The following is a 144,179-nucleotide window of genomic DNA, read 5'->3' on the forward strand; positions in this document are numbered from 1 at the left end:
CATATATATATGTAATTATATAATTATTTAAATATAGGTGTATTTGTTTATATATGTATATCAATGCAACAAGAAAGCAGATGGACTTTGAGCCTCTACTTCAATCTTACCTCAGTACAAGAATGGTTTGTTCCAATAATGTGGATTTGTATGATATTCACATTCCTGGCACAATCACTGAAGATAAAATGGGTGCATAAGCAAATGTGGTGAAGAAAGCTGATGGTGCCTGGTTATGAAAGGACATAGTGTCTGGGGTCTTAAAGGCTTGTCGTCAAAGAGTGTCTATCTAGCAGGGAAGCAACAAAACCCACATGGAAGAAGCACACCAGCCTGTGTGATCAGGAGGTGTTGAAGGGAAAAGGTATTAGAAGTTCAAAACTAAGCATCCAAATCTATGTGAAGGGTGGGGATGTAGTAGAGACCCAAAACCCACCTGCAAGTTAAATGGACAGCCCCTCTCAGAAGAGCCACATAGAAGGGATGATAAATCCAGGGAGCGATATAGCACGGATGAGCCACATAACTATCCTCTAGTTCTTTAATATTTACTCCCCTCACTATTATGGTTTTTATTTCTTTTCTCTCACTAAACATGTTACACTTGCATATGTTCATTTGTATAATTAAGATTTTTCGATGACTGAAGCCAAGATAGATAGCCCTTCAGAAACAGTAACAGGAGTAATGGTTCCCTGAGGGGTGGGGAGAAGCTGGTAACTATATAACCCACTATGCCATCAGGGGAGTGAACTCAAGGGAAGCAAACGACAGAATTGTACATAAATGGATATATTAGATGGTGTAAGATTAGGCAAAAAAAATAAAAATAAGGGTTCCTGAGGGGGAGGGAAGGAAAGGAGGGGACCAAGGGGAGCTGATATCAAGTAGTTCAAGAAGAAAGAAAATGTTAGCAATTAGTAGGAATTGTACAATACTGATTGATGTGATTGAACTGTGGAATGTTATGATATATGTAAGAGCTTCCAATAAAAAAAATTTAAGACAAAAAAAGGATGACTCCTAAATGCCTGGCCTATGCAGTTGGATTAATGAGTCCATCTGCAAGAAAAGACCCAGTCTTCAACTGTGTGCATGTTGGGCTTAAGTTTCATGTAGCTCATCCAAGAAGAGACTTGGCAGAAGCGATTAGATATACAAGACTGAAGCACAATGAAAGATCTGGGATGGTGATTTAAATGTGGGAGTTATTAGCATATAGCTGATAGTTGAAGGCATGAAGCCATGAACCTAGAAAAAAACCTGGAAAGAGGTCCTTGAGTGAGCAAAGAAAAAGATTCAAAGAGATCTTCAAAGACTCCAGCAAACCACGGCCACGATGAGGAAGATCAAGTGATCAAAAGGATCAGAAAAGACACAGTGGAAGGTCAGGAAAATAAATCCCCACAAGATAAAGTATTGTTGCAATGAAAGTGTAGTTACCAGTGTCAAAAGCTGTCGAGAAATCAAGTGAATGAAGATTAAAGATGCTCTTTGAACTTGGTGACATGGGAGCAACACAAGACTCCAGTAAGAGTCATTTCAGTGGAGCAAAGAGACAACAAGTGGAGAGCAAATGCTTTGAGAATGATTGGGGCAGGGAATGTATGGATGTGCTTTATACAATTTATGTATGTATATGTATGGACTGTGATAAGAGTTGTATGAGCCCCTAATAAAATGTTTTTTAAAAAAGAGAGAGACAACAACAAGGACACAATGGGTCCAATAGTAAGAGAATGGTAAGGTAATGGACCGCTCGACAGTGATGAAGAAGAAGCATGTCATTTTGAGGACTAAAGTGCACCTGACCCGGGTCATTTCAAACATCTTATATGCATGTGAAAGTTCAACACTGGGCAAGGAAGACCAGAGAAGAATGGATGTATTTGAATTACGGTGCCTGTGCAGAATATTGAGAGTCCCACAGACTGCCCAAAGAACTGATAGATCTGTCTTCACCGAAGTCCAAGCAGAATTCCTCCTAGTAACAAGAATGGTGAGACTACTATCTCATGTACATTGAACACAGCAGGAGAGACCAGTCCCTGGAAAAGGGCAGCATGCTTGGTAAAGTAGAAAGACATCGAAACAGAGGAAGTCCCTGAAGCAGATGGATTGGCACGTGGCTGAAACAATGGGCTCTACCATCCGAACAATTGTAAGGCTGGTACAGTACTGGGCAGCATCTCCCTCTGTTGCACGTGGGGTTGCTATGAGGCAGGATCCACTAGACAGTACCTAATGCCAACAACAACAACAAGGCAATGGAGACTGTGAGTATGTACAGAATGCTTTTGAGAAATCTTGCTATGGAGAGAGAGATAGCAACTAGGGAGGTAGTGAAATTCAAAAAGGAATGTCTCTCCAGACCTCTCTATTAGGCCTTTTAAATGAGGAGAAAGATTTGAGCATCTCAAAATGCTGATAAAGCATCTGTGGGTTAGGGAGAGTGTCTGAAGACACGGGAAAAGAATGATTGAGAATTTACAAATCAGTACTATGAGGATAAGTCAAAAAGTATTGCTGCAACAGATCATAGAAACCCTTATTGAACAGTAACATAAAAATGTGAAGCTACTGGTTCTCCAGACAGTCGCCGTCTAGAGCTATATACCCCTGCAGGTTACGTTTCCTGAACTCTACCTAGGGAATTCTACACTCTTTGATTTACATGCGTTAAAAGGACAGTTTTGTCATCCTCAAGGGACTAAAATCCTATATCTTTAAAATGTCCTTTGAGTTTGGGGAACAAAAGAAAATGTGAATGGACAAGATTAGGGCTGTCAGAGAGAACTTCCCAATGAAATTCTCATAGGACAGCTCTTGCTACCCTCAAAAAATGAGCAAGAGTGTTGCATGATGGGAAAAATCCCTCACCACAACTTCCCTGGCTTTTTCCTTAAAACTTCCTCATGAGCCCCCCATGATCATCCTGTGTGCTCCGAGAAAATCTATCAAGATTATACACTTGGAATCCCCCAAATACATAATCTCCATAATCTTCTGGATTAGTCTCTCAACCTTGACTTGAACTGGCCCAGCCAATCATGGAAGTGACTATTTTGATTGTACCTGGCTCTGGATTGTATCAGTAAATCCCAAACTTGTTCTCAGTTATCATTTGTTTCATAGTCTTCTTCGTTGGCTTTGCTCTTGCTGAAAAGACTGGTGGAAAGACCCACTTTTTAGCAAGCTGATCTGTGTGCAACACTCTTGGCACCAAGCAAAGGTCAAGATGTTCACTCAGAATTGAAAAGGCCAAACAACGTGTGATCCTAACTCCAGTAGCTACCACATCGATGGGAATTCCCTAGCCTTCTTCCACAAGGCTCAGGACTGTTAGCACCAATTCTTCATTTGTCAACATGAATAGTTTTCCCTCCTTGATTCTTCTTTGAAGTCTACCCAATATTCATTTAAATTGTTTGTTCCCTTGAAAAATTGTTGTTTTATGTGGAGTAGCTTTCCCATAAACTTTTGGCAAAGCTTCCACAGTTCTGGAAGACATCCATTTGAGTTTTGTTAAAAATTTGATATTAGTTCTGGCAGAAAAAAATTTTTTTTATGGCACCAAAGTATCTTTTAAAGGCACCCTGCTGATCAAAGACAAATATATTCCTGAGAGAACTCATCGGCAGGAATCCACTAAAAGAGAGACGTTGAAACACATTTGGTTTGGAATAAAGCTGTGCATGTATGAACTGGATCCCTAGAAATAATACTTCTTGACTTGTCTTTTTAGGAGTTATTTGGAGGAAGCACACCGATGGATTAATCTTTGGTCAGAACCTGGAAACCTCTTCTGTGTCAAGTCGGGAAAGAAGAGAGGACAGCTCAGCAGACAGAGGTAGGGCTGAAGGCTTGGTAGCATATGTCCCTTATAATGGCCTTGGTTTTCCATGGGAAGTAGGAGAAGAAGTCATGGAGATGTGAAGAATAAGGTTAAATTGTAAGGTACAAGAGTTGATAGTACAAGGATAGCCGAGAAGATTGGGGAATTTTTTTTTAATGAGAGGGGAGAAAAAAATCATCGCTTGAATTCAAGCTCATTTTCCTAAAATGACATTGCTGTGTGGACATGAGGATAATGTCTGAATGCATTGAAAGACTGATCTTCGTTAACCTTGATCTTCATTATATGATATTGTATTTGTGAATCACCTACCCATGAAAATTTCTTTGCACCAATCAATACTTCTCTCTCTTTCCCAGTCATTTGTAGACATACTTGGATGGAGCAACTGAAAAATTACATTGGTTCCCTAATTTTACCTCTGGAGCCTAATTTTACCTCTGGATTCCAGGAGCCACACCAGAAGACCTTAACATAAAAGCCCCAGCCCAATGAACTGAGCTCTGCCTCCAAGTTACCTGAAGCCTTGGACTGAGGACTGAGGTACTTGGATGGGAGGGGAAACTGAGAGTGGCCACCCCAGAGCTGTGTAAGTCATGGTCATTATACCTTAGGGGGAACCCCTGGCTTGGTGGGGACCCAGAATTACCATATATTTCATACCTCGATGCCCTTACTCATAATGGCATGACAGGTTTCGACCTGTTGGGCAGGGATCTGAACTGGGAAGAACTGATCCAGGAAGTTTGCCCCTAGCACCAAGCCCCACACACAGGGTAAACAGAGCTCAGTAGAATGGCAAATGGCACTGTGCAAGACAACACCTTGTGGGCCACGGCTCACGTGGAACTGTGCTCGCATAGACTGCTCACCCCAACAGTGTCCGGAGGGCCGTGTCCTTGGAAAAAACTGATGATGTCATCAGTGCAATCGCCTTATACCCCAGGGGGATGATTGACAATATTTTACCTTTTTGTTTCTGGGGGCTTCCATTTTTCTGCCTTTAGTTTGTTTTTGTTTCGTTTTGTTTTTTGTGTTTGTTTGGGGGTTGGTTTGTTGCTGCTGGTGGCATAGTTGGTTTTGATTTTCTCATGATATGACCATCAAAGTAAACCTGAGTCACGCAGATCCCATGAGCAATCAGACGGACTCTGGGCTCCCAACCCAAGAAGAGTTAGTTCTGATAACATGGCCTGTCCATACTCACCTTCATGAAATGATCACTGAAGATAAGGGCGCGACAAGTGCGGTGAAGAGAGCAGATGGTGGCGGCTCTCAATTGGAGTAGTGTGTGGGTCTGAAAGGCTTGTATTCAAACAAGCAGGCATCTGAGCAAGGAGTCAACAAAGTCCACACAGAACAAGCACACCAGCCTGTGTGATCCAAAGATGACAAGTACAAAATTCAAATATGACAAGGGGAAAAGTATCAGAGCTTAAATTGTGAACATTCTATTTGTGGAAGGCTATGAAGGGCAGTGGGAGCCCCAAACCTCAGGGTATCTGGTCAGATTAAGCTGCTGTCAGATTCCCTCTAGCCATAAGCAAGGGTCTCAAACAGCTTTATCAGATAGAGATCTTTGTCATCTTGATGATTCTGGATGGAACTTCATACTTGGTCATTTCACCTCCTTGTTGACCCAAACTGAAATGGTTCTAGGTGCAAGTATTTCTTGCTTGTTCCATGACAAAAATTTCTTCCCAGGCATTTGAAATACTGATGCTGCAACAAAGCCCACGTGGAAGAAGCACACGAGCCTATGTGATCACGAGGTTTTGATAGGATCAGGTATCAGAAAACCCAAAGCAAACAATTGCATCATTGTGAAGGAGAGGGGTCAAAGGGGAGACCCAAAGCCCATCTGTAGACAACTGGACATCCCCTCAGGGAAAGGTCACATGGAAGGGACTGTACAGCCAGGATACAATATAGCACCAACAAAATACACAACACTCTTCTAGTTCTTGAATATTTCCTTCCCCCAACTATCACGGCCCGAGTTTTACCTCACAAATCCTGCTAGACTGGAATATGCACATCAGTACAGATAAGAGCTTTCGACACACATAAGACAGGACAGACAAACCGCTCATGGCAATAGCAATAGCATGAGGGTAGGGGGATGGGTGGGGAAGGGGTAGAAAGGGGAAACCAAGTAGCACCCCACCCCCAGGGGGACAAATAACAGACACGTGGGTGAAGAGATACAATGGACAGTGTAAGATATGAAATAAGTGAAAGGTTTGGGGAGGGGGAAAAGAGGAGCTATTAATAAGTAAAAAGATAATGTTTTGAAAATGACAATCACAACATATGTACAAGTTTGCTTGATATAATTGATTTATGGGTTGTTATAATATCTGTAAGAGCCCCAATACAATTATTTTTTAAACAGTAAATGCTGATGGTGGTCTTTTCTTTCTTAGTCATTATTTGTATTCTTATCTTTATATTATTAATCTTTATATATAGTATATATTATTATTATTATCTGTACATTATTATTATATACTGATAATGTATGCAGTAGCAGGGAGGAAACAGTAGAACGGATTCTGATTACACAACTCATTTTTTAATAATTAAATCATTTTATTGGGGGCTTGTACAACTCTTATCACAATCCATACATACATCCACTGTGTCAAGCACTTTTGTACATTTGTTTCCCTCATCATTCCCAAAACATTTGCTTTCTACTTGAGCCCTTGGTATTTTTCCCCTCCTTCCCCAGTCCCCCATCCCTCATGAACCCTTGATCATTTATAAACCATTATTATGTTGTCATATCTTACACTGTCAGATGTCTCCCTTCACCCACTTCTCTGCTGTCTGTCCCCCAGGGAGGAGGTTATAAGTAGATCCTTGTAATCGGTTCTTGGTTCCCCCTTTCTCCCTCACCTTCCCTCCACCCTCCCAGTATCACCACTCTCACCACAGGTCCTGAAGGGCTCATCTGTCCTGGATTCCCTGTGTTTCCAGCTCCTATCTATACCAGTGTGCATCCTCTGGTCTAGCCAGATTTGTTAGGCAGAATTGAGAGGCAAGTTGTATGTACACAACTCATTTTAAAAGAGATTTAACCATGAAAAAAGAAAGAAAGAAAATGCTCTAGAATAGATTGGAGTAATGATTGTACAAATCTTCTTGATATTATTGAACTATTGAATTGTATAATATGTGGATTATGTGCCAATAAAATTGTTTTTAAATCCTGAATAACATATTAACAAATATATTAATATCTTAATAAATAATAAGATTAAGCTCTAAAAAATTAGCCCAAGGGCTCAAGTAGAAAAAAATTGTTTTGGAAATGTTGATGGCCACATATGTACAAGTGTGCTTAATACTATTGAATGATTGATTGTTAAAAGATTTGTAAGAGCCCCCCCACACACACACACAATAAAATGATTAATTTTTTAAAAATAGGTTGGTTCCATGTTAGGTAATTCAGCATTCAGAAAATTCTGTAATGAGATTCATAAATGTTCTTGTTTATAGTGCCAATTTCAGAGACATTAGGCCGCTAACCACGCCTGGAGATATATAAAAATCACATCAATATTTACATGTGAATTTTTACTCTTGGGTCTAATGATCTCTAGAGTTTAAGTTTCTTGGAGGTGTGGATCTAAGCCTTGCATCTGGGATCATCTGGTAAGCAATCCTTCATTCCTTTAACAATTACTGATTAAGCAACAGCTGTGTGTCTGGTGCTGCGCTAGGTGCTGAGACATGACCGTGAACAATACATAACAGCAGGCCCACAGCCAGAGCCCGCCTGGACTGCAGCATTGGCAGTGCCATTAGCTGTGCAGCCTGCTATCAGGGGAGGGCCCTCCCGGGAGGGCCCTCCCTTCGTGGGGAACGGCAGAGACCAATGAAAAAGATAATTTCAAAGTTTGGTAAACTTTATGGAAGAAAAGAAGCAAAAGATAAAATAGAACATAACTGGGGGTGAAGGAAATGTAACTAAGATTTCCTATTCAGAGAGAGGCTGAGGAGATTAAAATAGAGTCCTGGGAAGAGCCAGGGGAAAGTGTTCCAGGCAGGAGACCAACAGGAAGTAAGTCAGAGGGGTAAATTGTGATGCCCTTGAAGCCATAGGAAGAAATTGGACTTTGATTCTATGTGTGATAGAAACCTGCTGGGAGTTTTTAGAAAAGAGTGCGGTTATGATTTACATACCTAAGTATTTATGTATTTCAAGGATCACTCTGGCTACTGTGTGGGCCGTGAACTAAAGAGGGAAAGAGATGAAAGACCACCAAACTCACTGCCATCACTTGCATTCTGACTCATGGCGACCCCGTGGGACAGCGCAGAACTCCCCCTTTGGTTTGTGGAACTGTGTCTCTAAAGGGACGGGGAGTCGTATCTTTCTCCCCGACCAGGACTCCTTTCAGAGTTGGCTATTAAGAAACAATCCAAGTGAGAAGACAATGCGGGGGAGCCCTAGAGCAGCAACAGTGGGGATGGAGAGAAGTGGATCCATTGGGATCTGTTTTAGAGATAGGCCAATGGGACTTAGCATTAAGCTAGTCACTGGAGGAAGGAGGGCAAAGGAGGAAAGTGGAACTTAAAGATGAACTCCTAGTTTGGGGTTGAGCAAATGGACCATTTACTGAATTGAGCACCATGGGAAGAGAAATAGATATTGCAGGGGGAAGTCAGACTTTTCTCTGGCACATGTGAGTTTGGAATGCCTATTGCACATGTCTACATGCTTGGAGATTCAAGGCAAGGATAAGACCAGCGATTTAGTAGTCATCAGCATAACTCACAGCTATCGAGTGGATGCTGACTCATAGCGACCCTGCAGGACAGGGTGGAACTGCCCTGTGAGTTTCTGTGGCTGTAACTCCTAGAGGAGCAGAAAGCACTGGAGGTTTCTGACTTCTGCCCTTGTCGTTAGCAGCCCAGCACGAAACCACTGGGTCCCCGGGTCATCAGTACAGGGAGAGTGTCTTAAGCCTGGAGGTAACTGGAGATGGCCTAGGGGGAGAATGTGCACAGACAAGAACAGCAGACCTGAAACAGAGGGCGGACTTTAAGATGAGCAGTAGTGAAGCAACCCAGTCAGGGAGATCGAAATCAGAGGCCAGAGATTGAGAAGAAAAACTAGGTGCTTTCTATGGAGCCTAAGAGCGGTAAGCATTCACAAGGGGAGAATGGTCAACTGTCTGAGACCCCTGCAAGGTTGAGCTAGACAAGGCTGGAAAAGGCACCAGTCCTTTGGTAGTATTAAGAGCAGTTTCCATGGAAATGGGAAGAGGCCTAATTTGGGTGTGGGCAGAAAAGTAATTTATAGTTGAGGACATGGAGATCAGTCATGGCTTTTGTGTGGTCTTACATATTCAAGGCCCCATTACAGTAAATGGATAGTAGAGGGATCTATATGACCAATTGTGGGTTGTTGGGTTTTTTTTTCTTTCTTTAAAGGGGAGATGATTTAAATGGTGATGGGAAGATCAAGAAGAAAGGAGAGAATGGGATGGAATGGGAAAAACTGGTGATTCAACAAGTGAGGGATACTCTAAAAGTGCCGAGAGTTGAAGCCAAAATAGAGAGATTATCTTTTAATAGGTTCGGGCACACCTATTCCGGTAGTTTAGACTCTGCAAAAATGTCCTGTTCTATAGAGTCACTATGAGGCTGCATCAACTCGATGGCAGTGGCCGACTGCTGAAGAATTGTCTGGGGAATCTTGTTAAAATGTAGACTCTGATTCAATAAATCTGGCTTCGAAATGCAAATTCTCAGCAACGAGCTGAACTGCACAAACCGGCCAGAGAATCTGGTTCTTTTAAAAAATTTATTATTAAATACCTTTAATGGGGGCTCTTACATCTCTTATCACAATGCATCTATTTATCCAGTATGTCAAGTACATTTGCACATATGCTGCCATCATCATTTTCAAAGAATTCTCTTCCCACTTGAACCCCTGATATCAACTCCCCATTTCTTCCCCCCTCCCCCACTGCCTACCCTCCTTCACGAACCCTTGATAAGTTATAGATTATTGCCATATCTTGCATCATCCTCCGTTGCCCTTTACCCACTTTTCCATTGTTTGTCCTCCTGAGAGGCGGTTAAAGATTGATCCTTGTGATGGATTCCCCCTTTCTCCCCCCCACCCTCTCCTAATCCTCCTGGTATCTCTGCTCTCCTTGTTGGCCCTGAGAGGTTTATTTATCCTGGATTCCCTGTGTTGTGGGCTCTTATCTGTAGCAATTAGAATGTTCTGGTCTAATCCGATTTGTAAGGTAGAATTGAGGTCATGATAGTGGGGGGAAGGAAGTATCAAAGACCTAGAAGAAAGTTGTGTGTTTCATCGGTGCTATACCCTGACTGGCTCATCTCTTCCCTGTGACCCCTCTTTGGGGGGATGTCAAATAGTCTACCAAGGGGCATTAGGTCTCCACTCCCATGGGGGGGAGGGGGGAGCGGGCATGGAGAACCTGGTTCTTAATGAATTCTTTGTTGAATTTGGCTCAAAGAACAGGGAGAAAGTGTTTGCAGTGACACCTCCCAGGCACCAGATGGCAACATTCAGCTGCTGACTAGCTCTGTCACCTGAGAGCACCTTCTTGCGAGCTGGTAGTTAAAAAGGCACCTTTGTCCCTTCATCTTGATCTGAGTTGGCCCTAGGACAACTGGAACTGTAGATGGTTTTCTGGTTTGGCTCTTTAAGTGGAATTGCAACTTTTAGTTTGGGAAGAATGAAGGGCTTATAGTCTTGAAGAGGACCTTGTGAGACACAGGACAAAGTGTAGGGATCATTTCTCAGAATGGGGTTTGGGAGTCAGCAGTTTACCTGTTACCAAACACCAAAGGAACCAGCCTGACAATCAATAACCCTGAAAGGCAGGGTGGAGCCTACTGTGTTTATTAACAAGGAAATGTCAACCAGCCAGACCCAGGTCGGAGTTTTCTGTTCTCTTGCAGGAATTCTCTGCATGTGGGCAGCTGTGGAGACTGACCTCTGTCATGTGACCGTCCAGTGTTGTCCCCAGTCCAGCTGCCCAGCAGAAGCAGCTCTGGGCTGAACAAGTTGTACTGTCACCACTGGGTTTCTCTTATCAGCCTCTGAATCTCAGGGCAAGTCAGACTGAACTAATCTCTCAATCACATCCTTCCGCGCTTACATCCCGGCCCGGATCTGACCTCCCTGGATGGTGTCCATCTGAGCAGCACAATGACCCAACCAGCCCCTCCCCCTTGTTGAACTACTGTGGGCTGGATTTGTTTACACACAGATTCACTTCATCCTGCTAAGCCTTTCTACCTTTTCCAGGCCTGACCTTGCACACCGGCGTACTCTTGGTTTGTCAGGGCTGCTCCAATTTCCTATGAATTTTGGGACTTGCCCTGGGGAGGTGACTTGGCTTAGATTTTTAGCAACTGTTGTTGTTAGTTAAGTAGACCCCCCAACTCATGCCAGTCCCATCCACCCATCCACCACCACTCTTTTCCCCTTATTCTCTACTTGTGCTTCAGTTTGGACTGCTAACCACAAGGTTGGTGGTTCAAACCCGCCACTGTTCTGCAGAAGAAAGATGAAGCTATCTGCTCTCAGGAAGCCTTACAAGCTCTGAAACCTTATAGAGTCACTATGGATCAGAATTGATTCAATGACAGTGCATTTGGATTACTCGTGCTCAGGTCTCCTTTGTTTTGAACACATGAACTCCTCTGGTCAATTCTAAGTGACCACCGCGGTTCTTGCTGTCCTTTTCTGACCAACTCACTTTCCGTCTTCAACACTTTGAAAACTTCAGTGAACCACAGTGACGTTCTCCTAACCAGTCCTGGTGTTCATCAATCGCTATTTATTCTTCTGAGCTTCTTTTCATCACTTCCTTTTAGAAATTTATATATATATACATACATACACATACATATATATGTGTGTGTGTGTGTTACAACGAACCTCTTTCTCTTCCCAATGCTCATTATTCCTCTCATTATATTTGATGGTTGCTTCCTGTTTCTGCCTCTGAGACACTGCTGCCCCAAGGTCAGTTTCACTGGAGGGGTCTGAGCCACACATGAAGGCTGGATTCTATGTGAACGACTCCTCTGTGTCATATGACCCTCCCATCAGATTGCCAGCAAGTTTATCTAATTGTCCTATAAGTGTCTCCATTGGGATACAGCCCTTTCACCCAGATTCCGCATTTCCTTGTAGAAACTCATTTGCTCATTTTCATTGTTATTTCCCCGTACAGTCACTCCACTGCTCTGCTCGCGCAAATGAACAGGTGAACATTTGAGAGCACTTACTAAGCACATTTCAGACCTAGGATGCACTTCTTCCACACCCCAGTCGCATAATTAGGGCACATTATCTAACCGGATAAGAAGCCCTATGGCCCAGTGGTTAAGCATAGATACTAACCAAACATTTGAGAGAAAATATGTGGTCCTCAGCTTCCACTAATATTATAGCTTGGGGATTCCTATGGGATAGTTCTACTGCCCAGCAGTCGCTGTGTCAAAATCAACTCAATAGCACACAATAACAACATATGCCCATAGCACCCCCCCCCCATCCACCACCATCACGTTGATTCTCACTCATTGTAATCCTAGGAAACAGACCTGCCCCTTTGGGTTTCTTTCCAGCTTGGCGTGATTGTGGATTTGAACTGGTGACCTTGTGATAAGCAGCCCAGAGTGTCATCCACTATGCCTTGAGAGCTCCTTAGATAACCACCAGTTAACTTAAATAAGAATAAAAACAACTCTAGGTTGTTGTGAAGTCCATTAGAAATGTCTAGCACCTGATACATCAAAAATGTTCAACTGTTTCTGATAATTCTTGACATCCCTTTTTCAACCCCACCCAACTCCCAACCTCCATCACTACAAGCGGTAGTACCTGCCTTAGCAAGACAAAGACATTTCCTCACATCTAAGTGTTTTGGATTCTAGCACCTAGCTCTTTCAACCCGTGTATATGTTACCAGACTCATCTTTTTTGATCATTACTTTCAGGATGTTGCTATTGTGCACTAACTTGTACATGCCTTCCTGTTTTCTTTTGTCCTCTTTTTTTTAAATCATTTTATTGGGGGCTCTTACATCTCATCACAATCCATACATTCATCCAGTGTGTCAAGCACATTTGCACATATGCCACCATCATCATTTTCAATGCATTCTCTTCCCACTTGAGCCCCTGATATCAGCTCCCCATTTCTTCCCCCTACCTCCCTCATGAACCCTTGATGATAAGTTTTAGATTATTTTTCCCATCTCTTACATCGTCCTGTCTCCCCTCACCCATTTTTATAGATTGATCCTTGTGATCAATTCCCCCTTTCTTCCCCTACCCTCCTCTAATCTTCCTGGTATCTCTGCTCTCCTTGTTGGCCCTGAGGGGTGTATTTGTCTGGGATTCCCTGTGTTGCAGGCTCTTATCTGTAGCAGTGTGCAGGCTCTGGTCTAATCCAATTTGTAAGGTAGAATTGAGGTCATGACAGTAGGGGAAGGAAGTACCAAAGAGCTAGAGGAAAGTTGTGCATTTCATCAGTGCTCTACTGTACCCTGACTGCCTCATCTCTTCCCTATGACCCCTCTGTGAGGGGAAGTCCAATTGTCTACAGATTGGCATTGGGTCTCCACTCCATGCTCTCCCCACCCACACCCCCATTCACCTTGGGTATGGTTTTATTCTGGGTCTTAGATGCCTGATACCTGATCCCATCGATACCTCGTGATCTCACAGGCTGCTGTGCTTCTTCCATGTGGGCTTTGTTGCTTCTCAGCTAGATGGCTGCTTGTTTATCTTCAAGGCTTTAAAACCCCAGACACTATATCTTTTGATAGCCTGGCACCATCAGCTTTCTTCACTACATATATTTATTCACCCGCTTTGTCTTCTGAGGTTGTGTCAGGAAGGTGAGCATCACAGAATGCCAAAAAAGCCTTTTATTTCTACTTGAGCCCTTGGTATCAACTCCTCATTTGCCTTCCTGTTTTCTATCTCAGTCTGAACTGTTGTCCTCCCTGATCTGGTCTCATCATCACCCATGGGTGGCACTGCAGCCACTCCAGCCACTGTCCAGCTGTACCTTCTTCATGCAGTGGTTCATTACTTCACTGATGAGCTTCTTCCGGAGAGTCGATCCTCACGATGGTGGCCTGTACTTCATACAAATTTAGCCTCTAGAGACACTGAGGTTTTTTGGTTTGTTTTTTTTTTAAAGAAAAGGAGGGACTCACTCTCACTCACCCACTATCTCACTCACTCACTAACTCACTCTCACTCACTCACACTCACTCACTCACTAACTCACTCTCACTGATTCACCAACTCACTCTCTCACTAAAAAAAAAAAAAATAAGAAGAAAAAAAAAGAAAAGGCAGATTTATTTGATTTGAAGAGAAACCAGAGTGACACTGAGTTTATCTCTCCTGATTTATGAGTGATTTTTTGAAGAAGAGCTTTTTGAGATATAATTCACATACCAGTTGTAGACTCTGTTGATGTATACAACTCAGTGGTTGTTGAACTAGCACCACTGTGGAATTCCAGAGCATTTTTATCCCCCACCTCCAAGAGACTCCAAACCTATTAGCAGTCCCTTCCCTGCCCTCATTCTCTAGGCCCTGGCAACCACTAATCTACTTTCTGTCTGGATTTTCTGTACTAGGTATTTCATATTGTAAAAGGGTGAAGTCTATAGCCTGTCAGTCAGGTCATAGCCAATGAGGCCTCGGTGTGGGCATGGCCTTTTCCTGAGGATTCTGGGAACTCCTGTCTTCTTCTCTGGAGGTAGGACACACTACCTCCCTGTGAGACATTCCTGTTGACAAGCCACATGGAGCTATGCTGATGGCAACCAGAGCCTTGGAGCTGGAAGAGCCATGTGGAGACCCACACCAGCGCTGAGATGCTCCAACCGCCACTGGATCCACAAGACTTTCCACCCACTGCCCTGTGATCTTACTGCATTCAGCATCATTACATGTGTTGTGTGAGTCTGAGGAGTAATTTATAGACTGCTATTGGACATATGGGCTAATATCGGATTTATGGATTTGATCTGGACTGAAATGGGATGTTTACTTAATGTACAATTACTCTTTGATAAAAAGCTCTCTCTTACATATATATGAGTGTCCTGCATTTGTTTCTTTAGTCAGCCCAGACTAACACCACCATGCAGTGTTTTCTTCTATTGCACACTGGGTCAGAACCAACTTGATGCCACTTAACAACAACAACAACGCAACTCTGTGTTTACCTTCTTGAGAAAGTGCCAGATTATTTTCCAAAGCAGATGTACAATTTTACATCCCCACCAGCAATATCTGAGGGCTGCAGTTTCTCCGCACCCTTACCAATACTTGTTATTATTCATCTTTTTGCTTTTAGCCATAATAGGTATGAAGTGATATCTCATTTTTATTTCAATCTATATTTTTTCTGTGGGTAGAAAACTACTGGATAATTCCTAACAGCGACAATAAACCAATGACTATTTCTGAGCATCTTTTCACTTGATCACTGTCCGTTTGGATGTCTTATTTGATTAATTATCTATTCAGATCCTTTGCTCATTTTTATTGGGTTGTTTATCTTTTTACTGTTGAGTTATAATAGTTTTCTATGTATTCTAGATACAGGCTCTTTATGAACCTGGGAATCCTCTGCCATTGGGCTGATTTCAACTCAGCCACCAGGGCTCCCCGCATCGCCTGCCCCACAGGCCCCTTAGACAATGTGTGCTTTACAATTAGGTTTTCTCCCCTCATTCTTCAAGTCTTTGCTTGATCCTATTGCTGAAAGCATAAACGTTTTAATTTTGATGAAATCCTATTTGCCTTTTATTTTCTTTGTTGCTTAGGGTTTGGCGTTTTATCTACAAAACCACTGCCTAATGTAAGGTCACAAAGATTCATTCCTGTATTTTCTTCTGAGGATTTTATGTCATGCGTTATATGTTTACATGTTCGTCTCAGTGCTCTGTGCAGTGCTAAACTCCTTAATGTATTCCATATTTCCCCCCAGGTATTTCAAAAGATGTTGTCATGTGTTCAAATGTAAGTCAGGGGAAATCCTACCCACCCGCCCCCGCTCCCCACACACAGAGGTATCACCTAATGTCCTTTTCTACAAAGAGCTTTGAAATGTAGTGGATTAATATAGCCCCTCGAGCTATAATTTCTTATGTGATGTGTTATAACTCTGAGTGTGGCTAGAATCCCATTTTGGAGGGAGTTCTCTGCAATACTAATGGACAGGATTAAGATGGAATTAAGTCCTAAATTTAGTAGAGAGTGTGAACGAAGTCAGACCCTTTATTTCCTTGGGGGTATGGTCTGCTTCACGATAAAACCACATTTCCACAAATGCCGTTCTTCTTGTCTGAGGGCCAGCTCAAGCAGGATGAAATCCTGGGGCCATTGGAAGATGTCAGTCTGACGGGGCGGAGGTTGAGACCAGAGGCACCAGAGACTATGAGCAGAGTGAAGGCGTCTGGCTGAGACTAGAGGCTGAGGTAAGGAGACCATGAACAGGTCAGGGGAGCAGAGCCAAGACAAAGGGACAGTGAGGCAGTGACAGGTGGGCTTCCTGGTCCACGGAAGCAGAGCCCCAGGGGCCACATGACTAAGTGGCTGAGGACCAAAGAGAAAGATGTGGCTGGTGGCTGAGGAGAGGTGTTGCTGTGGACAAATGACTGTGTCCTTACTGTTTATTGATCCTGACATGTGGTGACCAATTAAGTTTCCTAATATAACCCCCGCCGTTATGAGTATTGTCTGCTGAGTTCTGTGTAGCCTAGCATATGAAATCACCGAACCTAGCATAGGAGTAGAGGGCTGGGGGAGTAGTGTCTGGTGTCAGAGTGAGTAAAGAAGGATGGAATATAGGGGCGTGGCTGCCTCATGGCCACACGGAAGCTGGAGGCCCGATATGGTCCCTTCATGCCATTTTACCCAAGCTTTCTATGATGCGGAGCAGTAAACACTAAACCCAAGCAACACGTTTCTTTCCCTTTGGAGCAAAGATGTCACTGCTATCTCAGAACTCTTCTTGAAAACAACCTGGTGTCACAGTGCGTTACATGTTGTGCTGCCAAGCGAAAGGTCAGTAGTTTGAGTCACTCTGAGGGAGAAAGGTGAGGCTTTCTGCTCCTATAGCCACTGATAGCCCCAGAAACTTGAGGGGCAGTTTGACTCAGTCCTATAGGTTGACTCAGTGGCAGGGAGTTAGGTTTTTGTTTTGTTTTTTTTTTCATAGTAAATCTTTCATGTTTTTCCATTTGCCAATCCCTTCCTGTTTTCTTGCTGCTTAAAGCTACTACCCAATTCTATCAGAAAAAGGGGGAGCCTTTATAATCTTCCTTCCCATTTCCTTGCTTTCTGTTGTCTTGGTACCTAGTTTAGCAGTGGCTTCCATTCCTAAGGATCCTCAAAGCAGCACAAGAATTCCACTCATCGGGTATTTGATATGAATAATCTATCCCATTGCATCTTGCTGGCCTCTGGGAAGATTTTAGACGTCTCTCCTTACACACTCACACTTTCTCCTACCCCACCCCCAACCCCCCCTAGGCTCAGGAAAAAAGCTGGAAGCCGCCTGAAGATGACCAAACCCGAGAACTGCATTTGACGGCAGATCTGTGAGATATCATTTGGTCTACAACAAGTCCAGTGCCTGGTACCTTATTTGGATATTGCTGCTTTCAGTGCTTGCGCTGTTCTTCCAAACACTGGCGTTCTCCACTACTTCTCCCTATGATGTCAGTGCCACAAGTATTGTATTGTCTCAGTGGTTCGAGTGGGGCTTTCGGATGAGGTTCGACGTTTGAATACTTTGGAAAAAAATCTTAGGTAGAAGTAAATGTTTAAGTGATACACTTGAAGGCTTCACTTAATAAACTAAAAAGAAACCCCCACATTTTAGAGATCCTACTCTGATTCTTTACTCTTCAAAGCAAGCAACAGCTTGAAACCCTCAAAAAACAAGGCCTGAAGGGACCAGCTGTGCCCATCCTAATCTAATTATTTCTCCAAAGGTACTTAACTGAGGGTCACTGCCTTCCTGCGCCTTCTATTGCTAGTAAAAATCTCGTATAAAGCTATAATTAAGCTATTTTGAATGTTGAGCAATGGGGTTATATACATTAGTTATATACAGTATCTATCTCCGGCTATCGCTATCATTAAACACAAGGAGCATTCATAGAAGTGGGTGAAAGACAGCACAGTAGTCAGAGGGCAGTAGGTGCAAAGGCTGTGGGAGGCTTTTCAGAAAGTAATTCTCACTAAAGAATCAAAAGGAGCTAAAATGTGGAAGCCCACATACTAAAGGACTTTCTGGGATGTGACTGTTGGCTTTGATGATTTTATCTGAGGGCAAAGGAAAACTGAGAAAGCTAATGGGTATTTTTTGGTTCTAGTAGGACCTGTTTGAAAATTGATGTTACTTGGAGCTTCTGGCAGACATGTGAAGGTCATTAAGGTATAATTTTATTTTAAGCCTCTTTTGCCCAGCTCCATTTACAATCTCTAACCCTTCCTGACTTTTTTTTTTTCTAATTTGGAGCCACGTGGAATGAATGTTATCTCATAGTTTGTGCTTCTTTACCAGACTCTGGAATAAGATGCGGGGAGGGAATAAACAAAGCTATAAATTTTAAAAATGGAGATCCGCTAATACTGTGACCTCTCCACGGGATAGATTTGTTCCTTTGACCTTTGTGTTTACATATTTTCCATGCAATCATTAGTTATAGATTCTTTGTCCCAGACTATTTGTAAATTTGTGGACGATGCTAATTTAAAGTGCACCTTCTCAAATAACTCAAATTTTAGTTGGGGGTATCAAACAATACAAACGCCTGAAAATCTTGTCCAGGAACCCAGTAGCTGGTCTACTTGTTCTCTCATTGTGAACGTATGCACAACATATTAAGCTGCAGGGTGCAATGCAAGGTGGTAGGAAAATCCTGTATGGAAAACTTTTTGAGTTTGTAGAAAATAAGGTAGAATAAAAGGGGGAAAAAATTCCCTGTGATCTCACTTCCCAGCCCGCCCTCCCCCCCAAAAAACACCCAAACAAACCCCAGCCTAACTTTTTGGTGTATTTCCTTTTTTTTATGTGGATATTTTAAAATAGATTCGCTTGTAATTATACAACTGAATATACAGTTTTGTACATTTTTTACACCAGCAAGCAATGTTATATTTTAGTTTAAAAAGGCTTTCCTATGTATTTTTAACACCATAATTTACATAAATGTCTCCTCTTTGTGTACATTTCTACTTTGCTTCCAAGTGAACTGCTCTGAACGTTTCTTCATGAATAGAAATAACTGGAGAGTGGATAGGCTAGGAACTTGAAGCCTCAATTTCTCCATGATAAATAGTTGAAAACACTGTAGTGGTTTTCCCTAATCTTTTGTGCCAAACCGCTGGCATCTGACTAAAATTTGCCGCGTTCATTTCACTCCTTTATGGATCCCACCCTTTTTCCCCTGTAACTTCCAACTTCCTTTCCAATTGTTGATGCAAAGCATTTTTTTGCCTGGTGGGTTCCTCTTTGGAGTGTTTGAGGCGGCTAAGAAGATTGAGAATTTTAAAACTTTTTTTTTTTAATAGGTGCTGGGACATGTTACCTGCATGAATCTTCCTGACCTTGATCTTCTGAGCCTTGCCTTTCCTAGCGAGGCCCCTGACTGGCTGTGTCTGAGAGTCCCCGCAGCAGCGTGCAACAGTGAAAGGGGGAAGTGGAAGCTAAGGGGGAAGCAGGACCATTCTCCATCCATCACTAGCCAGTCTACCGCAGGTAGCGTTCTTAATTTCTGTATTCTCTGTACCTGCGGGCACGATTCCAGAGCTATTAAAATTTCTTCAAGGCGTGGCAGAGGGCGGGATAGATAGAGCATGTATATGCCTTTAGACTTGTTAGTTCTAAATTGCATATAAAATACCCCAATAGTCAGGAAGCTGGGAAACTTTCTGGGTAAGACCCACCGCCCTGAATTTCATTTTAATTAATTAGTTATGAAGCCAGAACGTCGCAGGGCATATTTGATTCGCATCCTGTAGGAACTTCAGAATGGGCCGAGGGCGCAGGCAAACTCCTGGAGCCCAGTAGGAGTTGCTGATGGTGCCGGACCTTGCTAGCAATCTTTGTGGTTCACCCCGCTCGGGATTCTCTCGTTCTTTTGTCGCATGTTCACAGAGCTAGCTTGAGCATTTGCTTTTTCAAGTTTTTACATCCCAAGAACCTCTCTCCAGCTCCCGGGGTGCAGCATCCTTCACCCACTTTCGGAGCCTTCTGGACTAACTCCAACATCTGGGAAAGGGATGGGAGACTTTGTTCCCCAAAGTCGACCTTGCCCTGGGAGTTTCCTGCGGTCATTTCTCGTGGCCAAGACCCTTTCTCCGGCCGGGGGCACCAACACCCACGGCCGCGGGCCCCAGCGAAGCGGAGCCCGGCCGGCCCGGGGGAGCGTCCCGCCGCCCACGCGCACCCTCGGCGGAGACCCGCGCAGCGGCCCGCGCTCCCCCTCCTCTGGTCCCGCGGCCGAGAGCCCGGATGTTGGATTCAATCCCTGCGCCGGGTCCTTCATTTCCATAAAAGGGCAGCGGCTCCGCGGGGCTGAGATTGCTGCTGCCCGCGGGCGCCCCCCGCCTCCCCGGCCTCCCCCGCGCGGCTTCCAGCCCCGCCCCGCCCCGCCCCCCGCGCCCCGGAGCGCGGCCGCAGGGGGGGAGGGGGAGGGGGAGGGGGGAGAAAGAGGAGGCGGGTGGGGGGGAGGGGGCGAGGCCGGCCGGATTCGCTCCCGGCCGCTCTGCGGGGCGGAGGAGGAGGGCCCCGGCGCGCCCAGCCGGAGCCAGACTCGGGCCGAGGGGGCGGGGAGAGAGGGGTGGGGCGCGGGGCGGCCGGCTGGGGCCGCGACCACGGGACTCCATTAGCCGCTCCGGCCGGGAGGCAGCGCTTCCTTCGCCCGCCCGGGGAGAGGGACGCCCACGCCGCCGCCGGGCGAGCCGCTGCCCGCGCGCCTGTTGCGGGAGCCCCAGGCCGGGACGCGAGGAGCGCCGGGAGCGCGCGGTGAGGGCCGGGCGCCCGGTGGGCTCGGAGGGGAGCGCGCGGGGGCGGCCGCGGCCGGGGCGGCCGGCAGGTGAAGCCCGCCCGCTGCGGTCCGCTAGGCGCGGGGCGGCGCCCGCCGGGAGCGGGGAGCGGGCCCCGGGGCCGCAGTCCTGCCCGCCGCCCCGGAGCCCAGCGCCCCCTCCCCGCCCGCGGCGCGCGCGGGCACTCGGTGGGCTCTGCCTGCCTTCGGGGGAGGGCCGCCGACGAGAGCCATTTCCTCCGCGCCCGCAGGAAGAAGCCATGGCCCTGGACGGGATCAGGATGCCAGATGGCTGCTATGCGGACGGGACGTGGGAACTGAGCGTGCATGTGACGGACCTGAGCCGCGATGTCACCCTGAGAGTCACGGGGGAGGTGCACATCGGAGGGGTGATGCTCAAGCTGGTGGAGAAGCTCGGTGAGTGTCGCCCGGCCGGGTCGGAGCCAGCAGTCCCTCCCCAGGCCCGGGGCGGGGCGGGTGGGTTCCGGGATCTCTCGGCGCCCCGCAGAATGCTTCCAGCAAGACGCCCCCACTCCTCAGCTCGCTCACCTTTGTCACGCGCGGGAATTTCCCCGAGGGGACCCCAGGAGCTGCCAGTGATAGACGGAACTGCGTCGTGGCCGGGGAAAACTTCCCGACGTTTCCCCTCTCCCCCGAGAAGAAGTCGGCCAAGCGTGCGGGCGAGTTGTTGGCAGGGTCAGATTCCAGCCTGTGGCTCCCCGTTCCCTTTTCGGTCCCGGGGCGACTTTTTTGGTGCTTTCGGACGATGTAAAAAGCTATTTTCGACCAGCTGTTCTTGACAATGTGCGACGTGGGAGCCAGCGTGCAGTTACTGTCCCCTGCTGCTGGCTCCGCGGCCAGCCTGTTGCCATTGCCAGCCAGCCTTACAAGGGGCGGGCGGCCCAGATGTCTGACCAACTTGGTAACGGTCATCTCATCTTGGGGTGAACCGTTTCTAGCGTCCACTTTTCTGCCTGGAGCTAGGGAAAGAACTTTGTGTGAAAAAGCAGACCGTCTGAATTCGGACTTGACACTGTTTGCTTGAATGCGTAGTGATCCTGGATTGATGTGACCCAGTTGTAACCTACACTGTGAAGTGAGACATTTTTGCAGGTCGTATTTTGTTTGTGATGACTGAAACCTTTTTTGGGGGGCGGGAGGGAATCAACTCGGACGGTTTTGGAGATGATTTTATTACGGTACGGGCTCTGAGGACTGCCTCCCTGGGCTTTAATTTATGTGCCTTTTTATATCGAATGCAGCTGTGACAAGGTTACTTCAATTTGGTTGTAAATTAAATAGCATCGGAAAATAGGGAGGCTGGTAACGAGTTGGATCCCTTACTAAGAGAGTATGGTGTGTGTACCATAGATATTTAGTAAATAGTGCTCTAATGTCCCATTTACAAAATAAGCAGAATTCATTTAGGTGGAGCTGCTTCATGCCCTTGCTGGAAGTTTAATTACTAAAGGACCAAAGGGGATTTTTCCATGATAGCCTACCCCTCAGGTCTGCAAAGTGTTTGCTTCCCTGAGACCTAGCCCAGGAGAGAGTGAGCCCTCCTGGGTAACCCTTTGAAAATAAGATTTCTGTGTTTTGTTCAGCTGATTAGCTGTTGGTTAACATTGTTTTCATCTGATGTGATTAAATCATTGTTTGCAAAATATTTATGGGGCATTCTTTTGTCTAGCACTGGTGTGGGAAAAGTGTCATATTATTTTGTTTTCAAAGGAAACTAGTATGTCAAAGATTGCTTTATATTTGATTGATAGTTTACTAATACACTAGCTTCGAGAAGGGATTTTTAAAATATTGCAAAAACTGTTGAAGGTGACTGAGACAACTTGGAGTTCTGAAGCCATGTTTTATCCGATGAATAAATAATGACATGCTATATTTGTATTGTGTTAGAATCGCTTATTACAGAATCACAGGCACAAATCGCAGTAAACAAAGTAAACTTTACAGATGATTGGTGCTAATTTTTTAGGTGGCTATCAACTTCATACTTTACTGCTGACGCATTTAGACCAGGTTTGTTAGCACTGACCCACATGTTGCCCACTTATCACCGCAATCCGTTCTAGAACATTTTCTTCTTGTACTCATTGTTACTCATGCAATTGTTTTTTCTAATTGTGACCAAAATATACACAACAAAACATCCTCCAATTCCACAACTACTGCATGTATAATTCAGCGCCATCGATAATACTATTTATGTTGTACAACCGTTAATACTATCCTTTTCCAAATTATTCTACCGCTATTAACATAAGCTCAATGCCCCATAAGCACGAACTCTTCCTCCTTCACACATGGTCAAGTTTGGTTTCTTTTTTATTATTATTATTACTTTAAAACTTCTTGACATAGTATTCACATATCAATCATACACCTTCATGGTTAAATTGCTTTTTTAAAGAGTTGTGTATACATCATCACAAGCAGTTCTAATACTCCCAATTTTTAACTTTTTTTTCTTTTTTTTAACATTTTTATGTGGTGACAAGAAGCCCCGTGAGTAGGAAATGCTGTTTACGTGGAACTTTTGCATCTTTACTTTTTAAAAAATGTTACTTTTGTTGAAAATAATGCAATAACAAACACAATTCCAGTTTCTGCTTACATTCTTTAAGTTGTGCTACCCTCCTCACTGCCCCTTAACAGAAGCTCCTCCCCAGTTTCCCCTCAGTTAACAAATTCATTGCCCTTTCAGGTCCCTGTCTAATTTTTCTAGTTGTTCTTGCCAATTTGATTCTGTAGATCACATCTTGAAAGAATATGACGCTATTGGCTGGCTTTCTTGCATTTAACTCGTACTGATCTTGTGTGTATTTTGAATTCCAATTAGAAAGTGCTTTACAGCACAATGCTGATTTTACTGGTTTTTGTAAAAGTGAGTTTATAAATAAGATTTTGATACCTAGTTTTAGGATACCAAAACAAGCCTGCCGCTGTGGATGGGATAGATTCTGATTCATAGAGACCCTATAGGAAAGAGTCGAACTGGTATGAATGTTGATGGAAGCTGACTGCTGGATGGCTACATCTTTCTCCTGTAGAATGGCTGGTGGACTCAAGTACTCAACCTCTGCACCAGGGCAGTCTGCTTTTAGGATCTGTACCGGTGCTTTGAAACGAAGACTGTTTTCCTATCGACTGGCAAGTAAGCCAACTATGGTAATAGAATTAGAAAAGAACTGTACTTGTTAAGGTGCCTAAAACCAGAGTAAGTTGTGTCAGTGGTGGTAGTAAAGGGTATGGCTAGGGGACTGCTTGTCCACTAAAATTGGTGACAAGCCACTACAGTGGCTAAAGTAGACCAGGGAAGCTTGCAGGCCCCAGATGAGAGGAGGTGATCACATTAGGAACGGCCTGGTCCATGGTCTGTTGTCTTAGCTGGAGTGCCTGGCAGTGATGGACAATTAGCAGAGCTAGGCTACTGCGGCCTTGGAACCGGCCCGACTCCGTAACTAAAAAATAGCCTGCATGTGAAGGTTAGTCTCATCAGCGGGTATGCAAATTCAAAAAAAACATTATGCTTTAAGACTGTCTTTTCCTACGATGTTCAGTGCCGCAATTCTCGGGGGTTGATAAACAATCTCTTCTCAATATTGTATTAAAGTATATTGTATTCAATGTGGGACTTTTCAGGAGAACAGGCCTCTTTTTCATTAGATTCTCAAGTTTCTGAGCCAGAAAAAAATCTTGGGACATGGATCTTTAGGTTTGAGGATGCTTTAAGCATGCCAGAACAGAAAATTAATGCTTCCCTAGAAATGTGTTGGCAATAACTTCATATGTAGTTAGAATTTTATATAGAACTTTTGCACGTCTATGATTTGTTGCTTTCCCATAAAGATCTGAAAGGTCCTTTAAAAATATTACTATAAAACAAATTTGTCATTCGACACTAATCTTAAAATAAAGAATATGTGCCCTGAAGAAGTGGGCCTTAGGGAGTCATATCCTTTTTCTCAAAATTGCAGATTGAAAGCTTTAAATAGAATATTGCATTTTTGTATGTTTCACAAACATTTTAAGCATGTATAAGTTATATATTTCTCATTAAAATGGAAACCATGAGGGATTAAGGATTCCAAAATATAAGATGCCAGGGAATACAATGGTAAAACAATCCAGACTGTATAGAAGAGGCCCTATTTTATGAGATTCCTTGTTATTCCTTGGGAGAAAATTGAGTAGTAGAGACAAACTTTCAACTTGGTGGATTCAGATCGTAGCACTAAACATTTTAAGTATCAAGGCGATGCATAGTCTTAAGTCTCTGTGGGTTTATTAACTGCTTCCCTATGTCATCTTACAAAAATGGGTCTTTGTGTAAGCGTCTGTGTACAATCAAACTTTTTCCTTTCTATAAAAATTTAGTTTATGTGGAGAGTAAGGAATTTCCTACAATAATAGATTTATAACAGAATTTCATTCTCTATGAGCTTGGATGGCAGACTAGGGTACATGAGTCCCAGATTTCTTCCAGTTCTGACTTTATGATTAGAAAGAATCTAGAAGCGGAATTGGATCAGGATGCAAGTTGGGGGACACTAACAACTAAAAAGAAGTTTATGGAGTTGACTAAGGATTTGAGGAATGTTTCTGAACTTTCAGTGAAAGTTGTCCTAGCTTTAAAGTGTGTTGTGTCCTTGACATCATATTGAATAGAATCTGTGTTGGGATGCATTTTACAGTTGAGTTTAGGCTGTGGAGTTAACACACATGACTAAAAAGATTTTAGTCAAAGTTGCTCTTTCCAGTGCCCATTCACTTATTCCAGAATTGCAGAGGAGCACAATAGCTAGTGTCCCCCTCTCCAGGACTTTGTTCTACAAAAAGTGCTTGAACTAAGATCAGAGCTTTGGCAGGATGTGGATATAGGGCGAGGGGCATGTGTAACTGGACGATTGCCTTCTACTCAGGCTACTTGCAAACTGAGGAAGCCATATAGTTAGTGGAATCGTTGGAAAAATACTTAATGGTGAATTGCATCTTAGTTCATGCTTCTTAACTGTTTCGCAAAAACCAAACACTGCCATTGAGCTGATTTCAGCCCCTGGCAAACCTCTAGGTCTAGGACAAGGGGTGGTGGTAGACCTGTGGCCCTTTGTTTCCCATACTTTAAATTAGGGATCCTCAAACTTTTAAACAGGGGGCCATTTCATTGTCCCTCAGACCTGTTGGAGGGCCGGACTATAGTTAAAAAAAAAAAAACCAAAAAACTATGAGCAAATTCCTATGCCACTGACCTTGAACCATTTGAACCAATGACCATGTGACAGCTCAGTGTGCCTTTAGGGTTCCTTTTTATTTTTAAACTGTGTCGTAACTCAGCAAATGTTAATTAATCTGCTTTAAATCCCGAGGGACGTTTGTAAGCTTTACTATAATCCTGATAAACAAAACAAAAATGCAAAATCTCACTGCCTGCTAGTCAATTCTAACTTCAGATCACATTTCCAGGGCAGAGCATAATTGCCCCACCAACTGGTCTAACGGAAGCAGGCTGCGAGTCTTTCAGCAAGCCTGTCAGGAGTTTGAACCACCGACCTTGTGGGTAGCTGCTGAGCATTTCAACCACTGTGCCACCTACTGAAGGATAAGCCATTTCAGAGCCATTCTTGGAGAGCTTATGTGTTATTTGTGCCATGTTTGTACTCTTAAAAATCAACAAATACGGTTTCATTCCTACTGGGGTTATTTATAGAGCCACTGAAAAAGGATGACACTGTTTATTCAGTTGCTTACAAAGACCTGGTTTGAAATACCTAAGTACTGGGTGAGGGAAAATACCTTTTTTTCTTTAGCTCTTTATCTTTTGCAAAAATTTGAGAAAAATACACTGAACACTTCAAGAGCAACAATTATTTTGCCATTTGATTTCCTTTTTCCATCATAGACATCTTTTTATTGAAGTCCTTAAGTAAGTGCAGATGTAATAATTCCTCGTCCCTAGAAACTTAAATATGTACATCCTAAGAAGAAGAATCCGCTCTTGCATAATTGCTGTGCAGTTACCAAGTTCAGGAAATGCAACATCGTGTCTAGTGTCCATACTCAGGCTCTGTCAGTTTTCCCAGTAATGTCCTTTGTTTCTTTACAGCGTGAATCTCAGTGTGCTTTCAGTGTAACTGTCTACTTTTAGGCTCTTTAATTTGTAGAATGGGCATCCGTTCTGGAGCCACAGGAGAATATATGTGCGTGCGTCCACAATGAAGTGCTCCGTTTCAACAACTGTCAGAAGTCAGTTTTGACAAATTTAATGCTCCCCTCCTTTTATTTGTTCAGTTTTCACTCTTAATCAGTATCTTTATAAGCCTGATATTTGTGTCTGGGGATGCTAGCATCAGCAGGTACATATTACTAACAAGAAGAAGTACAGCTCCACGCCAAAACCACATGATTGTAAGTGCCAGTGCAGTTTGTAGTAATTCGAGTGCAGAGGAAGTCAAGTTTATTGGTATAAGCTGTGCTTAAGTAATAATATCTATTTCCACACAGTATGGCCACCATAATGGCGTTGACTCCCTACAGACCCTTTGTCTTTCAAGGCATCCTTTATCTTTTTTTTAAAACTATAAGATCCTTTATCAGTGTAAATTTGCGCTGTCATGTATATGTTTAACTTTATCTTATTTTTTATCGTTTTATTAGGGGCTCATATAACCCTTATCACCATCCATTAGCTTTATCTTTAAGTTGTATTTTTTTACCTTACCATTAAATAAACACTTGGTCATAGTCTAGACCGTTGGGCACGTTGTTAGGTGTCCCGACTCACAGGAGTGACCCTATGTGCGACACTGCGTGCCATCCCCACAATTGTTTGACATTTAGATAGTCCTGCATGGTGGATGTCTTCACACTGCAGTGAGTGTTAATGGATGCACAGATTAATAGGAGAGATGTGTGCCTAGTTGAAGTCATGATCTAAATTCAAATTCTGGCCTGACCATTTGCTGGTTTGTGATCTTTGGACAAGTAAGTCAACCCTCTGGTCACATGTGTACATCTTTAAAATGGAAGTAAGAAACAAAACTTTCTCATAGCTTTTGGAAAGAAATGGAATGATTCAAGTCAAAATGCCTTCTATAAGCAATGGCGGGGTGACATTGAGCAGTCGATTTCAGTGTGTAGGAGTGGCGGTGTCTCCGTGGCATTTCAAGTCTCCGTACACTGAGCTGAAGAAAACGAGGTGGACGCGTTAAAATAAAATCTGGAATGTTTAACAGGTTTTAGCTTTTAACAGTGAGTAATTGTAATCCTTGAAAGAAGTTTAGTTTGGGACGGCGTTCGTTTAGTTTGACTCTGTTCCCAACCCCTAAACAAGAAAAATAGTTATCATTCCACCCCTACTTCCAAACACATACACACCTGCCTCTGTAATGTGACAAAGAACTCTTTAGCTCGTGTTTTTACAGGATTTCTAAAATGCAATGGGCCACCAAGTGGATGATGGTATTTCTGGGATTTGAAAAATTTATGTAACCATGAAGTTTCTTCTAGTGAATTATCTACTTCACTACATTTTTAAAGAACAATTGTGTTAAAAAGGGAATAAGAAATCGTTTGTTAGTGCACAGAAAACATTGCCCCACTTAGAAACTAGTTAAATTTCTTTCAGGCAAAGGCAAATATGTGAAGTACCTTTATTTAAATGGAAATTGTTGCATTGAGATACAAAGTAAAACGGTAGCTAACCATGATAATGTTAAAAAAAATTATATGCCCAGTGGGGCAAGGTAAACAAATACTAAGAGATGTGACATTGAAATTGTGATTGCAAATTTCATAGTTGGGATAATTTTAAAATTATTTGCGTAATTATTTGTTCTTAGTGTTAGACTGAGGTATAGTTTACGAACAGTGAAGTGGAATCTTTCGTAATAATGTGCTGTGTCTTGACAAAGGTATAGCCATGTACGTACCTCAGCAGTCAAGATGCAGAACTTTTCCACGACCCCTGAAGTTTTCCTGAGCTGTTTCCATCAGCCCTTCCCTTAAGTGCAACTCCTGAAAAAATGCTGCTGTTCTCTTTTCCTATAGTTTTGCCTTTTCTAGAATGTCATATGATAGAACTATATATACTTGTAGCCTTTTGAGTCCAGTTTCTGTCACTAAACATATCTAATCGTTTAGCATAAGAAAATCTGAAATTAATTCATGTTGTGTTCTTGTGTATCTGCCTGTCTTGGGTTTTGTAAGTCCTTTATATATTTTAGGTACAAGTCTTTTTTCAAGCATTTTGCAGATATTTCCTCCCAGTCTGGCTTGCTTCCGTTTTCTTAACATATAGTATCTTTCAAAGAGCAGAAGTTTGCAATTTTGACAAAGTTCAGTTCATCCATTTTTTTCTCTTCCATGGATTTTGCTTATTTGGTTATATGTAAGAAATCCTTTTCTAGTTAAGGCCAGAAAGTTTTTACCCTGTGATTTTTTAAAATCGCTTTATTGGGGCTCATACAACTCTTATCACAATCCACACATACATCAATTGTGTCAAGCACACTTATACATTCGTTCCCCTCATCATTCTCAAAACTCGCTTTCCGCTTGGGTTCCTAGAATCAGCTCCTCATTTTCCTTTTTCCCCTTCCGCTTCCTCCCCACTCCCCCCTCCCTCATGAACCCTTGATAATTTATAAATTATTATTTTATCTTATCTTACACTGCCCGGCATCTCCTTTCACCCACTTTTCTGTTGCTCGTCCCCCAGGGAGGAGGTTATATGCAGATCCTTGTGATCAGTTTCCCCTTTCTACCCCACCTTCCCTCCCGGTATCACCACTCTCACCACTGGTCCTGAGGGGTTCATCTGTCCTGGATTCCCTGTGCTTCCAGTTCCCTTCTGTACGGCTGTGCATCCTCTGGTCTAACCAGGTTTGCAAGGTAGAATTGGGATCATTATAGTGGGTGGGGGAAGCATTTAAGAACTAGAGGAAGGTTGTGAGTTTCATTATTGCTATACTGAACCCCGAGTGACTCTTCTCCTCCCCATTACCCCTCTGCAAGAGATGTGCCCTGTGATTTTATATGTTAAAAGGAAGATCATTTGAAGTATAGACGTGACTATATCAGTAAGACAATAAGTGCATTCTGTCTCAATAGCACCTAACAATATAGCAATGATTACAATTTTAATTTGGCAGAATTCAGGATGTAAAATAATAGTCCAATTTATTGTCATTAAATTGGAAAATTTATTTGGTTTCTAGAAATTGAGTCATAAAAATGGACCCAAAACGAAGCATCTTTGAATAATGAAAGATTTTAGGGTTTAATGTTTAGAATGCTGGAGAAAGATAGGTAAGGCTTGAGTTCAAATCCTGGTGGTGCCACTTATTCCCTGTGTGCTTTCAGACTGTTTCCTCATCTGTGCGTTGACAGTGAAATTCTCTTAGCTTTGCTCCCTTTACTTTGTGATGTACTATAGTTACTTGAAAGTTCATTTTCAAATGTTGAAACTATGTTAACTAGAAGATAGCATTCTACAATAATTATTTTGCAGCCATCCAAATGCTATTCTCCTTTCATTGTTGAGGTTATTAGAATTCTTTATTGACCCCAACTCACATAGAATTAAATAGTAAAATGTTTTGAAAATTATGTTTGGACATTTTCTCTCAACTTTAGTATTTTCTGTTTCAGAGAATCACTATATATGAGAGGGTGAAAAGGAGATAGAACAGTACATGATTAAAATTATTTACGTTTGCGTTGCCTTTCCTAATTCAGTATGAAGGCTCTGGCATATATTATGTAGTTTTATAAAGACCAGCCAACTTCAACATATCCTTGGATGTTGACCTTTTTCAGTTTCAGGGTTATTGAGCTGATAGCTTGTAATTCAGAAGAGCTAGAATCTCTAATGAATTGTTTCTCAAACATTTAGCTATCTCACTATTTTTTTTGTTTAAATGCATTTTATTTTTAGACAACCTACACGAAATGTTTTTTTTCCTTAAAAAAAAAAAGCCTCTACTCCAAAGTTCCAAGTAAATCAAGGTCAAAAGTAAATGAAGAGCTCACGATGACATCACTTCCGTTTGTCTAAGTCCTGGTGTCGTGACTATCTCACTATTTTTATGCTACATTATAACTAAAAAATATACCAGCTGTATTAAAAGATCAGTGGTAATTTCAGAGAACCCAGTGTAATGATGCTTTTGATACCCTCTTCTTAATGGAATATTTAGGGTTATAAATAAAATAGCAAAGAGCCAGCAGTATTGATTGTAGATGAAGTTGTCTGTTGGTTCAGTGCCTACCACTTAAGTCTTGGGTTCAGTTTAAGCATTTCATGACCATTGAAATTAAAAATAACATGAAAAAAGCAAACTTGCTGTCTCCATTTTTAAAGTTTTACGTGAGATGTTGATAAAGTCTGACGCCATGATAGAATTCCCTCCTTACAGAGCATGGACCGTGGAGTGGGGGGTGGGGGGGTAGGTCACCTGCTTCCAAGTTCTAACTGCCTGTGTGGCCTTGGGCACTATGACCTACCTCTTGGTGTCTGCTACCAGTGTCCTCCTTTGTAAAACGGACCCAATAACCAATCCAACCCATTGCCAGTGCGTTTAGAATCCTAGCCAACTAGAAAGGGTTTTGAGACGGGAAGGTTTACAGAGCAGATCATTGGTTTTGCACTCAGCCACTTACACACATTTTGTTTGAGCTTACCCATTGCAGTCCCCTTGATGACCATTACTTAGCCTACTTACTCCTTGTGGCTCCTGTTTCCATTCCCTCTCTCAGCCCCCTCTGTCTGAGCTTCGTCCTTGGCTGGTTTGATCCCAGAAAGTGGAATGTTTTCAGACTGGCATGAGCTCAGGGTCAGACCAGAAGAGTGGCTAAGGAACTAGCCTTGGGTTTCCACACCAACCAACAAGCTCACTCCCTGCCTTCAGTGGGTTTCCATGGAGAGTGAGCCTCTCAGGACAGGGTAGAGCCAACTGCCCCTTGATTTTCCGAAACGAGAACTCTTTACGGGAGTAGAAAGCCCATCTTTTCTCCCTGTGTGTGGCTGGTGTTTTTGAATTGCTGACCTCGCAGCCAGCAACCCAGAGTGTAACCATTACACCACCAGGGCTCCTGGGGATCTACAAGAAGTTCTAGTGTTGGAAGTTGAATTAGATTTAAAGAACTTTCTGGGGGTATAAATATTTTGTTTTGGGGTTTTGGGGTTTTTTGTGGGTTTTTTTTTGTCTTTAAAGTAAGATACATGTGACTGGGAGCAGGAGCAAATGTAGACCCTAGAGGAAGTAGCTGCAGTTGACGCCCACCTCTGCATTACGTACAACAGAATGAAATAATGCCTGCGTGACATCATCCTGAGGAAACTGTACCAAACTTGGTGTCTCTCTCTGGTAATGGACCCTCGTGGAGAGTTACTGTCGTTGGAGGTCTGGAAAGCTGGCTGGGTATAAAAATAGGAAACGTCACCTGTTGATTATAAGTAGGAAGGATCAGAGAGGCAGTGTCTGGGAGAGGCCTGCTAGCACAGGCCTGTGCCTCAGCATCGGCGCCCTCTTCTGTGCTGGATGCCCTCAGCAGCCCAGTGAGCTGAACCAGAGCAACGGACTCTCGGCAGGCTTGTTACCAAGAAATGAAAACATCTCAGTGTTCAATATTTTCAATTTTATTATCATTGAAAATGAAAGTAAAACAAATAACAGTAAATTTTTTTAGTATTTCTCAGTTTCCCTATACAGTAAGAGTTGTACATGTTTGACAGAAATATTGAAGGTAGTTACAATTTATTTTATAAGGGATTTATGTCAATTCATAGTATTTATAATGTTTCTAATTGAATATTAAGATGCAGATATTAAAAATATATGTGTATGAGTGTCTTTTGAGATACAGGATAAATAAAATCAAAAGCCTTTTCTCTCAAACCAAAACCAAGTGAGCCAAGCTCACTGCCCATGGAGTCAGTTTTGACTCATAGCGACCACGGACGGCAGGTTAGAACAGCCCCTGAGTTTCCAAGACCAGTGGTTACGACCTGTTGCCTGTGTGGTTAGCAGCCAGCATGTAACCACTATGCCACCGGGGCTCTAACCTGGTTAAATTATATACAATTAATTATAATTGTCATATTATCCATAGTACTAGGGGTACCTGTTTGACAGGTGGGTTAATGAAAGGTTGGAGACGGTATTACCTGATTGGGATGTTTCCTGTGAAGGGGTTTGCCATCTTACTAAGGCAAGGAAAGAGGTATCTGAGAGAAACTGAACCAAACTCACTGCCATGGAGGCAATGCCAACTCAGATCCCCCTATAGAACAGGTTACACGGACACCTGTGAGCTTCCCAGACTGTAACTCCATCGTAACTCTGCATCCTTTTCCAAGGAGAGGCTGGTGGGTTCAACCCAATAAGTAGCCAGGGCTACTTCTCTGAGAACGGAGGCACTAACTATTAAATATTACTGTCGGGTAGTTTAGGAAGCCATAGCATGAGGTGCACTTGCGGATGGCTAGAGACCTAGATCTCGGTGAGGCAAGTGGGGAAAAGATTGGTAAGATTTTCAGTAACTTGCTAGAGCAGTGGTTCTCAACCTTCCTAATGCCGCGACCCTTTAATACAGTTCCTCATGTTGTGGTGACCCCCCAACCATAACATTATTTTCGTTGCTTCTTCTTAACTCATTTTGCTACTCTTCTGAATCGTCATGCAAATATCTGATACGCAGGTTGTATTTTCATTGTTCCAAATTGAACATAATTAAAGCATAGTGATTCATCATAAAACAATATGTAATTCTATATTGTGAAATAATTATTTCTCATTACAAATAAATGAGTCAAACTTAACTGAGTTGAGTTTTGCTCCTGATTCTGACTTTGTTCCGGACTTCAGTTTCCTCATCTTTAGTGCAGAGCAGTGGTTCTCAACCTTCCTAAAGTTCATTGCCATAGTTTCTTTTTCATTTTATTGATTACTATTTACCCCACAGAGTAAGGAGGTTCAGCAGAGCACAGAATTAGGGGTTAGATAAATTGAATGACATCGCCCACGTCCATCCCACCCCTTTCCAAATTATTTCCTAAGGCATTCTTTTTCTGTTTTTTTCATAGCTGTGAAAATCAAGAGTACACATCTTTCTGGCAAACTAATACTGATGTTATAAAAATTTCACTCTCACACCTTAGGTAGTAGTGCTATACATTGCGTTGCTGAGAATTCACTGGGGATTACCACCCTAGAGTAAGATAGTTCTGGAAGGATAGAATAGTCCATCTCACATAAGATTGAGACTGATTTGGGAATTGGTTCCTAGACTCTGGAATAATCGTGAATAGTCTTAAGAGGGATAATTTAGAAGCTATCTCAATTATTTAAATATTAGAGCATTTCCTTTTATATTAACATTTATAATTTTGAACATAAACCTAAGTGGTTAAATTATTTATTTTTTGTGCATTGATAGGTATGTTTGTGTGTTTTAATTGCTTTGACTTGGGTTTAAATTTTCATGTTGGCATATGTATTTATTAAATGGTTTATTGGAGGCAATTTTTTAAAAGTTGGTGGAAAATTGGAATTGAAAGCAAAACAAAAGTTTGTTTCCCAGCAGAAGTTCCATCAAGATTGTGACAATAGGAGCCCCTTAGCCCACCCTGGAGAAGGAAGGAGGCTCGTGGAATTTAACCATGTCAATGCAGGTTTTTACATTGTTTTCTGACGAAAAATCAGCGCCTTTTAGAGATTTTAAAATTTGGAAACAAAGAAGTCATAAGGAGCCAAATCAGGACTGTCAGTGGGTGGATACTTTAATGATTTCCCATCTAAACACACCCAAAATTGTCCTTGTTTAATAAGATGAATGAGCAGGGGCATTGTTTTAGGGATGTACTTTCTGGTAAAGCTTTCCTGATTTTTTTTTTTTTTTTTGGCTAAAGCTAAAGTTTTCAAAACACTCTCATAATAAGCAAATGCTATTGATCCCTGGCCCTCCAGAAAGTCCACGCTGTAAATGCCTTCCGAATTCCCAAAATACCATTGCCATGATCATTTCTCTGACCAGCTGCTTTCTTTGATGGAATCAACCCCACCTCTTCACAGCCAGTGCTTTGATTGTGCTTTGTTTTTAGGGTCATTCCGGGGAAGCCTGTTCTGTCACTTGTTACAGTTCTTCCCAGAGTGCTTCAGTGTCTTGATCCCACTTGTGTAAAATTCCATGGAGAACTGCTTTTGTCTGCAGTTGACTGGTGCAGCCCATCAGCTCTCTTCAATTTATGCGAGTGTGCACAAGTTCACTTTTCCTCTTGCAAATTGATGTGGACGGTCTCCTTGTGTGGGCTTGGGCGGCTCATTCCATCTTGAAACAAGTATCCTGTTGTAAATTGCTGGTAGCTCTCTGGCATTGTCCCATAAACTTTGTGTAGAGGTCAGTGATTTCACCATTCTTCCCAAGCTTCATTAATTTGATGCTTTTTCTTGCAAATTAATTTTGGCAGAATTCATGTTGCTTCGACTGGGGCTCTTTTCAAACCAATGCCTTATCCTTCTTACAAACGAGATCCTGTTCAGACAGGCTATATAACAAGTTACTATACATTTAGTTTGCTATAAGAACTTTTGAAATTCATGCATAGTTTTTTCGTAGTACACATTTCCATGAATAGGCTCGGTTGACCAGAGAAATAAATCTGGGGACACTCATGGGTTAGAAAGCTTTGAATCAAGAAGTAATTGTATATCAAGAAAACACCCCGCCCATTCCAACTCAAGTCCATGAGCCCAGTGTCAGTCCCTAAGTGCCTCTGCAGACTCATGCAGCCACATGCAGGGAGGGGTGCAAAGTTGTGTGGATCCAGTGGCTGTGGAAGTGTCAGGTCTCAGTGGCCGGCCACGGAAAGGTGGTGACAGAGATAGAAGGGGAGCTTCCCAGTCCACACCCACAAGGAGGCACTGTCAGACTGTGACTTGATTGACAGGCTGACTACCACCCCTACACATGTTCATGTACTTTTGAGTTGATGTAGAATTATGTCACGACCACAGCTAACAGTGATCTTTTTGCGCTTTAGAGTCTGTGGTTGCCAGTATTGAATCAGCACGCATACATAAGAAAAATACATTTGTGTTTGCTTGTGAACTGATGAGAGACTCGTCTAGTGTGAACTGGTTCTGGAGAGAGCCACGTAAGACAGCTCTCTAACGTGTTAAAACTTTCATGGTGGCTCGGCGCTGGTGGTAGAGAAGGAAGCAACGCGCGGGCTCTCGCGGGCCGAGGGTGGGATGGAGACGACCCAAGGACTGAACCTGGGCTGCCCTGGGACCCTGTCGGATGCGCGTGCTGGAGTGGTAGCTGTGTTAGCAAGCAGCTAAGCTAACCTCTGACCCCACTGATATCCCGGTGGCATGTCTAGAGTCAGAAAACGGGGACATTGTGATCCAGAAACACGGAGGCATCACCATGGACAAAATGGCCTCTTGGCAGATCACTCCTGCACCCTGACATGACAGGATTCTGTCTCCTTCAATATTAAATCCAGCAGTTAGGCCACGGCATGCGCATTGGGCAGTTTTCCTTCACGCTTTTGCACGTTTCCTTGTGGTTTAGGTGAAAGCCGACAACGCAAGTTCTTTTCCCCTTGGACAATTTATACCACGTTTCATGACATGGGTTGTGATCTATCAGTGTGTCAGCACTCTCCCCACTCCCACCCCGTTTCCATTCCCCAGCTTGCCTGCCCCTTCTCCCTGCAGAACTTTGGTTTGGTGAAAGCTGCCCTTTTGATCTCTTAGGGGTGAAGGCTGAGGAGTACTTTCGCCCTTGGTGTTACTTGCTGTTCACCCCGCCTATAGGCCAACCTATTGTTCAGCTGTGGGCAAGCCTGGCAGTGTTGAGGTTAAGCGTGGGCCTGATCACTGCAATTTCAGCAGTTCAAACCTACTAGCTGCTCGACGGGAATAAACCGAGGCTGTCTACTCCTGTCGAGAATTATAGTTTTGGAAACTCACAGGGGCAGTTCTACACTGTCCTACAGGGTCACCCTGAGTCAGTATCAACTGATGTTAATGAATTTAAGGGTTTTGTATTTGTTTTTTTAAATTTGGCTGTAAGGTGAAGCTTCTCCAATAGTGAGCTCAGTTTTCAAATTTAAAAGGTGTTTTAAGGCCAGTGTCAGGATTCCACCAAGCCCTTATCAAACCAACAAGTCTGAATTTGGGTTTTTCCCTACATTTTTCTCTCCCTGTCTAGACCCTTCTGTAATCCCCTGTCAGAGCTGCTAGAGGTAGCAGGCTCCACCCTGTTCTGGTTTCAGGAGCGTGGATGGTGTGGTACAGTCCTTTGGACTAATAGTTTGCTTTTGTCTTTTGACTTTCTTTAACTCTCTTTGGTTCAGATGGGAGGAAACCAGTAGTTGTATATTAGGGGGCTTGAAGGTTTTAAGACTTTGGATGTTTTGCGATTTACTTCAGAGTAAGCTGCTTTGGGGGCACACTGTGGATTAACCTATCTCAATATTGGTGAGAAAGGCTAGTGTAGCAGCAGCATGTCCTGATGACTTTGTATATAGGATTTATTATATTCAATAAATCTGGTTGGAGGAAAAAAAGACTTTCATGGTTTTGCCTTAATTTTTTGTTCTAATACTTCATTTTTCTTAGTATTTATAGATAGGTATACCACATTTTACTGCTCTTCATGATTTTTTTCTTATAAATAGGTTTGTGGCAATCTTGCATCTAATAAGTCTGTAGGCACCATTTGTCAAATAGCATATGCTCATTTCATGTCTGCTCATGTGGTAGTTCTCATGATATTTCAAACATCTACATAATGCTATTGCCCACTTCATAAATTACAGTACAGTGTAAACACAATTTACTCTGTATTGGGAAACAAAAAAATTGTGACTTTATTGCAACGAATTGAACCTATAATATCCCCAAGGTTTGCCTGTATTTCAGATTAATTAGCTTCCTGATGATGAACTACTAGGTGCATGATGGGGTGTTAGTTCCATTATATATTAATAAATTGACCCCACCCCCTGATGTATGTATTACAGCTGGGATACACCATAATTTGAGTGACTTTCATATCCCGATTCTTGGAGATCCTAATATCCCCAAGCAACTAGCAGCCCATAGTGACAGGTTACTATGTGTCTAGGATACAGTGTTTCTCTTGGGCAGAGATGGGTAAACATAAATTTAATCGGAACCTATTAATTTTCTGCTGACCACTGTATTTAGTTGGCATATCATGCAGATTTCGGGGAACTTGATCATGTTCTTTACCACCGAGGAAATACGGGTCCTCAGGCAAGTCACTGGACCTTACTGGATCTAGTTTGCTTATGTCCTGGAACTGTGTCCTTCTTCATGTCCAGTGCTCGGGTGTCTCAGTGATGCTGTGAGTTATGTGTTGGATACTCGCTACACGCCTCTTGCAGGAGAAAGTCATCTGATTTCGTAAAGACTGATTTGAGCGGAATGAGTTTGGTCTTAGTTTTGAAGCCCAAATGGGGTCAGTGTAAGACAGAAGCAACTAGGCCATTGGGAGTGGGCTAACTGAAAAGCTGGGAGTTGAGTCCATCCAGGGGTGCCTCTGAAGAAAGACTATTTCTAACTGAGAAATCAGCCATTAAAACCGTGGAGTACACTTGATGCATGTTGTACAACAGGGATTGTTTTGAACAAAGGAATCTGTTTCCTAGAAGATGTGAGAGAAGATGAAATTGATTCAATTTCATTTCCCATGTCTAGGGGAGTCTCTGTTAATGACTTTTAAATCATTTCCTAATTGGAATTCATGTTTTCTTAGAGTAATGAAGGATCTTTACATTTTGTTAAGTAAGATTTATTCATTTATCAATTTTTATTTGTGTTCTGTACGTGTGCTACGTTCTAGAGATACAATAATAATCAAAATTGCCATTGGCCCTGCCTGCTGAGACAGTGTAGTCTAGCAAGGAAGGTTGACATTTCTTTGTACAATGAGCCGCTATGAAGGCAAATTTTATTAAGAGATATTGCAAGATACTGTGGGATAGATAATTCCAGGGCGGGGTGAGGGGGCATGCTTGAGACAGACATTGGAGAACTCATTTTAGGCAGAATGGTCAAGAAAGATTTCCAAGGACGTGGAATTTAAGCTAAAATCTGACATAGGAGAGGGAATTAGAAAGGCATTCGGAATGGAGTAGCATGTGCCAAAGCACTGAAGCGGCAAAGAGCTTAGACTCAGACGCTTGGAACTAAAAGCTAGTGTCATGAGCAAAGGAAAAACAACACGGGGTACATTTAGAAGATGGGTTGGCTATATTATTCAGGATTTTGCAGGGTGCAGGATATGATAAGTGGATTTTATTCTTAGCCAGCAGCCATTGAAAAGTATTTTCATGAGGGCATGGTGTGGAAGGGCTGAATAGAAGGTCGTTCTGGCTGTTGGCGAGTGCTGAACAGAATCGAGGAGGCCACAGCTCGGAGTCTGCCCCAGGAGTGAGTGGGAGAATGTTGTTAGTGTGAAATAAGATGGCAACAGTGGGGATTAAAGTGAGGATTCTGGGAATTGGACCTGAAAGGGCTTGTGGATGCTGCTGTTAGAAGCCATGCGGTCGGTTTTGACTCATCACTTCCTATGCACAGCCGAAGGGAACACTGGCTGCTTAATGTGGTAGGTTTGCGCCCGTTCTTGCAATTACTGTGTTCATCTTTCTCCTTGAAGAGGACTTTCTACCAAGCATGATGGTACCCTTTTCCAGGGGCTGGCCATTCCTGATAGTGTGTCCAGAATACATAAAGAGAATCTCACCATCTTTTTTTCTAAGGATCATATTGGCTGAACTTGTCTCAAGGCAGATTTATTTGTTCTCCTGGCAGTCCATGGTAATTTCAGTATTCTTTGCTAACACCAGATGCATATAAAGTGATTGAAAATATGGCTTGGGTCAGGTGTCCCTCAGTCATTACAGGATCGCCTGTGATTTATAAAACTTGAAAGAAGCCTTGTATAGCAAGCAGATGTGCCCAGTGTCATTTGATTTCTTGACTGTGGCTTCCATGAGTAATGATTGTGGGTCCAAGTGAAATTAAATCCTTGGTAATTCCATTCCTTTTTCTGTTTATCACGATGTTGTCTTTTGGTCCAGATGTGAGGGTTTTTGTTTTCTTTACATTGAATTGTAATCCATTCTGAACACTGTTGCCTTTGATCTTCATCAGGAACTGCTTCAAGTATTCTTGGCTTTCAGAAAGCAAGGCTGTGTCATCTGAAATAGCTCATGTTGTTAATGACCCTTCTTTCAATCCTGATTTCATGATCTTTTTTTATATAGTCCAGTTTCTGGGATTATTTGCTCAGATTGCTGAGAATAGAGGAAATGAGAGTATGAGAAGAAGCCATGCCTTTGGAGATTTCTAGCTTGAACAACGGAGTTGGTAATTGGTGCTACTAAGGAGTAGTAGAGAAAAGGAGAGAAAACCAGCTTCAGGTGTGGCTATTTTGAGATGCCAGTGAGGTACCGAGTGGGAGATCTGCAATGAGCTGTAGGATAGGATGTAGGAGCCTGAAGTTTTGCTGTGAAGATTCCAGTTCACACACATCAGCGCTTCCTCTAAACCAGACACGTTTCTGCAGTCAGTGGAGGGTGTCACATACGTTCTTTCACTAAGAAATTTGTCTTCCTGTCATTAAGGTGGCTCCCCATGGATCTGTAGGCCACTTAAATTCAAGACACAGAGGTCAACTCAGAAGGTTATGGTGACCTTTTTTGGGGATGTCAAAGGAGTGGTCTTGATAGATTTCCTCAGAGGATACAGGGAAATCATGAGGACTTATTAGGAAGAAATTTTAAGGAAATTAAAAGCTGCATTGATGAGGGAAAAAAGGCAAGGACAGTTTTGCCAAGGAATTTTTTTTTCTGTCAATAACATTGCACCTCTCATTCTTCAAGATTAGCTCGCTTAGCAAATCCAAGGAGAATTTCCTTGGGAAACTTACTCCATCCACCTTATAGCCCCGATCTTGTCCCTTTAGACCAGTAATTCTCAACCTGTGGGTCATGACTCCTCTGGAGGCCAAACGACCCAATCACAGGACTCCACCCGATTCATAACAGTAGCAAAGTTACAGTTATGAAGTAGCAATGAAAATAATTTTATGGTTAGAGGGTCACCACCATATGAGGAACTGTATTTAAAGGGTCACAGCATTGGAAAGGTTGAGAACCCACTGTTTTAGACTTTTGTTGCCCAAACCTGAAAGAACCTTTAATTGGAACATGCTTGAAGCCCATCAGATAGGCCCACACAGCTGTTTTTACTGGATGTAAATCTAAGTGCAGAATTCTTTGGGAAAGGTTTAAAAAACAAAAACCTTACTGCCATTAAATTGATGCCAATTCATACTAACCCTTTAGGACAAACTAGATCTGCCTCTGAATTTTGGAGAGTTAACTCACAATGGAAGTAGAAAGCCCTGTCTTTCTCCTGGGAAGGAGCTGTGGGTTTTGAACTGCTGACTTTGCAGTTAGCAGTGCAGCATGTACCCGCTACACCATGAGGGCTGGAGAGATCAAAACACTACTTGCAGAAGAGTAAAGCCTGGATAGGAGGATATGTCACATAGAGGCTTCCTCCTTCCCCCATGAACCCTTATAGGTTGTGAAAACGATGTGATCACCTTCGGGAGACTGTAGGGAAAGAGATGACAGTTCCTGGGGAGGTGTGAAGGGTCTAGGACCATATAACAATGGCAGGGGCTTATACGGGTACAAAAATTCAAGTAGGTTTGTGTAGCTTTCGTTGGCATGGAAGTGAAATATTTCTAATCGGGCTTCAGTCGTTTCTGCAGTAGGATTCATGGTGATTTGCCAAGGAGAAGAAAGGGAAGAGTGTGTGTGTGTGTGTGTGTGTGTGTGTGTGTGTGTGTGTGTGTGTGAGAGAGAGAGAGAGAGAGAGAGAGAGAGAGAGAGAGAGAGAGAGAGAGAGAGAGAGAAGTTTGGAATACAGTGTGGGACAAGAGAAACATAACAAGATTGCTTGCTACTATTTGTGGACCACATTTGCCGGTAAACTTACACTAACAGTTTTGGTCTGGTTGGTTTTGAAGTGGATGGGATTTCTCTAAATTTGGTATATGAGTTACAAGATAAATGGCTTGATCAGAAAAGCATTTGAAAGTGTATCTGGTCAGGCCAGTCTGCATGACTTGGTCTTGTTGCTTTCAGGCAACTGCTAAGTAGCTTTGCTCCTAGGACACCCAGATTGTTGTGATCTTTTCCTGTCTTAAAAACAGGCTGAGACTTTGATAGTGATCGTATAGGAGGTGACAGGATGTTCTCAAACAACACAGCAGAAAATGTTGTATTAGCAAAATAAAAGGGGACTTAAAAATTAGTGGAAAATTTTCACTAAAACACCAGTTTTGTAAGGAAGAACAAATAGGATGTTTTTAAGTGGTATATTTATATTTTAGTTGTGGGTATTTAAGAAATTTTTCAGTACAGAAATACAAAACATGTTCAGCATTCTCACAATGTTGCCAGCAAGTGTTACAGGTTTTTTTTTTAAATCGTTTTATTAGGGGCTCATACAACTTAAATCACAATCCATACATACATCAGTTGTGTAAAGCACATTTGTACATTCATTGCCCTCATCATTCTTAAAACATGTACTCTCCACTTAAGCCCTTGGCATCAGGTCCTCATTTTTTCCCCTCCCGCTCCCTCCTCCCTCCTCCCTCATGTGAAACCTTGATAATTTATAAATTATTATTTCGTCATATCTTGCCATATCCGACGTCTCCCTTCACCCACTTTCCTGTTGTCCGTCCCCCAGGGAGGAGGTCACATGTAGCTCCTTGTAATCGGTTCCCTCTTTCTAACCCACCCTCCCTCTACGCTCCTAGTATCGCCACTCACACCACTAGTCCTGAAGGGATCGTCCGCCCTGGATTCCCTGTGTTTCCAGTTCCTATCTGTACCAGTAGTCTAGCGAAACTTGCAAGGTAGAATTGGGATCATGATAGTGGGGGTGAGGAAGCATTTAGGAACTAGAAGAAAGTTGTATTTTTCATCGTTGCTACATTGCATCCTGTCTGGTTCGTCTCCTCCCTGAGACCCCTCTGCAAGGGGATTTCCAGTGGCCTACAAATGGACTTTGGGTCTCCACTCTGCACTCCCCTTCTCTCATTCACTATGGTAAGATTTTTTTGTTCTGATGATGCCTGTTATCTCATCCCTTTGACACCTCGTGATCACACAGGCTTTTGTGCTTCTTCCATGTGGGCTTTGTTGCTTCTGAGCTAGATGGCCACTTGTTTACCTTCAAGCCTTTAAGACCCCCAGATGCTACATCTTTTGATAGCCGGGCACCATCAGCTTTCTTCGCCACATTTGCTTATGCACCCATTTGTCTTCAGCAATCGTATCATGGAGGTGAGCACACAATGATAAGATTTTTTGTTCTTTGATGCCTGATAACTGATCCCTTCGGCACCTCGTGATCACACAGGCTGGTGTGCTTCTTCCATGTGGGCTTTGTTGCTTCTGAGCTAGATGGCCGCATGTTTACCTTCAAACTTTTAAGACCCCAGACGCTATGTCTTTTGATAGCAGGGCACCATCAGCTTTGTTCACCACATTTGCTTATTCACCCACTTTGTCTTCAGCGGTTGTGTTGGGAAGGTGAGAATCATGGAATGCCAATTTAATAGAAGAAAGTATTCTTGCATTGAGGGAGTACTTGAGTGGAGACTCAATGTCCTTCTACCTTAATACTAAACCTATAAATATATGCACCTAGATCTATTTCCCTATCCTCATACATAAATATATTTGTATATGTACATGTCTTAATCTAGGCCTCTATAAATGCCCTTTGCCTCCCAGGTCTTTCCTCTATTTCCCTTGACTTTCCTCCTGTCCCACTATCATGCCCAGCCCCCACCAGGGTTTCAGCAATTCCTCTTTGTTACCTTACCATTGATCATGCCCTACCAGGCCTCCCACACCCTCCTCACCATCGATTTAGATCACTTGTGGTTCCCTTGTCCCTGGGTTTGGTAACACCACTTCCTCCCCCCACCCCCACCCCATGCCCCCCCCCGGAACTATTGGTCCCGTTGTTTTCTCCTCCAGGTTGTTCATCCAGCCTATCTTATTTAGACAGACCTGCAGAGATAATAACATGCACAAAAACAAGACAGAGCAAAACCAAGCAACAATATACAACAAAACATCAACAAACCACTGACAAAAAGCACAACAGAACACAACAAGGAAGAAAAGCTTGTAGCCAGTTCAAGGATCGTTTGTTAGCCTTTGTGTTACAGGTTTTTAAAATGTGGATACTTAAGGAAAAATATTATTCAATTATCATTTTTCTAAACCTTTTTAAAAGGAAAACCAGTAACTGCATTTAAGAAGCTCATGCGCAGACCACAGAGTAGGAATTGGCGCACCTAGTAAGAAAAGCTTTAAAGGTGTGTTTCCTTTTCAGCAGTGGGTACGTTCTCTGTGCTGCGCCTCATTGCGTCAAGAGAAGTAGAGGGTGTTTTTCTCGTGATTTATGGAATAGATGAAGGCTGTGATAACAAAAGCCATTAATAGAATATGAAATATGGAGGGGCTTCAAAAAGACCATCGCAATTTCCAGTATCTTTTACTTTTTCAGGAGTTTTTGAAACCCTTTCTTACTTGTATACACCAATAAAACAAACAAACAAACAAGAAAAACCCACTGTTAACAGATCCGTACCAACTCACTAGGGACTCTGTAGGACAGAGTAGAAGTACCCTTACTCTTGATTTCTGCAACCGTAACTAGCCTCTTCTTTCTCTCCTGCATATATACCCACTGGTGGATTTGAACTGTAAGCCAGAGGTCACTAGGGCTCCTTTGTGTATACATTACATAGCCTTCAAGTTATATATTTCCCTAACCCTTTCTCTTCCGTAGGATACACAGCGGCATTTTTTCCTTTAAAATATATTTTAAACTGCCCTTTTGAGCTATACAATTCACCCACTTAAAGTGTACACTTCTGTGCTGTGTGTGAGAGAGAGAGAGAGAGAATTGATTTACCTAATCCAGGTTTGAAATAACAAACTTGCCTTTTTGAAAAGCAGAAACGTTTTGAGAACCTGTTTGGGGTCCCAAAGTAGGTTATGGTAGGGAGTTAACTGTGGAAAGTTACTCCAAAACTTTAGAAGGTGAAGAGAATTTCAATAACTATGCTTTCTCAATTCTGTAATATGCAAGAAAAACAAAATCATCAGTGGTCTAGTTGTATTTTCTTTTGCTTGACATTGTAATTACTTATAGATACCCATTTTCCTTTAATGTCAGCATATTTTTCATGCTTTCACCCTGTCTAGATGAATAGTTAGTAGCCCTGCTGGTGTAATAGTGACGCATTGGGCTGCTAACCACAATGTCAGCAGTTCAAAACCACCGAAGGCCCATCTTTAGAAACTTGAGGCTTTCTCTGCCAGTAAAAAGTATCAAACTTGGCCGTGAGGGCCGTGTCTCGCCGTCGCCGCATGAGCTGGGCATGGCATTGGCTCCCAGCCGCCTCGGCCCTCTTGGGGAGCCCAGAGGGAAGAGCAGTGATGCTCATTCTGGCGAGCAAACAGAAGCGGGATGACGGTCTCAAAGGGTCCCGCTCCTCAGCCACCGCCTCCCATTCCATGTGGAGGGGGTCTGTGAGAGACAGGTTGCAGAGCTTGAAGCAAACGTACCTTGTACCTGTAAGGTGCACTTTCCTGATCCCAACAAGCTCCACTGCTTCCAGCTAACCGTGACCCCAGCCCCCAAGGTGAAGTGCTTGACCAGAATCTGGCACCCCAGCATCACAGAGACGGGGGACATCTGTCTGAGTTTACTGCGAGAACATTCGATTGACGGCAGTGGCTGGCCTCCCACGAGGACGCTGAAGGATGTTGTTTGGGGATTAAACTCCTTATTTACTGATCTTTGGAGTTTTGATGATCCACTGAATATTGAAGCTGCAGAACATCATCTGCGGGACAAGGAGGACTTCCGGAATAAAGTGGAAGACTACATGAAGCGGTTCGCCAGAAGATTTACAGGAGGCCTGCAGGGCGGGATTGTGAGCTGCCCTCCGTCCCCATCACGGTCCCTCTGTCCCACCGGGCTGGACCAGCCCGTGACACACTGGTCTGAAGAACAGATTCCACCTGCCTGAGTTGGCTGGAGAACGCAATGTAAAATCAGCAAGGAATGTGTCTTGGGTTCTGACGAATCGTCTGCTTTCCTCCTTAACGTGGGTTTGGTTTGAACCTGCCCCACACAGGCTGCTGGTGGAATTCCTGCTGAGTTTCACTGAACTCACAGTGGCTAGAGCTTGCTGACCCCTCCCCAGCAAACCGCCCTGTGCCAGTGATGCTAATGATGTGGACCATGTGACCCGCAGTGTCCGCAGGACCCTGCTGCCAAGACTCTGCTTGGATGCGAAGCCGAATAGCCCTCCCTCTCCTGTGCTGGGACCCTGCCCAGGGGTTGCCAGGCTCCCCAGAAATGCAGAGTCATTTATTGTCTACCTTCCTGAGGGAAAGAAAAAAAAATACGTTTCTTGCTGCTTTTGCTCAAAATGTCATTTAGTTTTATCCACATTACTATTTGAATCTATTATTTGCTCACTTTAAATGCTATATACAATTCCATTGTATATAAATAAACCACAGTCAATCTAAAAAAAAAAAAGGATCAAACTCAGAGCCAGTTCTACCCTGTCCTGTTGGGTCTAGTTGATGGCAGTGAGTTTGTTGGGAGAGACAGACTTCAATGTATGTGTTGGTGTCTGAAACTTATTCTGTGCATAGTGTGTGTATGTTAGTTCTATCGTGTTACTGTTTAACTTGCATTGTAAAGATAAGCTATGATGTGATATGTTAGATAGCAGCTGTTTTCAAGAGCTTTCGCTTTGAGACACACTGCTGTACACACGTGCATTTAAGCACTTTACTTTTTTTCAGTGCTTTTTGATAATTATTTGGCCCTTAGGTTTCCTTAGAAGAATGAGCCCCTAGTTGATAACGTTATTTTCTCCAGAATTTTGAGCAATGTGTATAATTTGCTTTTATAATATTTCAATAGATAAAATTCTTACATTAATATGGTAATATGTTCATTTCAGCCTATGACACATAGTATATGCAAAAGAATGATAATTATAAGTGTTTTTAATGTAAGCTTAATGGGAATATTCTCATCTCTTAATAATTCTCTTGAGAGCTTTCCTTTTTGAAAAATAAAACGGAAAATATCCCTTGGAACTGCCATCCCCTCTCTGTTAATCTGTTTATTCATTATTCTTCCCATATCGCAAAAGACGGGGACAACGTGCCTATTTCACTCCTCTCACTGCAGCCTTTCGTCATTTCCACTCTCACAGGAACGTGTTGCCTTGCAGTCTCCCACGCTTTTGCACCTGGAACTTGGGAACCTGGTGCTCTTGGGGCTCTGTGCATATTAGTAATAAAACCTGAACAACTTGAACTTAACTACAACATCCCTGCCCAGCTTTCTGATGTCTTCTGTGCATCTCCTACCCTCTCACTCCACTTACCACCATTACAAGATTATGTTTCTGTTGCCTTTACCTTTAGCATTCTTGTCTTCCCCTGCCTTCGAACCAGAAAAAACAACACAAAACCAACACCAGAAACAAAAGACAGAAGAATAAAAACTCAAGAAAAAGTTGTTAGTCATCCCCCTAGGGTATAAGGCGGTTGCATTGATACCATCAATTTTTCCACTGACACAGAATTCAAGCCACTGTAGATATGAGCAGTTTATGCGTGTACAGTTCCACCATGAGCCACACCCCATGAGTTGTTGGTCAGCAGATGCAGCTCCGAGATTTAAGTGCTCAGAGGCATGCCACTCCAGTGAGTCTCAGCTCAAAGGCACTTAGTTCCACTTTATGGTTCAGCAGGTCGAAATCTCCCAATTAAGTGACCAGAGGCAGCCTACTCCACAAGCCAGCCTCCTGCACATCTTTACTTGCTCTGTGGGGGTTAGGAGTCCTTCACTGCTCCATGCTCTGGTTCCTGGTTCTGTTGCTGCTCCTGTGATGGTCTAGCTTTCATCTAGAATCTAGATCCAAGAGATTCACTGCACAGGAATCTCACGTTCAGAGGATGCACTCCACTCCTGGCTCATGCAGGTAATGAGATTTCTCAGAAAGCTCATTTTATCCACAGTAGGATGGGACTCCAGGGAATCTGTTTACATTCACTCACAGGTGAATCCGATCTGTGTCTTCCCCTACCTTATCAGACATATAGGCAGAGGTCATTTGATGGGAGTTAGAGACTAGAAGAGTCACATTAAATAACTCACTGCCTTTTGCGGATGGCTTTGAATAATGTATAGTTTTAGAAAATAAAATGAAATGTGCCATGGAATTCCATAGAAACGAGCAGACCTGTATTCCATAGAAACGAGCAGACTTATAGCCCGAATAAATACCTTTTAGAAGCAAAGGTGGTGATGAGACTTGGTCACATGTACTGTGGACATGTGATCAGGAGGGGCCAGCCCATAGAGAATAATGTCATGCTTGGTAAAGTGTAAAGTAAGGGGCCAACCCAAACGAGGAAGAAAGATCCTTGTTTTGGTGGGTTTGCAAAGTTGCTGTGACAATGGACTTCAAGCATCTATTGTGTGGAGGATGGTTTGGGACTGGACAGTGTTTCGTTCGTTTGTGTATAAGGTTGCTATGAGTGAGAAATGACTGTATGGTCCCTAGCAACAGCCTAACAACAATAAAGGTCCTTATTACAGCTACTCTTATTTTGCTGTTGTAACATGAAAGCCATAGGGGATAAAGTGTGAAGAGATAATTAAGGCTGTGTTTCCCAGGCTCTCAGTAATAGAAGTTAAATTTTATATAAAGTGTGTGTGTATACAGCAAAATTAACTTTTAAAGAATCTTAGTCACAAATGTTATTTTTACCCTGTCTCCCCCAAAGTTTTACCTGTAATTAATTTGTCTTCAGCCAGCTAACCAGATCCTTGTCAGGTGGTTTTCCCTGCCTCTCTGTTTTAGCCTTTCACTGCTGGAACGGTTGTCAGTGTCCTTACAATCTTGCTACTGCCGTGAAACCGCTGCTGTGTTGTTGTTTTTAAGCAGGCATTTCTTCGATGCTTCTAACAGATGCGTTGGCTCCCTCCCTCTCCACGGCGGCACACCTGCAGCTGTGGTGGACACATCGCACTTGCTGACAGCTGCTTTCTTCAAAGGCACTCTTCTCTGGCCTCCCTCCACCTGAACCACGCAGTCAGTCCCAGTCTGCTGTGACAGCCAGGAAGTGCTGGGAATTTAATGATCCCTGCTCCAGGTGGAGGGAATGGACAGATACCTACCCCAGCTTTCTTTCCTTAGTGGGACAATCCTAAGGCAATGTTCTGCATGATTCCCTAAATTCTCTTAAGACCAAACTACACTTGGCGCGAAGCAATTTGTGAACAATTGATTGATTTCCCCCCCTCTCCACTCTGTCTTACTTTTCCAACCCTACACCCCTTACTTAGGTTTCTTGGCCTCAGTAAACTACTTGACCCAAATTCTTTTCTCATGGTTGGTTTACAATTTAAGCAAATCTGTATTGAAGGGTGGTGAGACTTGGTAACGTGTGTATAGACTATATTACTACAATCAGCAGGACCAGCCCTTCTCCTCCAACTCCTGGTGGAGTGTGTGACATAACTCCCTTGGTTGACGTGGGATTCAGCAGGAGTGACCAGGCTTAACCTTGCTCCACCTCCGTATGGTCAACCTTTGCAAATTCTGTTTTTCTGCCCACGGTTTTCTATTCTGGAAGAGAAAAGGATATATACATGTAATAATGTGTAACCAATTGCAGTACTGTATAGGAAAAGGTCCCAACCTTGGTTGTCTTCTGTGAACCAAATCAGAAGTTATTATTTGTAAAAGGTATGAGCAAATTTCAACAGCGAAATAAGATAGATGCTTTATAAACTTTCTTTTTTTTAATTTAAAATTCATGTCCCCCCCACCAATTCTTTCTTTTAAAAACACTGTGATTGGGGAAAAAGGGGAACCGATCACAATGATCTACATATAACCCCCTACCTGGGGGACGGCCAACAGAAAAATGGGTGAAGGGAGACATCGGTCAGTGTAAAACATGAAAATATAATAATTTATAATATATTATTAAGGGTTTGGGAGGGAGGGGAAAAATGAGGTGCTGATACCAAGGACTCAAGTAGAAAGAAAATGTTTTGAAAATGATGATGGCAACAAATGTACAAATTTGCTTGACACAGTGGATGGATGCATGTATTGCGATAAGAGCTGTATGAGCTCCCAATAAAATGGTTAAAAGACAAACAACATGAATATATTAAAATGATGCTTTATACGATACAAAAATCTTAATAATTTTTGTTTCTATTTGCAAATAAATGACTTATCCGGGTTCTTGGAGGAGGCGGGAGGGAGTGTGTTTCTTTTCCTAGGCAGCTTCGCTTGGCTGTTCTTAATGTTTGAAAACACCACTTTCTCCTTTGGTCTCTTGGTCAATTCAAAATGTAATTGATACAAGGAGTCTACATTTATTGCTGCTAAAGATAGTTCTGAGGTTGCATTTTATTGCTGCAAGTTTTTTTTAATGATCTGCTTTAATGGAAGTTGATCTTATTTAAATTATAATGGTTTCAATTCATTTGATTACATAAAGTGTTAAATATGTTTAACAGTTTAATATTCTCTATTACATTTGTACCAAAATATGTTGAAGGGATAAAGTTGGATTGTGCGACATTTTTATTCCTTATTTGGAATATTTGGGCTGCTCGTGGGTCGTTGCCTTCTCCCTCAGCTCTTTGTTAGGTTAGAGCATGTCTTCCTGGGGGCTTTCCTTTCCACGCTCATCTTCACGGACGATACGTGTTGGGTTCGCTCGTTCTCCATTTACCCTTTAGCAGCCTTACTGGAGTCCCTGAGTGGTGGGCATGGTGCACCCACGAGGCAGATAGCTCCGAAGGTAGCAGTTTGACCATCCCGAGGGAAAAAGAAGCCCAGCGACATGCTGGGAGGGATCAGCCCTGAGAACCCTGTGGAGCACAGTTCTCCCTCTGACACGCACAGCTGCCCTGAGCTGTTAGCAACGCAGCAACACACATTTCACCCACCTTTCCACACACCTCACAAACCCCAGTCTTCTCACCTGTTCCATCTGACTTTTGTCAATTCTGTAAGGTGAGGCTCAAAAATCTACCAACACGAAGTCTTTGCTAAATCCTTCCCATTCTGGCCCCTAGGATGTACTGTTGTGGCATTCATGTTCCTTGTTGAATGTGACAAAGCATTATTAGCTACTCTGTGTATTCTGCTTTAACACTGCCTTTCTAGGCTATATGTGTACATGAAACCCATCGTATAAACAGTACTTAGAATTTAATTAATTGCTTATATTAAGTACTCAATTACTTTTTGCTTTTAATTTCTCTCAAGATCTTCTTGATGGTTCTTATGGGTTTTGTTTGTTTTTGCAGATGTAAAAAAAGATTGGTCTGATCACGCTCTCTGGTGGGAAAAGAAGAAAACTTGGCTTCTTAAAACGCATTGGACCTTGGATAAGTATGGTATCCAAGCAGATGCCAAGCTTCAGTTCACCCCTCAGCACAAACTGCTTCGTTTACAACTTCCCAACATGAAGTATGTCAAGGTGAAAGTGAATTTCTCTGATAGAGTCTTCAAAGCTGTTTCTGACATCTGTAAGACATTTAGTAAGTATCAGATCAATTCCTCATTTAAATTATGAGTTATATATTGTATGACCGATGACTGATAACTAAGCTTTTCCCAAGGACCAGGGATTGAGTTGAGACATTTGTGTATGTGTAGAACTTTTACTCTTTTCTTTAAAAATTCTATATGAATTTAAGATAAACATGTGGGTGGAATAAAAGGAATCTAGTATTCTTTCCTTAGTAATATTCTATAAAATGTTTTCTATTATTCCACAGTATTTCAGAGCAGGCATTGTTTTCAGAGAGGTGGGTTTTGCATTCTTTCCTCCGCATAAGTAACTGTTGGGTTTTAGTGTTTCGGGTGGATTGTAGTTACTGTCTTCATTGAAGGCCCGGCACAGCGTCTAAGAACAGAGATTATGAGTGTTCCCTACCTTGAGCAGCCTGCTATTGGAGCTCTCTGTAGTAACTCTATTTATGTTCTCTGAAAGGAGCTAGGGGTTACTTTTGGCTGACCCACTTAGTCCTATGACAGGACAGGAAGTAGCCAACCATCAGGGAATGTTTGAACTATTTATTATTACTAATAATATATGGCTATTCACATAATTTGTTCCATTTTTAAAATCTTGGTTAAAATTCAGTTTATGATTTTTCATGTTTGAGTTTCAAATAGAAAACCTAGCTTTTTAAGCATATATTTTGAAATTATACTAATAGTTCTAGTTTTAAAAGAATTGGAACCCAGACATAACGTGTAAACTTTCCGACCCTACAAGTAACCATTGTCAGTTTGGTAATTTTAAATGCATTTATTAACGTTTAATTTATTCTCATACTTAAAATATATAAATGAAGTTATTTTTTTGGTACTTTTTCCCACTCAGCACTGCTATAGAGATTTTACTGTGTGTTTGTACCTATGAAGATTAACACCTTAAAAAGTACGAGACAGTTCTCTGTCATGCTGGGTCTCTGAGTTCAAATTGACTCAGTGGTTCACCACAACTACTAAAGAAAATGTAAGAGTTGAAAATATTTGAACTTTTTTTGGTTTGGGGCAGCTATAGTTTTCTGTGCTGGTATTAGCGCCACGTTCTTGGGTACCCCGTGGACAAGGGCTGTCCCTGTGCACCGTCCAACACTAGCGGAGCGGTTGTGACTGGCGCACCGTGCTGTTCAGGCCCCTTCCGCTCCTTCGGGTTGGTAACTCACAGCTCGGAGGAATACAGGGCTCTGTAGACTCTTGTGTATGGTTTGGACTTTTTATTTAATTAACCTCATCCCAACTTTTTTCTTTCACTTGTTAGTTATGAACCACTTACTGTTATCTTTCTTGCTTCCTAGTGGTTTTATGAATTTTTTACTTCACCTCAATTAAAAAAATTTTTTCTGTCATATCAAAGGTGTAGAGAGATGGATAAAGTTCAGTTATCAATTTGATCTAATGCCCTTGGGATGATAATGCCTTTTATATTTAATGGTGTTTTTAAGGAAAAAAAGTTAATTTATAGATAGATAAAATAATTATATAGCAAAAATATCATTCTTATTACCTAGAATTAATAGCTGTTACTATTTTTGATATAAAGTTCCTGATTTTTATTATCTTCTCTTCACAAAGCACAACTACTTTCTTAAGTTCATTGCATATGCTCAGTGTTTTGCTCAGTGCTTTTAAGAAAATACATATACATGCTGACATGTATTTTACATGTTTGTGTGTATATGTCCATAAGTGTTTTTGCCATTCCTGTATGGGTATTTTCACTTCGACTTTGTACATCTGTGCAAGGACTTTTCTTGAGGGTTTTATTTATGCATGTTCATTTGCAGTGTACCGTCAGACTGCTTCCTCAGGGGCCCCATCAGTTCACATTCCAGCCAGCAGTGGATGAAAACAACCTAGTGCCCAACACCCGCACAGCCCTTCACCCCTAACACCCTATGTTAGGGTTTTCCTCCCTGTGCGGGACACAAACGCACACATTATTTCCTTCACTTAGAAAGTTATGTTTTTATATTTTTACTGGCCAACTATATTTAATCATTCTGAATTTCAAGTTTTTTCATTTTCTTTGTTTCTGGTTTTTGACTTTTAAGAGTTATTTGGAAATTAAAGTTTTGCTTTTCTTGTTTAGCTCTTTAATTACCCGGAACATCCATTCACATGTCTGTGAAGTAGAGATTTAGGTACCATTCTAGTCAGCATTTGCTGAGTTGCCCATGATTTCTCCACTATGGATTTCCCTTTTGCTAACTGTGTGGTTCTTGTTGTGTGGCCTTGGGGAGACTCGCCATAGACCAATTTTCACAGCAGCGGATCACAAGGTGTGTGGGTTTGAACTGCCAACCTTGGGTTGCCGCCAACTGTGAGCCCTTTACACCACCTTTCCCCACATATCTGAGAGGGGCGCTCTGGGTGTCTGACGTGCTGCATTGCAGAGGCCTGCTTTTCTCTGTTCTGCTCTCTTCCACCAACCCTTTCCCCTTCACAGTTGGAATATTAGTAGCTTTATAATGTTAGTAAATCTCTTTCATGGATCAAGTACCCCTTATCTGTTCTTTTTCAGAATTGATTTGCTGGGTTCTGGAGCTGTATATATTTTCTTGAGATATTTCGAATCAGTTTGCTAATTTCCAGGGAAAATCCCACAGTGATTGCATTGAAATCTGCCCATATTCCTTGGTGCATAAACGAGATTCATTCCTAATTATGTTTAAGAGTTTGTAGGTCAGCTGGAACAGGTGCACATGGTTTTATTTTAGCCTTACAAAACTTAGACGCTAACGGCGTCTCCTTGGAGTCACAAGTACTGGGCTGCTAGCCATAAGGTTGGTGGTTCAAAGGTAAAGATGAGGCTGTCAGCTCCCATAAAGACATACAGCCCCCAAACAAGAAGTTGGTGCTCTGTTCTTTAGGGTCCGTATAGATTGAAATCTACTGGGTAACAGAGGGCTGAGTGTAAGAAATTAAATAATTTTAAAAGCTGCAGTGCTAAAGGTAATGGTGATTCTAATTCTAAAGTTGTTCCAGAGTGAGGGTAAGTTGATACAACATTAAAGGGCAAAGAGGAGTTGATAAACTTGGATGCCTATGTGTAGTATAGAAAGATTTTAGAGTAGAATCCTCCCATCCATGAGCAAAGTCTGTTCATTTATTGAATGTGGTCTTTTATGTCCTTAAGTAAAGTTTTAAAATTTTATCTAAAAAGGTACTGTAAAGTATATAGAAATATATCTACAACGAAAAAATATGTTTTAAAGTGGGTGCTGTTCGAGTATTAGTTTGTTGAAGATGGCGCAGCATCAGTTTCAGCAGGCCCTTGGCAGGGGGCTGCCACAGGTATCAGCCATATTGAGAAGAGGATGTGGAACCAAGGGTTTCACTGCTGATGTCAGATGGGTCTTGGCTGAATGCAGAGACGACCAAAAAGATCTCTATCTATGCCAAGGCATTCGACTGAGTGGAGGATCATAACAAACGAAGGGTACCCTTGAGAAGAATGGGAAGTCCAGAACACTTGATTGTGCTCACCACCACTTAGGGATCAAAAGGCAGTTGTGTGAACACAACAAGGGGCTACTGCGTGATTTAATACCAAGAAAAGTGTGCGTCAAGAGTTGTACCCTCTCAGCTTTACTTGTTCAGTCTGTATGCTGAGCACATAATCAGAGATGCTGGATTCTGTGGCATCAGGATTGGAGGAAGGCTTATGAGCAACCTGTGACAGGCAGAGGACAGAACCTTGCTGAACGGGAAGAGGACCTGAAACACCGGCGGATGAAGATCAGGATTGCCGCCTTCAGTACCACTCAGTGTACGAAGACCCACATCCTCACCACAGGCCAGTAAATGACATCCGGATAACTGGAGCAGCTGTCGAAGGGGTCAGCCGTGTTTGTCTTCCCCGGATTCACAGTCTGCGCCTGGAAACGGCAGGTAGCAGATCAAAAGATGTGTTGCATTAGGTAAGTCTTCATAAGACCTTTTTTAGTATTGAAAAGCAAGGATACTACTTTAAAGACTAAGAGTTGCTGACCCAACCCCCATGGTATTTCAGTTGCCATGTAAACATATGGAAGGTGACCACTGAATAAGGAAGATTTGATGCTTTTGGATTGTGGTGCTGGCAGAGAGTATTGAAAGTACCATAGACTGCCACAAGGCCAATCAGGCTCTCTCAGAAGAAGTAAGTGCTCCTGAGAGGCACTGTTCCTGGAAAAGAATACCATGCTTGCTAAGTGGCAGCGAAAAAGAGGAAAACCCTCCCGATGGATTGACTGCAACCACGGCTGAGCCATAGAGCAGCAGTAAGGATGGCACGGACCAGGCAGGGTTTCGTTCTGTTGTGCGTAAGGTCTCTATGGGTCGAAACTGACTCGATGGCTCCTAACAACATCCTAGCACCTCTGAATCTCTACCCTGTGTTTTGGAAGTGTTGCCCCTTATGAGTCTCGGTGGTGACAAGCAAAGCCTGCCTTCCTTCCTCTATTTAAATAAAAAAATCAGATTTGTCCAGCCCCCTCACAGGTTGCAGGCAGATTTGTCAGGCCAAAGTCACATGCCTATCAGATATTAACCTGTGGCTCTGAAACAGAAGCTTGAGCAGCACACTGCCCATCCTCGTGACATAGGTGGCAGGAAGATCCAGCTTTTCAGAGCACAGTAGCTGTTACACCAGTACATGTACTCATTCATCGGGGCAGGGACTATATGGGCCTAGTTTAACCTGCAGTCCCTCATCATATGAAAATGTTAAGTTTGCGAAGTTGAAATTTAAGTACAAGAAGGATGAGGGTAGTCTCTTACACAGAGAAATTAGGAAGGGAATGTGATTTGTGGGTAAACCAGGCATTTTTTGTTTCAAATGCTTGCAGAATTACAAGCGAGTCAGAGGCAGGAGAGTTCCACCGGCCTTCCCTGTACGTCTCCTAATGGTACGGTTTTCCGTTCCCATGGTGCTTTTTTTCTCACGGAAACCTTTGTATTGGGAGCTGCTACCGATAATCTTATACCCTGGTTCAATCATAGTTGCTACCACAATCAGTTTCAAAACATTTTCTTCTTGAGCTCTGTGATATCATCTCCCCTTTACCCCCTCCCCCACTTTACTCCCCAGGAACCCTTATTCTCTATAGGTTCATCAATCATGGATTTCATATTTTGGAAAACATACCGCTAATGACAAACTCTTAAACCCCAATATGGGAGGGCGGGGGGGAGGTGGGGCGGAGGGGAAGAAACACAGAAAATTTTGAAAATGAGATCAGGCCCAACATGTATGGGGTGGGTGGGGCATCAACTAACAAGGTTTTAACTGTTCAAGTCAGTTTATCATTTTGATCTCTTGTAGTCATTAGAGCAACACTTCTGAACCTGTGGGTAATGACCCCTTTGGGGGTCCAGCGCCCCTTTCACAGGGGTCACAAGATTGATTACAGTAGCAAAATGACAGTTATGAAGTAGCAATGAAGATAATTTTATGGTTGGGATCACCACACCATGAGGAACTGTATTAAGGGTCACGGCATTAGGAAGGTTGAGAACCACTGGCTTAGAGGGATGTCACCGGAGGCTTACTTCCTATGTAGATTCCAAGAATGTAGGTTGGGCTCACACTCATCCATAACCTCCTGCAAAGCAGAATCTCACAATTTGGGCTCTGATGCTATTTCCTCCTTTGGCTGCAGATTGTATGATTTGCAATCCTTGGGTCACTGGTGGTGGAGTGCTTCTATGTGGTCATAGTGGACATCCCCATTAGGTGGCTGCTTGTTGGGATTCAGGCGTTTAAGACCCCAGGCACTATTTTTCTGATAGCCAGACACCATATAATTTCTTCACCAGACTTTGCTTTAGCACCCCCATCTTCCGTGTTCCCTTCCTAAGGGTGAGCATCGAGCAGGGCCATGCCATAAGAACTAACTGTTTTTAAATAGAAGCTAGGATTCAGTGCAAGCCCAACACCTATTCCTAGATCTTTGTCCTTTTTTTTAATCTGCCTTTGGCTTTCTTTAGGGATCTCCTTGTTAGTTTATGGTAGAGAATCATAGAGATCATCCCCCTGGAGCATAAAAATCTTTCATTAATGTTGTAATTTTTAAAACAAGTTGAAAGGGATATTGGGTCAAAGTAGGCTAAGTACAGATCGCAGTGCCTGAATTATTCACACAGAATCAGTCCTTTGTGGCTGGACGCTGTTTACACAAACAATGGGAGTTGGTTGTTAGGGTGAACTTATTTTTACAATATTCACAGAGAATGTCAGCCACAGGTGTGCCAGAATAATATATAGCTTATTATAACATAATAGGGCATCAATATAGTAAGTTATTGATTGTCCCCCTGCTGCCACTTCAGTCCTCATTGTATGGCTGGCTTCTGCTTCTTCAAAGAACACCATGAGATTTCAGTCTTAAGTCCTCAGGTTGCAGGTGTGTTTGAGGGAGAGTGCAGTTCACCTAGTAGGGTTCGGCATCAGGTTTTTCTTCAAGCGTGTTGTGCGCCCCGCAGATGTAGAATTCAGTGCCTCAGGCTTCTCTGGCACTTGGCCTGGGTCTCCAGGGTGGGTCTAGAAGTTCGGGCCAATGTGGCTTATTCGGTGAATATTACCAGGAACACTCCCCATTTAGGTTCCTGTAAAAAAAAATTGGCACTCTCCCACCAGCTACTCGGAGGTCGGTTCTCCCCCTTTTTCTACCAGTAGCCATGTATTTATGTTCTAACCCATACACCTCTGCTCCCCTTGACCGCATCCCAGCGGGCATGAGGGCACCTCTGCCAAAGTGACCTTTGACGTGCACACCTAGAGGGGATGGTGTGGGGTTCATTGGCATCAGTCAGGCTCTCTGCCAGGCTGTCTGGCCCCTGTGGCCAGCAGCTGGATGCGCATGGTACATTTTATCAAAACTAAGCCCTCCCATTACCATTGATAAAGTATAAACTATTTTGTTTTTTACACCCCCCCCCCCCCAATGCTCCATTTCTCTCTCAGGACCCAATAAAAGCTGCCTGTTGTAAAGTCTTCCTAATCTCTTTCAATCCACGACAATATCCCAACCTATTTCCCGTGACCCTGACATTTGTGGTCAGGTGTTTTGTAGAATGTTCCTGGATTGGTGTTGTTTTCTCGTGAGTAGGCATACGTTAGGGATTTCAGCTATGTGTGCCGTAGGGGTGAAGGGCCCTTCTCAAGCCGTCACGTTAGGGGGACATGATTTCACCATTGCTTCGGTGTCTAGAGGTCCCTCCAAAGTACAGTTACTACTCATCCCTTTTAACAGTGTTTGCGAGACGCACATCATTAACAGAATCAGACACAGGAAAGGCAAGGGAAATGAGGCCCACTTCTCAGAGAAAGGAGGATCAGGGAATTACGTACTCGCATTAAAAGCGTAGCGGGAGTAGCAATACCATGAGGGTAGGGGGGAGGGGAACCAATCGCAATTAGCGTATGAACACCCCCTCCCCCCAGGGGGATGGGCAACAAACGTGGGTGAAGGAAGACAGTGGATGGTGTGATATAGAAAATAATAATAATTTATAACTTACCAAGAGGTCTCGAGGATGGGGAAGAAGGAGGGGAAAAAAGAGCTGATACCAAGGGCGCAAGTAGAAAGACAGTGTTTTAAAGTAGTGATGGCGGCGGATGTACAGATGTGCTGATATAGCTGGTGTGCGGATTGTTTTAAGAGCTGTAAGAGCCTCCGATAAAGTGATTTATTAAAAAACCTGTAATAGTGCTTTAAGAAAGATACTTTGGGACTATGTATAAAGTTTCGCCTATTAATTTTATCATTCTCGTCTTGCCCGCCACAGTTACTGCTGTGGTGCTCAAGGTATTTTTAAATGTTTCCTTACGTTTACATATGCGACTTGGACTCCTTCTATTCAGGCTTATTTACTTGGCTATTTATGTCACTCTTGTTTAATAAAATATTATCACATTGTTGAGATTGTTCTGTCTGGCTTTCAGATCGCCTCATGCTCCCGCCTTTCTTTAAACTTTCTTATTACCTACAACTGTGATCTGAATATACTATTTTGAGATGTGGGACATACTAGCTCAAAATATCCTGCGATAATTGATGAGGATTAGCTCCGTTCAGGTTGTAACACAAGAGCGGTGGTAACTCTAGCCGGGACGTTTTGTGATCAGCATCCAGATCTAAATAGAAACATTCTGGGAAAGCATTTGGTTAAGATGGTAGCGGTTAGTTTTGATTTAGTCCTTTCTTTAAATGTCTGAGATAATTTCTGATTTGAAAATGACAGAGCTCTGTCACTCTTAACATAGCTCTTCCCCTTTGCCACTTCTGCTCTCCCTTAATGTGCACGGAGCAGTTGAGACTCACCCACTCACTGCCACTGATCGAGGCACTGCTGACTCATAGTGACCCCCTCTGGGTGTCCAAGACTGTAACTCTTAATGGGAGTAGAAAGCCCCGTCTTTCTCCTGCTCAGCTGCTGCTGGTTTGAACTGCAGACCATGTGGCTTGCAGCCCAACACGTAACGACTGCACTGTAGCAGTTGAGAGAGATCGATCATGCTTTTTTACTCATCAGTAATGTATATTTCCTAATACAACCACAATGGGCTGCAACCATGAACACCATTGTGAGGATGGCACGGGACCAGGCAATGCTTTGTTCTGTTGTCCATCGGGTTGCTATGGGTCAGAACCAGCTTGACGGTACCCAACCACCACAACCTAACCGTAATATTCCAATTCTAAAAACAGAGCACTGATAGCCTGCTTTTACCATATTTGCCATCTCTGCTCCTGTTCTGTTGGGTGCATCATGCATCCCCTTTATGGCATATTCCCAATACATAAAATCTTGTGTTCTGTCAAATCGTTCTGGTCCTCCGCACAATACAGTGCCTCGCCCATTTTTCTTTGCTTCTGGGCATTGTTATTAAGATTTTTGTTTGATAAACGACTTGCTCGTGTTGGGTTTGTTTCGTGTTCTAATGATGAGCTTGAGGGTACTACATCACCACCCAGAGAGTACATAAGTAATACGCTCTCCTTCTCAGGCCACATCTGGAGACACTTAGTGGTCACCTGCCTGTCACTGGTGATGTTATTTTTCATTACCTGGTCAATGTAAAGTTTGGCCTTTTTCCCCCACTGTGTAGTTATTTCCCCATTGCAATTACTAAGCAATCTGTGAAGAAGTTCAAGACAACACGTCTACTCAGCATATTTCCCTTTCCAGGGTCTGTTGTGTTTTTGGTATTACAGACATTAGAAACTGCTACCACCTGAGAGCTCCTCTATAGAGGCTGTCTTGGTTTACTTTAAAAAAAAAAATCATTTTATTGGGTGCTCATACAACTCTTTATCACAATCCATATATCCATCCATCGTGTTAAGCACATTTGTACCTTTGTTGCCATCTTCATTCTCAAAACATTTGCTTTCTACTTGATCCCTTGGTATTAGAGCCTCATTTTCCCCTCCCTCCCCACTACCCCCTCCTGCATGAACCCTTGATAGTTTATAAATTATTATTTTGTCATGTCTTATACTGTGTGATGTCTCCCTTCACCCACTTTTCTGTTGTCCATCCCCCAGGGAGGAGGTTATATGTAGATTCCTGTAATGATTCCCCCTTGCCACCCCACCGTCCCTGTATCGCCACTCTCACCACTGGTCCTGAAGGGATCATCTGTCCTGGATTCCCTGTGTTTCCAGTTCCTATCTGTACCAGTGTACATCCTCTGGTCTAGTCAGATTTGTAAGGTAGAATTGGGATCATGATAGTGGGGGGGAGGAAGCATTTAAGAACTAGAAGAAAGTTGTATGTTTTATCATTGCTACACTGCACCCTGACTGGTTCATCTCCTCCCCGCAACCCTTCTGTAAGGGGATGTCCTGTTGCCTACAGATGCACTTTGGGTCCCCACTCTGCACTCCCCCTCATTCAGAATGATAAGACTTTTTGTTCTTTGATGCTTGATAACTGATCCCTTCGACACCTTGTGATCGCACAGGCTGGTGTGCTTCTTCCATGTGGGTTTTGTTGCTTCTGAACTAGATGGCTCCTTGTTTACCTTCAAGCCTTTAAGACCCTAGACACTATATCTTTTGATAGTCAGACTCCATCAGCTTTCTTCACCACATTTGCTTATGTACCCGCTTTGTCTTCATCGATTGTGTCGGGAAGGTGAGCGTCTTGGAATGCCAGTTTAATAGAAGAAAGTATTCTTGCATTGAGGGAGTACTTGAGTGGAGGTCCAATGTCCATCTGCTACCATAATACTAGGCCTATACATATATGCACATAGATCTATTTCCCCATCCTCATATATAAATACATTTGCATATGTACATGCCTTTATTTAGACCTCTATAAATGCTCTTTGTCTCCTAGCTCTTTCCTCTATTTCCTTTGACTTACCTCTTGTCCCACTATCATGCTCAGTCTGCATTTAGGTTTCAGTAATTCCTCTCAGTTACATTACTCTTGATCACGCCCTCCCAGGCCTCCTACATCCTCCTCACCACTGATTTTGATCATTCGTTGTTCCCTTGTCCCTGGGTTTGTGAACACTGTTTGGTCTGAGCTGAAGCAGGTAGGGGCCCTGCAGGTGCTTCCCTGCACGTCCGAAGGTCAGCTGCAGATGTGCCAGATAAGATACACAGTGAAACCAGATTCTCTGGTTTCAAAGAAAGCCACAAGGAGGCAATAAGCAGTTTTCCAGACCCCATATGCTAATTGCCATAAATGCCATACATTCCTCACCACCCCTTAAAAAAACAGGCATCCCCAGCTGCTGAGCAGGACTTCCCTGACCTGTTGGCCTAGGTCACGGAAGTCCCCCTACTACAGCAATTTCTGTTTCTGCTCTCCCTTGTTCTGTCAGGTAGGTCTGTCTCACTGTACCTCAGTTTCACCTTTACAAATACCGCTTCCTTTCCCCCCACCTTCCTCTCTCCCATGTCCCACAGAACTGTCGGTCCCATTGTTTTCTCCTCCAGATTATTCATGCAGCCTATTTTATTTAGACAGACCTGCAGAGATAATAACATGCACAAAAACAAGACAGAACCAAGCAACAAAAGAAAACAAAAAGCCAATGACAAAAAACCACCACCACCACCACCACAACAAAAAGTTGTCGTTAGTTAAGGACTGTTGGTTGGCCGTTAGGAGTCTGATGGGGTGCCAAGCCCTGGCCCAAAGGCTATTTTTGGTATTCCCTGGGGACTTCGTTGCTCTGTTCCCCTTGCTCTGGTTTACATGATTAGCAACAATGTTACTGCTTTCCTTTTGATTTTTCACATAATGTATACCTGGCGCAGGCTTGATTAAAGGTGTGTGTTGGGAGGAAGGGAAAGGATGTTCCCAGTCAATTTGTGTGTGTGTATACACGCAACACCCTCTGACAGCATACCCATTACCATGGAGTATTGACTGAGGTCCAACTCATAGACACCCTATTACTGGGTTTTCAAGGCTGAGCAGGTAGCCTCATCTTTCTTCCACAGAGTAACTGCGGCTTTATTTGCGGCCCTGTGGATCGCAGTGCACAGTGCCCGCCAGGATTCCCATTTTCGACAGCACGGCTTGTGGCATCCTCGTCAGCCATTAGTGTTTGGAAGCCCAACAAGACAGGGATGACTGTTAAGAAAAGAGGAAATAACTTGAATGTTTTGATCTTTAGGGCAGTAGAATATGAATTGGGAAACTATAATTTTAACTGTCTTGTATGTATATGTCTAAAATTTAAGATTAAAGATGGGAAAGGTCTGCACAAAGCCTCAAAAGGCATTTAGTGACCGTCCTCTCCACCAGGAAGCCCTGGAGGGTTGTGGGTTCTCTGTTGCACACTAGCCACGGGCCCCAGCTGCTCAGTGGAGAAAGAAGGTCTCTACTCCCTCAGAGAGCCCGCGCTCTCGGAATCTCACAGGGCACAGTTCTACCCTGTCCTACTCAGTGTGGATGGCAGTGCATTTGGAGTCTTTGCCTCTCCTGTATCGCTGGCTGAGTCTTTTGTTTCCCGTGCTCATACAGACATACACGTACCAGATTCTTATAATTCATATCATTACAATTCAATAGTTCAGACGTATTAAGAGCTGTATAATCACCCCAATTTTAGAACACCTTTCTTTCTTGTGACCAAGTTATTCACTTCACCACCACCACCCTCGCAAATTTCTGTTTGAAAGTAATCCAGTTACTGTAGTGTGGTAGTTACATAATCTGGCATCAATTTAAGAGTGGAGTCTAGCCTGTCAATCAGGATACAGCCAATGAGGCCTCTGTGTGGGCATGGCCTTCACCTGAGGATCCTGGGAACTCCTGTATTCTTCCTTGGAGGTGGGAGACTCTCTGTGCTCACTCCCTGGGAGATATTGGAGCTGACAGGACACATGGAACTACACTAGTGCCCTGAGCTAGAGGAACCACGTGGAGACCCCTACCCGTGCTGAGTTGCTTCTACCGCCACTGTATCCACAAGACTAACCACCCACTGGCATGTGATCTTCCTATATTTAGCGTCATTGCATGTGTTTCATGAGTTTGAAGAGGGCTTCATACATTGGTATGGGACATATGGGTTAATGGCCGACTTAGGGACTTGATGTGGACTGGGCTGGGATGTTTTCTCAATATTCAAACTACTCATATATAAAGCTCTTTTTTGTATTGTTAAACGAAATTTTTAATGCACAGATACCGCTTCATCATCGTGCTCCCAGGTAAAACCAGACAAGCAATTAATTATATAGTCAGTTTCCTCTCTTTACATTTTTACATTGCCCAGTTACTGCATGCAGGTAAGTATATCAGATGTCATCTTTTAAAACAATCATTTTATTGAGAGTACATACAACTCTTATCACAATCCATCCATCCATTGTGTCAAGCACATTTGTAAATTTGTTGCCATCATTTTCAAAACATTTTCTTTCCATCTGAGCCCTTGGTATCAGTTTCTCATTTTCCCCCCTCCTTCCCCCACCTTCCCTCCCTCATGAACCCTTGATAATTTATAAATTATTATTTTTTCATGTTTTGCAATGACTGATGTCCCTGTTTAGCCACTTTTCTGTTTCCCATCCCCCTGGGAGGGGGTTATAGATAGATCATTATGTTCTCTTCCCCCTATCTAACCCCACCTTACCCTTAGCCTCCTGGTATGGCTACTCTCAATATTGGTCCTCAGGGGTTTATCAGCTGTGTTTCCAGCTCTTATCTTTACCAGTGTACATGCTCTGGTCTAGCTGGATTTGTAAGGTAGAATTGGGTCATGATAGTTGGGGGGAGGGAGGAAGCATTTAGGAACTAGAGGACAGTTGTATGTTTCATCGGTGCTATACTGCACCCTGACTGGCTCGTCATCTCCCCACGACCCTTCACAAGGGATGTCTAATTGCCTTCAGATGGGCTTTGGGTCTCCACTCCGCACTCTCCTCATTCACAATATGATTTTTTGTTCTGGGCCTTTGATGCCTGATACTTGATCCTATCAACACTTCATGATTGCACAGGCTGGTGTGCTTCTTCCATCTGGGCTTTGTTGCTTCTCAGCTAGATGGCTGTGTGCTTATCTTCAAGCCTTTAAGACCCAGACGATAAAGCTCTTTCTCATACACAGTAGTGTCCATGGAATTGTTTCTCTAGTCACCCTGGACTGATACATGTAGATTTACCTATCATGGATTTCTTATACAAAAATAAATTAGAAAACTAACAATAAAGTAAAACAGAAACAACATAATTGGGGAAAAAAAGTAGAACATATTAAAAATCAGAGCAACTTTAAAATGGGTCTAAAGGGAGATCACGTGATAAGGTGTTAATCTAACAACATCTGCCTTAATCCACTTCCCAATGCACTCTGCATGCTAGCAAGGCTATTCACACCCCTGCGGTGGCCAGGGAGGAGTCACCTGAGGCTTACTCCATGATACAGCAGAGCTGAGGTTATACAGTAGTACAACCTGCTGGGGAAAATTGGCATTTTGTAAAACAAAATGTGCTTACTGCCCTTTGACAAAATGATTTTTTTTCTAGAATAACGAGCAATAAGACAAATTCAAAGATGAGCAATTGGGAGCTGTATTAGGTTAATGGCACACTATTTCATTTTGTAAGTACACAAAGTTTTACTGTCCCACAACAATGCTCGTTGACTCCCACAGTGTGTTTTTTCTTGCCAGCCAGACTCGGCAACATTGGGTCATTGCAACAGAGACAGCGCTTAGTCACTGTCTCCCCTTTACCGAAGATGTCCAAAAATGTGGGTGGTCTTCATAGAGCATTAGTTAAAGGATGCTGTGTCCATTATTGTATCTTTCACATGTGGTTGTGTAGAGTTTGGGAAGTGAAAAGGTGTGTGACACAGAGTGTGAAAAACTAAAATTTCAGGAAGGCAGTGATAAGGGAAGGAAGGATGGTGTGTTTCACTGGCATAGCCGCAGAACTAGCAAAGTGTAGGGCACACACGTGCTCCGAGCAGGCCGATTTTATAGAGAGAGACGGTTCTCAGTTAACGCTTAAAGCGTGTCTGCATAGGAGTAATAGAGGCTGTCTTCACTGACTTTAATTTCTGGTGCTCTTTTGGAATTAAAAAAAACAATTTATCATGATATTTTTATGAGCATAAAAATCTATTTTCCATTTTGTTAACCAAAGTATTTGGTAGTTTTGGTCATCTCTAGCAAGTAAACTTCTTACAGTTTAAACTTCTTTTAAAATAATTCTTAACTGTGCTCTTCCATCTTTCCATAACCTTATTAAAAGCCAGTTGAACAAAAGAAGCATGTAAATAAGGATTAGTCTTCTGTCATCAGATTATTATGAAAGTAGTGATCTATGATAGAATGTTTAGGGGGATTTTTGCTTCTTCCATGTGGGCTTTGTTGCTTCTCAGCTAATTGGCCGCTTGTTTATCTTCAAGCCTTTAAGACCCCAGACTCTGTATCTCTTTGATAGCTGCGCACCATCAGCCTTCTTCACCACATTAGCTTATGCACCCATTTTGTCTTTAGCGATCCTGTTGAGAAGGTGTGCATCACTGATTGCCATGTTATCAGAACAAAGCGTTCTTGCATCGAGGAAGTACTTAAGTAGATGCCCAATGTCTGTCTGCTTCCTTAATATTTAAAATGTGTACATCGATCTATGTCCCTATCATTATATAGAAATATATTTACATATGTATGTGCCTGTATTTATACCTCTGTAAATGCCCTTTGCCTCCTAGTTCTTTCCTCTCTTTCCTTTCACTTTCTTCTTGTCCCACTATCATGTTCGACCTTCATTCTGCTTTCAGTAATTTCTCTTGGCAACATTGCACTTGATCAAGCCCCAACGGGCATCCTACACCCTCCTCGCCATTAATTGTAGATCACTTTTTGTTCCCTTGTCTCTGGATTTGTTGACCACCCCTTCCCTTTCCCCTGTCCCATGTCCTCCTGGAACCATGGGTCCCACTGTTTTCTCCTCAGAATTGTTTATTCTGAATATCTTATCTAGATAGACATGAAAAAAACAACAAAAAAGAAAAGCTTATAAATAGTTCCAGGTCTGACTGTTGACCTTTAAGAGTGTTTTCCCTGTGTGGTGGGGTCAGATCCGCCACTGTGACTCCAGTGTAGTCCCCTGTAGTGCTATGGGTCGGTGAGGGGATGCTGAGTCTTGTGGTGGGGCCAGCCCTAAGATCCCCTCTGCGTTGGCTGCTCTGAGCAGGAATATCGCCCTGGGGCTTGGGCCAGGATGTGTTCCACTCCCCCTCTCTCTCTCTCTCCCCCCTTCCCTCTTAGTTTGGTCGCGGTTGTTCTGAGTGTGGTCATGTGTTCTGAGCAGACACACCCGTCTCCCTGAGCTGTAGCTCAGTGCTGTCCTCTGCCCCGCAGACCTCTCTTGGTTCGCTGCTTCATTCTGGTGTGTTGCATTCAAGTCTCTGTGCATTTTTACAAAGATTAGAAGACAAAAGGAACAATTTTTTTAAAGAAAAATCTTTCGAGGCACATGAAATTTACATGAAATTCATCTTCCTGTGTCTGTAAGTCAAATTCTATTGGACCATGTTTTGCTCATTTGTTCGCATATTGTGTACAGTTGCTTTCGTACAGCAACAGATTTGACCAAGTAGCAAAACCTAACATTGTTAGATGGGGCTTTAAAACCTTATGTAAAAATGGAATTAAAAGGTGAATTTTTACTTGAACTTTAAAAGTCCCTTAGTGCTTATTATCTGACACTTGGCAGTCAGTTTGGCTTGAATTAAGTTATTGGGAGACATTACTCAAGCTGTGTAGTAGACTTCAAAGGAAGATGAGGAAATTCCCAGTGCTACCAAAATACATTGTTACCCAAGACGGTCAAAGCAGGGGCGCATGCCAGCTACTGCAAAAGAGCGGTGACACAAGACCGGGTAGAGGGCAACTTTCATTGCCATGAAATCATTTTATTGGGGCTCGTACAACTCTTACCACAATCCACACATCCAGCCAGTGTGTCAAGCACATTTGTTGCCCTCAGCATTCTCAAAATATTTGCTTTCTACTTGAGCCCTTGGTATCAGCTCCTCATTTTCCCCTTCCTCACAAACCCTTAATAATTTATAAATTATTTTGTCATATCTTACACTGACCGACATTGTACTTCACCTATTCTTCTGTTGTTCGCAACTTAAAAAAAAAACTTGTTTTAAAAGTTTTTTTGGACCTATTTTTAAGTTGTTTCATTTTTTAATATTTTCTGCTTTCCTTTTGATTGAAGTTTTTTTTTAATTTTGACTTGTCATTGTTGGTTTTTTGTGTTTTGTATGATTTTCTGTATATAAATCCAGGATAGGCAAACCTGTAGAGACAGCTGGGGCGTGGCAGGGAAGGGTGAAGGGAAATGAGGAGCTAACCACAACAAGTAAAGAACAAAATGTGCTTTTTCTTTTTTTTTTTTTAAATGTGCTTTTTCCAAGGCTGCTGCTTAAGTTCAGTTCTGAACGCTGCCGCCTCAGAAGCAGGAGCTGTCAGACCCCTTTGTCTCACCATTGTTCTCAACAAAGACTTCGAGTCATAAAAAAAAAAGAACCGAATGTTCTGAAATTTATTGTGATGATGATTGTACCACTCTTAATATGATTGGATGATTACATTATATGGTATGTGGATTATATGCCAATAAAACAATTTGTTAAAAGTAAAAAGAAAAGATGTAATCATGCTAAGTAATGGTCAACTTTTCAGTTGTGGTTAACTGGGAGTTAATACACGTCATTCTTTCGTTCAGTTACGTCAAGCAGAGCTGTACAATTGCCAACACAGTTTCCAAACATTCTTTTTCTTCCTGAGCTCCTGGGTATCATCTCCCTTTCACCACCCCAAACCGATATTCTGCTTGCTGCCCCTATGGGTTCACCAGTCCTGAGTTTCACATACAGAAAAACACAGAACACAGTTCAAGGGGGTGACCTCTGATGACGTGGCACCTCTGAGGTACACCCTAACACAAACAAACAAAAACAGGAAATGTTGAAAACCAGATCGTGTCCAGCATGCATCAGAGGGGAGGGGTCAACCGGCCAAGTTTTAACTCTTTAAGTCAGATTTATGTGTTTGGTCTTCCGCACTCATCTCCCCGTACCATCTGTTTAGGAACCCCTTCCTCCCATCCCACAGTTGGGCCTAGAGGGAATTCACCAGAGTCACGGTTCCTATGTGGTTTCCACAAATGATTCTTGGGCTCCCGCTGACATCTGTTGTCTTCTGGAAACTGGACTGCCACAATTTAGGCTCTGATACTAATCCCTCCTTCTATTTCGGATTATATCATTTACAATCCTTCCGTTACTGATGATGGTGTGCTTCTTCCATGGCGACTTTTTGGGAGACGAACCTTGAAGACCCCAGCTGCTGTTTTATCAGATAGTTAGGCACCATTTAATTTCCTCACCACACTTCGCTATAGCCCCCATATCTCCTCTGTTCCCTTCTGAGGGCCAGTATCGAGCAGGGCCGTGATGGAAGAACTAATTGTTCTTCAGTTGGGGTAGAATTTAGTGTGAGCCACATCAGTTGTTTGTTTTTGGTAAAAATTATTTTGGTTCTATTTTATAAAACATTTAAAAATGCTTCTATGTAGTGATTAAATGAGATTTTAGCGGAAATTTCCTTTTTCCGTTTCTCCTTTTGAAAGAAACACATTTGTTGGCAAAGCAAGCTAGATTCTTTTAAGTGTCATGTGTCTGGCATTGCAAGCTTTACAAACAATTTTTTTCTCCCCAAGTTTAACTGACAGGTAGTACAGAATATTATAAAGAAACATTTTCTGCCTTTATAATCATTACCTGTAACTCTTAGTGACCTAGGGTGCAGTAGCATGGCCCCATGGCGTTATTGAAGCTGTCCATCTGTACAGGAACACATCTCCTCATCTGTCTCTCGGAGAACAGCTGGTCAGCTCAAACTGCTGATCTTGCAGATAACGGCCCGACACAAGCCAACGCACTCCTTCACAGACTCCTTGCATGTCACCAGACATAAGCCAACGCACGCCTTCACAGAGCACCACATTTATTTGGATCTTTCTTCTAGTGGGACGTAGGTGAGTCCAGCTCACAGCCACTCTGCAGACAAATACTGCCTGGTCCTGCACTGTGCTCAACATTTGTTGCTTTTTAAGCCCATTGTTGCAGCCAGTGTGAATCCATCTCATTCAGGATCTTTGTCTCTCTTTTTAAATTGTTTTATTAGGGGTTCATACAACTCTTATCACAATCCATACATACATCAATTATTTAAAGCACATTTGTACATCCATTGTAGTGAAGAAAGCTGATGGTGCCAGGCTATCAAAAGATACAGCATCTGGGGTCTTAAAGGCTTGAGGCTAAATAAGCGGCCATCTAGCTCAGAAGCAACAAAGCCCCCATGGAAGAAGCACACCAGCCTGTGTGATCATGAGGTGCCGAAGGGATCAGTTATCAGGCATCAAAGAACAAAAAATCAGCATTGTGTGCTCACCTCCATGATACGATTGCTGAAATGGGTCTTTGTCTTTTTCATTGACCCTCTACCAAGCATAATGTCCTCCAGAGACTGGTCCTTCCATGCACAAAACACGTCCCAGGCATATGTGACAAAGTCTCACCATCCATGCGCCTAAGGCACGGTCCTGCTGTGGTTCTTCCAAGTAGTGGTGTTAGATCTGCACGGGTTCGTTAGCAGTCTTCCCTTCCTCTTATGAAGACTATTCGGTAGCAGTAGAGAAACAAAATAGTGGAATGGGACTCATTAACTGAAGCTCAGTTTGTTTTTTAAAGAAAAATTTGAAAAATAATTTTATTTAGAAATGTATATAAGATTTTAGTACAAAGAGTTTTTCAATTAGCAGTAAAGATTAGTTTTTGAATAAATATGGTAAGTGGAGAATCACATATCATTTTTTGTATATTTACTTTTTCTCTACTCCTAAAGGATAAACTTTGTCTTAAATTAAAAACTGCTTAATGTTCTGGGGTACTTTCTTCTTAAACTAGTTCTCGCCCCATGTCTGTAGCTCTTAATTAGCAGTGTATTTGGTTACAGAGATCCATATTTAGCTGGTTTAATTTGGGCTTGTTCACAGAACAAGAAGTTATGTGAGAGTCTGGCAAGAAGTGGTTATAGTAATTCAGCTAATTGCTCGGTTGTGTTTCTTTTCATCCTTTAGTTCCCCACTCAGCATGTTGGCAGGACCTCTGTTTGTAAATAGCTCTTAGCTCTCAGGCATAAGCCAGGGCTTCAAAGGGTTGGGGAGAAAATGGAATTGAAAGATAATGGAATTTAGGAGGCAGAGGAGCGGGGGAGAGGGGGGGTCTTTTCACACCTGTGTTTTTATCAGTAAAAGAAAACTTATTCCAAAACTCTCCTCACATCTTATTGGCTCACCTTGGAGCACACTGTCATCCTTAGCCACAAGGGAGACTGGGAGAACATAGATACTTAACTTTTACTTATTCCCTTTCCTTAGCCTAGAGGCAAGCAAAGGGACAGAGAATTGGCAAATGGCTGAATAGCATGTTTAATAAGTAACCCCTCAGCTCCGCTCTTAAATATCTAGTTAATCAAAATGAGTAAAGGTTCTGTAAAGTTTAGCATGAAATTATCCAGGGGCTTAATAAAATGTCTTTTAATTTTACTTCTATTTTGTTCCGTTTACTAAAAGCTTAACTGCTCCCGGGTCCAGTGGTGTCCTCCCCTGTGATCGCATCGTGATATGTCTTCCTTTCCATTCCGCTCTCTGCGTGCAGTGTCGCCGCAAGGGGGCGGCACTGGGCGGGAAATTCAAAACTGCAAGTCTAAAAGAGACATAGACCCACACACAAACAGTGAGACAGTGTGACCTGTGAGCATTAATTACATTGTATCAAAGCAAATCACCTTGGATTTGTCCCTAGATCAGTCTGCAGTGCCCTGCCTGCCCTTTTACTGTCATTTAGAAAATATTTGCCTGGAAATTTTTTTGTGGCATCAAAAAAGTGTCACTTTAGCACAAAAGGAGTTTTAGACCAGATAAATGACAGCGACAGTGACTTAGAATTACTCACAGAATTGAGCAATACATTGATTACTTTATTGAAAAAATTACATTGTTTTTATATTATAATTTATGGTTTTGTGTATTAAAGTTTATCATACTTGGAATGTCTACTAGAGAGATTAAAATGAGTAATTTCTTAAGAATTACAGGCCTTAAAAAATAATTTAAAAAAAGAATTACAGGCCTACAATATAAAACAACAAATTTTATGCAAAACAATGTACTGCTTTGGGTACAAAATTACTGACATGATTAGACCGCCAGGGAGGTTAAGGGACTTCTCTGTAGTGTAATCCCTCCTGAGCGTGGCTCGGGGTTACCGCTTTTGACAGTTAAAATTTACCCCGAGTCACACTCGCAATTACCTGCAAGCAGGTTAAGGAAAAATGGTTTTGATAGAATTCAGTGAATTTTGACAAGTGTATATTCAATCATTAACTATAGCCAGGTTCGTGATATATAGGACAATTCGGTCACCGTGAAACATGCTCTCTCGCCTCTGTGCAAGGTACTGTTTCCCCTGGCAGCCACTTGCCTTCTAATACTCTAGTTTTGCTTTGCTAAATGGGTTATAATGCATTACAGAAATGGAATCATATAGGACATAGCCTTTAATGTATGGCTGCGTTTAGCTAGAATGCTTCTGACATGCATCCAATATTGTGTGTGTCCATTCACTTAATTTTGTTGCTGTGTTGTCTTTATTTGCATTCTGCTTCTTTCCTTGACTTCTAAGTTGTAATATCTATTGCAGTGGCTACACAAGAGCTCAGAGACAAAATTCAGTATTGAAAGGTTTATTAAGGACGTTATCAAGTTGTAATGTCAGTGAGAATTGCTCAGCATTCTGATAGCAGTGGTCAGTCCATCAGAACATGTTACAAAGTTCCTTCAGGTCTGCTAATAATTGCCCAAGGCGAGTATACCACTTCACAGGGATCCTCAGCCCAAAGGCACTTGGCTTTCACTTCCTTGGGTCAGCAAAGTCCAGCTTCCCCATTTAAGCGCCCAGGGGCAGCCCACTCCACAAGCTAGCCTCTTGCACAGAAGCACTCTACCTGCCCTGTGGGTTGAGAAGTTCCTAGTCCTGCTGCTGCTCGGATGGTATAGCTGTCTTGAGTCACAGGGATCTTAGGACTGAGGACATGTTCCATTCCTGGCTCTTCCTGGTAAGAAGACACCTGCTCCTGCCTCTCAGGGAGCTCATTTTATACACAGCCGGGTGGTATAATCCTATCAACAATTCCTAATCCTGTTTAGTGACAGGTGAATCCCTGCTTCTTAACAGACCCAGGTAGGGAAAGGTCATTTGGTGGGAGTTAGAGACTTGGCTCGAAGAGCCACATTAAGTAATTCGCTGCCCCTGCAATTGCTGAGTAGCAGTCTCTTAGATGGGTATGAATATAAAATACAAACAAACTCCCTGCCACCGAGCTGATGCTGATTCGTAGTGACTTTAGAGGGACCAGGGACCAGAGTGGAACTGCTCCTGTGAGTTTCCAAGGCTTGCTTTGTATCATTTTATTGGGGGCTCATACAATTCTCATCACAATCCATACATCCATCCATTGTGGCAAGCACATTTATACATTTGTTGCCATCATCATTCTCAAAACATTTGCTTTCTACTTGAGCCATTGGTATCACCTCCTCATCGCCCCCCCCCCCCAACTCCTCTTTCCCTTAGGAACCCTTGGTAATTTATAAATTGTTATTTGGTCCGATGTCTCCCCTCACCCACTTTTCTGTTGTCTGTCCCCCAGGGAGGGGGTTATATGTAGATCCTTGTAATCTGTTCCCCCTTTCCACCCCACCCTCCTGGTATCACCACTCTCATCACTGGTCCCGAAGGGATCATCCGCCCTGGATTCCCTGCGTTTCCAGTTCCTATCTGTACCAGTGTACATCCTCCGGTGTAGCCAGATTTGTAAGGTAGAATTGGGATCATGATGGTGGGGTGGGGGAGGAAGCATTTGAGAAGTAGAGGAAAGTTGTATGTTTCATTGTTGCTACCATGGACCAAAGACTAACTCTTTCCAAGATTAGAAAGCCTCGTCTTTAAGAACTGGCTACCTGGTGGTTTCAAACCTTCCTTGCCCAGTGTGTAGCCACTATACCTCCTTAGGTACAGGTATACCACCTTTTCAAAGTACTAATAATAATTCACCAGTTGAAGGACATTGGGTCTTTTCCAGTTTGGGCTGTTTTGATTAAAAGCATCTTTGATCATTCACTCACAGACCATTCACTTGCTGTAAGCATAGTATTTCTTAGATACATAACTGATGTGTGGGATTGCTGGGTCATAAAGGTAAGTGGATGCTTATATGAAGTAGCCAGATTGCTTTCCAAAGTGGTTGTGCCATTTTGCACTCCGACGAGCAGTCACTGAGAGTCCTGAGCGCATAGCTTTTCCAGGAAGTATGTCGTGATGTAGCCTCTGGTTCAGTAGGCCACCCTAGTGGCGGTGATGTTGAGCATCTTTTCAGGTACTCACTTACCAACCATGTTTCTTCTTCGGGGAAATGTCTGTTCAAATAACTTTTCTTCCTCCTTTTAACTGAGTGTTTTGTCACATTATTAGGTTGTAAGTGTTCTTTAGATGCTCTGGTTCCCGATGGGGACAAACCGATCCCTAGGCGCGGTGTTTGTTCTCTCGCGTGTTCGACAGATCAGGAGTCGGTCAGAATCAAAGGATGCCACTACACCTCGCCAGAGCACCTTTCTCTCCTGTTCCGGACACACGTGGTCTCTGAACTCAGAGCTTAGATTCTTTCAACTCAGCAAAGCCCAGCTCCACTCGTGCGCCCCCCCACCCCCCCACCCCTTTCAGGCTGCCTTCCAGGTACTGGGCTAGCAGACACAACCCAGGGTCATGCTCTCTCTGTGCGCCGCTCAGGTACTTCTTGTTTTCTGGTTGAAGCCTTCCTTTCCCTTTTCCTCTCTTATTTCTTAAGGCAGGAGGATAAAGCATATCTGTGCTGCCCCATTTTGATTGAGACTCTTAATTTATCCTCAATTTACCTCTAGCCGAAGGGCTCTCCACCTTCCTAATGCCACCACCCTTTCATACAGTTCCTCATGTCATGACCCCCAACCATAACGTTATTTTCGCTGCTACTTCATAACTGTCATTTTGCTACTTGGGGAACCCCTGTGTAAGGGTTGGTCGTTTGACCCCCAGAGGGTTCCTCACGGACAGACTGAGGCCCACTGCTCTTAGAAAGCCATCGTCATACTCACTGTAGTATTATTTGTAATAACAACCATCTCATTCACAGGAATTTGAAACTGGAAACATTCAGAACCAAGCTCTCCCTGAATTTCTGTGCCCTCCCTCCCCAGTCATTTTTCTCCACATCAGGACAAGGTTCTACCTACCCAGGTAGAAATGCCAGAGCCATGTCATATCTTGATCTTCTCACATCTTTATGTTTCCACTACTTCTGTTGAGCTAGAAGTTCACACCACACCATCTCCCCGCTGGGACTGTTAGGTAATTCCCGCGGGGTAAAATGTCTAGATCATCTGGTAGGCATATGTGTTTCACTCTCAAGCTGCCAAACTGTTTTTAAAATGTGTTCTCTTTGTATTCCTAGTCTCCTTTGCCTTTCCTGTTCCTTTCACCAGTCTTACACATTAAGGGGACAGATTTTGGAAATTATTTTTCAAAGCAATAGAGAGTTAAAACCTGCTAGGTTTATTTTACTTTGCTTTTTTTGTTATTGTTTTAAGGAAAACGGTTTATTCACAGGCTTCTTGTACAACCAGTGGCTACCCATTTGCAGTATGAAACTACGTAACATTACAGAAATAAGGCATAATTCTGCTGTGTGCTCTGTCACCTTTCCTAAGCTGCTATTTCTCAAGGAGAAACTGAAAGCAATTCTGTAGAGCTTTTATTTAACAAGCTTCTTGAGGCCCTGCGCTACTGTCTGAAGGTGGGAAGCATGTAATGTTTTTTATCTTAAATTTCACAAGCAATTCTCATGGGCATATCTAAGAACTACTTAATGTACTTATGACTAACGCAAAAGTAGTTATCAGTATTCGCTGTTGTAGTTATATTAATAGCTGGAGTGTAGGCTGGACAGGAAATGACTTCAGGACAAAAAAATCTCAAAAGTATGAATCAAGTAATGAGGTGATTCTCAAGCTATTTGGGGGAGGGGTTAATACCAGATGTATTTGGGAGGTCTGTTTAGAATTATGAATGGCTGCCTTCCTTTCTTGAACTAAACAGGACTGGTAAGTTATTGCAGAAGCATGTAATAGTTCTCAGATGTAGTTCAATCTTTATGTTCTTCCATACTTCTCCCCTAAACCATTTTATTAGGACATAATCCAGACATACTATGCACTAGTTCAGTCATAACAAGAAGTGTTGTACAATAGGTACCACATCAGTTTCAAAACATTTTCTTCTTTCTTGTACTCCTTGATATTAGCTTCCTCTTACCTCGCCCTGCTGTACACAGATGCTGTTCTTTGATAGCCAGGTACCATCTAGTTCAGTTTCTTTATCACATTTTGCTGTACCAAAGTGATACATCTTCCATACTTTTTTAAAGGAGCCCTCGGGTTACGAGTTGAGCTACTAACAGCAGTTTGAACCCACCAGCCACTGCAGGGAGAAAGGCCGGATTTTCTACTCCATAAAGACTTAGCTCCTCAGAAATACACAGGGTTTCTTTCATAAGGTCACTGTGAGCTGGAGGCAACTCAATTGCAGCAGGGAGTTTGGTTTTTTGAGTTTATACTGAAATATTTCACTGTGCATATGATTTACTTTAGGGCAGTGGTTCTCAACCTTCCTCATGCCGCGACCCTTTCATACTGTTCCTTATGTTGTGGTGACCCCCTAACCATAAAATTATTTTCATTGCTACTTCATAACTAACTTTGCTACTGTTATGAATCATATTGTAAATATCGGATACGCAGGATGTATTTTCATTGTTACAAATTGAACATAATTAAAGCATAGTGATTAATCACAAAAATAATTTATAATTCTATATTGTGAAATATGTATTTCTAATTACAAATAAATGAAATTTTGTCTTGAAGCATGGGTAACAGTCTTCAGGCCGGGTACTCATGTGTGGGCGTATGTGCATGTGGGCGGACCCGCCCGGAGACTGACAGAGGAGCGGTGTCTCGGTTCCTAAAACCATCAAAAATGTGTGTTTTCTGATGGTCTTAGACGACCCCTGTGAAAGGGTCGTTGTACCCCAAAGGGGTCAAAACCCACTGCTAAGAACCGTTGCTTTGGGGGGGTGAATGGGTAAAAAGTGATCACTACCACCATTCTGGGAGAGTCAATGCTGAAGCAGTATGGCTACTTTTCACAGAATTTTCTCATGATTTACTATTCTCCCAAATGTGGCTCTGTGACATTTAAAACTGAAGGGACACTGAGAATAGAACATGTAACTAACAATTCACTTAGCAGATTAAATCTTAGACCTTTAAAAAATAGTCTAGGGAATAATTCAGTTCTATTAATTATATATATGACTCAAAAATTTGTGGGGTTTTTTTCTCTCCTGGTTTCTCAATCTACGTAATTATACAATCTACATAATTATAATAGTGCTTTGGTGTCAAATCCTTCGAGTTACTTACTGTTGTTGATAAATAAGTTAATGTCGCTTTTTCGCAGCGGGTTTGCCGCCAGAATATAGGTGTCGGTGAAAACCGTTGCAGAAATCCAAGCCAAAATGGGAAAGGAAAAGACCCATATCAACATCATTGTCACTGGACACGTTGATTCTGGCAAGTCCACCACAACTGGTCACCTGATCTACAAATGTGGTGGGATCGACAAAAGAACTCTCGAAAAATTCAAGAAGCTGCTGAGTTGGGGAAGGACTCGTTCAAGTCTGCCTGGGTCTTGGGTAAGCGGAAAGCCGAACGGGAGCGTGGCATTACCTTTGCTACCTCCCTGTGGAAACTTGAGACCAGCAAGTGCTGTGTGACAATCATCGCTGCCCCGACACAGAGACTTCATTAAAAACATGGTCACAGGGACATCGCAGGCTGACTGTGCTGTCCTCATGGTATTGGTGAATTTGAAGCTGGTCTCTCCAAGAATGGGCAGACCTGTTAGCTTGCCCTTCTGGCTTACTCATTGGGTGTGAAACAGCTCATTGTTGGTACTGACAAAATGGATTCCAGAGAGCCACCCTGGAGCCACAAGAGATAGGAGGAAATCATTAAGAAGTCAGCACCTACATTAAGGAAATTGGCTACAACCCTGACACAGTAGCATCTCTGCCAATTTCTGGTTGGAATGGTGACAACATGCTGGAACCAAGTGCTAATATGCCTTGGTTCAGGGGGTGGAAGGTTACCCGTTAAGGAGGCCGTGCCAGTGGAACTCCACTGTTTGAAGCACTGGATTGCATGTGCCACCAGCTCACCCTGCTGACAAGCCCCTGCGCCTGCCTCTCCAGGACGCCTACAAGATTGGTGGTCTCGGCCCGGTCCCTGTGGGCAGAGTGGAAATGTGGTTCTGAAACCCGGTATGGTGGTCACCTTTGCTCCTGTCAACGTTACCGCTGAAGTGAAGCGCTGTTGAAATGAAGCTTTGAGTGAAGCTCTGCCTGGGGACACTGGAGGCTTCCGTGTCAGGAACATCTCTGTCAAAGATGCTCGCCGTGGCAGCGTGGCTGGTGACAGCAAAAATGGCCCACCGATGGAAGCAGCTGGCTGCACTGCTCGGGCGATCATCCTGAGCCGTCCAGGCCAGACCTGTGCTGCATTGCCACACTGCCCGCATCGCTTGCAAGTTTGCTGAGCTCAAAGAGAAGAAGGATCGCTGTTCTGGCAAGAACTTGGAAGACGGCCCCCGATTCTTGCAGTCTGGCGATGCTGCCACTGTTGCCCTGGTACCCGGCGAGCCCGTGCGGGTGGAGAGCTGCTCTGGCTCTCCTCCTACAGGTCGTTTTGCTGTCTGAGACACAGACCGACAGGTGCTCTGGGTGTCGTCAAGGCAGTGGACAAGAAGGCTGCTGGACCTGGCAAGGTCACCAAATCTGCCCAGAAGGCTAAATGCATGTAACCCATCACACCTGCCACCCCAGTCTTAGGCAGTGCAGGGATGGGAGAGCGGGCTCAGACCCGTCTGTCTCTATTGGCCGTCAGAGTTGAATAAAGAAAGTCCGGTTGATGACGACAGTGCACCGTGAAACTTTCAGAAGGAAAGAATGTCTGTGGACCACCTGTTTCTTTTTTGGGCAGCAGTTTGAAATTACCAGTTTTTAAAATCAGTACTTTTTAAATGGAAAACAATTTGACCAAAAATTTGTCACAGAATTTTGAGACCCATTGAAACAAAGTTTACTGAGAAAATAAATATATAAGTTGACGTCTTTATTCTTTCATATACAAGAATGGTTAAATTATTTTTGCATGGTGTATATTATTCAGTTACTAAAGTGATCGCTTATATTTTACTTTGCAAAAAGAGACTTTAGAAAGACTGCTAATTTTTTCAATTTCTACCATTATTATATTTTAATTAAAAATTACTACCTAAAACCTATGTTTTACACGTGTGTTATGCCTGGTTACTAATCTGCAGATAGGCTGAATAAGTAGCCCTGAGTTTAACCCAGCTAGCTAGTAGTGGAGCTGGCACTTGGATCAGCTGATTGGTCCTCGCGACTTCCTTTCATTCTGGCTCATCAGCTCCCAGCACTAAGCCAGGGTTGGTCCTAGGTTCCGACCCTTACGGTTAGTTTAACTTTTGAGTTACATGACTGCTTGAGTCTAGTAGTTAGTGTGGCCTTTTGAAGGTACAAATTGCCACAAGTCAGATTTTGTTGTAGTCTTTTAGCAGTGATTTGCATTTTGTTCACAGTGTGATACACAATGTAGTGCTGTCAGCATTGTGGTGTGCAAGACTGCTTTCTGCTCCTTTTTCTTGGACCTCTTTCCTTCCACTCTATTTGTTTAATCAGCTTTACTGTGATGTACTTTATGATTCATAGGTTATACCCTCTTAAAGAGCAGTTTGATAAGTTCTGACAAATGTTTAAATCTGTGAAAGTAACTTCAATTGGGATATTAAGTATTTACTTTCATCACTCTGAATAATAACCATTGGCCTGCTTTTTGTCTACAGGTGGAACATTTTCTGTAACTTTATCTGCATGGATTTATAGTATATACTCCTAGGGCTTCTTTTAGTGTAAAAATTATGAGACTCATCCTATTGCTGCATGTATCAGTAATTTGTTATTTTTTACTGATGAATGGTATTCTATTCCACCATTAACTATCAGTCTTATCATATTATGGTGGCTTGTGTGTTTCTGTGATGCTGGAAACTGCCCGCAGGGTCTCCAGGTTTCCACAGAGCTCCCTGACTAAGACCCTAGAAGAACGGTTCTATCGTTGCTGGTGTTAGAGGGATCTTGAGAAAGCAGAGTGTCAGAAAGATACTTGCTTTTGTCTTGTTGGCCATACAAAGGCATTTGACCGTGGACAACATTCAGAATGACAATTCCAGAACACTTACTACATGTGTTCCTGAGGAACCTCCGTGCCTGTATAAAGATTAAGAGGTGGTTGTTCAAACAGCAAAAAGGGATACTTTGTGCCTTAAAATCAGGAAAAGTGTGTGTCACCTACTCAATTTGCGTGCTGAGCTAATAATACAAGATACTGAATGATAGGAAGAAATAGTTGGCATCAGTACTGGAGGAAGACTCATTCACAGATATTGAGAAAACGTAACCTTGCCTCCTGAAAGCCAGGATGACTTGAAGCACTTCCTCATGAATATCAGAGAGTACAAGCTTCTTTATGGATTCCAAACCCAACACAAAAATGAAAGTGCTCACAACTGGACCAGTCGGCAACATTGTGATAAATGGGAGAAAGAGTGAAGTTGACAAGGTTTTATTTTACTTGTATCTACAATCAACACCCATGGAAACAACAGCAAAATCAGTTGCATTGCTGCCCACTGACCCAAGCCATGGTCTTTGTTCTCCTCTCGTGCATGAGAAAGCTGCACGGTGAATGAGAAAGACCTCAGGAGAATTGATCCATTTGAATTTCAGCATTGAAAAGAACATGGACTTGATCATGAATTGCCAGAAGAATGAACTAACCTGTCTTGGGAAAAGTATAGAAGGGAAAGTTTCCTTAGGGAAAACGGAAGTCTCATGCAGTCCCTGAAGAAGACAAGACGGTCAGTGAAAAAGAAAGGGCCCTCACTGAGATGGATTTCCACTAGCCGCAAGAATGAGCCCAAACACAGCAAGGATGGTGAGGATGATGCTGACCTGAGCAGTGTTTTCATTCTGTCGTCGTTCTGAGTTTCAGTAGCATCGAATACAAAGAACACAGTAACCTCGTGATCTAATTCTAAAAACTTAGCCAATAAATATATTAGGGATCACAGCAAGATAATGATTTAATGCTAGAAGTTAGCGTAGGACCAGACGGTGTTTTGTTCTGTTATACCTATGGTTGTTACCAGTTGTTACCATGACTCGGTATTGATGGCAACTAACAACAGTGTTCCATTGTATGACCAGTGTTCCGTTGCTATGAAAATACAACATTTGGGGGGGAAAAGGAAATATAACATTTTGCTTATATATTTGGGTTGCTTGTGGGTTGGCTTTTTTAGTAAAAGGATTATAAACATCTTATAAATACTTAGTAATAAATAGCTGGTTAATATGGTCATTAGATGTTTAGCTTTTTAAGAAACTGTCAGGTTGGGTTTGGGTTTTTGTCTGTTTCTTTTTTGCCACTTTACACTCCTCCCAACTGGGAATGTCTTTACAAACACTTAATATTATCATCTTTTAAATTTCAAACAGTCTGGTCTAATGCAAAAGTATTTTTCTTGTGTGTGTGTAAAAACTATAGATAAACTAGAGTAATTTAATAGATTTTTTTCCCCTTGTACCAGCCAGCCATTATCGTTTCATAGCATCAGTGCCTTATGAAACACAAGGACAAACACAAGGAAATTCTAGATTATCTCAAAACAGACCGATAGATTTACCAAATATATAAAGGTGTTTACTTTCCCTATGCTCTAATAAAATAAGCTTTTTAAAATCTTACCAGATATCAGACATCCGGAAGAGCTTTCTCTTTTGAAAAAACCCAGAGACCCAACAAAGAAAAAAAAGAAAAAACTCGATGACCAGTCTGAAGACGAGGCACTTGAATTAGAGGGTCCCCTTTCCACTCCTGGGTCAGGTAAGACTTTGACTAAGTGAGCTGAGTGCCCGTGTCTTCTTTATAATTAGAAAGCTAGCCATGGCATCTTTTTTCAAGCCACTCTGTCATGAACATCCACCACGTGTAAAATTTCAGGCGCGAACCCACTGCCCTTGATGTGGTTATGACTCAGAGTGTCTCTATAGGAAAGAGTATGGTTCCTAAGACTAAATCTTTATAGGAGCTCTGGGGGCTGAGTCATGTTTATGTTTTAGAGCCTATGCAGTAATGCATAAACTAATCTATTCCGTGATATTGGTTGCAGTCCCCGCTCTGCATCTCCTCCCTGGATTCCCCTTTCCGTTCGTCCAGTTTGTTGGCCCTCCAGTCTTAAAGCCCACACAGGTTCCACGAATAAGTCTGGTCTTTTTATGGGCTTGAGCTTCCTTGTACATTCTTCTCCCACTCTGTCCAGGTCCACCTAATGTGTGATCCCCGTCAGAACAGTTGGTAGTGGTAACCAGGCAACCACCTAGTTCTTTTGGTCTCAAGGTTGTGAGACTTTATTTCATGTCTTGTTTTTCTCTTTATTGGTTATATCTTGGATGGCCACTATCAAGTTTTTAAGGCCCCAGTCCCTTCTTAGAAATATCTTCTGCCAAACTTGTATATGCCATCCTATGCCTATGTATACACTTGTAGATTATGGCTTATTACTGATGGTGCTTTTTACGCATGCCCCATGTCTTCCTTTGCCTTGATTATGTTGTGCTGACCTCCCCATTTTTTAAAATCATTTTATTGGGGTTTCATACAATTCTTATCACAATCCATACATAAATCCATTGTGTCAAAACATATGTACATTTTTTGCCATTATCATTCTCAAAACATTTGTCTTCTACTTGAGCCCTTAATATCTGCTGCTCATTTTCCCCCTCCCTCTCCACTCCATCTACTAATACATGTCTATTACCTAATTAGTGATTTTTTTTTCTCCTCTTCCATTCCATCCCCAATAACCATTAAATATTTGATTTTTTATAGTTGTCTCATATATTGTCTTTTTGTATTACTTATTTAGCATAATGTCCTAGATTCATCTGTTGTGAGATTTTCACAGGTTTTTTTTATTGCTGTATAGTATTCTACTATGGATGCACCATAGTTTGGACACTTCGGTTGAGTCCATCTTTCTGCTATTGTGAGTAGTTTTACAATGAACATGGGTGTATATATGAGGATTCAAAAAAGTTATTATCTTTTAATTCCATAAAATTTGAAGCTGTCTCATATTTGTACTTGTCCTTTTGCGCTTGACTTACTTCGTTTAGCATGATTTCCTCCAGTTCTTCCCATGCAGCGATGTGTTTCATACGGTCATCACTGCTTTTTAGCAATGCATAGTACTCCATTATTTCTATATACCACAGTTTTTTTTTTAAACGTTTTATTAGGGGCTCATACAACTCTTATCACAGTCCATACATATATATACATCAATTGTATAAAGCACATCCATACATTCTTTGCCCTAATCGCTTTCTTTCTTTTCCCTTTTCTTTTTTTACATTTTATTAGGGACTCATACAACTCTTATCACAATCCAAACATATACATACATCAATTGTATAAAGCACATCCATACATTCCCCGCCCCAATCATTCTCAAAGCATTTGCTCTCCACTTAAGCCCTTTGCATCAGGTCCTCTTTTTTTTCCCCTCCCTCCCCGCTCCCCCCTCCCTCATGTGCCCTTGGTAATTTAAACATCATTATTTTGTCATATCTTGCTCTATCCGGAGTTTCCCTTCTCTGCCGTCCCTCTCCCAGGGAGGAGGTCACATGTGGATCCCTGTATTCAGTTCCCCCATACCACAGTTTTTTAATACAATCATCAGTTGATGGAAATTTGGGTTGCTTCCAACTCCTTGCAATTGTGAACTGTGCCACAATGAACATTGGAGCACAGATGTCTGGACTTGGTTTGTTCCTTGCCTCTTCTGGGTATTTGCCCAGTAGGGGGATGGCCGGGTCGTATGGTAACTCGATTTCCATCTATTTTAGATATCGCCAGATTGATTTCCATAGTGGCTGTACATACTTACAGGTCCACCAGCAGTGGATGAGAGTTCCTGTCTCCCCACAGCCCCTCCAACACTTGTTGCTTTCTGATTTTTTTGAATTGGGCTACCTTTGAGGGTGTTAGCTGGTAACTCATTCTTGTTTTAATTTGCATTTCTATTATGGCTAAAGATTGGGAACATTTTCTCATATGTTTGTTGGCCATTTGGATCTGCCCCTGTGACACTTCTGTTCAGGTCCTTTGCCCACCTCTCAAGTGGCGGATTAGTTTTTTTCTTTTTAGAAGCTAGCAGAGTTTTGTAGATTTTAGTAATAAGGCCTTTATCTGATGTGTCATTGCTAAAGATGTTTTCCCAGTCCATGGACTCTCTTATTACTCTTGGTGAAATCTTTCAATGTTTACAGGTGTTTTAACAACTGGCTGTATAGTATGTGCCAAAGTCAGGTAAAGCAAGCCCTCCCACTGTGTCCTTCTTGAGGAGTTCTCTGCTAATTCTGGGCTGCTTCTTTCTCCATATGAAGTTGATAATCTGTTTTTCCATCTTCTTTGAAGATGAGGGTAATTGCATTGGGGTTGCATTAAACTTATAAAGTACCTTTGACAGAACTGACATCTTGATTATGTTGAGTCTTCCAATCCACGAGCATGGGATATCCTTCCATTTGTTGAGGTCGCTCTTGTTTTCTTGTAACAGTGTTCTGTAGTTTTCCCCATATATTTTGTTCTTTTAGTCAAGTATATTTCCTAGATATTTCAGTTTGTGTTTGACTATTGTGAAGGGTGCCACCTTTTTGATCTCCCCTTCTGTGGTCTTATCCGATGTGAATAACGAAGCTGTGTCACATGACTGTGTTTTACTCACTCTTGTTTTCTTAGAACATACACTCGGGAATGGACTTGCTGACTGTATGGGATTTCTCTGTCTGGCCTTTTAAGGAAGCATCACACCATTTACCACAGGGGTTATACCATTCTGCCGCCCTGGTATCCCAGAAGAGTTCCACTCTCCCCAAAGGCCTTTATGGCCTTTTTGTTCTGGTTTTATCGGTGCCATTATTACCCAAGTGGAATGTATCTCAACTGAATTTTGCATGTTGATCTTTTATCCTGCCACTTTGCTGAAAGAAGCAACTCCTAATTTGTCCCTTTTAGATCTCTTGGTTATCTTTGCCTGTAGTCCAGAAATCTTTTATTACTGACTACATTCTACTTCATCTTACCCCTACTTTAGTTGTTTGCCCAATTTAAAACAAATCTGAACAGAAATCAGTGAACTATTCTGCCAGGATTATTAGTGAACTAAGATTTGAAATAAATTTAAAATTCACATACTTGCTGACCCAGCAAATACTGCTAGAATTGGGAAATAGTGCAAACATGTTTATTGACACATTTTAATATTAACAAATGCTAAACAAATAATTGTTTGAAACTTTATCTGTGAAATAAGCAATTAGAAAATTATACATTATAGAAGTTAATGATTTCCCAAATTTACATGTATACTCTATTTAATCCAGAATCTTTGCCCAACTAATCTAACATGTTTTCAGCCCCTTTAATGACTTTGTTTATTCAAATAACCTTTTCACAAAGGGATTGTACAAATGTAATATGTAACCTGAAACTAGGCTGATATTTTTCAGTCTTAAACAAAATATTTAAGTATTTTGATTTCTTAATACCAAACAAGGAGAGTTCACAACTTGTTGCTTATTTAACAGTGCTTACATTCTACAAGTTGTTTTCGTGACCATGGTGAATGCTATAGGTATCAAATCAGATGCTGCATGGTCAGCAAGAGGTCATTACCTTCTTTTCTAGACTTAGGCTGTGACAGCTACATAGGTCTCCAAGGTTAATTGCCATGTTCCACAGACCATTTGTTCTGTTACAGCATTAGGAGGGAAAGAAGCCAGAGAGGAAGAAGGGATTCTTAAGCATGTTTCTAGATTGGGTAAGGGAGGGAGTAGATTCTATTTATACATATATATATATATATTAATTATGACTCAAAGACAAAATATAGTCAACACTGCTAAGGGAGGTGCCTGTACATAATTTTTCACTTTTTAAAAAGTCTCTGAATTGATCTCATTTAGTTGTAATTAAATGAATGTGACTGTACCATCAGTTAAATAATTCAACAGAATTTTACTTAATTTGTCTAGCACTAATTCTGAGGAATCTGAAAATAAGAATATCCCTGTATTGGCGAGTTTAATTATAAAGTATACCTTTGCTAACCAATTTCTAGAACAAATTTTATCTACCATTTGTCTGAGTACTTAATTTATAAATCTTTTGAAACCAAGTTAGGTGCATACTGAGAAAGCCAGACTGTTCTCTTAGGTCATGTGAGTGTTCAGTTTCATGGAGAGACTAGAGCCCAGCATGATTCTTGTGAATTAGACAAAAGTAGCTCATGAGATTGTTTAGCCTTAAATTCACTTCATGTACTTCAGTTTGTGATTCCCAATTAGGAAGCATCTTTTTTCTTTTCCCATACTTCTTTTCATTTTCCTCCGTTTGTTTCTGTCCTCTATTGTTGCCTTTCCTTTACCTTCTGAATTCCTTTCTCTCCTGTAGGCACTGATGTTCTTTACATTGGCCCTCTGAAAGGTGAGCCTCGCCACAATTAAAGCCAAAAACGTGTTTGTCTGCTTCTGTATCTTTAACTTACCTTCTAATTCTCTTGAACTGATTTTGCCCGCACCCCTGAATTTGTACCAACTCTGTTCTTTTCTAATTTATATTCTGTTTATTACATGTCCTAGGGCTATGTAAGTAGAATTAAAGTTAATTTCACGTATTTTTAAGACAGATCAAATAATGTACTAAGTTTTCTTTACAGAGTGAAGCTTGTGCTTCACAGTGAGCTTTCTGTCATTAGAGCGTTTATATTGAGGAGGCTCTGTGCTTCATACTCACTACCTGTTTTTATTGTTACTTATTAGGAAGCATATATTCAAGCCCAGGACTCTATAGTAAAACAATGACCCCCACTTACGATGCTCACGATGGAAGCCCCTTGTCACCAACTTCTGCTTGGTTTGGTGACAGTGCTTTGTCCGAAGGCAATCCTGGTATACTTGCCGTCAGTCAGCCAATCACATCGCCAGAAATCTTGGCCAAAATGTTCAAGCCTCAAGCTCTTCTTGATAAAGCAAAAATCAACCAAGGGTAAGTGTTCAAACGCAGGCATGTGTGAAGAACTTACCTGACTAGAAATAGAAATATTTAACTCTCTTCCACTGCATGTGTTTGGCCAGGTGGCTTGATTCGTCGAGATCTCTCCTGGAACAAGACGTGAAGGAGAACGAGGCCTTGCTGCTCCGATTCAAGTATTACAGCTTTTTTGATTTGAATCCAAAGGTACCGAGGGTTTAGAGGGGCTTTTCTTTGCTTGGTTTTATTTTTAGAAGTTGGTGGGGTAAAGAATGGTTTTTATATGTCAATATTGAATTACATTAAAAACACAAAGCTTTAAAGAAAAAGGTACTTGTAATTTGTGTAAGTCCACCCCACCCCCAACCCCCGTTTTTGGTATTTTAAAGGATTCTAATTTGATAGTACAGAATTACTATAGCTAAGTTTTTGTTTTGCTTTCACATCTTCAAATACACTTTAATAGAAGAATTTCCTGAAACTTTCAGATGTTTATTATAAACCAAAAGCTATTTATTTGAAGTTTTTAAATAGTCCTTTGTAAGGTTTACATTTCTGTGTAATAGGTAAACCTCGTCTGGCCTGAGTTTTCCCTGTCAGGTGATTGGCATCCATCTGTGCTTTGCTTTTTGGATAAGATTGGAATTTGCAAGAGACCTGAAACTCCCTGCTCCCAAAGAAAACGAAACAGACACTTGGCACTGAGAGTTAGAGCCTTTTTTTATCGAGCTTAGATAACTCTCCATCTTTTATTATGTAACTACATTTTTGTGCAAGTAAAATTTGCACAGTAGCACTGTGAGCATCTAATTTTCTACTTTAAGGCAACGTCCTACCCTGTTGTAGTCGCGTGATGAAGGAGACTATTGGAGCAAGTTACATTTTGGGGGAGTTACTGGAAATGCTTTCTTAGGGTGTTGACAAAATATTTAAGACACTACTGTTATCTCCTAATAAATAATTATTTTCCATGGAGTTGAATGTACATTGTATTTTGGATGTTTAAAATAACAGCTACTTCCGCGTTGTGTATGCTTCTCCACAGTGAGCGTGTTGCCTGACATAATTGTTTCACCTTCTAGTTTTACATCATTTTAGGGTGATGCTTGAAATAATGATACTGTGGAAAAATAAAAGTTCTTCCCCTATTAATATCAAGGGTTTTTATGTTAAAGGGTTTAAAATATAAAGATTATACCCCTAGAAACTCCTTTGTTGAGGATATACACAGCCGAACACAGTTTGGCGGTGTGTTTTCTGCGTATTGGACAGCCAGCGCACCGTGCTCTGCGGGGTCGGAGCTGCTGATGCCGATTTGACCTCGTGTGGTTCTTTCAAAACCAAACCACTCACTGCAGACTGAGTTAAGCCGACTTGAGGAGGTACTTTGGTCTGAAGTTTAATTGTGCAGGTTCATCCATGGCTCCATAGAACCGCGTCTCTTAGAATATGAGCTCCTCCATTTCCTCCCAGAGTAGAACCTGTGGCCCCAAGCTTCCATATTGGTAGCCGGACCCTTTCCAGCTCTTCTGGTCTTGTATCAAAGGAAGGCGTTAACTTGCTCGTGGGAGAAATTAGCCACATATTTTCTAACCCTCTTGATCCATGTGAGTAGAGACCCATCTTAATCTCACTTTGAATTAAAAAAGAAATTAGATGCAGGTAATATTTAAGGAAATCTTAGAGAACTCTTGTATGAGTATTTGATGGTATTTAAATTTTTTTCTTGGGAGTTTTATTTACTAAGTTTTTCTGGTCAAACTTTAAATATAGGTAATTGTAAATTTGTTTTGTTTTGTTTTGAATCATTTTACTGGGGGTTCATCCAACTCTTATCACAATCCACACATACATCCATGTGTCCAGCACATTTGTATATTTGTTTCCATCATTCTCAAAACGTTTGCTTTCTACTTGAGCCCTTGGTGTCAACTCTTTGGTAATTCAGAATTTCTAATGCTAACAATACTAAAATAAAACTCTCTCTCCCCGTCCCCCGCAGTATGATGCAATCCGAATCAATCAGCTTTATGAGCAAGGTAAATGGGCTATTCTCCTAGAAGAGATTGAATGCACCGAAGAAGAAATGATGATGTTTGCAGCTTTGCAGGTAGGTGAGAACATTGGCAAATGGGATTTGGGGGCATAGGGATGGTATGGGACTATATTTTTAAGTTGTAATCTCAGTCGGTTTTTGATACAGTATTTCTATATAGACAAAAGTGAGTTGAGGAGATACTTAGAACTGTTACTTTCCTATATTTTATTCTCATAAAGTCAATAAAAGAAGCTACTACCGTTTTCCCTTAGATTAAATTGTTATTTTCCCAAATGTGATCCTTATCCACCCCCACCCTAACCCCCACTTCAGAATGATGACATTGCTTGTTAAATTTGGACTGTGTGTACTTATCACTACTGTTGAGTTGATTCCAAATCAAATTGACCCTAAAGGACAGAGAACTGTTCCATAGATTTCCTAGTGGTTACTCATTTAGTCAGCAGTTCAAAGCCAGCAGCCGCTCTGCTGGAGAAATGCAGGCTTTCTACTGCCATACAGTCTCAGAAACCTACAGGGACAGGTGTATGTTGTCCTAGAGCAGCGCTCTCAACCTGTACATCACGACCCCTTTGGGAGTCGAACAACCCTTTCACAGGGGTCGCCCGATTCATCGCAGTAGCAAAATAACAGTTATGAAGTAGCAACAAAAATAAGCTTATTGTTGGGGGTCACCACAGCAGGAGGAACTGTGTGAAAGGGTCACGGCATTGGGAAGGGTGAGAACCACTGTCTATAGGGTCACCTAACAGTTGAAATTAACTCAATGGCAGCGAGTTTGAAATCTTAAAGGAAGCCGACTTGGCAGAGCAGCCAGTGAGTTTCAACTGCCGGAAGTCTCTCAGAGAGCGTGAGAACTGCAGGCTTCTCCTTGATGGTGAGCAAGCAGCAGCACCGGCAAGGAAATCTTTGTGGACAGGTGCATTTGTTTGATCTCTCATTTTTCTAGAGACTGGATTAAAAAGGGAGTGGGATAATCAATTATTTAATTTTTCTCCAACTTCTGGGATATTCACAGCCTGTGTTTTGGGGGACGCTGCAGTCTCGGATGTGTAGAGCCCTACCCTACGTCCTGTATAATTGAGTCTAAAGATTCCATCAGTCCTCCCAGCATTGAGACGTGTGTCCCAGAGTTGCATCATGCCCTCCACTAAGACCCGGGTGGCGGGTCGGGGAAGGGTGGTAGGGCTGTTGCAGCAGTCCCAACGCAACGCAGCCCAGTGGACAACAGAGGAGCTACTGTCTGCTCTCAGTCCTCCCCCTGTGTGCGCCCGTTTGGGGAGCCACTGCCCTCCATCTTGTGCTTTAAGACTGTTAGGCTCTTTCTTTCCTACTTAGCATAATTGCTGGCCTCTATCAGGAAAATGTTACATGTAAAATACATACATTAAAGATCAGAGCTTTTATTATATTTCTTTTAATTTTTTTAAGCCAACAATGCCTGGCAAATAGTAGGTGCTCAGAAATAATACATTGGAGTTCTACATCACGGTGTTTTCAAAGAAACGTCTGTGGCAACCTCCCTACCAGTGGGCATTTCATTTTAGTGCAGTAGACACACCTCAGTTAATTTAAGCACACCACCGAGAGAACTTTAAGGTGATGAATTCCTGAGTTGTATGGTGTCCCTAAGACTGACCTGAAGACTATAGTGAGCCATCCAATACCAGCAAACTGTTTGGAAGTAAGATGGGAAACGCCTAGTATTTTCTATTTAAGACAAAACTGTCTTCCCTTGAAGCTTCTGGGTCTTCCTATAAAAGAAATCTAGGTAAAATAATGATGAAAAGAAAAATAGTTCAGAGTGAGAAGGCTATAAATTAAAAAGTGGATGCATTAGTCATGTTTTTAAAACATTTAGGTCCAAAGTATGCACTCAGCGTCTTTTGCATCAATCACCTAAGGCACTGAGAATCACTTAATAAAAAGGCAGGCTGTCGTGGGCACCCTGGACTTGCTGAATCAAATACTAGAGGTAAATCTAGGTATCTGATTTTTAACCCACTCATATGATTCTTAATATATTGTTCTTTGAAGCTTGGGGCCACTGAGGGCCCCAGCCCACCTCGTTCTCCATGATCTGTGAATATAGATGTTCTTACCACTGTGAGGACTTCATTTTGTCTCAACTGAAGTATAACCAAAGATTGCTCCTGAATTCAGTAAATCCTAAAATGGAGAAGATACTTATGTGGCCTCAGATTAGTTAACCGATGCTTCCATGGTTAAATTGTACTTAGTGAATGAATACTTCAGGAATTTTGCGTGTTACTTAGTGCATTGAAAGGTACCTGAGTGTGCTGACTCGTGTAGAACTGTTCTCCAGTTTTCAGTGGCTGAATTTTTGGAAGTAGATTACTGGACTTTTCTTCCCAAATGAGTCTGTGTGGGCTCCGATCTAAATGCTCTAAAATAGAACCAGCCTTCCGGTTAGCAGCTGAATGCATTAGCTGTCGGCAGCATCCCAGGGCTCTCCTCAGAAATGTCTATCTCTGGGTTTCACTGGGGAAATCAATCACATTCTCTTTGGATTCTGTTTCTCCACAAACTTGGAAGCCTTTACTGTGTGTGTTCACACATTAAACATCATCTTTACCCATTCTTACAGTGTAACGCTCTCCTTCTGGCCTTCCGCTTGAACTGAGGGTGAGAGGAAGTGGAACTGTACCTTTCGACATGATCGTAATAACTTTGAGGAGTTATGTAAGATGACAAAGCTAACCATTTCCACGAAGACCTTATGCACATGCTATTTGTCAGTCAGTATTCACTGATAGTAGGTCCTGTTTGAGGTACAGGGAATATGTTGTAATGGAGGCGGGGATGAGGGAGACGGACAAAACCATCTAAAATCTCTGGTCATGGAGAAGTGTCCGTCTACTCCAATTCTAAGGCTTCTCAGACCAATAATGCCCCAAGACCCGAGACACTAGCCTGACTTAGTGCTGAACACTTGACTTTCCTGTTGTAGCTCATAGGTACGTATACGTCTTTTCAAAGTAGGTAGTGAAAAGCATTCAGTTAGCATTTTGTAATGAAAGGGCATTCTGGTTTCAGTATCATATCAATAAGCTGTCAGTCATGACGTCAGAGAACCACGTGAACAACAGTGACAAAGAAGTTGATGAAGTTGACGCTGCCCTTTCAGACCTGGAGATTACTTTGGAAGGGGGGAAAACATCAACAATTCTGGTAGGGTAAATCTTTTTGCCTATTAATGGGGTCGGTCGTGTCCAAGCATTGTCTGAGCATTTAGATTCAGTGCCTGTCCCTGTGTATGCTAGGTCTCCTAAGGGGGGGTGGGGGGGAATTTTTAATGCTTTGGTGATCTATCAGACATTTTTTATCCAGGAAAGTTCAGTAAAGATCCTTGTTCTGACACCCTGCACAGAACAAGTTGTAGGAGAGTATGTATGCATGGGAAAATTTAAAGCCATTGTGGGAACCGTAAATGAATTTTGGGACATGGATTAATGTTAGGTTCGCTTTTATAGTTTAGGGATAAGTTACCGCTAATGAAACGCCTAAGTTCAGGGAGGTTCAAAGCCAGATCCCGATCTTTTGCTGTCTGATAGACTGACTTAAGCAGCCCCATAGGACAGAGTAAAACTGCTCAGTAGCGTTTCCAAGGCTATCAGTCTTTACAGCCCCTCCCTTCTTGTGAGGAGTGGCAGGTGGGATTGACTCACCGACCTCAGCAGTCCAGTGATTGGCCCACAGCACCACCACAGCTGGCTATAACGCTCAACATTGTCATTGGGAACTTGCCCCAGTTTTGACTAGATTCGAAGTGACACCATCATCCTGTGGGTTGTATGAGGTGCTACTTTGGCTTGAGGTGGGTAGTGAAAGAGAGAGGTAGCTTTGTTGTGAAACTTTGGCCACCCCAGATTTATCAAATTTTTCTTTTCTCTTTCTAGGGTGACATCACTTCCATTCCTGAACTTGCTGACTACATTAAAGTTTTCAAGTAAGTATAGAAGAAGGGAGACCAAGTGTTAGTGAGTAATAAGCATTATACAGTCTTGTTCCCATGAATTGAATGTAGCTTATCTAGAAAATATTACTGAATTAGATAAATACTAAAATTAATTTGAAAATTATCTCCCTTTACCAGATTACATTACTAATTAGGTTGTTCTATCGATATTTTTAAGAAAAAATTTATCCAAAAAAAAGGAAAAGATTTGGAGAGTGGAGGGTGAGTGGGTTGGAAAGAGGGAACTGATTACAAGGATCCACATGTGACCTCTTCCCTGGGGGAGGGACGGCAGGGAGGGGGGGAGGGGAGACTCCGGATAGGGCAAGATATGACAAAATAACGATGTATAAATTACCAAGGGCACATGAGGGAGGGGGGAAAGGGGAGGGAGGGGAAAAAAAAGAGGACCTGATGCAAAGGGCTTAAGTGGAGAGCAAATGCTTTGAGAATGATTAGGGCAAAGAATGTACAGATGTGCTTATGCAATTGATGTATGTATATGTATGGATTGTGATAAGAGTTGTATGAGTCCCTAATAAAATGTAAAAAAAGAAAAGAGGAGAAAAAATGATTAGGGCAAAGACTGTACAGATGTGCTTTATACAATTGATGTATGTATATGTGTGAACTGTGATAAGAATTGTATGAGCCCCAATAAATTGTTTTAAAAAAAAAGGAAATGATTTATCCTAGAGATGCTGACAATCTAGAAATACAGCAGTATTTCAGATTCCTCACTGGACCCCTAAAGTGAGGGCACTAAGCAATACATTGTTGCTTCCAGGGGCCTTGTTCAGAGCCCCAGACTCTATTGAATGTTCTTCCTTTTCTCATGAGCCATTAAAGTTGGGTTCCAAATATATCTAATTGAAACTTTTCAGCAAGCAGTCCACGCAGAGAGGGAGCAGAGGAAAGGAGGTGATGGTACAACACTTGTGCTACGAGGCAAGGTTGAAAAGCCCTGGTAGAATAAATCGTTCGTTGTAGCTGAATATACAGAAATTAAAACCGGTAACATTTCTGACATAAGGAGATTTCAGATGCTGTTAGTCTACCCGCTTCCCTCTCCCTCAATAAGCTTTTTAAAAATCTTCCTGCACCTTTCCTGAGGACTCCACTTTCTTTTGCATTAGACCTTAAAGTGTCAAGTCAATGTCACTATTGAAATACCTTCGAAGCTTCAAAATGTTTGTGGGAAAATCCTATTAATTACACTTTCCTACAAACACGATGATACACACACAAACACCTTGTATGTGGTCGGCCATACGTGCCCCTCCCACTTGCAATCATGCCACGTAAACAGCACGCCCACAAGTCTTCAGGTAATGAAAGTTGACCCTGATACACCCGAAAGGACAGCAGGACCCCTTCCCCTAGCCTGATTTCTATTAGTTGAAAGTATTATGTAGAAAATTCCAGAAGTAAACAGTTTGTAAGATTTAAATTGCACATTACTCGATATTTCATGATGGAGGTGTGTGTGTGTGTCACACAATAAAATCCACTCGGACTTGGAGCGTACCCTTGTGATAGGAGTGTGCACGCTGCTAGAGTGTTGTTCTTTTACACTGAGTGACCAGAGAGTCATTTATGGCTCAGAGTGACTCAGTGTAGGGTTTCAAATGGTAAGTGTCAGTGGGCGCAGACAGTCATCTTTCTCCCCTACAAAGCAGTTGCTGGGTTTGAACCACCAGCCTTACGATTAGCAGCCAACAAAACGACAGTGCCACTAGGCCTCGGCAGATCAAATAAGTGCAATATTGAATATAAGGCATTGGCCAGAGAGAACTGAATGCAGCCCCTGCAAACCTTGGCCTTGGGTTTTTTAAGGTGTACTATTCAGTAGCTTATCTTCTGAGGTACTGAAACCTCTTACTGCATTCTGTTTGACACAGGCCCAAGAAGCTGACCCTGAAAGGTTACAAGCAGTACTGGTGCACTTTCAAGGACACTTCTATTTCTTGTTACAAGAGCAAGGATGAATCCAGTAGTACACCAGCTCATCAAATGAACCTGAGAGGTAAGGGACCTTGGGGAGGGATCGTGGTGTGTAACAAACAAAACTGCCCTTTAAGGATGTAAAGCGCTGACGTAAAGTGCATAAGACCCCATTCCTTGGTAACCACTAACAAAATCTGGTCTCTGTGCATTTGCCCATGGTAGACATTTCATATATTAAGTAGGATTATCTACCATTTATCCTTTGTGTCTGACTTGACTTCACTGAGATTGCTGTAGGGTTCCCCCACCTGTCAGAGCCAGTATCAGAAGCTCTCTTCATGGCTGGCTGCTCTCTTGTATGCACAGATCATTACCTCGTGTGTTTCCTGTCCACCTTTTGACTGTTGTGAATTTAACGTCACCGTGAACATTGGTACACATGTCTCTCTCCTGGTCCACCTTTCATTTCTTTTGGTATCTACATAAGAATGGAATTGCTAGACCTCCTAGTAGTTCTGGGTCAGGCTTGGAACTCATTTATTCCAGTTCAGCTGCCTGCTGTGAGAAATTTACATTTTACTCTGGCTATACACAATCTGACTCTACATTTTAAAAAGATCCTGTTAAAATGAAAGTGTTGATTCTGTGTATCTGGAATGGCAATGCAAAATTTCAGTAAGAGATAGGACCAGTTCAAAGCATTCGTTCTATGCTTACCTTTTTTTTTTTTTTTTTTTTGCAAAACTATACTGTTTTCCACAGTGGCTGCACCTCACTAGCAATGGAGGAAAACTTCCCGTTTCTCCGCAACCTCACCAACATTGTTTTTGTTTTGCTTTTGTATTTTTCTGATAATAGCTTACCGTGGGGGGCGTGGCGTGGTGGCATTGTGGTTTTGATTTGAATGAGCCGATCCAGCAGCCACTCTGATGAACAGGAGGAGTGCCTGCTTCTGGAAGGATTTCCAGCCCCAGAGATGACAAGCTTGCTTGGGGTAGTTGATGGTGACTACTGGAAGCCACACTGGTGGTGCAGTGCTTGGCAGGACCCTGTAGGGGAAAGAATTGGCCATCTGCCCCCATCAAAGTTTCTGTGTGCCATCAGGCTGATTCCAGCTCACAGGGACTCAGGGGTGGAGTCCCATTGGGGTTTGTCTTTCTGCTAGCACCAGTGTGCTCTGGTAAAGAGGAGAACCTAGGGAGACTTCTACTCTGTCCTATGGGGTTCCCATGCTACTGGAGTCGGGGGTGGAGAGCCACAACCAGTATACACACTCAATTAGTAACCAAAAAGTTGGTTATTGAGGCCTACCTAAAGCACCTCTGAAGAATGAACTGCTCATCCCTTCTTAAAAATTAGCCACTCAGGGAAGGCTAGGAAGGGCACCCCTGCTCTGACATGTCCGGTGTGGACTAGTCTGCAGTCTCGGGGTCGTACAGATAGTGAATGTGCACAGCTACTTACTGAAAGATTGGTGCTTCAAGTCCACCCAGAGATACTGCAGCGGCAAAGCTTGGCACACTACTTCATAAAAATCAGCCATCTAATCCCTACAGAACATGAATGACGGGTCTTCAGGAAGTTTATGGGGAAACAGCATTGAGAGAGAACATAGCTTTCTATGAACTTTTTAAGCCATCTCGTATCTTTTCATTACAACACTTACCAAACAGCCCAAAGGTGGAGACCAGGGGCAAGCCCATGGCCTGATGAATGGATAGACAAATGTGGAGATAGACTTGGGGACAGGGACTCTGCCATAAAGTGATGCACATCCCCATGTGGGTGAAATTGAACATAGTGTTGAGCAAAGTCCGACTCAAAAGGACAAACAGAAAGGGGCTTCATACATATGTATTATCTCAGTTATATCAAACAAGCCAACATATAGAAAATCCACGACTGATAAGCTCATTCCAATTCCTTCATGTTCCTTGAATGCCGTGCAAGTAGTTTACACTCTTCTGCTAACCTAACAGTTGGCTTTGAACTCACTTAGCATCGCCAGGGAAGGAAGGCGTGGTGCTCTGCATCCTTAAAGATTACAATGAACAAACCCTGTGGTGGAGTTCTCTGTATGAGAGGTTTGTGTGAAACCATTGACCAAAGTGGTTACCAGCCGTAGCACCGCCACTTGACCGCCAGTCGGTTTCACTGTGGTGCCCTTAGTGTTGCTGTGATCCTGGCAGGAGCTCTGCTGTCACCAGTATTTCACATACCAGAGGGTCATCCATGGTGAGCAGATTTAGGCTGCAGCCCACCGGTCAAGAAGGAGTGGGCTGTCCACTCCTGAAGGCTCGGTCAGTGAAAGCTGATGGCGGACACAGTGCTGGAAGGTGAGGGCTCAGACTGGGAAAGACCTGCCACCTCAAACTGCAGTCAGCCATCGTGACATGGACATAAGAAAGCCATAGGACCTTCGTTGGCTAATGACACAACTAAGATGAAGCGGCTACAAACCTCCAGTACTTCATGACTACAGTGCTTTGTCTCCTCAATCTGCCCTTTAAAATTCTGCCCTGTGCTTTGACTTCATTTACCTTCAAGAGCAAGTTTCAGAGTCTTTGATCTTTTTGTTCGTCTGCTTTCTTCGTGCACACTGTTCTTTATTTTTATTGACATAAAATTCACATACCTAATTCAACATGCTAATACTTTAACTACATTGAAGAGTTAGACAGTCACCATATTCTTGTACTCATTATTAGTTCTACACTTCCTCCCAACATCATCTGCCTGTCATAATCCTAAGAATATATTGCTCTAGTTACTTTGTCTAGAGATTCACCTATCCTGGATTTCATATAAATGACATCATACAAAGCAAATTAACCCAACAATAAGGAAAAAAGACCTACAGCAAATCCTAACCTTTTGTTGTAGTCCTGCAGAACCAGTACATGAACCAAATGGGCGCTCTTTAAAGAAAAGGGAGTACTGGTTTGCTATAGAAGAGAGTGTGTTCAGGTGATATCCTTTCACCATATTAGACTGTATGCTGACCAAATTATTTGGACCACTATAAAGAATGCGGCATCAGAATTGGAGGAAGGCTTGTTAACCTTTGATAATGTAGATGAAATAACCTTGCCGCCACCCTGAGCAGGGACTTGGAACACTTACTGATGAAGATTAAGGACTAAAGCATTCCACATCAATGCAGCCTAACGTAAAGAAAACAAATCCTCACAACTAGACCAACAAGTAACATGATAAAAGTAAGAAAAAAATCAGAGTTGTCAGGTTTTTTATCTTGCTTAGATCCACAGTCAGTACTCACTGAGCAGGAGTTAGTACGTGAAATGACATACTACATTGGATAAACCTGCTACATTAGATGTCTTCAACAGTGTGTGTGCCTGACAGTGGCCATGGTATTTACATTCACCTCATGAGCATGTGAAAGTTGGAGTAAGGAAGACCAGTGCAGAGTTGATGCAGTTGCATTGTGGGTGGTGCTGGCAAAGAATGCTGAAAGTACCACAGACTGCCGGAAGAACCAACCTGTCTTGGAAGAAGACGTACAGCTGCATGCTTTTTAGAGGCAACGATAGTGAGACTTTGCCACATGTGCTGTGAACATGTCATCAGAAGAGACTAGTCCTTGGAAACCGACATCATGCTTGGTAAAGTAGACAGGCTGTGAAATGGGGGAGACTCCCAAGAAGAATTGGCACGGAACTGGGCACTGTTTCGTTCTGTTGTCTATGAGGTCGCTATGAGTCAGAATCAACAACAGGACCTGATGACAGGGGCAGAGGACTCGGGAAGGGAGGGGACGGGAGGAGTTTTTGTTAGGGGCCACCAAATTTGCTAATTGTGCTAGGGTAATTTGGAGTAGGTAACATTAATGGTTGTAAAACATGAAAAATGTAGTTAGCATCTCTGAATTAATCCCTTAAAAATTACCAACTTGGCAAATGTTTTCTTCGTTTTCACCGTAACGGGGTGGGGCCTCGCATCGGGAGAACAACCTCTGCCGTACGAGAGGTTGTCATGCATTCGGGTCAATGTGACAGAAGTGATCTGTTGGTTTTTTTAATGAACAATGGTATTAAGCATCTTTTCTTTCATGTGCTTATTGCTCATTTGTATATCTACATTGGTAAAATGTTCATGCAAACCCTTTCTCTGGTTTTTCCGTCTCCTCTGTTAACTCTACTCACATTGTTAACACGCAGCCAAGAAGGAAACTTTTGACAGTAAGTCATATTTGTAGAGACAAGCTTGTCAATTCTCTGCAGTGGCAACACTGAGATAAAAGAAAAATGAATACTTATTTTCTTTCCTGTACAACTTATTGGAAATATTTGTCCATACATTGAATTAATTTGCCAAAAATAACTGAAGTTACTGTCTATAATTATGGCAAAAACAAAAATTCCAGACTTAGTTCTTCAATTAAATTGCTAAATGTATGTTGTTAGAGATTGCAGCGGTGGCATGATTGGTTCGTTTTGCCATAAAGCCTGCTTATAAGAGCAGACACGAGCACTCAAAGCCTCACGATTAACACGGTCACTGGCCGTGCGGGCAAACACATCTGCTTATTCAGAGCCAGATGGTTCTCCCATGGTTCCAGAGGGCCCTTGGCAGATCCTACCTTGTTGAATGATTACTTACTGAACAGTTGAAGAAACACATTGTTTAACTTACAAAGCTTACCCAAAGCGAAACAGGTAAATACCATGGGCAAAATAATGGTGCTTGGAAAGGCTAAAAGTCAAAATGTATTTCTGGTAAGCTTTTCCTACTAAGCATATTTAAGTGCTGGAAGGCTACAAAACTTAGCAAGTGGGGCTTTTTGCCCTTCGGTGAGACTAATGGCCTGATGCTCCCCTGCCTCATGTGCCAGACTTTCCAGTAATCACTTCAAAGACCAGCAGGGCTACCCTGCCATTGTTAAGACAGTTCTAGGATTCTCATTTCCCTTAAGTGTTAACTGCTCCAACTACAGGTGTTTTCGTCTATATTACTCATAGAGTAACCCTTGATACTTTTTTCCTATGTCCTGGGAAGCTATGGCAGACCTCTTTTAAGCCACTATAGTAAACTTATATTGATCCTGTTTCAAATTTAATTATTTTCATAAGCCATCTATACTTAAAATTCTCTGGCCTAATCAATGGAAGAAAAGACCCAATTCTGATTAACAGAATAAATTTTTCGTTTTTCCTCCTCTTATTGCCTGTTTAGGTAATCATGCAGGCACTTGAAACTAAGAAGATACAGCCCTTTTCTATAACGCCTTTCATCAGAACCCCTGAAGGTCCTGTATGAGTGCCCTTGCTAAGCTCGCACAGAGGCGGAGTGGTTTGGTGGGAATCGTTTTTGCAGTGGGGGGAAGGGGGCAGAGTCAGTATTTCCTAGCTTTTTGTGGCAGAGGTTCCAGTTTTTAAAAGGTAGAAAATTTAGCTAGGTCCTTCTCCATCTCAGCATATTGTTCTTTCAGCTCTCCCCCGCCCCTCCCCGCTTCACTTTTGTGTGTTCTTCACCCACATCTGCCTGCTTCTTACATTGTTCTCTCAGGAAGTCCTTCCACGAGCTCACAGGCTGCTTTTCACTGGCTGGTATATGCTCATTATGAATTTCAGATTCTTTCACAAAATAACAGGCTTCACACCTTGAATAACTAACTGGTCTGTGCTCTGAGTCTTGAATGAATTTCTCCAAGATCCTTGACACTGAAGTGCTCTGACGAGCCTGTGCCCCAACAAATCCCTCTTCTTGTGGCCTTTCAATCCACGGAGTATCCCTCCATCCCTCTGCCACTCATCCTGGCCCACTGCAGCTGCACTGTGAGCACCCTTTGCCCATTTTTTATATGGATTTTATTTTTCTTTTATATTGTAAGTTGTAGGCATTCTTTGCATACTTTGGATGTTAAACTTTTATCAGTTAACATAATTTGACAATATTTTTCAAATATTTCCCCCCATCTCTTCCATTCTTATAAAGCCCTCTTTCATTTTAAAGGCCAATGGAGATTTAAGTGTGGAAGCCAAAGTGTCGTCATTGAGATGTATGTAAGAAACAAGACAGCTTGGTAATAAACCCACTAAGAAAGGGAGGATGAGGGCAGGTGTGCAGACTGTAGAGAGAATTCGAGTGGGCCTTAAGAGAGGAACGCTGCAGTGGAGCATGATTCCGGATGGAGTAGGTGGCTAGACTCAGACTGCTGGGGCAGGATGCTAGCCTTAGGAAGAGAGATGCTGGCTGCTCCGCTGTGGAAACAAAGGCAGCTTGGTTTTAACTGTGGAGGCAGGAAGCTGTGGGATGTGAGAGGAGAGGTGCCGAAAGTGATCCTTGAGATGGTTTGAATAAGACATTCCAGAGAATGTCTGCTACTCAAGTCCTCCCTCAACACAAGAACACAGTGTTCCAATAACCTGGCATTCTGCAGTGCTCACCTTCCGAACACAATCTTTGAAGACAAATTAGGTGCATAAGCAATATGGTGAAGAATGCTGATGGTGTCCAGCTATTGAAAGATATAGCATCTGGGATCTTAAAGGCTTGAAGATAAACAAGCAGCCACTTAGCAGAGAAGCAGCAAATCCCACATGGAAGAAGCATACCAGCCCGTGTGATCATGAGGTGTTGATGGGATCAGGTATCAGGCATCAAAGACCAAGAACAAAAAATCATATCAGTGTGAATGAGTGCGGAGTGCAGACCCAAAGCCCATCTGTAGACAATTGTACATCCCTTTACAGAAGGGTCACAAGGAAGAGACAAGCCAGTTAGCATGCAGTGTAGCACCGATGAAACACACAACTTTACTCTAGTTCTTTAATGCCCCCTATCATGAACCCAGTTTCACCTTATAGATCCGGCTAGACCAGAGCATGTACACCGATACAGATAAGAGCTGGAAACACAGGGAATCCAGGACAGATAAACCCTTCAGGACCAATAATGAGAGTAGAATGGTAAGGGGAAGGGGGCAGGGGGAGAACCGATCACAATGATCTACATATAACCCCCCACCAGGGGGATGGACAACTGAAAAGTGGGTGAAGGGAGACATCAGTCAGTGTAAGACATGAAAAAATAATTTAGAGGGTGGGGAAGGGGGAAATGAAGTGAAAACGGGGGCTCAAGTAGAAAGAAAATGTTAATGTATGAAAATTTTTAAAGAATATGTGTGAATAAGAAAGATGGATGCGTCGACTGCGAGCTGAGGTTCAGGTTCTGCTACGTGTGGCAGATAATGCAACGACAACTGATTCTGGAGACACTTGGGGATGTGCTGTGCTGTGTGCAGAAGGGAGCGGAGAACGTGGCCCTTGAGCCTCAGGGTTATGGATTATGGTCAAAAGGGAATATTTCCCTCAAGTATAATTAAGGAGCATGAAGAGTGTGCCTTGGTTTATGGATTGCACAGCAAATTCAACATGTTAAGATGCCATAAAAACTGTCTGTTGGTTTGATGTTTCTTTAACGTAAACTGTCATTTTCATAATTAAAGTCTATGTGTTTTTATTCTTACAGGATGTGAAGTGACCCCAGATGTAAACATTTCAGGCCAAAAATTTAACATTAAACTCCTCATTCCAGTGGCAGAGGGCATGAATGAAATCTGGCTTCGTTGCGACAACGTACGTTTTCCAGTCAAAACCTCAATCTTTGTTTTCTTTCATTCTTAAGTGAATTGACCAGTCATCGTTACATTTGTGTTCAAAGGAGCCATCATGTGATATATGTCGTTCCACACCATGTTTCTTTCCAACAGGAGAAGCAGTATGCACACTGGATGGCAGCTTGCAGGTTAGCTTCCAAAGGCAAGACCATGGCTGACAGCTCTTACAACTTGGAAGTTCAAAACATCCTTTCCTTCCTGAAGATGCAGCATTTAAACCCAGATCCTCAGTTAATACCAGAGCAGATCACAACCGATATAAACCCGGAATGCCTTGTGTCTCCTCGCTATCTAAAGAAGTACAAGAACAAGCAGGTACTCTATTTTACTTCATCCAACATTTCTTGGCTGGTGTTTTGTTTTATAATTGATAACCTGATTGAAGTCTGACTTCAAAAGCAGATGGTTAGAATATAAAATAGGAAATAGCTTTTAAAAGGTCAGTATACGTTGGTCATTTTAAGAAGATCTGTGTCTTTCTAGCGGGGTAGATAATTCTAATAGCCGGAAACATTCTAAACAGCTGAGGAGATCGGACAATTCAGGGGATTGAGTATGGTCTGAATGATGTGTTAACTACATAAAAAATAAGTTGAATTCAGTAAAAATGATATAAAGATATACTCTAATTTCCAAATGAATAATATTTATTCAGGCTGTCTAAATAAACTTTTTTGAAATAAACTTTACAGGATAGATGTACTTAATGCATTGTATTATCAACAGTCAGGACCCAACCAGGATTTGTATAAAGTGACAAAGTTTGGTAAATTGTCTCATTGAAACTCACTGTTTTGTCCCCTCTGCTTAGAATTCCTTTCCTGGAAATCACACCATAAAAGGATTGCTATTTAGGAAAATGGTTCTTCGGTGCCACAGGGAAGGCACTTTACAAGGGGAATTTCACTTGGGTTAGCTCCACAGCAAACAGCCTGCCATAAAAGGGGGCAAGAGGAGGGGGGAGGGAGAAGGGGGGAGGTTAAAAAAAAAAGAGGCATTTACATTAAGTATTTTTCTAATCTAGTTTGTTTTTAACTTGCAATAATTTGCAAACATACTGAAGCCGAGTGAACTACCCTGAACATTATCCCTTGATATATTTTTAATTCATTCATGTATATGAGTCTGAATTCACATAGTTGGAATTGTTCATGAGTTTTAGTCACAAATATTAGTCTACGTTTTAGTGGTAGTGTCAGCTACATGAAAATTGTTTGTCCCACAGTCACAGGATGTGGGAGTAGTAGGGAGTGGAGGAAATGCTGCCCTAGGGAGGTTTGTGGAATGTGGAGTGTAAGTTAAAAAGGGAAAGTGAACCATGTACTAATTTTATTTGTCCATCGTTTTGCACCACGGCTAAAAAGCCTCCCCGTGTAAAGGGAATTCATTGCCTTCGAGACGCTGCGTGGCTCTCCAGTGTAGTCATGTCACTATCAAGTAGCGGGGGAGCGGACGACCCCAGAGTGTCGGCTTCACTGTGGAAGGCAGACTGCTTCCCCGGGAAGGCTCCATGTTCACCGTGTCCCAGGCTAGGCTGCAAGACAGGCAGACAGGCAGTGCCTCATGCGTCCTCGCTGCCGGCCGCTGGCCGCGTGCGGGCTGTGCATCGGGATCTTCCTAGCCTGGCCTCCACATCGGCGTCTACAAGTCACACGCTTTTCGCTGCTCTTTCCCTGACTAGACTTACCAGGTGACAGCGCAATCACACGGCCCTCAGGGGACTACAAGTGCTGACAGATCTTTTCACCCCCCAAGATGACATATGCACCTTCACGTGCGCGCCCGGTCCCCCAGCCGTCATGCTCTATGTCAGTGGAGGTGTGCATGTGCTGCTGAAGGGGTGTCAGCAGTGCGTCCCGATCAAAAGGACCAGGAAGGAAGTCCTGGAAAGCTGCTTCCGAGTCCCCCACGGGATCAGACGTTCTTAAGTTCCCACGGTTTGGGGGGACGGGGCAAAGCTACCCTGTCTCAGTGTGCATGAAAAGTCCTTCAGTCTTAATCTTTGATGAACGAATGCCGTTCAAGTGTCGTGTCGGGCATCTCTCTGTTTTCCCTTCCAGGAAAAAGGATGTAAAAAGCATATGGTAATTGAGGAGTTGGTTTTTCTGTGTAAATAGTCTGGTGGTTGCACTTTTGTCTTCTACTCCTGCTTATTACTGAAAGACAGTGCATGGACCATCTTCTATCACTACATCTAAGAAGACATTCGTGGCTTTTGAATATTAATTCTGGTTTTGCTACACTAAAATTAATTAGCCTTACTCTAATTTCACTGGTAAAAACTGGTATTTAAGGGGAATGAAAGTTAGGCTTTCTATATTTTCTGCCTCCAAGTAACCCTTAACATTCTGGAACCATGTGTCGCCTTTCTCAGTATTCCGTCTGGAAAGTGATTATTGCTGCTTCGTTTCCTGTGTGTTTACGCTGCTTGATTTCCATCTAAAGTCATTTTTTGCATGGTTTTTTGGCTGGAATTTTGGTTTGCAGGTGACCACAGCTATTTCTTTGCTTCATTGCCATTTTTTCTGATTGCCTTTTTTTCCCCCCCTTTCTGCTTTCTTTTTCTTTCCTCACATTGCCATCTACAGCCAGGCTATATAAGAGATTTGGTAAGTTCTCCACATGTATTCTCCCTGCTTGTTGTCCCCGCCTCCTACCCCCCCCCAAGTGTTTAAAGCCAAATTCACTATCTCTCCCCCTGTAGATTAATCAATCCATCTCTTGTGGGAACATCACCCCAAAGTGAATATAACTCAGATTTTAGAATTAACCTTTCTTTCCAGTGGTGGTGCTGCCGGGCAAGCGTTGGTTGGCTAACCGTAAGGGTCGGCTGTTCAAACCACTTCACTCTGGGAGAAAGATGGTGCTTCCTGCTCCTGAAAAGATTGACAGCTTAGGAGCCTTCTGTACGGGCTTGCTATGAGTCCGGAATTGACTTGGTGGCCTGGGCTTTTTACATGGTTTGTAAAATGAGCCTCAGCAGGGCAATAATTTTGCATGTGGCTGCTAACAGTGGCTGGCTGTGCAAACCACCCAGAAGCTCCACAGGAGAAATTCCCCCTAGAAAACCCCTGGGGTTCCACCTCTGTCACACCAGGTTGCTGGGAGTCAGAATTGACCTAACAAAACTCCTTTAGGAAACCGGTTTTAATTGTGGTGAACCCTGCAGCACGGTGGTTAAGCACTCAGCTGCCAACTGAAATGTAGGCAGTTCAAGCCCACCAGCTGCCTCCTGGGGAAAAGAACGTGCAGTGTGTTTCTGTGAAGATGACAGCCGTGGGACTCATGGGGAAGTTCTGCTCTGTCCTGCATGGTTGCTGTGAGTCAGAATCCACTTGATTCCATGCAGCTAATAAATATTCCTGCTAGAAACGAAATATATCCTAGGTCCATTTGACCATCTGTCCTGAAAACTCATCGTGTGTAACATTGTGAGGGGGCTTCATGAAGTTCATAGAAAGTGGGGGTTAAAGGACAATGCAATTTTTCCATCAACTGTTTGTAGTCTCCTCGTACATAGGTGTACACATTGAGTATGTTTTAGAAGTCGCAATTATGTGTTACTATAGCATATATATATATATTTATATGGAAACTGCAATTTAATTAAAGGCAGCTTATTTTAAAAAACCATCTAGTATTTTTCTTATTTTAACTTTTGTAAGACATAAGTCAGAAGATGATGGAATACGTAATTCAATCTTAATCTTGATTCTACCATGAAAGAGTAATGTCTAAATGTAAAGGTGATATTTAATCACGTTTAGATAACAGCAAGAATCTTGGAAGCCCATCAGAATGTAGCTCAAATGAGTTTAATTGAAGCCAAGATGAGATTTATTCAAGCTTGGCAGTCTCTTCCGGAATTTGGCATCACACACTTCATTGCAAGGTCAGTGTTTTTGCAAAGCGCCTCTATGTAAACCTGGATCGGCATTTTTGCTGAATCTGCTTTGTTATTGGAGCTATTAACCCGTTTCACAGTGGAAATTTTAAAGAAGATGGGAATGGCTCGACTTAGAATTTTTACATTTAAAAAACTATTTCTGGTTACGTTGTTATTTTTACTCCCAAGAATAGCACTTTTTAGAATTAAAAGCAGGTCTTTAAATGTTGCAGGTTCCAAGGGGGCAAAAAAGAAGAGCTTATTGGAATTGCTTACAACCGACTGATAAGGATGGATGCCAGCACAGGGGATGCCATTAAAACTTGGCGTTTCAGCAACATGAAACAGTGGAATGTCAACTGGGAGATAAAAATGGTAAGCTACTTAAAATGTTACTTGAATGCATAAGTAGTCCTTTTACTAAAAATTAGAAATGTTAAAAAGCCACTAAGTTACTTTCCTCACTGATTTCACAACCAGCTCAGTATTGAAATGACATAGTACTGATTTGCTTAGAATGGTCCCTGGTCTTTCTCTAAAGTTACCTTTCTCTGCTATCAGGCACTTCCAGTGATAACAGCAGTTGCTCTTTGTGGATCACCTGCTCTATGCTGAGCATGGTACTAGATGCTGTTTACACATGATACCTCTTTCTCAACCCCACCACAACCTATCAAGATAGATGTATTCCTAAGTTACAATTGAAGACAGTAAAATTTAGAGGTCCAAGAGCCGTCCGTCTATATCCATAGCCACACGCTTGGTAAAAGTTCACCGACTTGGGATTTTAATATACACGGAGATTCGCACAAAGGATCTACCATGCTGCTCCTTGCCTTGGATTACATGAACATAATTTTAAATAAATAGAATCTTTCACTAACGAATGTTCATTTTTTTAGGGTCATTTGAGGTTTCTTGTATCAATTTCTGTCACTTCCTAGAACCTCCTCTTTCTGGACTATTCAGACATGACACCCAAAGGTTAACTGTCTAAGCTGTAAACACGGGAAGTATGTTTTCTCCAAGGACTTGGAGACAGTACTCGAATCGACAGGACCACTTGGGAACTTACTGACCTGAAGCTCTTGCATTCAATCCTAGAAAGAGAGGTTCGGGGACGGGGTTTTGTACACTTTTCTTTCTTTTGGACTTGAAGGCCTTATTACTACGTTTCAGATTTTTAAAAAGAGAATTGTCTAATCTATCGAGATATATTTATTGACACTCAGGCGTAAATCAACAGTAACTTTGCTGGGACCCAGCCATCTCACAGTCTTACTGGGCCTGAGAATTCTTTATCTTTTTTACAGGTCACCGTAGAGTTTGCAGATGAAGTACGATTGTCCTTCATTTGTACTGAAGTAGATTGCAAAGTGGTCCATGAGTTCATTGGTGGCTACATATTTCTTTCAACGCGTGCAAAGGACCAGAATGAGAGTTTAGATGAAGAAATGTTCTACAAACTTACCAGTGGATGGGTGTGAATAGGAAATACTATGTAACAAGACTCCATATTTAACTTTAAAAGCTGTTATGTGCTGCTTAATAAAGTAAGCTTGACACTTATTTTATCATGAAAACATTTTGCCCTTCCAAACCAGTTTAATATGTGCACTAATAAGCACGACTATTAATTAATTAATCTGCTATCATGTTACAGCTTAGGGACTGTTGAATATGGCACCCATTCCTTAGGGCCATGCACTTGACCGCTGAAGTTGAGGGCAAGTGCAAAGAAGACATCACCGATTTAAACTCACCAAACTAAAACTCAGGCCGTCTACTTGGAAGCTGTCCAGGGCTTAAACTATTATGAAGTCTGTCATCTTTAATGCATGTGTTTTAACGTATGTTTAATTTGACCTTAGGTTCTAAAATATCCTACTTCGGCTAGACCTTGACATTCCCCCAGCCCCAAATCAGGCCTGGAAGAAATGCCTGTTATTTAGTAATGTCCCTGTTTGACCCTGAAGGAAAAATGCCCTTAGTCCATTATGCTTGGTTAGTTTGAGTCCTTCAGTAAGCATGTAGTCTATTGTCTTGTTTTATTTTTACACCATATTGTATTACAATACTTTAGTATTCACCAGCATATTCACTCTGCCTAAAATATGCAACTTTTGCATTATGATATGAAGTTAAAGGTCTATGAAGTATGCATTTTGTGTATCTAATGTACAAACACAAATTTTATAAAATTGTACAGTTTTTTTTTAAACTCAACTAGCAAATGGCTTACTTAGAAAATAGCATCTTAGCATTAATTGCTTTTAAAAGATATAAATAGCAATTTGGTAGCAATTATATGCAATTTTAAAATCTGCTAAATTAAGAATGCCTTCATCATAGCCGTGATTTGCCACGTGTCTGTAACGCTAAAGCCTGGACTAGCCGTGCTCTAGTCTGTGATGCTGTTACAACCTGCATTGGTGCTAGTCAGAAGATTCCGAGCTCACATAGCCCAAACGGGGTGCCAGAGAAGAGTGGATTCCCAGTATTGTCCATAATCCATGGTTTTAAGACTGTGTAAAATGCATTTTATTTTAAATAAAAGTAAAACCTTTTATTTATTACTTGCTTCTTTTTTTACTTGTTTTTACATTACCTTTGCAGAAATGCGAGTCTGTCTTTTAGAAATGCTTTGCCTAGCCCTTATGCTGTGAATATTTACTTCCAAGGATCAAAGATACACTTAGCTCTATCCTCCTTCCACAAAATCGAGGCCCTTATTTACTGCAGACTTTAAAATGAGTGTATTACTTACACGTTAGGCATTAGTTACACACAGCAATGTGGCAGATGAACAGATCTTGTTCACCCACAACAGCAAAGTTCATTCTTCCTTAAAACACTGTCTCCATATTTACAAGTTTACTGTCCATGCTATTCTAACTCAGAATTTCAGTCTTCGACTTTTATCATTAGTTGTTGCATTTTTCCAGGTCAAGCCCTGGGTTTTCCTTCACACATCGAGTGTCTCTCACCACTACTGCTAACCATCACCAAACGCAGGCTTCATCCTGGGCCGCCCGCTGCACGGCAGCCCTGCGGAGCTCCAGCCCGGCTGCACTTGTACTCGCTCTGCACTGATGGCTGTTTCCTTCACAAGCTGCATATTCCAAAATTCGACAGCTCTTTCCATTAACATTTTGAAAACATGTATGCGTATTTTGCTTTCTCATCAGACTCTAGTATAGGTCACCAGCAAGTATGGTCACTTGTTAAAGACTTAAAATATATTTCATTTAGGTTGGCACGCCCAGGTCCTTTCTAGTCCCACACAACATAAAGGATCACTTTGCTGGTTTCTGTGCCTCTGGTTTGCCCCGCTGCCTTCCCGAGGATTCCAAGGTTGAGCTTGTCACAGCACAACACTGGCTACACTTAAGCTCCAGGACTCTTGGAGCCACAGAACAAAAGCCAGGTTCGCCAGCCATGCAAATCGGACGGCTTCTGTGGTTTCCACGTCCCTAACGAGTTGTCTTTAAAGCACATGCTTCTACAGTCTTGGCAGTGAGCATTCCAGCTCTCTAGAGATTCGGTGCCGCCTTGAAAACAGGGCAAGGGTCATGAAAAGGCTCCTTCCGGTTCCTGCGCTGTCACTCAGCGTCATGAGGATATACAGGCGCCGAGACGGGACGCCAGCCCAGATTGCTAGCAGCTGGGTTTCTCTTAACAAGGAACCTACTGGAAGGCCCCATACAGTTAATTAGCAATCTTGGGACAAATTATTTTAAACAGAACCTTGAACTTAAAAAGTCAGGGAGCTAGAGCACATGGACTCAGTGGAAGGAAAGAGGCCTGCAGCTCCTGATGCTCTCGCACAAGCCAGCGATGTGGGCAGATTGTGTCTTTGTTCTCATACATTCTCACACCTACTAAGTATTTCAGGTTTTCTCCCGCGTTTAACTCGGGTCTCATTCATTTTTCTAGCTAACGTAGGTAACTGACACCTTGACCCACCTCCTGGCTCTCTATGTATATTAAATAAAGTACCAAGCACTGCATCATCTATATTGAACATGGTAGCTTCTCAGTAAAATGCTGGGGTTTTATGTAAACCTTCTGAGCCTCTGGAATGTATACATAAAAGGATTGCCTTTCATTATAGTTCTACTCCCTACAAATACATTTCATAAGAGATGCTACTGTTTTTAGGCTACTTGCTTTAAAAATGATACTCCACTACTTGGATAATTCAGAAAACGGCAAGAACAGGGTGTTTTCAAACCCACCCCTTGTGTCATAGTATTGCTGACATGTGAATGTCCTGAGCACACACCCCTGCACATTAAAAATTATGAATAGCCTTCAGAAGAGAGAGAATTCCAGAACATCTCATTGTGTTCAGGCAGAGCCTGTACATGGGTCAGGAGACAGTTGTGCAAACAGAATGACATGCTCGTGTTTTAAGACCAAAAGGTGTGCATCTTCTCAGCATACTTCGTCAATGTGAATGCTGAGCAAACAGGTGGATTATATGAAGAAGAATGTGCCATCAAGATCAGAGGAAGGCTTATTAACAATGATGAGCTTCCTTGCTGAATGGGAGGAGACCTTGAAGCACTTGAAGATCAAAGATTGCACTTTTCAGTATGGATGACAACTCAATGTAAAGATCAAACTCCTCACAACTGGACCACTGGGCAGCCTCATTCCTGAGTAATGGAGAAAGGGGTGAAGCTGTTAGGGTTTCGTCTTGCTTGGATCCACAGTCGGTGCTCGTGGAAAGCAGCCGTCGGAATCCAACGATGTGTTACACTGGGTAAATCTGCACAAGACCTCTTTAGAGTATTGAAAGTTGAGGACTAAGGTACACCTGACTCAGCCATGGTATTTTCAATGGCCTATGCATGTGAAAGTTGGACATTGAATAAGGAAGACAAAACAATAATTGCATTTGAATCATGGTGTTGGCAAAGAATATTGAAAATACCATGGACTGCCAGAAGAACAAACAAATCTTTTTTAGAAATACACCCAGAATGTTCCTTAGGGGCAAGAATGGCCAGACTTCTCACATACCTTGACATGTTTTCAGGAGAGACCAATCGAAAGAACGTGCTCGGTAAAGTAGAGGGGCAGCAAGAAAGAGGACGGCCCTTAACAAGATGGGTTGGCATGGTGGCTGCAACACTGGGTTCAAACACAAGACCACCGTGAGGATGGCACCGGCGAGGCTGTGTTCGGTGGTGCACAGGGTTGTGCTGTGAGTCAGAAACACCTAAACAGCAGCACAGCCATCCTCTGAATTCTAAACACGTAGATCGATGGTAATAACGGGACAAATCTTGCCACCCTAACAAAACCACCTTGTAGCTGTACAGTACTGGACGACGACACGCCTGCCGTCCCTGTTAAAGCTTGAAAGCCACAGACCCTGCGGGAAGGTATGTCATGAAGACGGCAGTGGCATATGAATATACATAGTTGCTGGAAAAAGGCAAGGGTGTTAAGGATTGTGAGGGTGTGGACCTAGTAGATAATGTACAATAAGTTGCTAGGATAGAGTTCCAGTCTTCCAAACCCAGTGATAACCAGGAAGAAGCCTGGAAAAAGAACAGTGATGTGCTCTTCAGCAGCCCCCTATCTGTCTGAACTGATGAGGATTTGGCCGCTCAAGAATGGGGGAGGTGCTGGAAACTTCTCACCGGAAATGGGAACTCAATGATCTGGGCAAGGGAATGAGGTTCTCAGAGTGCACCAGAGCAGGAAACGGTAGCCAGAGGTCTCATCCGGTGACCTTACTTCCCGCTGTGCCAATTCGTCTCTCAGTTTCTCTGCTTACTTAATAAACAATACAAAGTTTCCCAGGCTGAATGTGTACATTAAAATTCTCTATTCCCTTAGAAAACCGTTCATAGCACATTACACACACACACCCCCGCTGAGTCTTCCGTTTGCTATGTGTGCATGTGGCCTGCATATTACTAAACATCACAAGCACTTAAAATAATTTGAGGCCATTCTTTTTTGAGATCTAATTATAGTCTCATGTGGCCTTGTGGGTCTGGCATTATCTGTAGGGAAGGGGTCCAAGTTGAATGATAATTAAATTTGTGATAAAAACAGCACAACAGGTTTGAGGTCAAATTTGTATTAATATAGTTTCAAGAGATTGCATGATAAAGAAGGAAACCTTTTAAAAGCTTAAATCCTCATTTCAGATCTAAATTCTGAGGCTTTTATGGTGGAAAATTCAGTAAGCACATTTTCTCAGGTTTACTTATCAGAACTCTTTTTTTTTCCCTCTTCCTTGCCTAATTGCAAATTCATTTAGCTCTTAGATGGAACATTAGGTAAATGGCATTTATTGTAGCCCTGGAGAGCAGAGGGCCAAGAATGGCCAAAACACAAAAGAACAAGGTCGGGAGTGGGGAGTAGCTTTAGCAGAGAGTAAGAATTCATACCAGTAAATACTCAGTGTAGTTTGTGTTGGCATGTTGTTAAATGATGTTGCGTGGATTTTAACTCCTATCATCCCCGTGTGATAGAAAACCACCCCCATAAGATTTCCTCTTTTAAGGGAACAAATCACCAGTACTTTCTCCCTCTGAATTACTAGATGTGTTCAAACTCCCAACCTTTCAGCAGCTGAGTCCTGAACCTTTGCACCACCAGTGCTCCTCATGTTGTCCTACGGAAGAACTCAAACAGCCAAAGAACAGAGACCCCGGGGCCAAGTGAACACCTGCATGGTGCACACATTCCTGGAAGCTAGCATTGCAGATCGATGGGAAGTGGATAGACCTTGCAGTGGTTGGTACATTTCCCCCTCAGCCCCCCAATTTTCCTGCCACCCTTTGATACAAGAATTTAGACCACTAGCTCGTATGTACAGATCAACTCAAAATAGATTAAAGCCTTCGATGTAGAAAGCAAAACTGAAACAGGTAAAAGAATATATGGCATTGGGATCAAGAAAGGTTTTGTGTGCAGACAAAAGTACAAACCAACTACTTGAAAGAAAAAAATAGTAAAATGGGCAAATAAATTTGGGAGAAAATATTTGCAACTCATAATTGGCAAGATTCACATTCAGAACACACACTTTTCTTGTTTATCTCCATTGCTCTTACTGACTGAAAGATACGTGGGCAAAAAGATTGGCAAATAAGCTCGGAATAGCCAATAAACCTATGCAAAACTAGTCAACCTCTGATTGATGCTTGGGAAAATGGGAGAAGGCGGGGAAAAAACAAAAAACATTTTGCACCCACCACAAATTGTTGTGTCATCGAGTCGGCTCAACTCAGCAACCTTATGCTCAAAGCACAGCAGAATGAAACACCTCATGGTCCTGTACCCCTGAGCCCATTGATGCAGCCACTTATGGACCTTCCTCTTTCTGACCACCCTTCCACTTCACCAGACACGATGTCCTTCTCCAGCCCTGCTGCTAAGGAGCGCTCTGGCCTTGCTTTTTCTGACACAGAACTATTTGTCCTCTTAGTATTCCATGGTACTTCCAACATTCCTTCCACACTGCAGTTCAGACCCTTGATTCTTCTCCGATCTTTATTCAATGTCCAACTTTCACATGCAAATGATGCGCTGGAGAATACCATGGCTTGGATCCGGTGTGTTTTAGTCCTTAAAGTAAACTCCTTGCTCTTCAATACTCCAAAGAAGTCTTGTGAAGGAGATTTACCTAACACAACACACCTTTTGGTCTCTTGTCTGCTGCTTTCCTGAGCAGTGACTGGATCCAAGCAAGACAAAACCCTTGACTACTTCAAACTCCTCCCCATTTATGATGTCACCTACTGGTGAGGATTTTGATCTTTTTTTCTTTGAGTTGTAATCTATTCTGAAGGCTATTATCTTTTATCTTCATCAGAAGTATTTTGATTCTTCTTCATTTTTAGCAAGCAAGGATTTACCATCTGAATACACCACAAGTTGTTAATAAGCCTTCCTGCAGTTCTGATGCAACACACTCTTCTTCATATAAACCAGCTTCCCTGATTATTTGCTCAGCTAAGATTGAACAAGTATGGTGAGAGGATACAACCATGGTGCACACCTTTCCTTATTTCAAACCATGCAGCATGCCCCTTGCTCTGTTTGCACAACTGCCTCTTGATCCATGTACAAGTTCCACATGAGCACAGTGAAATGTTTTGGAATTCCCATTGTTGTCACCGTTACCCACAGTTTATTATGATTCACAGGGTCAAATAAAACACACGTAAACATCTTTCTGGTAGTCTCTTCTTTGAGTCAAGATCCTTCTGACATCAGCAATGAGATTCCTTGTTCCACATCCTCTTCTGAATCTGGCCTGAACTTCTGGCAGCTCCATGTCAATGTAATGTTGCAACCGCTACTGGTTGGTCTGAAACTCTTTTATTTGTGTGCAAATCAATGATATTGTTCTATGTAATTTGAACATGATGTTGGGTCACCTTTCTTTGCAATGGGCTCAAATATGTATCTCTTCCAGTCAGTCGGCCAAGTAGCTATCTTTGAGATTTCCTGTCACTGCTGCCTAATGGACATAAAGAAGTTTCTCTTGACAGCTGCCACTACCTTAATCTACTTTCCTAGGTCTGGACTGGATCAGCACATGAGTCTGGCCCTAGTAATTAGTTGCCTGTTTGGCTGCCTTGTACGAATGCAGCTAATGAGCCTAGGGTCAGGGATTCAGTCCCCACAGGGCACACAGCCGAAACAAGACAGTTGTGAGGGTATATTCCCCCAAAAATGACAATATTTGCACTAAAATTCTACTATACCAGTTGCTTTGTACCCAAAAGTGGGGACATGGGAGACAGCTCTTCAAAAATAACTTCAGCAAGGAAGAACCTAATGAGCAAAGACTACACAGCCAATAGAGGTGTTTGTTTTTTTTCTGCAATAGACTATTCTGGAGGTCATCCTGTCCGCTCAGGTTGCTGTACTGTGGCGAGTTGGACGCACTGTGGTGCTGAAAGCTCGCTGCAAGACTCAAATACCAGCAGCAGAGTCATTCATGGACTGGCTTCAGTGAGCCCCCGGACTAAAACAGTCTGGGAAGGGATGAACACACCACTCCTAAGTCTTAAGAGTAGCCATGGACTGTAGTGACAGAAGGTAAGACCCTCAGAGTTTAGCCCTTGGAGTCTATGACAAGGACACTTAAAAGCAATTACTCTCTTCCATCAGTCCTGACTTTTCCACTATAGCAATACTTCATCACAACATAACTCCAGAGTACTACGTTGGAAATTAAGTTAGGTTATCTGTCACATAGATACCAAATATGGGGTGATATATTCACCTACACGAAGGCAAAGTAAACACTTGATGTAACTCCATCACTAACACATGGAATCCAGGACAGAAATGGAAGTAGTGATACCACGAGGGTGAGGAGAAGGTGGGGAAGATGAGGGGAAGAAGGGGGAACCGATCGCAATGATCAACACATAAGGAGGACGAACAACAGTTACCATGGGGGAAGGGAGACAGCTTTCAGTGTAAGATATGAAAATAATTTTATCAAGGGTCACAATGGTGGGGGTTGGGGAAAAGGAGCTGATACCAAGGGCTCAACAGAAAGTAAATGTTTAGAAAATAACGATGGCAACATAATGTACAAATACACTTGATATCGTAAGGATTGTGAGAGCTGTAAGAGCCCCCAATAGAATGGTTTTTTAAAAATCCAGCAAGAAACAAGCTGATTTCAAAGAGTTCAAGAAGAAAATGTTTGGAAATGGATTATAGTAGCAATTGTACAGTTATGCTTGATCTATTTGAATTATGGAATATCATGACATCTGTAAGAGCTCCCAATAAAATGATTATATATATATATTTGATACAATTGATGTTATAAGAGCCCCTAATAAAATGATTTTTAATTTTAAAAAAAGACAAATAAGAAGAACTTCAATATAACAGAAGGGGAATGTGGTAGTTACATAATTTCATGTCAACTTGAAGATATATGAAATGGAAGGGGTGGTATTCAACCTGTAATCAAGTCACAGCCTGACGGTGCCTCCTTGTGGGCATGGTCTTCTCATAAGGAGGGTCCTGGGAACCTCCTGTTCTCTCTGCCTTCACTTCCTTGCTGGCAGGCTCCTCTGAGATCTGCCAGTGCCCTGGGGATGGGTCCACGACCATTGGATCCACAAGACTTGCACCCAGCAGCCGGTCATCTTCCTGCATTCTGCATCATCACATGGGCTGTGTGAGTCTGCAGAGGCACTTATGGACTAGTATTGGACCTATAGACTTGAATTAGATTGGGCTGGGGCATTTTTGCAATATCTAATTACTTCTAGATATAAAGCTCTTTCTTACATATATGAGTTACTGGATTTGTTTCTCTAGTCAACATGGCCTAACAGAGGGAACAAGAGAAGCAAAGAGGATGGGAAGTGAGTACTAGTGAAATGTGAAAGGCATTTTTTCACCCTTAGTGGTCAAACAGAGACACAGGATAGCCCAACTCTAACATATTAGATTATGGGTTCAAAGGATAAAATGAACAATGGCCGTGGCAATGTGACTGACTGATGACATGGTCTCAGTCTGAAAATTGTCTGAAGACTGAAGAGAAAGTCATGATATTTTGCTCATAAAGAAAAACGAGATTTTTACTAGCATCTGTGACCAGTCAGGGACCTCTGATGGCATACTGGTTATGCGTTGGCTGTGTGTGATCCACAAGGTCAGGTGTTCTAAACCACCAGCCTCTACTCAGGAGAAAGATAAGGTTTTCTACTTGCATAAAGAGTTACAATCTCAGAATCTCACAGGGGAAGTTCTACCCTCTCCGACAGGGTCTCTGGGTCAGCATGGACTCAATGGCAGTGAGAGAGTGACCAGTGCAAGATTGTAAAGCAGAGGGAAATAGATATAGATTTCAAGTAGACTCCGTAGTTAGAAAAATTGTCTTACATTAACAGGGATATGAGAAATAAAACATAGCACCTTATGCATTTAAAGAAAAACTTGCATGACACAATTCTAAGAAAAATCACTTTCACAATTCTTTAAAAAAAAGTTCCTGGCACAATTTTCAGGGGTGCCGAGCTGGTCAGCTGGATATAGAAACACTTCTGCTGCTTCTCGTTTTGTTTTGGGTTTTTTTGTCCAAACCACCTCCCTCCCCTCCCCGCCCCCTGCTTCTTCTCATTTTTAATTAATCTGAGGAAGTATTTGTCATCATTCATGTAGGTTATCCAGAGATCAGAGCCTTAAGTTGAATGTGTGAATAAAAGAAAGCAAAGTATCAGCATATTAGAAGGTACATTTTGTAGGAGTGGCAATTTCCTGTGGCATTAAGTCATAATACAGACAATTAGCTACTTCCCCCAGAAACAAGTTTAACCCTATTCTACCTTTTCATTCTCTAGAGCAACAGTTCTCAACCTGTGGGTGGCGACCCCTTTGGGGGTTGAACGACCCTTTCACAGGGGTCGCCCAATTCATAACAGTAGCAAAATTACAGTTATGAAGTAGCAACGAAAATAATGTTATGGTTGGGGGTCACCACAACATGAGGAACTGTATGAAAGGGTCATAGCATTAGGAAGGTTGAGAACCACTGCTCTAAAGTGATGATGCAAATCACTAAACATGTGAAAAATAAATAAACTGGTAAAATATTTATGCAGAGTAATGAGATACAGTACTGAGGAAAAATATTGCAAAACAAGCCAGTCTGTTCAAAAACAAAATACATTTCTTAATCAGGAAACACCCTCCCCAAATACCTTCAATTGGCTTCAAAGAGTTTGTGGAAGAATTACATTATCTTTTAATTCCATTTTCCCATGAGCAATTTGAAGCTCTCTACTAATCCAGGAGCTACTTAAACGTGTCAATAGCAAGCACTCAACGACTCCCCTTCTAGGCACAACATGGACTGGGCCCATAGGAGGAAATGGTTTCGGAATTCACAACTGGGCAAATGTGCCTATCTTCTTTTATAAATTGTAACCTTCTCTGTGCTTTAATGGTAAAGAACAAATTCATCCTATTCTTTATAAATTACAGTCACAGAAAGTATTTTTAGATTTCCTACAAAGCTCTGCTATGTCTTTACAAATACTACTTGAAGTACTCTTCAATTGATGGTTTAATTCAAATAATTAAAAAGTATCTCTGATATCGATGCATGGGAAGAACTGGAGGAAATTATGCTAAGTGAAGTGAGCCAAGCACAAAAGGACAAGTATAGCATGAGTCTGCTGAGGTAAGTTTATATATCTTTATAAAAGAGAACAAAAATCTAAGTGTAAAAGGGGCACAGGGAAAAAAACTACTGTATACAAACACTCCAGGGGTGAGGTCCAGGTAATATGGCAGGGGCCAGACCAAATCCAGGGGTACATATGGTAGCCAACTAAAACGGGAGTGGAGGGAGGAAAGGGGAAAGGAAAACAAAAAGATGTGTGATGGGGGAATAGGGCACTGACCCACCCAAGGGGAGGGTATTGTTTGTGTCTCCACAGGGAAAGAGGGACCAGATATAAAGCCAGTGCCAGATGAATGCAGTGTGCCGGCAAGGAGTGGGGAGCCAGTGGAGGGGCCTGAGGGCTCAGCCCCCATACCAGCTACGTGGACAACTGCTCCTTACCCCAGAAGAATTTACTTGAGAGGACGGCACTGAAGCTGCAGCTAGGGGAGAGGGGCATGTTCGAGCAGAGCAAATGGGAGCAAAGAAGGGAGAGGAAGAGAGAGTGGAGCATACCCTGGCCCATCAGGCCTGGAGCATGACAGCCCCACTTTGAACAGACAATGGACAGAGTGGACAATATGGCTGATCCCACTACAAAACACACTATCCCTTGATGGCCCAGGGCCCTAAGGGGACAACACTGGAGACTCAGAGCCAGGACTGGCCCAGACTGACCCTGTGACACTGAGGCAAACCACTAAAAGCGTGCGGTAGAGCAACCATGGGAGCAGAGCAGGGAGCCCCCAAGGGAGTACAAAGGACAGACTCTGTGGCCAAAGCATGGTACCCCATTGGACCTGACAGAAGGACATGCCTAGAGATTAAAAAAAATCAGACCTTGATCTATTTACAGGTTTTTCTTTATTTTTTCTTTTTCATTGTGAACTGTAGTTTCAATAGAAACTGACTTTTTAAAAAAATCTTTTTATTGGGGCTCATAAGGCTCTTATCACAATCTGTACATACATCAATTGAGCAAAGCACCCTTATACATTTGTTACACTCGTCATTCTCACAATTCACCTTCCACTTGGGTTCCTGGAATCAGCTCGGTTTCCCTTTTTAAATTTTTCTCTTTTAATTACTCTATTCTTCTATGGGTAATTGGTTTCCCTTTTTATTGTCATAGCTGTGTTCTCATTCATTGCCTATCTTGCAATGACTTGATTTTTGATGCATATTACAATCTCTACCGATCTTTCTAGATAAGATAAACTGGATGAATAGTCTGGAGAAGAAAACAACAGGACCAATGGTTCCGGGGGGACACGGGAGAGGGGGAGGAGGGGGCAAGGAGGTGGTGCTGACCAACCCAGGGACAGAGGAGCAATAAGTGACCCAAAATCAGTAGCAAGGAGGGTGTGAGTGACCTGGTAGGGATTCAGCAAGGGCAAGGTAACCTAGAGAAATTACTGAAACCCAAATGAAGGCTGAGCATGATAGTGGGACAAGAGGAAAGAAAAAGGAAATAGGGGAAAGAACTAGGTGACAAAGGGTATTTATAGAAGTCCAAAGACTGGAATGTAAATATATAAATATATTTATATGAGTGTAGGGAAACAGATCTATGTGGATATATTTATAGGTTTAGTACGAAGGCAGCAGATGGACATTGGGACTCCACTCAAGCGCTTACTCAATGCAAGAACACTTTGTTCTATTAAATTGGCATTCCAGGATGCACACCTTCCCAACATGACTGAAGAAAAATGTGTGCATAAGCAAATGTGGTGAAGAAAGCTGACAGTGCTTGGCTATCAAAAGATATAGCGTCTGGGGTCTTAAAGGCTTGAAGATAAACAAGCGGCCATCTAGCTGAGAAGCATCAAAGCCCACATGGAAGAAGTACACCAGCTTGGCTGACCACGAGGTGTAGAAGGGACCAGCTATCAGACATCAAAGAACTAAAAATCATATCAGTGGGTGCCCACCTTCCTGATGCAATCAATGAAGACAAACGTGTACATAAGCAAATGTGGTGAAGAAAGCTGATGGTGCCCAGCTATCAAAAGATATAGCATCTGGGGTCTTAAAGGCTCAAAGATAGACAAGTGGCCATCTAACTCAGAAGCAACAAAGCCCACATGGAAGAAACACACCAGCCTGTGTGACCACGAGCTGTCGAAGGGATCAGGTATCAAGCATCGAGGAACAAAAAAATCATATCATTGAAAATGTGAGTGAGTGCAGAGTGGAAACTCAAAGCCCAATGGCAGCCAACTGGACACCCCTTACTGAAGGGTTGTGGGGAGGACATGAACCAGGCAGGGTGCAGGGTAGCAATGATAAAACATATAACTTTCCTCTAGTTCTTAAATACTTCCTCCCCTCCCTACCCCCCACTATCATGATCCCAATTCTACCTTACAAATCTGGCTAGACCAGAGGATGTACATTGGTACAGATAGCAACTGGAAACACAGGGAATCCAGGATAGATGACTCCTCCAGGACCAGCGGTGAGAGTGGTGATGCCTGGAGGGTGGAGGGAATGTGGGCTAGAAAGGGGGACTGATTACAAAAATCTACGTATAGCCTTCTCCCTCGGGGAGGGACAGCAGCGAAGAAGGTGGGGGGAAATGTTGGACAGTGTAATATATGACAAAATAATAATTTATGAATGATGAAGGGTTCATGAGGTACGGGGGAATGGGGAGGGAGGGGGAAAATGAGCAGCAGATATTAAGGGCTCAAGTAGAAGACAAATGTTTTGAGAATGATGATGGCAACAAATGTACATATGTTCTTGACACAATGGATGTATGTATGAATTGTGATAAGAATTGTATGAGCCCTCAATAAAATGATTAGAAAAAAATCTTTGGTCCCAGTCATATAAAATAAAGATGGGGACATTGAATATCCATATATGCCAAACAATTTAGCATTCTAAATGGTACACGCTTAAAAGAACTTTGTTCCATAACAAATGATGCATTTATATACACATACCTTAATATACTACAGTCACATAAGATCAAAATGTAAATAGTCATGATTAATTTGCTTTGAAAACATTCATCAAAAAGGGTAAATGTAGTGATGGGGAAATATTGATAAGTTTAGAAAAAGCTGTAAATGAAAATATACAATGGCGCAGGTCAGCAATTTCCCATTTTTGATGAGTTGACTCGTCTACTCAAAAGAAGCTGTAAGGAATGCAAGAATACATGCAGAGTCATTTTACCAAAAAGAATTGGTTCAACCATTTTATGAGGTAGAATAATAAGAAAATCCTATGATATTGAAGGAAGAAGTCCAAGCTGCACTGAGGTACTGGCTAAAAATGAGCATCCAGGAATTGCCAGAAAATCTATTGAAATTTTTCAACAACCTGACCACTGGAGCTGTTCATTCATCTATTCCAAGAAATTTGGAAACGCATTGGTTGGTTAACTGACAGGAAGAGAAGCATATTTCTGCCAATTCCAAAGAAAATGACCCAACAGAATGTAGAAATTATTGAACAATATCATAAGCAAATAAAAATTTGCTGAAGAGAATTCAAAAAAAAGTTGCAACTGTACATCAACAGGGAGTTGTGAGAAATTCAAGCATGATTGGGCAGATGATGTGGAACAAAACATCAGTGCTGATGTCAAATGGATCTTGGCTAAAAGCAGAGACTACCAGAAAGATGTTTCCCTGCATTTTGTTGACTGCAAAATACATTAGACAATGGATTATAGATTATGGAAAACATTGCAAAGGCTGAGAGTTCTAGAACATTTAGTTGGAATCATAAGGAACCTGTACAGAGATCAGTTAATTGTTCAAACAGCACAAGGGTAAATGGAATGGTTTAAATCAGGAAAGGTGTGTATCAGGATTGTATTCTTTCACCATGCTTATCCAGTCAGTATGCTGAAGAGAAGCTGAACTCTATGAAGAAGAAGGCAGCATCAGAATCAGGTAGGTCTATTAAGCTTTCTTAGGCACATGGCATAACCTTGCTTGCTCCAAGTGAGAAGGTGGAGCAGTTGCTGATAGCGATCAAGGACGGCAGCCTTTGTATGAATTGTATTTCAGTGTAAAACAAACAAAAATCTTCACAACCGGACCAACAACATCATGGTAAATGGAGAAGAGACTGAAGTTGTTGAGGATTTTACTTTATTTAGATTCACAGTAAACACTAAAGAATACAGCAGTCAAGAAATCCGAGAGGGGGAAGATGGCCGACAGGGACACCCGCATACTCTGAGAGCTCCTCCAAACAAAGCGGGATTGGCGACCAGGTAGCTGAATAGTAAGAGTCTGGTGAGTGAAATATCCCCCTGGGACAGCACCCCAGTCCTACCCCACGTATTTGTCCGGAGCAGGGGTCTAGGTGAAAGAGGACCGGACTAGTGGGACATCTCTGGCCACTAAGCTGCCGTGAGCTCACTGGCGACCGGCCTAGGCTCCATCCCCAAACCGGACGCCAGCCCAGAGCCGCTTGCCTGCCCTGCCTACTCCAGCGGCCCACTCCCCACTCCCTATCGCGGATCCCCACTGGGAGAGAAGCTTTCCTCTCCCGCAGTTCCCCTCTCCCCGCAGGGCAGCGATCTGCCCTCGGGCCCACGTCCCTCCCTCCATTCATCCAAGCTCAGGGGAGCGGACCCGCGTATTGTCTGGCGACCCCCACGGGGGACCATCCACCCGCACCGCTGCCGCGGACCTCTCCACCTGCCCTCCGTGCGCTGGCCTCCCACCCCCGCCCGCCCCCGCCAGCCCCTGGCAGCCTAGTGCCAGCTCCACTCCTGGCGGGGACCCTGCGCTGAGCACTTCCCGCCAACAGGAGCCATAGCCCAACCCGCGCCTGTCCCGGACCCTGAGCTTCCGCGGAGCGCCGCGCCCCGCACTGCTGAGCCTGCCCACCAAGGGCCCCCCCTGCGCAAGGCACAAGAGTAGGTGCCCTCCCCAGGGTGCTGCGGGGACCCCGGCGGCTGCGACTCTAAGCCTGAGCAGAGGAAGGGCGCCATTACCCCCTGCGGTTTCGCGCCAAAAGGGCGGAGAGCAAACACCATTGTTCCCTGCAGTGTCCCGAAGCTGCCTGCACAGCTATCCAAGGGGCCTCCCCGCGCCCGCTCACAGCCCGGGCAGATCAAACACTCCACCTGCAGTGGAGCCTGGGTCTCGGTTTTGCAGTCCCTCAGGAGCCGTCAGTGAGCTCCAGCCAGCTCTCACCACCTGGGGCCCTGTTGGGTCCCCAGTGCCAGCCCTAAGCCTGCCGCAGCCCGCCCCAGCCACCCCAGGAGACGGCACAGTGGCCTGAGCCTCCACACAATAAGGTTACTCCTGTCTCCCAGAAGCATGGGGCCTATTAAAGGATCAAGGAAAAATCAGCAGACCACATCACTCCCAACAAAAAAATCAGAAAAACGAGGCACTTTAACAGACCTAACGTCACTCATAGAAGAAACAGATATAGATCAGCCACAAAAGGAAATCTTCAGAACTCTGCTTGCAGTAATACAGGAGCTAAGAGAAGCAAACCAAAATAAGGATGCAACGATAGAAGGGATGAAATGCACAATAGAGGGGATGAAGTCCACAATAGAGGGGATGAATACTATCCACCAAAAGGAACTGCAGAAACTAACAGAGGAGGTAGCAGAGGCCACACAAAAGGTCACAGAAGCTATATCTAGGCTTGAGGAGGCTGAGAACCGTATCAGTGAACTCGAGGACGCTCAAACCAAACGAAGCAAGCGAGAAAAACAATCAGATAGGAAAATTAAAGAAACAGAAGACAGCCTGAGATCAATGACAGATGCTATGAAGAGGAATAATATTCGAATAATCGGTCTACCGGAACACAACATAACACACAAATCGACCGCCAAGATAGCAAAGGAATTCCTGGAAGAAAATTTCCCCAACCTAACAAAGGAGAATCCGACTCTCATACAGGAAGCAGAGAGGACGCCGGCTACGTTAAACACCAAGAAGAACACGCCAAGGCATATAATTGTAAAATTATCCAACTTAGAGGAAAAAGAGAAAATTCTACGAGCATCAAGAGAAAGGAAGACAGTCACATACAAAGGAGCGCAGGTAAGGTTATGCTCAGACTTATCAGTTGAAACCATGAAGAGGAGGAGAGAATGGAGCAATATCTTCCAAAAACTGAAAGATAAAAATGCCTCCCCCAGAATCCTATACCCTGCCAAGTTATCCATTAAGATAGAGGGTAAGATAAGGGTTTTCCAGGACAAGGAAGAACTCAAAAAATATACTGCAAGTCACCCGACCCTGCAGAACATACTGGCTGACTCACTATGGCCAGAAGATCAAGCTCCAACTAGAACCACCAGGAGACCACCATATAGCCCATCTCCATCTAGAAGCCAACATGCCAGCAACACGTACCAGGACAACACGGACTCAGATGGAAAAGAGGACAGGATAGAAACCCTCCACTCAAACGCAGTACACTGATATGAAGGAAGATAGGCAAAGACCCAAAACACAAAACAGAATATGGCAACCATGAAGCCAGAGATTGTAATAATCACTTTGAATACAAATGGGCTCAATTCATATGTTAAAAGAAAGAGGCTGGAGGATTGGATTAGAAAACATAACCCATCAATCTGCTGCCTGCAAGAGACACACCTTAAGCAAGCAGACAAGCATATGCTGAGAATAAAGGGCTGGCAGAAAGTTTACCAAGCAAATGGTAACTCCAGGAAGGCAGGAGTGGCTATCTTAATCTCCGACAAAATGGATCTCAAGATCCAAAACATAAAAAGAGACAAAGAGGGACATTACATAATGCTCAAAGGCTCAGTAAACCAGGAAGCAATAAGCATACTGAATATTTACGCACCTAATAATGGTGCGGCAAATTTCGTCAAACAAACTATTAAAAAAATGACAGAAGAAATCACGGAAACAACAATAATAGTGGGGGACTTCAACACTCCACTATCAGAGAAAGACAGGTCACAGGGAAAGAAGCTCAGCAAAGAGGCCAGAGAGCTAAACAATGTAATTAGGCAACAGGGCCTGATAGACATCTATAGAGCCTTTCATCCAAAAGCAAAAGGTTTCACATTCTCCAATCCACACGGATCTTTCTCAAGAATAGATCACATGCTGGGGCACAAGGCCAGCCTGAGTAAATTCAAACACATAGATATTATCCAGACGTCTTTCTCAGACCACCATGCCATAAAGCTGGAGATTAATAGGAGGGCACCCAGAAAAGCAAGGGTCACCAATTGGAGAATAAACAACGATCTCCTGCGACATGAATGGGTTAAGGTCCAGATCAGAGAGGATATCAGGAAATTTCTAGAAACTAATGAGAACGAGCATACAACATATCAAAACTTATGGGACACTGCAAAGGCAGTTATCAGAGGTAGCTTGATATCACTGAATGCATACATGAAAAAAGAAGAAAGGCGTATGACAGATATGTTAACACAAAACCTCCAACAACTAGAACAGAGTCAACAGAACTACCCCTCCAATAGCAAGAGAAAAGAAATAATAAAAATCAGGGCGGAGTTAAACCAGTGGGAAGACAAAAGAACAATGCAAAGGATTAACACAACTAGAAGCTGGTTTTATGAACGAATTAATAAAATTGACACTCCCCTGGCAAAGCTTACCAAAGATAGAAAGGAACAATCATCAATAGCCAGGATAAGGGATGAATCGGGGGCAATAACAACAGACCCCAATGAGATAAAAAGGATAATCACAAAGTACTATGAAGGTTTGTATTCTAATGAATTCAGAAACCTGGAAGACATGGATAAATATTTAGAAAAACAATCTATCCCTAGATTATCTGAGACAGAGATCAAGAACCTCAACAAACCCATAGCGAAGGAAGAAATAGAGAGTGTCATCAAAAACCTACCAAGGAAAAAGGCCCCAGGGCCAGATGGCTACACAGCAGAATTTTACCAAACATTCAGGGAAGAGCTGACACCGATCCTCCACAAAGTATTCCAGAACATAGAAAAGAACGGCAAGCTCCCAAACTCATTTTACGAAGCCAGCATTACTTTGATACCCAAACAGGGAAAAGACCCCACAAGTGTAGAGAATTATAGACCAATATCTCTAATGAACATAGATGCAAAAATCCTTAACAAAATATTGGCCAATAGAATACAAAGGAACATCAAACATATCATTCACCACGACCAAGTAGGATTCATCCCTGCGATGCAGGAATGGTTTAACATCCGAAAATCCATCAATATCATACACCACATCGAGAAGAAAAAGGATAAAAACCATATGATAATATCCATAGATGCAGAAAAAGCATTTGACAACATCCAGCATCCATTCCTAATCAAAACACTCATGAAGATAGGATTGGAAGGTAAGTTCCTCAAGCTCATACAAGCTATCTATGAAAGACCAACAGCCAACATCATAGTCAATGGAGAAAAGACAAGAACAATACCACTGAAAAAGGGCACAAGACAAGGATGCCCCCTGTCCCCTCTTCTATTCAATATCGTTTTGGAGGTTCTGGCTAACAACATAAGACAGCGGAAGGACATCAAAGGGATCCAGTTGGGAGAGGAGGAGGTGAAACTATCGTTATTTGCAGATGACATGATCCTATACATTGAAGACCCCCAAAACTCCACAGTTGGAATACTTACAGCAATAGAGGAATACGGAAGGGTAGCAGGATACAAGATCAATAAACAGAAGTCGGTAGGGTTTCTATACACATCGGACAGGGCCATGGAAGAGGCGATTAAGAGGGAAGTACCCTTCACAGTAGCCAAGAACAAACTGAAATACCTAGGAATATACTTAACAAAAAATACTAAAGACCTTTATAAGCATAATTATAAAACCCTATTACAGGAAATCAAAAGTGACCTTCACAAATGGATGAAGCTCCCCTGCTCATGGTTAGGTAGGCTGAACATAGTAAAGATGACAGTTCTTCCTAAAGCACTCTACAAGTTCAATGCTATACCAATCCAATTACCATCAACCTTCTTCAAAGAATTGGAAAAACTGACCACCAACTTCATATGGAGAGGGAAGAAACCCAGAATTAGCAGAGAACTCCTCAAGAAGAAGGACACAATTGGAGGACTCGCCCTACCTGATTTTAATGCCTACTACACAGCTACAGTGGTCAAAACAGCATGGTACTGGCACAATGATAGACACTCAGACCAGTGGAAAAGAATAGAAAGCCCAGGAGTAAAATCATCAGCATATAGACAACTGATCTTCGACAAGGGTCCCAAAAACGTCAAGTGGGAAGCAGATGCCCTCTTTAATAACTGGTGCTGGAAACAATGGATATCCACATGTAGAAAGTTGAAACAAGACGTCTACCTCACCCCATGCACAAGAATACACTCAAGGTGGATCACAGATCTAGAAGTCAAACCCCAAACCATCAGGACCATTAAGGAGGGAATCGGGACTAATCTCAGAGCACTGGCCCAGGGAGCACATAGGCTCACTGCAACAGGGAAGGGGACACACACAGGTGATCTGGAAATCGACAAATGGGATCTAATAAGAATAAAACACCTGTGCACCTCGAAAGACTTTGCCAAGAGGGTGACAAGGCAACCCACAGACTGGGAGAAGATTTTTAGTAATGACACGTCAGACAAAGGGCTCATTACTAAAATCTACAACACCATCATGACCTGCAAAAAGAGGAAAACAGTTAACCCCCTAAGGAAGTGGGCAAAAGAAATGAGAAGAACTTTCACTAGAGAGGAGATCAATATGGCCAATAAATATATGAGAAAGTGCTCAAAGTCCCTTGCCATAAGAGAAATGCAAATCAAAACAACCATGAGATACCACGTAACACCCCTGAGGCTAGCCCAGATCAGTAAATCAGAGAGCAACAAGTTTTGGAGGGGCTGTGGTGAAATAGGAACCCTCCTCCACTGCTGGTGGTCGTGCAGATTTGTACAGACACTGTGGAAAGCAATCTGGCGATACCTAAAGAAAATGGAAATTGATCTACCTTACGACCCAGCCATCCCTCTACTGGGCATATACCCGGTTGAAGCAGCAAATAAAACACGACCAGTCATATGCGCTCCAATGTTTATTGCGGCACAATTCACAATAGCAAAGACTTGGAAACAGCCTAAGTTTCCATCGATAGACGAGTGGATTAGCAAACTTTGGCACATACACACAATGGAGTATTATGCAGCACTAAAAAGCACCGATGAGCACATGAAACACGTTATTTCATGGGAAGAGCTGGAAGGAATTATGTTAAGCGAGGTAAGCCAGACCCAAAGGGACAGGTACAACATGAGTCCCCTGAGGTAAGTACAATCAGCATGACAGAAATGGGGCATTAATCCACCCAAGGGGAGGGTATGGTTTATATCTCCACAGGGAAAGTGGGACCAGATTCAACCCAGTGTCGCAAGGTGTGAATGCAATATCCCGGCGTGGAGGACGGAACCGGTGGAGAGGTCTGGGAGGCTGGCCCCAGCACCATAAATTAAGTGGATTCCTGCCCCTTCCCCGAAAAGAACTTGTTCCAAAGGACGACATTGACCCTGCAGCTATGGGAGATGGACATATTTGACCAGAGCACACGGGAGCAGATGAAGGGGCAGGAGGAGAGAGTGGAGCACAGCCTGGCCCACCAGGCCGTGATGATGATGTTCCTGAGCAGAGCAGCCAGTCCACAGAGAGAACAACATGGCTGGCCCTACTATGAGACATGATGCCCCTCAGTGACTAAGGGCGATACAGGGGACAGCACCGGAGACACAGTGGGGGAATTGCACCTGACCTGATCCCACCACACCGAGGCAAAGCACTGGGGGAGTGCAGCGGAACAGCAAGGGAATGGAGTGGCAAGGTCCCCCAGGGAATGCTGAAAGTGGACTTTGGGGCCAGGGAGTGGTGCCCCAACAGACTGGACTGGAAAACGCTCCTAAGGGCCAGCAAAGATCCCTGAACTAACTACAAGCTTTTCTCTTGTGAACTGTTTTGTTCTGTTCTTTTTCAGTGGTTTGTTTTGTTTGTTTTGTTGTCTGGTTGTATACTGTTGCTTTGTGTTCCTCTGTCTAGTTTTCGTGCATGTTAGTGACTCCACAGGTCTGTCTGAATAGGACAGGCTGGATGAACTATCTGGATGAAAAACAACGGGACCGACAGTTCCGGGGGGACTTGGGGTGGGGGGTAGGGGGGGGGTAAGGAAGTGGTGTTAACAAACCCAGGGACAAGGGAAAAACATGGGACCCCAAAGGGTAGAGAAGGGGGAGTGGCAGGCCTGGTGGGAAAAGATCAAGGGTAAGGTTGCTTAGAGAAGAGGTATACTCTAGCCCAGGTGGCAATGAAGCATGGTAGTAGGGCAGGAGGAAGGTCAAGGGAGATGGAGGAAAGAGCTAGGAGTCAAAGGGCATTCATGGAGGTCTAGACAAAGACATGTACATGCAAATATATATAGGAGGTTGGGGAAATAGATCTTTGTGTCGATATTTATAGGTCAAGTATTAAGGTGGCGGAAGGACCTTGGGCCTCTACTCAAACACTCCCTCTATGCATGAATACCTTCTTTTATTAAATTGGAACTCTATGATGCTCACTCTCCCGACATAACGGCTGGAGCCAAAGTGGGTGAACAAGTAAATGTGGTGAAGAAAGCTGATGGTGCCCGGCTATCAAAAGAGATAGTGACTGGGGTCTTAAAGGCTTGAAGATAAACAAGCGGCCATCTAGCTCAGAAGCAACAAAGTCCACATGGAAGAACACACCAGCCTGTGTGATCGAGTGGTCCCAAAGGGATCAGTTACCAGGCATCAAAGAACAAAAAATCATATCATTGACTGCACACCTCCATGATAGGATCGCTGAAGACAAATGGGTGCACAAGCAAATGTGGTGAAGAAAGCTGATGGTGCCCGGCTATCAAAAGAGATAGTGTCTGGGGTCTTAAAGGCTTGAAGGTGAACAAGCGGCCATCTCGCTCAGAAACAAATAAGCCCACATGGAAGAAGCACACCGACCAGTGCGATCACGAGGTGCCCAAGGGACCAGATATAAGTCATCATGCAAAAAAAAAAAAAGATATAAGTGTGTGTATGTATGTGTATATATGTGTATATGTATATATGTATGTGTATATATATATTATATTAAATGAAGGGGGAAGTGCAGAGTGGAGACCCAAGGCCCAAGTGTTGGCCAATGGAGATCCCCTCATAGAGGGGCTTAGGAGAGGAGATGGGTTAATTAGGGTGTGAGGTAGTATCGATGAAGAACACAGCTTTCCCCCAGATCCTGGATGCTTCCTCCCCCCAACTACCATGATCCGAATTCTACCTTGCAGGGCTGGATAGGACAGAGGCTGTACACTGGTACATATGAGGGCTGGAGGTACAGGGAATCCAGGGTGGATGATACCTTCAGGACCAAGGGCGTGAGGGACGATGCTGGGAGAGTGGAGGGTGAGTGGGTTGGAAAGGGGGAACTGATTACAAGGAGCCACATGTGACCTCTTCCCTGGGAGAGGGACAGCAGAGAAGGGGGGAAGGGAGACCCCGAATAGGGCAAGATATGATGAAATAACGAGGTATAAATTACCAAGGGCATATGAGGGAGGGGGGAAAAGGGAGGGAGGGGGGGGAAAAAAAGAGGACCTGATGCAAGGGGCTGAAGTGGAGAGCAAATGCTTTGAGAATGATTGGGGCAGGGAATGTATGGATGTGCTTTATACAATTGATGTATGTATATGTATGGATTGTGGTAAGAGTTGTTGGAGTCCCTAATAAAATGTAAAAGAAGAAAAGAGAAAAAAATGATTAGGGCAAAGACTGTACAGATGTGCTTTATACAATTGATGTATGTATATGTATGAACTGTGAAAAGAATTGTATCAGCCCCAATAAATTGTTAAAAAAAAAAAAAAAAAAGAAATCCAACAGTGCACTGCATTGGGAAAATCTGCTGCAAAAGACCTCTTAAAACTGGGAAAGAACAAAGACACCGCTTTGATGAATAGGTGGACCTCACCCCAGTCCTGCGCTTTTCAAGTGCCTGCTAGGCGTGTGAATGGTGGACAGTGAGAAGCATTGATGCTGGTGAATTATGGTGGAGAGTATTGCCGAAGGATGAACACATGTCCTGGAAGAAGCGCAGCCAGGCTGCTCCTAAAGAATGCGGATTGATGAGCCTTCCTCTCACTTGCTTTGGACATGTGATCAGGAGGACCAGGCCCTGGGGGAGGACATCGTGCTTGGTGGAGGGTCAGCAAAGAAATGGGAACCCCTCAATGAAATGGATTGACACCGTGACGGCAACAGTACGCTCAACCCTAACCATGTGGTGGGGGTGTAAAACAGGCACTGTTTTGTTCTGTGGCACCTAGGGGCCTTATGAGTCGGAACCAACTCCACATTTGTCACAACAACAAACGTGGATTTCTGAGGGGGGTTGAGGTTCTCATTTTCAGTGCTCCCAACTACTTCCTATCTGCCAGTTTAGAAACTACATTTTATTTTTCAGTAGATGTTGAAAACAACCATACAATGAAGAGTAAGCCTACTAATTCCTAGCAAGAAACAGGAACAACGTTCTTTTCTTCAACTCCCTCCCGCCCTGTCCATGGAGGCTTACCCTATGAACTGGGCTCCTTTCACATGCTCGGAATTCCTTCTGCAAAAGATCTTTAAAGAGGGAACAGAGCAGATGTTTTCTTTAATCTTCACTGGTAAAGACAAATCTGTGGAATGCAGAACTTCTAGAATGTTATTTTCTTTCCCTTTTCCCCCTTCTTTCAAACAGCATGCATTAACAATGCCTCTCTAGTCCCCAGAACTGCCTAAAATCAAATTTTTTATGGCTCTGTAGATAAAAATATTTTTGAAACCTATAGAATTTTATTTTAAACCTTGTCCTTGGTTTAGATTCTGAGAAACTTGACCTAAGACACTGTGCTTCATAAAAAGCCTATGGCATAGACTTTTGCAATCTGTTAGGCAACTATTGAAAAAAATTTTTTTTAAGTGGAGTAAGGGGTGTTGTGGGGAGCAGAGTATAATAGCTAATTGTTTGGTACATAATTAACTGAGTTCAGTGTCTGAGTAAGAGGTCACAAATCACTGGAGGCCAATCAGCTCATTTTGTTCCAAGAGATCTGTAAATTCCGATGTATTCCTTGGGCACGTAGAGCTGCATAAAATACGTAGATACTAGATAATGATCAAAAGTAGGTATCTGAGGCTGAAGGTGGAGAATCAAGGGGACAGTATCTGTGTAATCAATCTGTATTCTTTTAAACACAGCAGAACACTATACCAAGTGATGAAAATACTCTTGTGAGCCCTTCCTAATATGACCGCTGAAGACAAATGGGTGCATAAACAAAGGTGGTGAAGAAAGCTGATGGTGCCCGGCTATCAAAAGATATAGCATCTGGGGTCTTAAAGGCTTGAAGGTAAACAAGTGGCCATCTCGCTCAGAAGCAACAAAGTCCACATCAAAGAAGCACACCAGCTTGTGCGATCATGAGGTGTCAAAGGGATCAGGTATCAGGCATCATCAAAACAAAAAAATCACATCATTGTGAATGAGGGGGAGTGCAGAGTGGAGACCCAAAGCCCATCTGTAGGCAATTGGACATCCCCTCACGGAAGAGTTTCAAGGAGGAGATGAGCCAGTCAGGGTGCAGTGTAGCAGTGATGAAACATACAACTTTCCTCTAGTTCCTAAATATTTTCTCTTCCCCCACCCCTCATGATCCCAATTTTACCTTGCAATTCTGGCTAGACCAGAGGATGTACACTGGTACAGATAGGATCTGGAAACACAGGGAATCCAGGACAGATGATCCCTTCAGGACCAGTGGTGTGAGTAGTGATACTGGGAAGTGGAGGGTGGGTTGCAAAGCAGGAAGTGAAGGGAGACGTCGGACAGTGTAAGATATGACAAAATAATAATTTATAAATTATCATGCGGGAAGGGGAGCAGAGAGTGAAGGGGAAAAAATGAGGAGCTGATGCCAGGGCTTAAGTGGAGAGCAATGATGAGGAAAGTGATGATAATTAAGATAATTAAGTGGAGAGCAATGATAATTGAGAATGATAAGGGCAATGAATGTACAAATGTGCTTCACACAATTGATGCATGTATCGAATTTGATAAGAGTTGTATGAAAATGATTTTTAAAAGTATTAAAGAGCAAGGATATCACTTTGAAGACTAAAATAAGAGTTGTATGAGCCCCTAATAAAATTATTTTTAAATTATTTGTAATGTAAATATTTAAAATGAGGACACATGATCTAATTGTAGAAAATAGAGAATAAAATACATGTAATGTGAACTATTAAAAAAACAAAAGAAAATACTCTTGTGAGCTTGAGAAACAGGACATCAGAAGTCTGATACACATCTCATGACAGCGTCTGACTAATGGACAAGTGGGTGATGGAAATGATAAGAACTCACAAGTTCAGAGAGCGTGAACACTGAGGGGAAGAGCGTCCAAGCAGACTGCCCGGTGAAGGGACACCAGCAAAGCCTTGAAGGACATGGAGAGAAGCCTAGTGTGGGAGGGAGAGGAAGCCAGGCTGCAGGTCACCAGGAAGTCATAGGGGTTCAATAAATATTGGGGAGAAATCTCAAAAAGGGATTTTTTAAAAAGAGAGCGAAACCAAGTAAAATAGTCAAATGGAGAAACCATGTGGGGGAATGTGGTATGTGTCTGAGTCATTCAAATGAAGCTGCAGTTAACTAACGACTTCAGAAGGACATGTGGGAAACCAGAACTGAGAGAGAAACAAACTTAGAAACCATTCAGAGGAAACACAGACAATAAAATGCACATGTGAAGCATCAGCTAGAACCTTAGTTTAATGCTTGCATTTTCTCAAGAGGAGTGGAAGTACAATTATGGGAAAGCAATTTTTTTAAAAAGTTCAAAATGTAAAGTGAAAGAGCATATGACACTGGACCTTCCCAAAGCAAGATGTCCAGGGGGCACCCTCGGGAGGGCCAACATCAGTCTGAAAAGATGCTCCTTCCACGTCAGGGTGAGGAGGGAGATGGGCCAGAAAAATGCAAGAGCATGTGAACCCATCCTCAGGGGAGCACAACTGGGAAGGAGAGCGATCCCAGACCTCCCGCAAGAGTACTCAGGCGTGGGAACCTCCTTGAGCCCCCATAAGGGGTGATCTGAGACCTCCGCCCCAGAGCAGATGTGCCTAAATCTGTTTTGCTAAAACAAAACACATCGTGGTGTGCAGATAACGTCTATGTCGGGCTTTTGAAAGGCTGCTACCAGCAATAAGTCTTCAAAGCCAGTGCTTTTTGACAGATTCCAGTTAGATCCTTTAAAGGAAAATGACACCAAATGCCAACACTGCTGAAAGCAAGAAAAATGACCAGTGGAGCCCTTCTCAGGAGACACGGTCCACATTGAGCACAGCTAGGAAAGGCCTTCCCACACAGCCTGCTGCAGGGCTCCCAGACACCACCTCCCCTGTTCCCTTGCTGCCCCAGCACCAGCTCCAGGCGGACAATGCCTAGCAGCCTAGAGAAAGTGCCTCAGGCATGTCTCTTTTTCTCAAAATGAAAGCAGCTTTACTGTTTCTTCGGATTCTAAAAGCAAAACCTCCTCACTGTCATGCACTCTAACATTACAGGGTGTGCAGTTCCAGAGATGATCATACTTTATAATCCCATGACTCCACCCAACGGCTTGATGCCATATGCATGATCTCACAGAAAGAGACAGGCATTTTAAAAGCTGGGTCATGCTCCATATACTGTTCCGTAATCTAGCTCCCTTTCTGCACACATCGTGAAAATAATCGCAGGTAAATCTGCATGTATGCTTTTCCTGTGCCTGCATAAAGAAGAGTTCGATTCTCGTAGATAGTTAGATACTTTATTGACACCTTAATACTCCTAACTCCAAATCATTCCCGCACAGTTCCCTGATCACAGGTGACACTGGTCGCAGGGTTTTTCTGGCAAGTTTCTCCTTCATAATCCCAGAGACACAGTCCCAGGAAAGGTTAATGCTGCTACTCCACGCAGTTCCATCATTCTACAAATTATCGTCTGCAGATGCAGTAAATCAGGGGATTTTTGCCCCATAAAACTGGTATTTTGTTCTTATTTATTTATTTGAAGGAAGGAAGCAAGCAAAAATCCCAGCTATGCAAAGAAGGATTCACCATTAGCCAAGTGAGAGCACAGAGGCACCGATTGCTAATGAAGAAACAGGGCACTGCACTCCAGACCTGAAATGGACTACAGTTAGGTTTTCACCCTAGCCAGCTGGGGGTTATTTATTTTTGTTATTTTTAGATCCTTCTCTGTCTACTCTTTAGAAGTCAAGAAACAGGACCAATTTAAATACTGGCCCAAGCAAAACAGCACGGAGACAGGTGTACTACAAGATATCAAGTAAGTTCAAACTCAAAACAAACAAATAAGAAAAAGACTTCAGAGTTGTCTAGTTTGGGGACTATTGTTCAACTTAAACACAGAAGCAGAAAATCAACTGCAAGGGCCGTAGGGAAAGTTAGGACCCACCCTAATGTCCACCTAGCCAACCCTTCCCAAGTGTGGCACCCCGATTCTCCACATACTTGCGATGCTCACCGTCATTTTAAGATTGTCTATGCCACATTTTCCCTCCATTAACAATAATGGCTAACACTGCACAAGTAGTGCTTAATACAGACTTTGCAAAGCTCTTGAAACCTCACAAAACTCAGTAAGAATTCAACTTTAGGTATTGAGCACATAGGAGTTCATTAAACTGGTCTGTTTGCTTTGTATATGTTTGAATTTTTCCATAACCCAAAGTTTTAAGCATGTCTCTATGAAGTATAAAAAATGAATTCTATGAACTGTTCTCATGGTTGAGCTTGTCCTGGTCAGTATTCGACTATCTCCATGTTAATGGAGCAGAACAGGGTGGTTACAATAAGCTTTGGAGCCTCGCACTGGGATTTGACTCTAACTGCTGCCATTCTTGGCAAGTTCCTTAGTTTCTCCAATTATCGTGATTATCAACATTCTGCATTCTTGAATCATGTATTCTCCTACTTACTCCAGTAAAAAACAAGTTTTGGAAAAACCCATACACTGAAAAGACACATCTCAGCTAAACAAGTTTAGCAAATGAGCCCACCCATGTATGGCACAGCCCTCCCACAAATTCAGAACAATTTCCATCACCATGTCCCTTCCCTCTCATTCCTCCTCCTCAGAAACAACCTCTGTTTGGATTTCTGGTTTTTGCCTCTTCTGTAATGTACCTAATGGAATCACACAGTATGCACATCTGTGTTTCTGGCTTCCCTCAGTATGTTTTTGAAATTTATTCAGTGTCGTGATTGCATGATTAGTTTGGTTTTTTTCCACTGATGTGAAGATCCCTAAGTGGTGCAAATGGTTTACACTCAACTACTAACCTGAAGGTTGGCAGTTCAAACTCAGGCAGCAGTATCACAGAAGAAAAGGCCTGGCCCTATATGAAACTCCAATAGCCAATATCACACTCAAATGGAGAAAAACTGAAAACATTTCCGCTAAACAATGGAACCTGACAAAGTGTCCCCTATCCCCACTCTTATTCAATATTGTGTTGGAAGTCCTAGCCAGTTCCATAGATAATGGGAAGAAAGCAAGGGAGTACAAGTGGGTAAAGAAGAAGAAAAACTTTCACTATTTGCAGACAGTATGATTTTATATATGGAGAACCCTAAAGTGTCCACAATAGGATTGCTGGGAACAATAGAGTTTAGTAGAGTTGCAGGATACAAGATTAACGAGTAGAAATCAATTGGATTCCTATATTCCAGAGATAGGAATGTTGAAAAAGACATCAAGGAAACAATACCATTCACAATAGCCAACGCAGAAACTGAAATGCCTAGGAACAAACTTAACCAGGGGGGAAAAAATACCTACTGAACCATACAAAAAACAAAAAGGAATTTACAAAAATGGAAGAATATCCCATTTTTGTGGACCAAAGACTCAATATTGTGAAAATGTCAATATTACCTATAGCAGTCTACAAATTCAGTGCAATCTGGATCCAAGTCCCACCAGCATTCTTCAAAGAAATGGAAAACCTGATTACCAACTTATTTGGAGAGAGAAGCAGCCCAAGATAGGCAAAGAGCTCCTCAAAAATAAGAACAATGTAGGTGGTCTTTCAATACCTGACCTCAAAACCTACTACACAACCACTGTTGTCAAAACAGCCTGGTACTGGTTGACTGAGAGATACATGGATGAATGGATGAGGACAGAAACCCAAGAAATAATACCTTCTGCATAGAGACAACTGATTTTAGACAAAGGTCCAAAACACTAAATGGGGAGCCAATGCCCTGTTCAATAAATGGTGGGATTGAAAAAGTCGGGTGTCCACCTGTAGAAAAATGAAAGAAGACCCATATTTCACTCCATGCACAAAACCAAACTCAAGGTAGATCAAAGACTTAGATGTAAAACCCAAAGTTATCAAGATCATCAATGAGAAAATTGGGACAAAGATAGGAGCCCGAGTGCAGGGAATACATGGGCTATCAGAAATAAAGGAAACAACCTCTGTGGAAGACAAAATAGATGAATGGGACCTATTAAAAATAAAAATATTGTGTACATCCGAAGACTTTATTAAAAGAGTAGAAAGAGACCCCATAGACTGGGAGAAGATATTTAGCAACCATAAAGATCTGATTACAAAGATCTAAAGTATCTTACAAAACTACAACAGGAAAAATACCAACAACTCTGAGAAAGTAGTCAAAAGACCTGAACAGAAGATTCACAAAGGATGACACTCAAATGTCTAGTAAGCACATAAGGAAATGTTCCAGGTTACTAGCCATATGGGAAATGCACATCATAACAACCATGAGATACCACCTAGCACCCACAACTGGAGCCCAATAAAAAACACACCCACACACAAAAACTGAGAATAACAAATGTTGGAGAGGGTGTGGTAAGATTGGAACTCTTATCTACTGCTGGTGGACTTGTAAATATGTATAGCCACTGTGGAAGGTGATATGGTGATTCCTAAAACAGATGGCAATAGAAATACCATATGATCCAGCAATACCATTACTGGCTTATACCCCAAAGGAATAAGAAACAGATCGCAAACAGACGTTTGCTTCCCCCATGTTCATTGCAGCACAGTTTACAATAGCAAAAAGCTGGAAACAGCCTAAATTCCCATCAGTAGAAAAGTGGATTAAAAAATTCTGGTACATACACACAATGGAATACTACACAACACATTAAAAAGCAATGAAACCATGAAATACCTCAAGACGTGGAGGGATGTAGACATTATGCTGAACAAAATTAGTCAAGCACAACAGGATTAATGCTGTTATGAGTCCACTTCTGTAGGAACAGAAAGCACAATGGGAACGGTTCAGGCTTGTAGGGCATCCAGGCCTCTGCCTGGGAGCCCAGACAGTCTGGTAGAGAGCCTGAGCAGTGCCAATGAATCAAATGCACTAGCTAAGTATTGTATAATAGCTCACTTGACCAGAGGGCGCCTCACATCATCTAGGAACAGATGGCTAAAGAAGGGGAGAAGATGTTGGCTACTGAGTGGCTGTCATGTAAATCTATGATGAGGCCCCTCCAGACAGGTAGTAAATCCTATCAGAGGGATGAGGGAGATGGATGTGAAAGACAACTCAGCAGGGGAGAAAGGGAGCAAATACTTCTGGGAGAAAACAAAGGCAGTTCTGTTGGTAGAAAAAGAGGGAGGACTAACCCCTAGGTGGGGGGAAGAATGACTAAAAAGGCTTTTGGGGATACGGGTTGGGGGGGAGCAACTTCAGTGGCATACAACAAATAGGCCACATTGAAATCAGAGTCTAAGGGAATCTCGGGAAACCAGTCTGGATGCCATCGAACATGGGATCACTGAATCCTGGATCTTTGGATCCAGAGGTTATGCCAAGGTAATGCCAAGAAGGAACTCCACTGGATGAACCGAACTCTACCTCAGACACATTTTTAACCAGAGGACTTCAGTCTGAAATTACATGGTGCCCGAGGAAGCAAAAGACAGCAGGGTCAACTTAAGAACAATTAGTCCTTACATCATGGCCCTCTTCACACTCACCCTCAGGCAGGAAACACAGAAGACATGGGTGCAATAGCAAAATGTAGCAAAGAATGTAGATGGTGCCTGGCTATCATACAAAATAGCATCTGGGATCTTAAAGTCTTATTTCCAAACAAGCAGCCATCTAAGTGAGACATCAACTAAGTCCTCTTGTAAGAAGCACACCATAGTCACCAAAAGATGGTAAATCCTAATTCAAAGCTGAACAAGGTACTAGTATCAGAGTCTAAGTTGTGAGAAACCAGTGTACAGAGGCTACATTTGACAATGGGAGCTCGAGATTCCTTTCTGGAACTACACAGGAAATAAATGTTCAGAGAGCTCCCTCTATAATTGAGAGATGGGAGGAAGGTAGTTACTGAAGAGAGAGCTTTGAAGAGATGAGAAGATCAAAGGCATAAATATGACTTGAACAGTTAAAACTTTGTTAGTAGATCCCCTGCTATTGTACATGCTGCATCTGATCTGGTCTCCAGATTTTTCTGTATTTTTGGTTTGATTTGTTCATATTAGGTAATATCTCAGAGCTGTCTTGTCATTGGAGGTCATCCTCTGGAATATGTTATATGTTTTTTTCTATTTTTCAATATATAAAACCTAGGATTGATTAACCTATAGAGATGGCAAGTAGAAAAAGGGTTTCAAGGAAGGGTATATATACAGGGTGTGTGAAGGTGATACAATGTCAAGGAACCCATGTAGAAAAAGAATGTTTGGGAAAGCAACAAAGCCCACATGGAAGACACACAACAACCAGTGTGATCATAAGATGTCAACAGGATCAGCTATCAGGCATCAGAAGACCGAAAACAAACAATTATATCGAGGCAAAGAATGGGGTCAGAGTGGAGAGCCAAAGCCCATCTGGAAACAATTGTTATTGGACATCACCTCACTGAAGGGTTACAAGGAAGGGATGAGCCAACCAGGGTGCAGTGTAGCATCATTGAAACATACAACATTCCTCTACTTCTTTAATGCTTCTTCCCCCCACTATCAAAACCTCAGTTCTACCTTACAAACCAGGCTAGACCACAACATGTACACTGATAAAAAATAAGAGCTCTCAACGCACAGAATCCAGGACAGATAAACCCCTTAGGTTAGGAACAGTAGAGTAGCAATACCATGAGGATAAGGGCAAAGTGGAGGGCGAAGGGGAAGAAATGGGGAACTAATCACAATGATCGACATAAAATCCCCGACCTCTACCCCAGGGGGAAGAACAACAGAAATGTGGGTGAAGAGAGACAACAGATGGAATAAATTATAAAAATAATAATTTATAATTTGAGGGGGGTGTCTTCAGAAAGTTGATGGTGACTGAGTAACACATACCAGAGGGACTCCACAGAAATCAGTGCACAAGACTTACTAAGAGGGAAATTCAACATTGCCAGGGCACAGGAGAAGCATCATAAAGTAAGTAGACACAGATTCACTAGGTTTTGAGGAGCTGGGAGCTTTTGGCTTCCCACAATGGAGGCCAGCTAGGGTCTACCCTTAGGCCTGCCACTGTCTCAGCAGGAGCCTGGATCAATTGGAGCCATTGCAGGAGTTTTATCTCAATACAACCACAGCTTGCTGCCGCCACAGAACAAGGATTATACTCCTCCAGCCCCTGGGACAGGGATCTGGGCTCAGCTATATTGTTATTTTGCTTCCCTCTCTTCTCTCTGTCCTCCCCCCCAGTCTCAGCAAGCTTAGTGTTTTTTTCTTTTTCATTTTTTTTGCTTTTTCTCTTCCCTGTTCTCTCTCACACAACCACCAAACCTCCAGACCACTCCCCTTAGCCTAAGGAATGTGTGCCTGCCCTCCACCCAGCTGGGAGAGCTCCACCCTCTGCAGCGTAACCTGAAGCTGAGGAATGCCTGCCAACCTTCCACCAGGAGATATTACGGCCAAGCTTCTTCTGGGGGAAATCCCGCTCACTCTCATCCCTGGTAAATTACACTTGCCCACCCTCTGCAGTGCTTAGCACGTGGCTGGGGAAATCCCACTCACTTTCTTGGGGGGAAATCCTGCCTGCATGGCTGAGGCTCCTACCCATCTTCTGTGGTCCCACATGACTGAGGGAACTTCCTCCCGTCTGCTATAGTGCCTCAAACAGCCTAAAGAAGCTCAGCCAACACTCACCAACATTCCACACTGCTGCAGGAACCGCTACCCAATCTCTGCAACAATCTACCTGACCAGGGAAATTCTGCCATCTTTCATTATGCTTTACACCAAAGCAGGCAATCCACTAGCCTTCGGTGGCACTCCTGCTGCAGCAGGCACCCCTGAATGCCCTCTGCGATGCCCCAGCCTGCCATGGGCCACACAATCACAGCTTCTTGTGAGATCATGCAGTGCAGCACCATCCTCATGGGTCCACAACAGCCCAACCAGCGTCCCCTGAGAGGACCACCCAACTTGCCCTCCAAATAACAGAATACTGGTTGACTAGAGAAAGAGTGAAGCCACAGGAGGATAAAGTGGTAGGCCAATTCCATAGTGAAATTAGCTGCAGGTAGTTCAAAGAAGCATTCCTAAGAGTCTCCAAGAGACTCCCTGGAAAATGGCACGTGGCTCTTCTAAAACAATGCAATGCAAACAGCAATCAGCCCAAATGATAAAGCAGGAGAAATAAAAGGCAATGACAGAAGATGTCCTGCACCTAACAATGTGCATAGAAGCAGACATTGATTTGCCACAGAAAGAAAATTTTTAAATGCTGTTTGGAGTCATACAGGGCATGAAGGAAACAGTACAGAAAAGGGATGAAATGATAAGGAGATAAAGACCATAAACCAAAGGGAAATACAAGAGCTTAGGGATAACAAAAACCACTAGCAGACTCACAGACTTCACCAATTGACTGGAGGAGGCAGAGAACCACACCAGTGACCTAGAACAAAACTAATAAGGTCAGAGAACTGAAGAAAATCTAAGCTATGTCTGATGCAATGAAAAGGAAAAACATCAGAATAACCGGATTACTGGAGGAAGACACAACAAAGAAATCATCTGCAAAAATAGTGAGAATTCTTGAAGGAAAACACCCCCAGCTGTGTTAGACTGGGTAGACGAGAGAAACAAATCCATGGGCATACATGTGTATAAGAAAGACTTTTATATACAAGAGGAATTGAATATTGAGAAAACATCCCAGTCCAGTCCAAGGCCTTAAGTCTGATATTCGCCCATATGTCTGATACCAATCCATAGAGACCTCTTCAGACTCATGAAGCACATGCAATGAAGCCAAATGCAGGACAATCACAAGCCAGTGGGTAGAAAGTCTTTGGGTCCAGTGGTGTATTAAGCATCTCAGCACTGGCAGGGGTCTCTCTGCAGCTTCTCTGGTTCAGAGGTCTGGTTGCATCCATGTGGCTTGTCTTCTGCCATGTCTTCCAGGGAGTGGCAGGGAGAGAGAGAGAGAGAGAGAGAGAGAGAGAGAGAGAGAGAGAGAGAGAGGTGTCTTCTGCTTCCAAGGAAGAAGTGCCAGATTTCCCAGAATTCTCAGGAGAAGGCCATGCCCACACCGAAGTCTCATTGGCTATCTCCAGACTGACAGCCTAGACTCCACCTCTACACTCTTAATCCTTAAATTGACATCAGATTAGGTGACTACCAAACCAGTTTAATGAATGAAAACCAGGCAACCATTCAGGAGGCTGAAAGAACATCAGCCAGACTGAATCCCAAGAAGA

The 144,179-nt window shown here is 42.6% G+C and overlaps 1 protein-coding gene and 1 pseudogene across 1 annotated transcript; both read left to right on the forward strand.

Annotated features, from left to right (window-relative positions):
• The first annotated feature begins 20,784 nt into the window (after positions 1-20,784).
• FERMT2 (FERM domain containing kindlin 2) lies at positions 20,785-109,777 on the forward strand. Its single transcript, XM_075531642.1, has 15 exons — positions 20,785-20,940; positions 21,211-21,376; positions 51,496-51,729; positions 82,343-82,477; positions 87,481-87,706; positions 87,796-87,898; positions 89,694-89,801; positions 92,808-92,942; positions 93,671-93,720; positions 95,631-95,755; positions 103,171-103,277; positions 103,412-103,633; positions 107,086-107,210; positions 107,438-107,579; positions 108,518-109,777. Exons 2-15 carry the CDS (start codon positions 21,220-21,222, stop codon positions 108,689-108,691), a joined length of 2,043 nt encoding a protein of 680 aa, XP_075387757.1. The 5' UTR covers positions 20,785-20,940; positions 21,211-21,219; the 3' UTR covers positions 108,692-109,777.
• Positions 45,558-46,153, forward strand: LOC142426073 (NEDD8-conjugating enzyme UBE2F pseudogene; annotated as a pseudogene).
• Positions 109,778-144,179: the final 34,402 nt, after the last annotated feature.

Source organism: Tenrec ecaudatus, chromosome 14 (assembly GCF_050624435.1).
Source record: "Tenrec ecaudatus isolate mTenEca1 chromosome 14, mTenEca1.hap1, whole genome shotgun sequence".
NCBI classification, from domain to species: Eukaryota; Metazoa; Chordata; class Mammalia; order Afrosoricida; family Tenrecidae; genus Tenrec; species Tenrec ecaudatus.

Bases quoted from the DNA above. Each gene is read 5' to 3' on its own strand.
- FERMT2 (XM_075531642.1), top strand. From the start codon at position 21,220: ATGGCCCTGGACGGGATCAGGATGCCAGATGGCTGCTATGCGGACGGG. The intron at 82,478-87,480 runs GTAAGACTTTGA...GTTACTTATTAG, and splicing joins CCTTTCCACTCCTGGGTCAG to GAAGCATATATTCAAGCCCA. The intron at 92,943-93,670 runs GTAGGGTAAATC...TTCTCTTTCTAG, and splicing joins GGAAAACATCAACAATTCTG to GGTGACATCACTTCCATTCC.